Source organism: Diadema antillarum, unplaced genomic scaffold (assembly GCF_040938485.1).
Source record: "Diadema antillarum isolate AM-2024a unplaced genomic scaffold, OU_Dant_1.0 seq00000443_RagTag, whole genome shotgun sequence".
Classification (NCBI taxonomy): domain Eukaryota; kingdom Metazoa; phylum Echinodermata; class Echinoidea; order Diadematoida; family Diadematidae; genus Diadema; species Diadema antillarum.
In genome coordinates, this window is record NW_027271418.1 from 151 (window position 1) to 144329 (window position 144179).

The 144179-nt window shown below is 38.3% G+C and overlaps 1 protein-coding gene and 2 long non-coding RNA genes across 3 annotated transcripts; 1 reads left to right on the forward strand and 2 right to left on the reverse strand.

Annotated features, from left to right (window-relative positions):
- Positions 1-4013: 4013 nt before the first annotated feature.
- Positions 4014-78498, reverse strand: LOC139732696 (uncharacterized). The gene is made up of 3 exons (XR_011711041.1): positions 78382-78498; positions 53188-54475; positions 4014-4133 (listed from the first exon to the last, which is right to left on the reverse strand). It is a non-coding gene; the product is annotated as an uncharacterized lncRNA (long non-coding RNA).
- Positions 78499-83961: 5463 nt separating this feature from the next.
- On the forward strand, positions 83962-85740 carry LOC139732697 (uncharacterized). The gene is made up of 3 exons (XR_011711042.1): positions 83962-84337; positions 84790-84936; positions 85682-85740. It is a non-coding gene; the product is annotated as an uncharacterized lncRNA (long non-coding RNA).
- A 23766-nt stretch (positions 85741-109506) lies between these two features.
- LOC139732698 (BAG family molecular chaperone regulator 1-like) lies at positions 109507-117652 on the reverse strand. The gene is made up of 6 exons (XM_071643551.1): positions 117499-117652; positions 115024-115137; positions 113994-114076; positions 112985-113098; positions 111086-111193; positions 109507-109638 (listed from the first exon to the last, which is right to left on the reverse strand). Exons 1-6 carry the CDS (start codon positions 117650-117652, stop codon positions 109507-109509), a joined length of 705 nt encoding a protein of 234 aa, XP_071499652.1.
- Between the last annotated feature and the right edge of the window lie 26527 nt (positions 117653-144179).

Genomic DNA, 144179 nt, shown 5'->3' on the forward strand with positions numbered 1-144179 from the left:
CTTTATACTGTTGTACGCATATGACTCACAAGCTGTAGTAGTCTCCTCATCCAGCGGTTCCAACACAAAAATTTAAAAAATTCATAACTTTTGCATCGATTGTCCAATTTTCCTCAAACTTTCACTGATGTGTTCTACTAATATTGTTGCATTTTCTCAATCCTTATGTTTATGAAGGTGAACTTGTCCTTTAATAGCACCAGCATCACAATTGTTTCCAGCCCCCTCTACTGTTCAAAACATTACATTCTTTGTACATCCTAACAGCAGGCTCATAATCCTATCCCCCAAGTCAAATGCCATGCATTATGTGCAGTGAATGGCATAACTTCTGACAGTAGAGGGCAGTATGCTCCTTGATGTGGGAGAAACAATGAGTGTCCCAAAGAAACTCCTCAGGTACCAATTAATCTTCTGCACTAATTCAATTTTCAATTCTTGCACCCCTGTTTGACCCTGGCATTCCCATCTGCACAATGTACTTCTTAATAGACAAGAGACCCGCGGGTCACGCGCTCACCCGAGTATCGCAATTTCACCTTCCATGCATTCTTGCACACTTTTACCTGAGAACATTGGACATTTTAGGTCTGCATATGGATCCCCCCCCCCCCCCCCCCTCAACTCGGGGGGGGGGGGGGGGGGGGGGGGGGGGGGCAGCCCTGGATCTGCAATTAACAAACTTGGAACTAAAGTCATCAATGTACAAACTCATGATATTAACTTTGCTTTATCATTTCTGGTTCTAGAGCAGAAGATTTTAAATATTCCTTAATGTGGGGGGAGGGGTGGGCCCCCTAGGGGCCCCCCAAGAGGGACATGGTGCCCATTTGAAGGAATTGAGATTCTATCCCCCTAGGGATGCTACCTGCTAAGTTTGGTCAAAATTCATTATGAGATTTTCAAGAAGAAGATGAACATGTACAATTCAGGCTCCATGAACATGTACAATTCAGGCTCCCTAATCCCTATTCACAAAAAAGATGATGCGTCCCAAATAAAGAATTATCGTCCAATTTCATTATTGCCCGTCATTTCCAAAATCCTTGAAAAGATTGCACATGAACGTTTTGTATAAGTTTTTAGTTGATAACCACATTTTAAATCCTAACCAATTTGGTTTTCGAAAAGGTTTTTCTACAGATTTTGCAATCATTCAAACTTGTGACAAAATTATCGATTCTATTGCGAACAAACAGCACGTGATAGGAGTTTTTATGGACCTGAGCAAGGCCTTTGATACAATAGACCATGGAATTTTATTAAAAAAGCTACATAATTATGGCATAAGAGGAATAGTTCTTTCCTGGTTCCGAGATTATTTATCCCAACGTCAGCAATACGTAGCATTTCATTCAAGTACCTCGTTTAAGTCATATATTACTTGCGGTGTACCACAGGGATCCATTTTAGGACCTCTACTTTTTCTTATATATATTAACGATATTATAAATTCCTCAACCCTTCTCACCTATGTATTATTCGCGGACGATACCAGTGTCTTCTACTCTCACAACTGTTTAAACACACTAGTGGATATACTTAATTCTGAGCTTGCAAAAATTTCTACATGGTTTAAATGCAATAAATTATCACTAAATATAGATAAAACGTGTTTCATAAACTTCAATACTTCACATTTGCAACCGATAATGCCTAATAATATTATTATTGATGGTATGCCCATTATTGGAAAAAAATCAACCAAGTTCTTAGGGGTAACCCTTGACTCCAATTTAAATTGGAATAACCACATTGATAATATAACCACATTAATATCTAAAGTCATTGGAATACTTCGGAGATTAAAATATTTTGTAACGGAAAAAGTACTCACTATGTTATACAATGCATTAATCTTACCGTATATTAATTATTGTAATGTTGTCTGGGGAAACTGTAATAAAACCAAAGTAAATGTTATTTTTCTTTTACAGAAAAAGGCAATAAGAATATGTACTAACTCACATTATTTAGAACATACTGATCCATTATTCCTTAGACTAAAAGTACTTAAAGTTGACGATATACACAAATTTCAAACAGCAATATTTATGTTCAAATACACGCAAAATCTACTCCCACTCTTCCACAACGCATTTTCCCTTAACAGGGATGTCCATGCTTACCCCACGCGCCATCGTAATGATTTCCATTTGAATAACCCTAAACTCCTATTAGCTCAAAAATCAATTCGGCATAACGGGCCTGATATTTGGAATTCACTCCCTCTCCACATAAAACAGTGCACATCTCTTTATTCCTTTAAGGCAAATACAAAGAAATATTTCTTGGCACAATATCATACGGTACAGTAATCATTAAACATGTACCTCTTATACTCAACAACAAGGCAATATTTTGGTCCACCCCCTTTTCCCTTTCTTTTACTTTGCTGCTTGACCCTTCGCCCATATTATAACATATTCAATCATTTTCTTAGAAGTGCTGACCATCAACACTTTCGCGCTTCATCACCTGCACACGCACTCACAGGCACCACTCCTGTTTACCAAGTAATTGTATAAAACTGGATTTACACGCATTTTAACATGGCCCATCCGTATTAGTGTTCAAGTACTACAATAATAAATGGTAATTTAACTCTGGCTGTCCGTCTGTTCAAGCACGGCTTATAACGGCGGCCCTCTGCATTATATGTATATATTATATATTGTACTGTGAATCAAGTCATTATTGGCCATATAAACATTTTGTATGTTATTTAACGTTTCATTTGTCTTTATATACAAAATATGACTTACTATGTAATATGTCAATAATTTTCAGAATTGTATTTGTGTAATTGAACCTGCCTTTGTTATTTTGTATTCTGAAAGAAAATATGAAATGCAGAAAATAAAATCTTTTCAAACAAACAAACATTACAACTGTAGGACTTCTTCCCATCCCTCTCCTGGATCCCCAAGGGGGGGGGGGGGGGGGGGGGGGTGGGCACCCCTGATTCCGCCATGAACAAACTTGAAACTATGTGTGTCATCAATGTACTAATTCATAGTATCATCCAAGCCCTATCACTTCTGGTTCTAGAGAAGATTTTTAAAGGTTCCTTAATTTTAGGGGGTTTGGGCCCCCTGGGGACCCCCCAGGTAGGCCATGGTGCCCATTTGAACAAATTGAGATCCTGTCCCCCTAGGGATGCTAACTACCAAGTTTGGTGAAAATCAGACATGGCGATCTCAAAGTGAAGATGAAAATGTACAATTTAGGCCCCATTAGAACCCCTCCCCACCCCCCTCCCCTGGGTCCCAAGGGGGGCACCCCTGATTCCCCCATGAACAAACTTGAAACTACAGTCTTCAATGTACTTACTCATAGTATCATTTAAGCCCTATCACTTCTGGTTCTAGAGAAGAAGATTTTTAAAGATTCCTTAATTTTAGGGTGTTTGGGCCCCCCTGGGGCCCCCCAGGTGGGCCATGGTGCCCATTTGAACAAATTGAGATCCTATCCCCCTAGGGATGCTACCTGCCAAGTTTGGTGAAAATCGGTCATGGGGTTCTCAAGAAGAAGATGAAAATGTAAAAAGTTTACGCACGACGGACGACGGACGACGCACGACGCACGACGGACGCCGGACGAAGAGCGATCGCAATAGCTCACTTGAGCCCTTGGCTCAGGTGAGCTAAAAACTAAAAGCACTGAGTAAAGGGATCTGTACACATTTTGAACATACAGACCAAATTTAAAGATCTCACACATGGAAAGTGAAATCAGAACTCTTGCTCTCAGCTGCTATCATTAAGACTCTGACCCGGTCATTAAAGTTTGATTTTATTGCCAAAACAAAAAATTGTCATCAGCCAGAGACAAAATGAACTGTGAAAGCTCTTGAGGTTTACAAATGGCAAAGCACACCTTCCACATTTTTACTTATATGTACAATTGTACCTTTCCACAAGAAGACACAGAAAAAGATGTGTGCGCAACACAAACAAACAAACAAACACTATAAAAAAAAATCAAAAAACACACATACAACTACACAAATACACACACTCACACACACACACACACACACACACACACACACACACACACGAAAAAAAAAAATGCAAACATAATGATCCAACTTTTTTCATCTCATGTGTGCACACATTAACTACACTTACCTGTTATTCCACGGTTTGGATAAAAACAAAATCAGATCCAAGCCAGAAATCCACATCGAGAAGCAAAGCATGAAACAGAAAAGGAGAAAGGGAAAAAATGATAATAGTTGGTGACATAGTGTAGACAATTCATTAAGAGCAATCAATATCAAAATAAGAACATTGGCCAAATTATTAAAGCACACACAGTTGCGTAACAAACGAAAGAACATAGAGAACAGGACCACCTCTGCCCCCTCCCCCTCCCCCTCCCCCTCCCGAATAATCTCCCAATAAATCCCCCTCCTGATTCAGGATCCACTCTTAGTACAATAATGGCAAGTTACACGCTGTACAACTTCAATGATAGTTGTAGTTCTCCTTTATGCCAGTAGAGTATTAAACAATTCGAGCACTCGCGAGCATTCCACTTGTCACTATGGTAACCGCAACTGGTATCGGTGTTACATGCAATGGATAAAATGTTCTCGTCAAACAAAGCCCGGAAATGGTCGGAAGTTACCAGATAAAACAAATAACCTTTCCGTGGGCAGGAGATTCCAGGTATCAAAACTAACTTACTGAACAAAACTACAGGTATGAACACTCTAGTCTGTCGGGAGTGGCTTCACAACATGAAGTCACTGGACATGTACTGTAAAAGTGGAAATTTTCGCGGTGTTGAAATTTTTGCGCATTTCGCGCAATCAGAAACTAGCGCGAAAATAAAAGCACGCAAATATTTTTGCTTGCCATATGTTCCTGTGCATGATGTCTTGATTCCGCGGAATTAAAAATACGCGAAATTCTTCTCACCCGGCCAAGCGCAGCGCGAAAAAATAGTCGCGCGAAAATATCCACTTTTACAGTATTCAACACCTTTCTGGGGAATACATTTATGCATGAAAATTCACTTTATGATGATTTTTTGTCTCATTTTAAATCATCTACAAAAGGGGTTCACACATCAGAATGCTCTATCGGAGAACAAACTTGTGAGCTTTTCCTTGTCTTGGTTTAGGCAACAAAGTAAACCAATAAACTGGACAAACTAATATGTCTTTTCTGTGTGCAGGGTACATACACTCAAACCTTACAGAGGACAAAACTCATGAACCGGGATCAAAACTTCAAATCCCATTCATTAAACAAAATGTATGACACTTCTACCAACAAGATTTAGTCATTAACAGTCATTGAATAAAACTCATAATTTCTGTCGTGGAAGGGTTCCAACATCCAATTTCATTCAGTAGAAAAGGGCTCATGACTTTCTCGGGCAGACAAGAAGATTTTAACACACATCAAAACACTCCTTTACAGTTTGCACAAAGTCAGCAAAATCCTGTCTACAAGGAGCATTTATCACTGCAGGCGAGCAAGGCGACTGCTGACACGGTTGCCTAGCAACACCCCATCAGCAAGATGTCATTTCAGGCAAATATGATTTTTTTTTTTCACTCCTTTCTTCTCATAGCATCGACAGTCCACACGGCATTGATTCCTCACATTGAGGACGAAATATTACTGGATGCCATTACAAATTTTACAAAATTCTTATCGAAAAGTCTTTATGGAACAGTTTGACCTTATAAGGAGAAAGAAGACTACTGAGCTGTCAAAACTTGTTGGTTTCAATCTCTGATATCAGGAGAGTCCGGTGAATGTGAAGACGGACAAGTTTCTTGCAGCATGTGTAGTCTTGAGTCCTAGACTCTTGTCTGTCTACATCACCATTCCAATGCATCAATCAGCAACAGATTGTGGAAACAAGACTTAGCAAACTTGAAACTTGAAAGAATCACAGGACAAAAATCACGCTTTTTCTTTTTCTGGCAATATTGAGTGGCACTGTGAAGTCCTTAGGTTCACTTTAATATGTGGAGCATAAAATACTTTCAAGGACAAGTCCACCTTCATATACATTAGGATTGAGAAAATGCAGCAATGTTAGTAGAACACATCAGTGAAAGTTTGAGGAAAATCGGACAATCCGTTCAAAGTTATGAATATTTTAAGTATCTGCGCAGTCACTGCTGGATGAGAAGACTACTACAGTATATGATATCACATGCATACAACTATATAAGGAAAATAAAAAGGGAATTTCAAAAAAACTTTACTTTTTGAATAAAGTGCACATTTCTTCGACTTGCTACTGACGTATGTTAAGGGTAATATTATTCCCCCTGCCTTCTGAAAGAGAGAAGTCAAGTGTTCTTTTGTTATGCGAGAAAAATGGAAATATGTTGAATTTTCTTTATTGTTGTACTCATGTGACATCACAAGCTATAGTAGTCTTTTAATCCAGCCGTGACTGAGCAGAAACTTCAAAAATTCATAACTTTTGAACGGATTGTCCGATTTTGCTCAAACTCTCACTGATGTGTTCTACTAATATTGCTGCATTCACTCAACCCACATGTCTATGAAGGTGAACTTGTCCTTTCAGTTCAGTATTGTCTTTTTCTTCGTGTGAGATCCTTCCCCTGTATTGACACAGTAAAGTTCCTCTTTGCAGCACTGAGAATTACTGACAAGCAGACCATTTTTTTTTTCCTGTGATTAAAAAGAAAAGAAGTTGCTCCTATATTTAGTAGTTCATGCTGATGCAAAACTAAGTCCTTGATCACTTCATGGAAGGCAATTCAAGCATCTAGTGGAAGTCTAACCTATATGTTCAGAAATATCATCCAGGCTGCAAACAAGAGATAATCACCATGTGTATGTATACCATGAAAGTAAAACATTCAGTGCATTGGCTTTAGAAACATAATACAGATATTTTGTTTTTGACTTATATTGTATATCTCTCTGCACTTTTTGATAATATTGCTGTGTTAGGGTGTGCAAGTCTAACCCTGCATGCACAGTGATGTATCGATGAATGTCTATTCCTCCCCATATACTACCAACAGAGGGCAGCATTCATAAATGGCTGGACAATTACTTCGGGTTTTTCTCATACTCGTGTTACATGTGTTTGTGCATGGTACAAAATAAGTGGAGAGAGTGAGCTCTATCCACTGATTTTATATACATGTAGTTAAACTAGTAAAACTCATATACTATCAAAATCAATCAAACAATTTTGCTATAAAACATAAGTAGTAGAAAACAATGACAACCAAGAAAAAAAAAAATCAAGCAAGAGTATAACATAAAATGATAAACATTGATCTTTAACAGAGTAGGAATCAAGTGTAAAGACATTATCTCAAGTCCCTGAAGTCACAGTGATGATTCCTATAAGTTACGTGAGGTCACGTAGGCACACAAATGTTTTCAGCTGTCAAGATGAGAGTCAAAAGAACAGGTGTGTTTAAAGGGGAACTTTGGAATGGGTGAAGGGGGGGGGGGGGGGGACAAATATTTCTTGTGTTCATGTTCCCCTGACTACCTTTTACCAAATTTGGCACACTGCAGGAAAACTGCTGGTATCTGGGGGTTTGCGTGTTCTTCTTTGTTTTGTGCAGACATTGGAAGGAGAAAGGAAGACATAAAAACAGAGACAGAGAAACAGACAGTGACAGACAGACTGACAGACAGACAGACAGACAAAAAGACAGACACAGAGAGATCTGTTTCTGTACATCCATTAAATTCCTTTTTCATTACATTTCCTGCACATTTTGTATAGTGTAAAAATGAATATGGTGACCGTTATCTTTCCGTGTTACTCTGCAAGAGTTGTGCTTTTGTGTGTGTGTGTGTGTGTGTGTGTGTTCAAGGGCTTTTATATCAGAGATGATGTATTTGAAAAATTAAAAGAGCTTTATGATCAATATTGGATAGCAATGGAATGAATACTTCTCCCTCTGCTATGTGGCAAACTAGACAAAAGATCTGTTTCAGATCCGTCCATCAATACGTTCATTCACCCATCCGTTCATCCATTCAACCATTGGTACATATCCACAGCCGGTCCCAACCCACTCAAAATCTTTTATGGTTTGCCTTTTAATAGAAAGGGCAAATATAGACCACATTCAACCTCAATTGTGCTCCTTAAATGCAAAACCAGAACAAAACAAAACAAAACAAAACAAGAACAGGTGCAGAAGTTTGATCAGAATGGGGCAAAAGATTGAGCCGGATGTTTCTACACCGAAAGAAAAAAAGGTGATATTGATCAAGATATGAAAATTAGAAGAGAAAAGGACGTCACCACTACTCACTCACTGGTCTGTACATTCATGTATTGAAGATTATCCCCCCCCCCCCAAAAAAAAAAGAAAAATAATAATTATAATAACAATAATAATAATAATAATAATGATAATAATAATAATAATAATAATAATAATAATAATAATAATAATTTTATTATTATTATTATTATTATTATTATTATTATTATTATTATTATCATTATTATTATTATCATCATCATCATCATTATCATCATCATTATCATCATCATCACCATCATCATCATCATCATTATTTCGCATATTCAGTAAAACTAATAATAAACTTTTGTATCAAACACAAATATACCTCACTCCATCCCCTCCCCCCCCCCCCCAAACCAGATCAATATAACATAATATACTAGTAACTAATACAGCAATTTGACATCTGGTCTTTTTTTATCTTTTTCTGAAAAACAAGGCTCCTCTACATCAGTAATTTGATCAATATCCATTCTGTAAAATGTACATTGATTTGTCGGATGAAGGAAGTACTTGTTTGTTTGCTTATTTTTTTCTTGATTTTTTCACAAGTTTCACTTTAACTTTGTTTGGAACCTGAAGGCTCCTTAGCCAAACAAAAAGAATTTGATCAATACTACACTTTATCAGGCAAAATGGATACAAATGGCAACAGTGGAGACAAATAGCCGCAATGGGTGTTCAACCTTGTGACCTACGTCATACTCCCACCTGTCTTTCCTTCGCTTCATTCACCATTTGTCAATATTAACATTCCTAATCATGGCCGCTGGAAACTAATTATAGCATCTCTATTAAATACCCTTCATTAGAGGTATGCATTTAAGAAAAGCCATGGCACACTAGATCCAACTGCTATTTCAATGCAGTCTTGGGTCAACATTGAAGATCTCAACAATATCCAACACATCTCCAACCCAATGGATGATACTCAAGAAAAAAATATTTATAAAAACATTTATTCTTTACAAGGAAATACTTTCTCCACATACATATTGTGGTACAGTATTCAATACTGCACACTGGCACTGGTCCGACGGTCCCTGATCGGAACTAATCACTGTCCGACCAATAACTTTTTCAGGAATGGACGAGTAAAACAAAGAAAAACTGGGTACCTACTGGTCCAACAGACATGTCGTGCAAGTAGAAAAAATGGGTTACTGTGCAGCCCTGGCCTGCAGCATCTAGAAATGAAAATACACATGCAATGTACACAGTTGTACAATACATGGCAGAAATAAAATTTGATACACATATACTGGGGTATTCTGGCTGAATTGAAAGTAAACGAAAAAAGAAATGTAAATTATCATGTCCTTTTTTTCCCTGAATAACACACTCACAGACACTGAAAACAATTTTTTAAGAAAACTGTTCTTTTAAACATTGGACGCACTCAGGTTATCAAGCTGACGTGAAGGACACCAGGACACTGCAAAATAGCCTCTGGCCATGTCTGACCAGCGAACACTTGACCTTTGGTCAAGGGAAGTTCTTTGCGACAGCGACAATAATGGCAGACAGTATTAAATACCACACATGGAAGATGACAGAATAAATGACAATTTCGTAACAACAGGAATAATCAACGGCAGTGTGATGATGACGACAAAACAGATTCAACCAAGCCGCACCACATCTGCCACGATCCTCTCAACCGCGTCCGCGAGCGTGTGTTGAGGCGCCCCGCTGGTTCCGAAGAACTGACCAAGTGTGAAAGATCCCCACCACACAGTCTGTGCATTCTGAAAGTTCACGAGAATGTTATAGACTCGACGAGAAAGGTGACTTTATATTTGCATGTGTGTGTCTGTGTGTGTGTGTGTGTGTGTGTGTGTGTGTGTGTGTGTGTGTTTGCGTGTGTTTTGAGGCACTAGGAATATGCATGACTGTAATATCATTTTGACGATCTGATACAACGTAGGGTCCGACCTATACCACGACTCTCTGCGAAGTCATGTGATTGCAGCACAGGTGCATGATGGGAAGACAATCTCAAAGCTTAAAGCAGCATTGCAAAAAAGACTGCTTAAAACCTGTGCTCTGAATAATTTTTATCCACTATCTGGAATTTTATGTGGACTTTCACTATTCTCAGCAATTCTGTAGCATGCAGAATCTTTACATTCTGCATAATAACTGAAATAACATACAATGTATCAACTGAAACTGTATACATTATTTGTATCACTTTTAACTCAGAATTACACCCAATTAGCAAAAAAAAAACAATAAATAAAAAAATGCAATGCTTTCAGGCATAGGGATATACATTGTAGTAGCTAGACAGCCTTGAACTTCCTTACAGCTGTTATCCTCAAACTAATAGAAGCTGCTGCAAGTAGAAGTTTATAATGTCAACATTTACTGTTGACGAAGTTTCAGTTATACCCGAGACAAAAAGTCAAATACTCCAGCATGAATGATGGCATTTTCTGTATCAGTGAACAGGTCTGTGCTTGTCTTTGTATCCGATATGTTGATGTACACTACACATTGTATAGTGCTAGCAAATCAAATTCAAACATCTCATGGGTGAAGGAACATAGAAGGGAGCCCTCTGTAGTCTGTCCCTTTACAACTCAAGCTACTGCATGGCACAATGGTTTCACATGCTACAAGTTTTGCCTGAGAGGTTTATATATCATGAAGTGTCGAGTGAGCAAGAAATATGTAGATATGAACCATCCGATATAACGCTACCTCTTGTTGTTGTTGTTGTTGTTGTTGTTGTTATTATTAATAATCATTATTATTAGTAGTAGTAGTATTATCATTATTATTATCATTATCATTATCATTATCTATCATTATCATAATCAATACCATTATTACTATTATTATTATTATTATTTGTACAGCATATTGACAACTACTTTGACTCATGACTGAATAATTTGCATAAATTTCCAGCTTTACATCAAGTCTGCGAAGGCTTTTTTTCCAGTCAGTATACTGCAAAGCCTTGAATGAGTTACGAACCCCTCCAGATGGCTAATCCAATACACATTGATATTTTCACTTCAAAATATGATGTACATATCCATGTGAGCAAGCCTCAAGGGCTATGCTACCCCAGTGCAGAGTGTTAATAGACTGGTTTACTAACGGCTGTATTCAAATATCCTATAGATGTTTCTTCCATCCTGGCGTACATGTACAGTTGAACCTCTCATATCTGGACAAGTCGAAACCGGGGCTCATCCGGATAAGGGATTTGGCCGGATGCGGGAGACTCAATGCTTTACATGCACATGTACTGATGTAGCCCATTGTAGTACCACATGTAGTAATGTGTATACTGCAACCTTTTCATTGTTACACTCAGTAACAGACCCCAAAATAGAGGTTCTTGTTTGCAAGAATGAAATCATTTTCTTTTATAAATTCTTGGGATGATTTACCTAAATGATTATTAAGAAATTTATCAAGTATATGTAATTCATGTGTGTTTGTGTAGGAGTTCTCAAGGAGTTGGGAATCCCCCTTTCCTCCCGTAATTATTTAAAAAAAATCATGGCGAGATTGCGTCCGTATAATAGAGAGATCCGGATAAAGGGAGGCCGGATAAGAGAGGTTCAACTGTACATGGTAGCAAGCTATTCTATCAACGTGTACCTCGAAAACAATTCTCAATACTTTAATAGGAATCCAGTATGCATCTAGTACTTGTTGCTTCGTCGGGTAGATCTCGGGCAAGCTTTCAGGTTGTCAGAAAGAACAATTGTCAGTAAGGCAAGCACAAAGTCTGATTGTGTTTGTAAACCAGTCTACTGGGGCATTCTCAAACAGAAAGGTGAATCGGAACAGTCAAAATATATGGGAGTGAATCAGAATTGTCAAACTGGAGGGAGTTTTTAAAGAGCAATTTCATGACCTACACACAAATCATTATCGAATTTATTCTTTCTTTCAAACATAGATGAGAGTATGTAGGAATTTTAGGGGGATAGATAAAGAATGAATGAATAAATGATAGAATATAAAAACACATAAAGAAAGAAAAACTAAATGAATAATACACAAGTACCTACATTGTAATTGCTCTAATGCATGAACAAATAATGAAATTTGATATACGTAAAAAAAAACAAAAAACATACAAGTGAATTTTAGGGCGATAGATAAAGAATGAATGAATAAATGATAGAATATAAAAACACATTTAAAGAAAGAAAAACTAAATAAATAAGTAATACACAAGTACCTACTTGCTCTAATGCACAAACTAATAAAAACTGATACAAAAAAAAAAATCACAAAAAAAGAAAAACTTCAGTTGTTGATTGAACTACTGTATGTATACACCGAATATTTCGTAAGGTTTTTATTTTCGCGAATTTCGCGAGTCAGGTGCTATTCGCAAAATTAAAGACACGCGAAAATATTGACTCTGATCCCGATGTGAATGTGACGTGTACGCGTTTACACTTCTCCATGCAGTATAGGACTCCACGATCGCGAATTTAACCACTCACGAAATCGTCGGGACTTCAAGATTCACGAAAATTTAGACTCGTGAAATATGCCTGTATATGGCGTATGCAGTAACTTTAAAAATGATGAATGGAGAAATTGTGTATACATGCACAGAGAGCAAAAACAGAATGCTCTATCATAGAGCCATGCAATAGCATGTAAGCTTACAAAGCCATCTTGCAAGGGGCTGATTGGAACAGTCTGATGGCATTGATACCTTTTTTGCTAGCCTGCGTGAGAGAGCTCTACAAACACAGTGTGTAAGCTCCACCCAAGGAGATATATTATGTAGAATTGTGTCATCTTGCTGCTGCCATTTATCTCTTGTGTATTTTGTTTTTTTCTTCTCTCAGTTTTTAATGGTTCCTCATAAAATGCAATTACAACTCGGGTATGAGTCATCCGTGGCAGTATCACCCCTCCAATCATAACCAGCAAAAATAGCCCTGTCACAGTTACAGATATGTTTACGCATACCACCACTCCGGTCATGGTTGGATTAGTCATTCAAAACATGACCGAGCGTAAATGGGGATGCATAAAGAGATATAGGGTATATGAATAGCTGGAGGCAAAACACTATTTAATACACAAATAAAGGATTTCATACATCAAATGAGGCATACCACACCACATATTCATATGGAATATGTGTACAAAATACTTTAATAGAATACACTCTTGACCTGGCAATATCTTAACATGCATTGTCATTGTCTCAATTTTCAGACAGGAATACTGTATACGCTGTTATTTTCGCGTACAGATATTTTCGCGAATGATGAGGTCAGAGACATTTTCGCGAGATGTTTGTTTCGCAAATCAACGCCGACCTTTATGTTAATGTTATATCAACACAGCGCATGGAGGCATTTTCACGTGTTGTTAAATTCGCGATCCAACTTTGATTCGCGAAATTTGCGAAAATTAAACCCTCGCGAAAATAACAGCTTATACAGTAACCATTGCCATACACCACACAATGAAGTTTTTCAAATCGCAATCTACACTACCACTATTCATTCCTGGTTGACAAATCTGTATCATTGTCAAACGTGATACATTCCACAGCAAAGTGTATTGGAATGCTAGCGGTGTGTGCACACAACCTGGAAAGTGTCCCTGCCCACTAGTGTACTATGCCTTCAAAAGCGTTATTGACCATTTGCAGATGAAACAAACACCCAGCTTTCAGTGTTCCAAAATAATTCTAAAATGTGAGTTAGGGATAGAAATAACCAATATTAAAATTCTAATCAGTAAATCAATGTTTATTAAAGGGATGGTATGGTATTGGTTACAGTAAGGATTCAGCTTTTAACTTTTTGTGAGATACTTACAAAACACTTTATAAAAAGTTAAAGAGCATACAATTCTACAAGGAATTTGAAGTTTATTTGATGAAAATCAGTTTTGAAATAGCTGAGATATAAAAAAAACAAAGTAAAATGAAGCAATCCTAGTTCGTTCTTTCTTTCTTCTCATTCGCCTTGTTCTTGGAACCTCCTTTTCTTCCCTTTTGCACCCTATATCATCTTCACTTAAATCTTCCAGGTCTATAAACAGCCATCATAAAGGCTCATAAACACAAGTTGTAATATTAAACATTTTCAATGAGCACATCAAGACAGGATTGTAGTCATGTTGCTATGGTAACTGCCACAGAAGCAGGAAAAAGAGAATCATAATCGCTGACTGCACACGCTTATCGCCGGCATAAATGCGTCGAAATGGTCACACATCGCAATGCCATGGACGGTGTAATTAAATCTCGCTCTGATACCACAGGAGGAAAAAAAAAAAAAAGGAGAAAAAAAAATTGCAGAGCAACGATAGCCCATAAACTCGATGCATACCAAGGGTAAGCTGTTTCTAAATACGGCAGGTGAATTGACCTGGATACTCGGGTTATTGATTTAGAATTGCGACACACTGACCACTGACATCAGGTGTTACTGTTGGAGAGACTCTCTGAAAGACCGCCCTGATCCGATTCCATGGCCATGGTGATCTCTGATCATTGAAGTTAGAACGGTCACATCAGTTGCCACGGCAACAACTCAAGCACTCATAACTAATCCGCCACAGCCTTCTGTAGCTGCACATAACTGTCAAGCAGAAGGCAAGTAATCAAGATTGTGATTATTATACTTGTAGAGAGCTTTTTGACAAGGATGATTTCTGGTTCTTGTGAATTAAGATAAATTTTTCCCCAGCAAATACAGTAGTGTACATGTAGGCCTACTTTGTTTTTGTCGCCATTAAACAAAGTCAACAGCGTTTACGGCATTGAATGCAACTTGTATCTTGCCTTTATACTACATGTACAGTTAACAGATTGACTACATATTGCTTGTTGAGGGTGGTGCATGCTTCAATGAAAGTGCGCGCTTTAAAAAGTCAAGCTAGGTTTTAAACTCACACAACTATTTGTAGCTTTTACAAATCTGAAGATCACGGCATTACACAACCTTTCAAAGTGCTGGATACATCACAAGGAACATGCTGATCTTAGAGCTCCTATATTGCATCCACCCTCCTCCCCCCCCCCCCATTCCCCCATTCCCTCCCATAGACCAACCCCTCCCCCACCCACCACCCACCACCCAAACACAGAGACTCCAACTCTCCCGCTTTCGACGGGAGATCTCCCGCCGAAAGCCCATTTTTGCACAATCTCCCGTTTTCCCGTTTGAGATTTGATTTCTCCCGCCCTGGCTCTGTGTCTCCCGGTGGAAAGCATTTCTTACTTATTTCTATCGTATGTTGAAAAAATAAGCCTTAGATAGCACCAGAGAACATCTAGAATCCTAGGAACTTCGCGCTTCGCACACATCAACTTGGAGTCTCCCGTTTGCTAGGGGTTTCAGGCGGGATAATCTCCAGATCAGAAGGTGCTTGGGGTTGGAGTCTCTGCAAACATACACACACAAATACACTCACACAGACACACAGATACTCTAAAACATGCTGGTCATCCTATCAAATTAGAACGGAAAATGAACTTGACACTGAGTGGGTTGGTGTATGAATAATTAATGGACAATATTAGCATTTTTCTGTAAGTAGCTAGCATACCAGTTCGGCATCAATGATGAGGCTACTGCAGCTTTCTTACAGTTTTTCCCTTCTCTTTTTCGAGTCCTCCCAATTACCGACAAAACAACCATCAAGACATGAACCACTGGTGTCAAATTACTCTTCGCAGCAGTCGGCTCAACATTGAGCATACAGCTAAACAAAGGATTATATCCTATTCAAGTATTCATTGCTATTTCGTCAAAAAATAACTCTTGGAATCATGAGGCTAATTTAAAAAAAAAAAGGACCTTTATCCTTTAATACAAACTGTAGTTGACTCCACTCTTAACTTGAGATGGTTTGATGTCTTTGGCATTATTCACAATAAAAGACATAATACATTGTAACATTTTTCTCTGTTTTGGTAATAATTGTTCAATCACAATGAGACACTAAGGAGATGTTGTTCTGAAAAGCAGATCGCACAAATATCTCCATGCATTCGCAGTCATGTGGTACAAATATCTAAAAAAAAAAGAGTTAAAGAAAAGAGGTTGAATATATGCAAATAGTCTAGACTATGATTGCTTCAATTACAAACATAGATGCGAGTATGTGGGACTTATATGCTTTGTGAATATAAAAATTAGTCTGTGTGTGTGTGTGTGTGTGTGTATATATATGCTTCAATATTGAGAAGTAAACCTTTGTGAAAGATTGGCTTCCAATCTCAAGCTAGTGCAATGTGAACGGCAATAACCTCTTCCTAAAAAAAAAAACAAACAAACAAAAAAAAACAAGTTATGCACACAAAAATGTAGCAGTTTAGCAGCACCCAAATTCAGAGTACTCTGGGGGAAGGGGATCGAGTAGAGGGGACACCTTGATGAGAGGTGTGTGTCCTATGTTTGACTGCGGTGGCGGACTGGGGTTTAGGACTAGAGGAAGTGAGTACGGCACTCACACGGAGACGATGCAGCATTCACGCACCTCCCGTGGACCACAAAAGGTCATGTGTGCTCCAGTTGGCACCTTCAATGGACAATCATGTTGACTTGGTGAGTTTACAGGGATACGAGGCGGCTCCCCTCGATCATCCACCCCCCCCCCCCCCTTCCCTTTTTGTTTCCGTGTTTGGCTTGGGAGTTGTATCTTTGCAGGGCAGAGCTATTTAGAGATGGAGAGGGACAGAGAGTACAGAGGGACAGTGAGAGGAGAGAGAGAGGGAGGGAGAAAGCTATTTATACTTGTTCATGCAGGATTATCCTGGGAACGCAGGCAGTGACTGTACCAGAAAATAATGACAGTTCATAATGCTATGTTTTCACAGCAAGTCGAACGCTGACTCCATAAAAGTGGGTCACGGGGATGGAAACTACCCTCTCCCTCGATATCTCCCCCCCCCCCCCCCCCCCCCCCCCCCCGCTTATCCCTGTTCACTTTATTCCCTCACTTCTTATCCATGCGGACTATCACAAAGGCATGTAATAGAAAGCTCTGTTAAGAGGATTTAATGATCAAGCCTTTGATAAAACAAAAAGATAAAAAAATCTAGTTGCCGACTTGTTATACCGCACATGGGACTTGACCATATTATTCTGATGAATATCAGCATTTCTCTCTTTGATCTCTTTCTAGGAGCAAACTACAGTTTCAAGTTTTTACAGCAGAATTCTATTCAAATCTCCTCATCACAAAATGAAGAAGGACCGACATACAGTAGTTTCCCCCTGATATGCATCATGTTGACAGCGTACAAAGTATTAATTGGATCCACATCTTTTCATCTCTTGAATAGAACAAACTACACTACATGCACAAACAAATCAAACTATCTTGCAACTTGAACTTTTCTATGAAACAAAATATCAAAATCAATACTTCCTCAATAGACACACTTACAGATTATATCAAGTTGCACAGATGTTACTGTTGGTAGGATCATGACTCCCATTTGAACTTTGACCCCAGACAGGAAGAACATGTGTCACTGCAATCACAACATACACCCTTGTCTTAAGAAAGAACTTTAAAGAAATTCTGTATATATATAAAATGAAAAGTTTTCTATGAATTTAATGATCGTTTGTAAATGGAAAACTGAAGCTGGGGTGCAAGTGGAGAGAAGATCAGAAGATTAACAGTTTGGTTTTCTACTGAAAGATCGAGCTACCTTAAAGGACAAGTTCACCTTCATAAACATAAGGATTGAGAAAATGCAACAATATTAGTAGAACACATCAGTGAAAGTTTGAGGAAAATTGGACAATCGATGCAAAAGTTATGAATTCTTAAAATTTTTGTGTTGGAACCGCTGGATGAGGAGACTACTACAGCTTGTGAGTCATATGCGTACAACAGGATAAAGAAAATGTAAAGAAAATTCAACATATTTTTACTTTTTTTCGCATAATAAAAGAGCACTTGACTTGTCTCTTTCTAAAAGCAGGGGGAATAATATTACCCCTAACATATGTCGGTAATGAGTCAAGGGAATATGTACTTTTTTCAACAGATTGAATTTTGTGAAATTCTCTTTATATTTTCCTTATATTGTTGTACACATGTGACATCTAAGTTATTCATACACTGCAGTAGTCTTCTCATCCAGCGGTTACTACACAAAAACTTCAAAAATTCATAACTTTTGAACGGGTTGTCCGAATTTCCTCAAACTTTCAATGACGTGTTCTCCTAATATTGCTACATTCTCTCAATCCTTATGTTTATGAGGGTGAACTTGTCCTTTAATGTAACCGTTTTAACAAAAGCTGCACGGGGAAGTTTTCCAAAACATGTTTTGCACAACTGGTTTGTAGATGCAGAAAGAATGAATAGGGGAACACACAGGAAAAGTTTGAGGTAATTCTCCATACTGTTTTTACGAATTGATCAATTCTGTTTTAAAAAAGTTAATAGTGATTAATACTATGCATGAATCTTTAAAGTCTTAGTTAATTTCACATGCTGTCCTGTCTATTAAGTATTAAGGGCACTCTACCACTTTGCATGATGTCACAGTCGTACAGCAATGAAAGGGAATAATGAAATTTCACACCCCCCCCCAAAAAAAAAAAAAAACAAAAACAAAAACAAAAACAAAAACAAAAACATTTTTCTCAGTCATAGAAAAAGCACTTGGCCTACAGCCATAGTAGCTACAGAGGAAGATGTATTTAAGAATAATATTGGTCTCATCTAGATAATACGTCGCAGGCATTGATTCCATTGATAAGCCATTATGCTTACAAGTTGAAAAAAAAATATTCATTTTATTGCTCAATCATCAAAGGTTTCCACAAAAGAGTATAATCAAGCACAATGTGAAAACAGGACATATCTATACAAAGTTTTCAATGTATAATTGTATAATTTATATGCAAATTGGTCTCCACTGTCAATAAAGAGGAAATATTGCCCTTCCCACTCCTAAAACTTTGCTAACGCAACAGAATAAACATCGTGGTCACAGAGGTCACAGTTAACTGTGCAATTGCCAATCATTGCATCTCCATAAAATCCAAATTACGAGCGCGCAGAAGCCTCCGTTGCTCATAAACTGCCCTTCTACACGCAAGGAATCTCATCATCTGTTTTCATGACTACTGTATAGCTTCAAGCTTGCTTGAATCCACTGGCTAATGCAGAGTGCTTTCCAGTACAAGTCAGAGGATTGTCAAAGATACAATTTGTACTCCACCCTCTCCCCCACCCTCCCACAGGACCGCCCCCACCCAAGTGCAAATTTGCATCATGGTCAAGTTGAATGTAATATAAATTTATGTAGACACACAGAAGCGTAGAAGTTTTGTCACAATTACGATAGGAGAGAATGAGGATCTAATTTTGAGCACAAGAATGTCATCAAAAGATCATGTGTTGTTGTTCTTGGGGGGTTTTTCAGATCATTTTATAGCAAGTATGTATACCACGTGCGTACAACCTAACCCCCTCTAAAAATCTTCACGGCTGGGTTATTTCATGTTACAGAAAATTTGATGTTTCCATTTGCACCAATTTGTTACAGTTGTTTCACACAAGGTATCGAAACTGGGTTTCTGGCACTCTGCATACAAATGTATATCATATTTAGAATGATGTGCTGTCAATACCGGTATCAAATGTGTGTGATATGGTTATACTAAACTGAAGTGTGCATTTTCCGAAATATGCATTGCACACTGGGCTGAAGACTCCAGCAGTAGCTGCTGCAGACTTGCAAGAAAATCTCTGCCAAGTCTTCTTAACTGTCAGTGACTGTTACAGCAAAGGCGTGGAGATATAACGTTAAACAAAATACCGGAAGTACTATTTCTTACCCAAACTACTGGGCAATTTTAAAGAAATATTCACATCTCCAATGTGTAGCTTACATTTAATAATAAAGAAAGAGAAACTGCAGAAAATAAAATCTCCCAATCATAGAATACCTAAGGCAGGGCTCCACACTAACTTTTATTTTTGGTGGCCCAAAGCAAACATGCGACCTTTTTTGGTGGCCCGATCAGGCCACCAAATTCTTCATTTCTGAAATTTTGGTGGCCCGACTTGCATTTTTGGTGGCTCTGGGCCACTGGGCCTCCATTAGTGTCAAGCCCTGCCTAAGGTATCAAAATCTTATAATCAAAAAGATATCTAGAGAAATTACATGATGTATTCACACCAAAGCAGTCATCCTTCTAGATCTATTGTTTACCCAATATTCATGTGTAGAAATGTTGTGGTCCAGTGGATAGGGCTCTAGTATAAGCAACAGATTAAAGGTTCAAATCCGACCTGATGAATATATACTGGGACATGGTATTGTACTCGTACGGATGTTCCTCTTGACCAAGGCGTATATAAGGGTATCTCTACCATTGCTGAGGTATTTAGAATGATAATGGTAGGACCCTTGGGAGAAGTAGAGGTAACACCGATGAGGCCACCCCAGCTCAATTAGAATGAATTATTGAAGAGACCTCGTCATCGTTCGCGAGCTGTCGGAGAAAGACATGATCTGTCGCCATCTTGAGGCAAAAGTGTGAGGAGTCTATCCACGATCCATGGTGTAAACGACACAATGATGGATGCCGTATGAATCAGTGGCATAGAATGTGACACGGAAGGCTGTACGGAGTGACCTCGATATGTGTCGCCAAATGACAATGCTGGGGAAAAAAGAACCAACAACAACAATCGGGGGGCCCTCTTGAAATGAAAGACACGGCACGCCGTGATGTCATTCGACCGACGATATCATTCGACCTGTGGCGTCTGGTTATCTGAGGAGACGCGGCATCACTCTGAACTCCGTGTGACTCTCTCGCTGATTTCGCATAATGGACATGGGCAGTAGTACAGAAAGACCAACAAAAAAAGACGAATACAGCATGCCACACACTTGAGCATAATGAATTCCGCTATAAAATATTCACACGCTTTCCGATCTTGGAACAAGAAAGAAATCTGTCACATAAGAATTTGGCAGAGCTCGCTGGTTGGAATAGCAATGTAGTGTACATACATTTGTAAATCACACTATTCACTATACACTCATTCAAATGGAAAGGCCACAGATCTTTACAATATTTTCTACTTTTTGCACAATAAAATTATACTTTAATCTACGGCAAGTCAACGTCAGTCTGATGAAGCCTACAGACAGTAGGCGAAAGCTCACACAAGGTAAATAGTTTTCTTTGGTTGTGTACAAAAGAAATTTTGCCTTAATTAGAGAATTACCAATCAGATGAACCTCTTCGAGGACACTTTAAACAGGTCAAAAGTTGAAAGAGCTAATATCTGTGATACCAAGCACACAATGGCAAATCTGTGTAGATAATAGCTACATGTACCTTACAAAGAAATTGTGTTTAAATATCTGTAAAAACATTGTAGTTCACCAATATTTTATGCAGAATTTGCTCAGAGGATTTTAATCTAGAATAACATGAGATGTACACACAATCCATAGTTGCTACAACCACCTACATGTATGTGCATCCATACAGTATGTTGAATACGACGCACCAAACTTACACATCGTATAATTTTGATTTTCTTTTTATGCCCAGAATGTTATAATATTGTATTATCCTTTTTTTCAGTGTTTAATAACAGGGCTCGGCTGTCCCTTAAAAAATATCAAATTTAAATGTCTGCTCCTTAAATAAGAACAAGCCCTCTCTCTGGTTTCTACACAGAGGACATTTATTTGTCTCGTGCCAGGAAGCATGAATTACTCTTCTCAAAAAAAGTTTGGTCCGGCATTAAACTTTCGCTACAAATTGGGATCATATTATGCGAACAAGTATGGATACATAGCACTATAAAAGGGCATGTTGCATCAATTTTCTCTGTGTTGTAGTCGTTTCAATAATGTCTGTTTTGTTCTATACCATGATAAGTGCAATTTAAAGTGACACACAGACATTTCAAAACTTATATTCCTACTGCTTGCACGTGAAGTTCACCCACCTCACACTGCCATGTCGGACATCTCCTCCCCCTACATTTTCCCCCGATGTGGAAAGTTAATTTCCTGTATCACGCTATTACATTCGCTGCGACAAACTACACGTCTATTCCAATCAAACTTTCCCGTTGAAAACAGGAAAGTGTAGAGCTCTGAGTGAGGAGGGCCCTTTGGAGAAATGCACTTTGTTTCATCGCTATAAAGTTGGCGACTCAAGATCACTTTGAAGACCGTCGTGACTAAAAATATTGTTTTGGGGTGTATATGCACATATGTGTACAAACTTGATCTGGCTGAAGAGCCTAGGCATGGTTGCTTTGCCTTTTAATTTGATACAACTGAAATCTCACTTTTCATTCAATAAAGTGAAAAAAAATGTGTAATAACTGTTAATCATAGCGGATGATTTAACTTGCCTTTATTTTCTCCCTTTTTTTCTGTGGCTCATGTCATGGCTGTTTTTGTCAGAAAAGGTGAAAGGATTAAAAAAAAAATTCTATTAGGGATGAGCATGACGATAATGTGTTGTGGTACAATGTACTATGCAGTCATGTCTTGCTATCTCATATATTTCATATTCTTTTTTTGGATAATTTCTCCACGTCTTTCCCACACAATGTCTGACAATTCGACTATGGCAAACGGATTGGTCGCTTTAATAAAACGGCACACGCCCACGAGTGCTCCAACAAGTGATACAGGGAAAAGCTTCTCACACCGTCGACAAGGAGGGCTCGAGGTTCGGCCAGAAAATCCGATGATCCCGGCTAAAGCGCGCAGCCAATGATGGATGCATTATGGGATTATCATCCAGACTGGACCGCTTTCTCCTCCCGCATGCCTCATTCCAAGAAAAAAAAAAAAAAAACGAGACATGCTTCAACACTCGCACGTTGCTCAGAAGCTGTTAGATCTTTTCTTAGGTGTCACGTGCCTTCTACCTCGAACCACCTGTTCTAATACTCAGCCTGGAGCAAGACTAATACATCTCTAAAATTAGCAACTTTCATGTGTTAGAGTGTTCATATACTAGAAGCTTCACCCTATGAAATTGTATAGATCTGCACTTTCAAAAAGCCCTACAATCTGGTCAGAAAATAACACCAAAAATAATCTATATTTTGAATTTTTTCTTCATGAAGGCAAATTGTGCAATTATTCTCTACATTTGTTTTTCCTTCAAACTTTTTCCCCGATCTCGACCAATTATCATTATAATTATCTTTTCATTTGTATATAAGGGGCAAAAACTTGTGCTATTACTCTTGATGTAATATCGATATGAAAAGTATGAAATAAATTGAAACTTCAAACTTTCATCCCGGACATTTGATGACCATGCTTTTGATGATATTAATGCAGAGCTACTCAATTCTCTGAAAGTCAATCCATTGAAGCATGAGCATTCACAGAAATGAGATCATAAATATTAAAACATGTTCGAGGAAGCACTATTTTGACAATCTGTTCTCTCCTCATTTTCTGCTACTAAGAGGCAGATCTTCTGCTGCTGGCAGATGATACACAGAAGGGTTTATTTGTAAATTATATTCTGTGAAGGAGAAAGTTTTGCTGCCACCATCACCGGATGAAAAGACTATAAGATTTTGTGACATCAAGGTAAAGGAAAATGATACCTTTTCAATAGATTGTTCGATTTTCCTAAACTTTCACTGATGTGTTACCTATTTATTGCTGCACTCACATTAATAATCCACATGTCGAGTTTCATTCTCTTTTAAGACTAAGTTAGTATTTCATAAAACTAAATAAAGACAAGTGAAAAGGCACACAAAAGTAAGTCCTATAGATTGCATGTCCCATGGGTGGCAAAAACAGCTGATATCTTGGGGACATGAGGATATCAGTAGAGCAAAGACATGGAGAAAGAATGGAAGAACCTAGACAGTATGTGATAGAGGATGGAGAAGAAGTAAAAATAAAGTGAGAGAGCCTGGAAATAGACTAAGAGAATGGATAAAAAAAAGAGAGAGACAGAGAGAGAGATGTGCTATCTTGGAAAGAACCACTTGAGTAGTTCATGAAAAAGGAAGATGGAGAGAATCATATAAACAGCCTGAAAAGAAGGCTACAATAGACACCATAAAAGAAGCAATGAGGCAGCCTGGAGAAATTTGAAAACAAAAGGACAAAGAGAGATACATGTACTCTATTAAAGCAAAAGATCAAAAGAAAATCTGTGAGAGCTTTGAAAACATGCTATTAAAGGTAGAGGGCACAAAAAAAAGGGTGCCGAAAAAAAGGAAAAAAGTGTGGATAGACCGAGTGATTGAATATTAGAGCTGTTGAAGGAGCAAAATAGAATGATGAGGGAGAGAAGAATGAGAAGGAAACGGAGGAAAGAGAGGAGAATGAGAACGAATAAAGCGGAAATTCAGACAGTCTTTGCTGATAACAATGAAGTCCCTCAATCCTGTTAAATGATAGCCAAACGGCTTAGAGATAATCGTCGCTGACTGCTCGCTTAATTCTCGCGTGTGATTTATTTTTCGCCCGCGACTGCAGGCCCACCGGAGTTGAGTCACATTTGCGGTAAATGGCAATGAATTTTAAATCACATCCTATCTACAGAAGACACAGGAAAGTTTGCTAAAGAGGGGGAAATATGTCCAAGTGATTGGAAAAAAATATATACTGCTAATGGAAAGGGGGCAGAAATCATTCCCCATCTACAATGCCAAGAATGTTTAAAATTGTGCAATGTGGCTGAAAATTGCGCTCTCTGGCAAGGAACTAGGTCGGCCGCAGTTATGACGTACACTGTACAGACACAGTGTACACCGGACAGTGCATGACTGGAGCAATGCATCTTACAATATCAAAATCACAGGGTCCTACTTACTTTCCTTCTCAGAATTTACTGGTGTGTTTCTTTCTTGCTTGTCTGTTTCGTTGATTTTGTAAATAATAACACTAATACATATGATGATGATAATAATAACAATAATGGTAATAATAATAGCAAAATAAACAATGATAATAAGTGTACTACAAATATGTGTACTTGTAATGCGTCCTTATCAATCATAAATCGATATTCATGGTGCTGAGAAAGGCAGATAGAAAATGTGTGCATAATTGTAAAGACAGTGACAATGATAACAATGATTATAATGAATATGATAATAATAATAGATAATAATAATATGAATGACAATGATAATATTCAAATAATAATAACAATCATTATTATTATAATTATCATTATTGTTATTATGATTATTATTATTATCATTATTATTTATTATCATTATTATTATTATTATCATTATTATTATTATCATCATTATTGTAGATGATTCTTATTATTATTATAGTAATAATACAGATACTTGTAATGCTTGTAATCATTGTGGATACTGCATAGTCATGGTGCAGAAAAAGGCACAGAAAAGATGAACATGCATAACTGTAGAGTGCACAGTACGAATGTAGAGCACGTTGTGAAATCCATCATGATAAAAGTGTATTTTACACTACAGATCAAAATGCCTGCAGACATGCCTAATTGTGAGAGAATTGATTTGATTCATGTTCAACAGAGACACACACACACACACACAGACAGACATGGCAGGATTCGTGACAAGCGCCAAAAGAGCAGCCACAGTGACCATGAACTCCATTCCCCGGCTTGCCTTCGCGTCTCGACATAACTTCATTTGCGTCTGCGAGAAAAGACGCAATTCCCTTTCAATCAAAATCAGCGGCAGCCATCATCCCGTTTAATCTGATATCCCCGAGCCTCGGCAGAAGAGATATGATTACTCGTATCCAACGCATTTTAGATCCCCGTAAACTTCTCAACAGTTACGCCAAGGCTCTGCAGTAATGATATGGCTTTGACTTGTTTTTGCAGCGTTTTCATCAAAATCCATTCAAACCCTGCGATGGCAGTGTCTCCAACATTACCGGTCTATTCGTACTTCCCACAACGCAGCCGCGCAATGCACAAGTATTACAATAAATGTCCCAATGCGTTGACGTCATCTCTATATTACATTCCTTAGAATACCTTTTATCTCAAGAAAGTATTATTTTACGTTTTATTGAATGCATCCAATCGTGCAATATCAGAACTCCCATACTTCCCGTATACACTACAGGTCTATGTACAGATTATGATATCTGGTACACAACCACTGCAAAAGATATTTCTACACGGTTTAATTCCCTAAAATTCCTTTAACAAATAATCAATTAAAAAGACATTGTAAATGAATGAATAACAAATGAATGAATAAATGAATATGAATGTATATAATTCAAAGAATAAATGATAAATACACAGAAGGTAGGGCTTTTACACAAAAGACTCAGGTAAAATGCCTATGGCACTATTTGTGGAGGAGGCATACTGGAAAAAAAAAAGTGTATGTTTATATGACTTGGATTATTGTTTTTAAAATGAAGATAACTTTAAACTTTGACATTTTACTATTTACAATATCCTGTGAAGTTGTGTATTTTTCCGAGGAAATTCTCCCATCGCTGACTGGAACCAGGGTACCATTTCATAGAACTCATTACACCCACAGTGCTAGTGCATGACAATAATCAGTTGCACTCACTTCCACAACTTTAATATTCAACTGAAACATGTCTGAAACAAAACAAGACAAAACAAAAACTGAGGAGACTGAACTTTACTGGCCATGCAAGTAATCATCAAGCCTGTAGAACATAAAACATGCTAACCAACTTGAAGTCAAGATGACCTTTACATTTGTTTGTATTGTATCTACAGTATATGTAGCTCGCATGGAAATACCACAGCTATTATGTTTGGTGAAGTCACAACCCTTCATACAATGTGTACTGTAAAAACTGCAGGTCCATGCACAAGAAGAGTTTGATACAGGTTCTTAAAATCACAATGTTTTTATACAAATAAAAAAAAATCAACACAAAACCTACATGTATGCTATATTAGGATGAAATCAAATATCCATTGATAAACTTAATTTGACGACAGTCTTCTGCATTCACACTCCCAATACATATACAGGCTACATGCGCCATAATTCAGTCAGATCATTTAATTCATTATATCCCGAGTGGTTCCCAACTGATGTGTTTTCTTTCATACTATTTTCCTCAATCTGTATACACTGTATCTCAATTACAATGTATGTTTGGATGTACACACTATATGATTTATTGTCTTGAAAATAAAAAGAAATGACTGTATTTCATTTGTAATGAATATTCAATGCAGAAAATTCCTAATATATACATTTGAATTAAACTGAATTGAAACTAGTTATGATAAGCTCCATGTTTTGTTTTGTTTTGTTTTGTTTTGTTTTGTTTTGTTTTGTTGTTGTTGTTGTTGTTGTTTCAAATTTACTTTAAACTTCTCATCTGTTACAACATACTATTAATGCAAGAAGCCCTTTATTATTAAAAGCCAGTGACCTCCGTGAGCTCTGGGTCTTGGATGAAGACCTACATGTAAAAACCTAATTCTCAAAGAATTCCTGCTAAATCAGTCTGAAGCTTTTTCACCTCTGCTGCCAAAACAAGGACCTTGTTCATTCTACAAATTGAACTTACACCATGAACATACATTTTGTACCGGTACATGTCTTATCTATTAAATACTGCACCATTGAGGCACTCCAAGTCCAGGACACCCTGGCGCTGTGGAATGTGTTGCCATGGCAACTGTCGGATCATTCAGAACGCTAAGTGATCCACCATATCATTATCCATTTCTAACAACTTTGGTAATACATTTATTTTCTTAATAGTTTGGAATTTTTCCTGCATTTATTCTATGCATCAATAAACTTGTTTTTGTCTCTTTCTTAGATATTATACAGACATCATCAAACAAAGAAAAGCAAAAGGTATTCTAGGGCAACTGAACTGGGAGGCTGGAATTATCCAGGTGCTAATTCCATTTCTACAGCAGTCATCTTGAAATACACCCAGTGGAGAGAGGCGCCGGACTCTTTTTCCATTCCTGACCTCCTCCTTGTCAATTCCACAAACTCGCTGGAAATTCAACTATCATCCCTGCTGAAGACATCTTTAAAGGGCCACAACAGTTTTGAGAGACAATCAGGGCACAGGGAGTATTAAACAATGAACCTACACTGTGTGTACTCCCTGTTAATGATGATATCAAGCAATATTGAGCTTTGTATTTATCATATATGTGACTGTTTACAACAGGGTTGACCAAAAGAATATGTAGTTTGCATGAGAAAGAAAAAAAGTACCTCGATTGTTATGCCCCTCTGTGCCTCAGAATAGGTCACTAGATCGATGCGCATTATGAATGCTGTTTTATATAATTTGATATTTAGAGGATGCTGATTTAAAAGAAGAATATGTTTGTATCACTATAATTTGATTATTATGCTTAGGATATGAATTTAATACCAGATCAATATATATATATTCAAATGATGAAATTTTTCAAAAGTATTTGTGTGTATTAAAATTAAAGAACATATGAACCAATTAACTGGAATGATTGTTCTTTATTGTTTTTATTTCTAGATGTTCATATGACAAAATTGTTCTTTGGCTTGCAAAGTTGCTTGTAAGGCTTACAGTAGCTTCCATTAAAAAAAGGGGGAGAAAAAAACAAGGAAGAAAATTTCAGTTATCAGCTACCCATGAGCTGATGTGATGTGGGAATTCGTCACAAAGACAGAATTGCTTTAACAGGGCAGTGACACATAAGCGATGTATAGCTGTGTTATTTTAGTAACATGATGGAGCCATTGATGTCAATACCAGGACTGATTTCCATCAACAAATCATAGGTAGTTTGATTCCAGATGGACATTTGAATTTTGCCACCTAAAAGTGTACGTACAATGTACATGTACTGTACACTCTCCCATGACTGTGAATGTGTAACATCTCTCTATAATGTTTGTCATCTATTCACTGCATCAAACAATTCTTTAAAATGCAATTATTGTATCAATCTTTTCCAAGGCAGATTTTAATTTCCTCTCCTTGCACAATGAAACAAAAAACACATACAAAATAATTACTCTTGTGGAGAATCATAAAGAACATTGTTTTTTTTTCAGAAAATGTGAAACGAGGCTCATTAATGATGGAAAATATTGGAACATTACAACTGGTGGCATCAGGATCCCCACAATGTAGGTCTCGCCGACTTTCTTTCAAAAGTTCTTGGCATTTTTTTTTTTTCAACTTTAATGTCAGGGTCAATAGTTGCAGACATTTTACTGCCCAAAACTACATCACATACAAGTTGTAAATAAATGAATTAACGATTCATAATTTGTTGAGCACAGATACATGTGCTATAAGTATTCTAACTGAGATACAAGAGCTTCTCAATGCTACTTTGCTGCACTATCCTTCAATAATTTCAATATTCAGAAAATAAATTCTAAATGAATCAATTTGTCATTTGATTTGCCTTTGCTGTTTGCTTTTGTTGAGGGTGAAGGGGATTTTAACCTTTCAATTAAATATCTAATAATTCCTGTGCATTTCAAAATGATGCCATCCTATTCCAGGTCTGAAAGGAGAGACAAGCATGTAGTTGATCCCATGGACGAGGATAGGTTATGAAGACATCATCATGTAGAGCTGGTTAAAATTGATGTTACACTGTGGAAGCGCAACTTTTGCATTCCTCCTCGGCAGTAATCGCGTTAGCAGATTTGGGGGGAGCGCTCGGACGGAAGAGCGAGGCGCTGCCTGATTTCGTTCCAGGCGCGGTACTTAAAATGCACTTGGAATCATCTTTAAAGATCTGATGGAGCTTTGACAGACTAGACAATTTCAGTTTGACAACAAGCATTCTCTCTTCAAGTGAAAAATAGAAATCGTGTTCTACCGTAGTCTTCTGCCTAAACAGATCAAAATGGGTCTAGCCTCACTATGGCTTGGCAAAATACAGAAGAAATAGCAAGAGAACTGAAATCCAACTTTTATTTTATTCAACAGATGCAACTGATGCACTGCAAAATGTAGTATATTAGCACACACCAAACAACATACACTAGGGCAGCTCAAATAAACAAGGTACAAAATGTAATTTCTTTCTCTTTCTAGCTCAGAATTAATCAAACAAATGTGATGTCACACTATATATTTATTTTGGTGAGACCTCATTTGATTATCAAGGTCTTCAAATCAAAACACAAAGGGCTTTAATACCATCTTTCTATACTTCATAATTTTACATTAAACTATGCTCTCTCATGTTGAAAACAGGGAGTTACCAAATGATAACCTACACTGTACAGATGTACGATATTCATCAGCATCATTAATATACTGAAACTATAATCATATCAAATTTTGTAAATAATTCAAATTCACTTTAATAACATGCATCCATACAATGTATCTCACTCAAATGGATATGAAAGCACAATGTCTGCACCACAACACTGCATAATTGTTCTGACCCAAGTCACAATTTATTATTTTTTTTTTTTTTAGACTGGAGTCACCGAAATATCAAGAGTTAATGGGTCATGAATTTCAAATACCGAGTCAACCACGCATTGCGAATTACTACCACTGAGCTCTACATCATTGCGTGGATCTCATTTGGTTTAGCTTGCATTCACTTTAAAGGGACACCCTCTCCGAGCTGACACTGAAGATTTTGAATGAATTAAAGGGTGAAGTCATTTTTTAACAGAGTAGGAAAATTTTTACCAAATTAGTCACATTATTAAAAGACAAGAAAATTTTAGGAATCCAAACACTGCCCTCTTTTGACCTAATGATAACCGTCACAATTATTTTGCTGATGAGACAGAGGAAAGATTTATGGCCTCCTATGTTGTCTGAATTCACAACATTTAAATATTGAATCCTATTTGAGCATTACAGTGGAATTGTTCAACCCAAGGTTAATGACATTCTACATAACATTTTGCATAGCGTATACTCCCATGTACACTATAGACTTAAAGCAAAATTATGTTCCCTATAGAACACATTACTGCACAGAGTGTGAGTTACACTATTCTGAAATTTCCATGAAGTCTGCAACAACAATTTACCATGGAAACATTCAAGGTGTAGAAGTTAACAGTGATTTTTTAGATGCAATTTTCACTCAGCATCTAGGATGTATCTCACAGTCATTTAATAGCAATATCCAAAATGTAAATTACAACGCAGGCACCTTTTCAAGTGACATTCATACAGTACAATCCATACTTGTACGTTTGTAGCTCTGCGTAACAAACTACAATACATGCTGATCCAGCATTCTAGGCACATTACTGTGGGGAAACTTGTTTTGGCATGTTTTGCTCAAGACAACAGTGATGCTACTACATTTAATTCTGACTGCAGTACGAACGGGGGAAAAACAGGGGTCAAATATAGAAAAATTAATTAACATTATCAAGGTGGCAACAGCCCTTCCCACCTTGACAACTTCCAAACTGTGAGTGATGTTTACTGACGAGCTTGTATGTAAACAAGTCGTTCCCTTGGAATACATGGTACAGTTTGTATTTTTTGGCATCCTGTACACACGTCATGCACAGTGTAGCACTAAACCAATGTACAGTACAGTATACACACACATTTTTCTTCTTTTTTTGTCAAGTTTTTGCAACCATAACAACAATCAATAATAATAACATCAATAATAAAAACAACATACGAAACAATGTGTCGCTCTCTTGTGTGTACAAACTGTGTGGTATTATCACCAACAGCTCTTCACTAATGCTTCATCTGCCCCCTCCCCCCCCCCCCCTTGTTCAGAAGTACAGTAAGTGGGGAGTTCCCAATTAACGCACATAATGAAGACTTCCTCCCGCAAAGACCAAACGACTTGGTTACCACTGACAACAAAGGGTAAAATTGCGAAGTTATTAACCTGTTGAGGACGAGACCCGTGCAGGGTATAACATTGTACTGCATGTACGCAGGTTTAGGTTGGTAGAAAATTGTGTAGCATACAACATGCAGGCATAATTCAATCAGCTATAATGAATATCATGGCAGAAACTTTCAATAAATCATTATTTTATGTATACATGGCAATCCATCTGGCATTATAAAGATGAGATAAAGCCTTCCTAGTTTTTAATAAAAAATTAATTAAACACATACAGCAGATATTGAAATTGTATTTCTTCAGTGCCATTTTAAGCTCAATTGCTGCGAGATTTAATCTCAGAAGATTTTCCTTTGCTCTCTACAATCAATCAGAATGTTCGAAAATAGCCACAAGAAAAATACATTGACAGTAATAGTCCAACATACTCATATCCGTGATGGTGATTTATCCATGTAGCATTATTGATTTTCAGGAGCTATTTGTCACTTCTCTCACGAGTCATCTTCTTCAGTGTTCAATGGTATCAGAGAGAAAGGCAAATAACTTTAGAGCTTCAGATACTTTCTGACAAAATTACCTTTCACATGCCATCGCTCAACTGGGTCTCCCTGGGAAATTTCAGCCCAACTTACTGAGGCCAGTCGCTCGGCTTTGCAGCCTTGTGGTTGAAGCACCACATTTAGCTAGCAAAACTAATTAGACATCCTCAATTTAACACATAGAGATAGACACAGAATCAAAATCAATTATCTCCCCAGTTCGGCGATATTTGCCTGCCATCCCCCCGTGCTGCTATGGCCCCGTCTTTCCCCCCAGATTATTATGAGAAAAATTTTTCTGACTGCGGGGCTGCGGAGTCTGAGTTTTAATTTGTCGAGTAGCGCTGAGAAACCCTGGCATCTTTACTCACAGTCGTCTGGGGTTGAAATGAAAACGCATCAGAGCTCTTGTATTAGAGCACATATCCATCATGCTCTCTTTATAAAACCTGCTGGAACGGTCTTATATGATGCATAGAGAACTAAAATGAACCTGCATACGTACCAAAGCATTCAATGTGGGGAAAATCAAAGGTTGAACATCGATACCAACATAATGAGTATGAAGTCATGCTAAAGCGCATCACACAATTTGATCCATCACACATATCAGCATGTACAATTCAAATCCTTTGGTTGTTGTTTTTTCTCTTTTTTTTTGTCATCCCATGAGCAAGCATCTACACATCATTTAATAGAGTGATCTTTCTGTTCTTTGATTTTAACTGCAGGAGGGGGGTATTCACAAAGAAATTTCACTAGCCTTAATTTTTTTTTGCAATAAAAAGATGGTGACACTCTCTTGAAAACTGATTGTGCATTCTGGACACTTTCCTTTTACACCATGTAACTCTGTAATCTGTAAAACGAAAACCAGTGCAACTGCAATGTCCCATTCACATGGAAGCTGCACTAAGTGCAGACAAAACACTCTCTATAAAGACTAAGTGAAGAGGCTTTTAATGCCACACAAAGTTTGTATCCCATCCCCCCCCCCCCTTCGGTTTTTTTTTTTTTCTCTCTCTCTCTCTCTTTCTCTTTTTGTCCATGTCTCCTTCTCTCTTTCTCAAAGATATTTTCATGTCTGGAAAAAAAAAAGGACCAAAAATTGTTTGGCGACTCTTCAAGCAATTTGCATATATGTACCGGTATTTCATTTGAGGACTCTATGCATGTGTACTTTATAGCCTTCCTCACCCACTCCCCAGGTGCCACCGCCATTCCCCTCGCCACACACACACACACACACACACACACACACACACACACACATTAAACATGAAATCCATGCAGTTTTAGCACCTAGAACCTACCAAATGACAAAGCAGCGTGTACATGTACACTAATTTTGTACATTGTACATTTTAATAGCAGATAACATCATTAAATTACCCTTTTGATATTCCTAGTAGTATGGAAGAAAAATCACCTCACCACCTCCCACCCCCTCCCCGAGAAAAAAAAAGAAAGAAAATTTCCTCCTAAAGCAAACTCCCTTCCTTCAAACATCATGGTATCTCCCCGTTACTGTGAAAAGAAACCGTTTTTCTCCTCTCCATTACAGGTATTGACATATCACGAATGTTTAAACTACACCGGTACTGATTGTGACACCTTTACCAGATTACATGTAGCTGTTTCAAGCCAGGCTGCCTGTACATTGTATTATCCATTTTCAATGATGAGGGGTCCCACTTCACAAAGAAATGCAAGGTAGAGCCTGGGAAGAAGACTACCTAAAATGACCCGGTCCCCATGATATGCATTATGTATTCCATTGATGTACATGTACCCCCGAATGTGATGTGGAAACAGACAGCTCCCCTTGTTGGCTGGGAATCAATGCCGGAGTGCTAATTAACAACCCGACAGATGGACCAGCCGGGATTGATCCGATTGATTCGGGACTCGCGGACATGTGATTACGTAACATAGCACTTTAAAGGGGCGGCACTGACCGCGGAGTACTACTTCGAGATGAGCAGATATTTTGCCCTAAAAGCACTCTCGCTCATGACATTATCATACATTATAATAAAACAAGAACTGCTTTTAGAATGAGAAAAATACAGTTTCTTACCTATTATTTATTAACATGCAAATAAAAACCCTGACTAAATCTGAAATGCTAATCATATTTGTACACATTGTGTTCTAGTTGCCCCTCCCCACTCCCACCCCACCCCACCCTCAGTTCAGTGAACTGTAATGTGAGCATAAAGTGTCTTGTGCAGATTTGCTCAGTGATTTTCAGGTCAAGGGATCAGTGCATCAGGTACTGTATATTATAGTGTAGTCTCATTTAAGGGCACAATCATGGATGCAAGTGCTCATCACATATTTCTGGCTGTACACTTCCCATCTGAACCTGACATAAACAGCATTAATAGTCTTGATCACTTTTGGAACTCTGTACATCTTGACAATGTACCAATTAATGCGTAATGCCCTGGTATACATCATATTGTATGTAATACACATTCGCACAAATGCATCATTGAAGGTTGAATTTTGTATGTTATGTAGAATAGGAAGAAATTAGACAACTATGAAAAAAATTATTATAATCAGACATTTGAGAACTCATATAATCAGGCATTCCTGGTACAAAATATTAGTCAATGTCACAACAAAATACATAAATTGTTATTCTTCTACTTTGAGAGGTCTTTGCTTGAATTTTACTTCATATTGCATTAGTTCATTACACGTTGCAATTCCTGCTTGCATGATACAGTCTATGCTTTCATTTCTTCTCAATTAAACAATGATATTGTACTTTGTTGTTAATATTTTTCCTCTTTCTTTCCATTTGGTTTTTGTCAGGCTCAGCTGATATTTCCTCAGGTTACACTGTACATTCTAATCATATCAATTATTTCCATATTTCATTTCCAATTGAGCATAATCTCATTATATTTTGCATGCCTACGGTATACAATGTCACAACATGAAAATTACATTTTATTTGAACACATGGCACCACTTTGACTACCAATATCATGCAGATGTTTTAGTTGCACATTTATACACTGTACACATACAATTTCTGTATGTAGTCATATTGTACGCTGTACATTATCTGGATATTAATGGAAAGAAATACCATTCATTCATGCTGCTCAATAATATGCAACATCTACATTATAGATTAACCAAGTAGAGGAGGAACAGTGGTCAACGAAATATGAAGAGGAAACTGGAAAAATGAACTAAAAATGCCGAGTATTGAGCACAGCTCTACATGGGATCAGAGCTGTGCGGTCCCTACGATGCACTCTTGTACCGCACGTCCTGATATTTGGCTCAGGAAATTGCATTAACTGACCGCTGAATGACATTTCACTGAGTGATCAATTTGTGTGTGTGTGTGTGTGTGTGTGTGTGTGTGTGTGTGTGCCATGCACCGCACTTTAAAAGGGGTATGCCAGAACGGCGCTGTATGCAAATATACTCGTCACCCATCTTAGTTTTAACACAGCCACAACATGCATCCAGCATAAAAGGTTTCCTAAAGCCCATTATTATTAAAGATTTGACCTAGTCAAACTCTGTGGTCGGGGCAACTACAGTACGCAAGTTTTATTACAAATTACTACATTGTATTATCATTACTTATTATCACCATTTTATCATGAATATATATAATAATTATTTGTAATCAATATTATCTAAATTATTATTTTCATTATCATCATTATTGCAATTATTATTATCAAATTAGTATTATCATCATCATCATTATTATTATTATAATTATTATTGTTACTGTTATTACTATGATGATCATTACTAAATATTACCATTTTATTTTACTTTTTTAGTGGTTTCCATGTGAAGGTTCCATACAATTGTACAATGTATGTTCTTCAATACTGCACTGTAGCACACTGTAATTACAGCAAATGCAGAGAAATTCAGAGTTGCCAATTTAGTGATAATAAGAGGAGAAAACCTGCTGTAGGGTTCTACAGGATGGGATTTACTGCACAAAAATGCATCTGGACTGGAAAGATTGTAGAGCATTGTGATTTATAATGTATTCCAACCCAATACAGTCTGTAGGGTTCTGACAAGAGTGCTGAGTGTATGTGATGCCATGACATATAAATTGGAAACCCCGATTCATGTCTGTAATGATTTTTGCCATGAATATGGCTTCACAGGAATTTGAATATTGAGCAGTGGCATGTATTGATTTGTTACCCATGGTACATGTACAAGTGTACACTGTACACATACACTACACATGTAACCACAATAGCATTAATATGCATTGTACATTGCAGGTGCCCTGCATTTTAAAGCCACAGTGCATCCAAGTGTTCATGTATAACATTGGTGCATATTATGTACAATGTACATTACAGAGTGTACAAGTAATGCATGAGTTCATTAAACAGTCTGCCCCTCAATGACTTGAGGAAATGTTATTGACCTCCTGGCAAAGATAAAACGATTGTACGGTAACAAATGGGTGCTTAAAACTATCTAATGAAGATGCAGCAAATTAAGCTTCCAGTATCAGCTCATGATGACCGGATAATTATTTACGGAGTAACTGAAAATACAAAAAGCAAAAACAAACAAAAACAAACAAACAAACAAACAAAACAAAATGTACACCGATTAAAAAAAAAAAAAAAAAAAAAAACTTACTTCTATTTGCAGCAACTGCCAGTGATAAGAATTAAAAAAAAAAAAACTCTATTACAAAGGGTACAATTTGTAGTAGTACCTGAACCTTTCCAGTATGTGTACAATTTTTTTTTTTTAATGAATAGATGGTTTAACATTATAATCTCTTTTTACATTACAAACTCAGAACTTCAGCATACATACATTTTCACACATAAAGTTTCTTTAATACCAAAATTTGAATTCCTGGGTACAGAAAGTCAACAATGCTGTCAAACTACAGTTGCAGAGCAGTTGTCAAAGAACATTTGAACAAGAAACCAACATTCCATAAAATCTTTTGTAAATACAGCAACCAGATAAAACTTTGCTACTTTGGACAGTCAGTCCCTGTACAGACGGATGAGAACTGGGCTGAGGTTACTGTACAACTGTACAATACATCATACCTTGAACGTTTGTGTTTGTGATTTTAAGAGCAAAAACAAGTGTAAGGGTTGGATGGGACACAAAACCAAAGTACATTGTATTCAGATTGGGGAAACTACCTGAAGGAAAAAGTAAACAACACAAAGCAAACATAGAAAAAAAATGTAGAGTTTCTGTTTCATTTTTAAGGAAAAATTTACCAACACATATTGGAAAGTTAACTGAAATGAAGTTGATGACCTCATACAAGCAGATCGGTGAAAGTTTGCACAAAAATATTAAGAGTACAAAACCAATGACAGTTATACAAACAGCGTGAGTAAAAATGTAAATGTACAGTACACGTAGATATGTATGTAGACCTGCATTGTACATGACATCATAATTAAAGGTCACTGAACCTACTGTACATGGTACAAATTATGTATGGTCTCATTGGGTCGCGATGGTACGATAGTACACATGTAATTGTGTATTTTGCATGTCATGAGACTTGCATTTTTTAAAATTCAAATAACATTCTTGTTGACACATTCCATGCATACAGTTATAGTTTTCATGGAATAGGAAGGACAATGTAATCACCTGGATATTACAACCTATTTTCCAGAGGTGCTGAGAAGAAACAGATTTCTTAGAATGGTAAATACAGACGCTTTGAACATTCTTCAGAGTTGTGTGTACATAAAACAGTCATGTCTCCGTGAAAGACAAGTACATGTATGTGTAGATGTACACATACAGCTGCATGGTCTATTACAGAACCATTACTGTGCACAGCTGTTTTGTTTTCAGCACCATGAAAATCAAGACATGGTTTAAAAAAAAAAAAACTTGAAATATAAACTGCCACATCAGTTTCTAGGCGAGCTGAAGATGAAGCATTAAATACTGTGTAGATTCCTCACGGCAAATACAAGTTGTATCAACCTCTGATTTACATTGTAGACCTAACATGGAAAACATTGTTCATGTGCAGTACGCCGTAGATTACCTTGATGCCCATGACATTGCATGGGGTAGTACAATTGTACATTACGCCATTACATGTATTTCGTAGTCCAATGTACGTACCTACTAGGACCTTGTATACACATTAGATATGCAGCGTCAATTTCTGCCATTTTTACTGTTTCTCATTTTGTGTTTGTTATTTTTTTCCTTTCTAATGACTTCATAAAATTGATAATAAAAAAAAATTTGAGATACATTACAAGTATATTATGTGCACCATCTTAAATTCTAGTGCTAGCTCGGTGCACACACAAAACTTCTGTTGTAGCTGTGCTTTACAGTTTTGGAATGCAGTGCCCACTTTGCGCAGCACTCCGAACCGTTTCTCTTGCTCATAATAAATGTAAACACGCACGGCCTAAATAAAATACCACTGAATATATAAGGCATCGAACTCTTCTCTCGGGGGCGGCCACCAGCTCCGAGGAAGGACTAAAAATGCGCTGCAACAACGTGAGGATGGCCACCCGCCTGCCTGCCTGCCCCACCGTCCCATTCCCATTTTGAACCGATATTTACCATCTCTGCGGTATAAAAAAAAGCACATCGTGGCAGCTGTGTGAAGTGAATGCAATGCACATCATATTAGTGGGTGGATATCACTACACAAGGCCACACTGCATTGTCAGCCTGGTCCGTTGCATTTCTTATGGATGCACCACCAGTGGACCTGCACTTGTTAGAATGAATAGAGGTTAGTCTACACTGTCCAGACAACATTTTATCACAAAGTGTTTTATTGCATCCTGAATATCATATCAAAGGGAAAAAAGAGACAACAGTTCAGGTTCCAACATTCTATTTCAACCTGCACTGTAACTGTTTGGACATTCTGTAACTGTTTGGACTCATAGACATATGTACGTATGATACAGTAGGCCTACAGTGTACTTGTCGCCTTTTTTTTTATTATTATTATTATTCTTGCTATTAAAGGCCATGGAATATTGACTACCGGTATTAAACCCATAATTTTTATTTGCCACTTTTGATGAAAAATGGATCGGAAGGCTGTTAAATATCTGATGACACTCCAAAAAGAGTCGAGATTTACTATAGGTATATCCACAAGTACAATTTGTATACTAATTACCATTCTATTCATGAATACATCATGAGGACAGAATCTTAAACTGCTCTCAGAAAGTAGTCTATACATTGTAAATTTGTATGTATTCATAGCAATATAAAAACAGGAAATACAGTGAGTGGGAACAGAGATTAGTCTTGCAAAATCAGACTTCTTTTCCTTCTTTTTCTTCTCTTCCTCATCCTGTTCTTTGTTTGGGAGGCCTACTGTGACTGGCTGGTACCATTTCACCTGTAGAATTACGAAATGACATAACTCACTGGGCAATCAGTAAATTACCATATCATTTATACAAGACTAGTTTATTATCCCAAAAAAGAATGTGTGACATGCTTTGCACAATGTACTGTATACTCATCTTCTTTTTCACATTCAAAATTCTGCCAATAAACCTCTTTAAAAATTACTGTGTAAAGAAAATTAATTTTAAGAATGAATGTTCATTGTCTATCAAGTTTCATATCATTGAATCTACTACATTTTTTTTTTTTTTTTTTTTGGAGCTCCTGACAAGTTTATTGAGTACAAACAAACATTTCATTGAAAATAAAAATGAACAGTCAATAATCAATGTGTGTCAATGATGTGATGAAATCCAGTCCTTAAAGGTCCTGTTTACCTTTTTGGGAGCAGTGATTTCAAAAAATATTCAAGATTTCACTTTTGATGCATATGTGTCAGTCAGTTGTATTAATACAAAACATCTTACCATACAGCTGTATGAAATTTTTGCAATAAAGCTAAAATATACAGAGATATCACTAATTTTCTCATAAAACCTAACTGTAGATGGTTTAGTCTGGAAACATTTTTATTATAACTATTGTTCACATTTTGTATTTAACAATACTTAACATGGATTATACTGGTTCGTGTCCCTATTGAAACTCACATTTTATAACTATTTTGAAGCACTAATGCTTGGTTTTTGTTTCATCGGCAGACAGTAAATTATGCCTTTAATGTGCGTAATTTGACTCAGCTGTTTTCAAGGATAAATGTTTACCAGCTCTCTTCATCATAATAAAGCTGCTGGAACAGTAATCGGATGTTTTCAGCCAAAATCTGGCTTCACACTGAAACCATCAGGAAGTGGGCTCTGCTGCACTCAGTCATAGCACTGATAGTGATAGCTCAACAGCAAGAGTAACATGTGAACAATGCCCAACTAGTGGTTTAATCTGAAAAGCACATTGGTGAAGGTATGCATTGTCCATGTGCGCTGTGGCATTTCCGCTTTCACAAAGATTTGTGTGTGTGTGTGTGTGCCCAGCTCTTTTTGACATTGCATTTTTATTGCAAAGCTGTCCAGGTGTTAACGACTACATGTGGGGTCAATGACCTGTAAAACCCTAACAATCAGTGCACTGGTGACCTGATTAGCATTAGGCTTACTGAATACATTGTACAGTTAAACTCTTGTAGTCTGTATGCAAGTCTTGCATACCTTCAGATGGGGCCAATTTACACTAAAGTGACAAGGTGATCTAAAATATCCCTAAGGTCTTTGGTTTGATCAACAATAATCAGAGTCCCTCTGTTTTGTTTTGTTTTTGATAGAATATGTGGAGTCCATAATTGCATTTATAAACATATAATGTATGTAAACAAAATAAGAATACAATGTAGGCCTACATGTACACATTTGTAAGAGCAGATCAAAATACTAGCATAATTTGCTTTCTTCCAAAATAAGCATTCATGTCAGGAGATGTGATTCAATGTATGTTTATCATGTACAGATGTCTTTAATCCATCAGTAATACAAAATGTAATGTATGTAGCCTACATGTACAAAATGTATAGCATCTTGCTCAATATTAGCCACAAGTGTGTACACATTACTTTATCTTTGGCTTCATCAAAATTGTTCCATTTGTTAATTTAAGTTTAGCTGGAAGTATGGTTGTGTTGTTTTTTACATTGGTATGAATGATGCCATTGTAATGACAGATATGATCAAAGACCAGCTCTAGTGAACGTACATTCCACGAAGGAAGGAGGAACAAGATCAGTTCTTTACAGCAGCCAGAAATAAGCCTGATATTTCCCTTTAAATCCCTCCAGGGAACAACATTGCTCTAAACCCTGACTCATTGGAGTCTGCTTAGTTCATAGGAGTGACAGCTCTGAAAGCTACAAGCTATTGTAAACATTCACGGAATGCACACCCCCTACACATTCACGAAACATTCGAGAGCTCTGCCCCTCTCTCACATCCCTCTGTCTCAGTGATACAGCTGTATCTGTGAGGGGGGTTCACGTCTACAGAAAACTCTCATCGGTGCATAAATGTGCTACTTTGGAATAGTTAGTTAAGTTGAATATTGGGGGGGGGGGGGGCATTTCATGTAGTGTTTTGTCCAATTAACTTGTCAGGACAGATTTGTTCTCAGCCAATAAGATGCGAGGATTTCAGTAGCTTGTAACAGTTTGTCAGAAAAAAAAAAAAAAAATCTGACAAAACACTTCATGAAAAGCCCCCAAGGTTATTTTTGCAAGCCCAAAAGGAAACTGAATGCTCACAACCACAATTTTTTTGAACTTTCCGGTATCTACCAAATATATTACTAAACCATAAAGCAGCCAGCAGGCCTCTAATAGCTCTTGACACAACTGCTGCATGGGATGTCAGCAAATGGTACTTCATTTCGTAGTGTCTGAACACTCTGATTATAACAACGCATTTTACAGTTTCAGAAACATGGCTACAATGTACCTGCCTGTAAACAAGTCTATTGAGTAGGTTGAAACCTCTTTCTACTCTATCATGTCTGTCTGTCTGTCTGTCTGTCTGTCTATCCATTTAATAGACTCACTTGCAGCTGTCCATCAAATCTGTCATAGAAAGCACATTGTAGGCCTGTCTAACAATCATTGAAGCCATGGAGTAAACCAACTACAAGTACATGTACATGTAGACCACATGTACATGTACATACAGCTGTATACATTCGCATACTTTAAATATTATTCAAGTAAAAGGGAAAATCTAAATCATTCATTCATATATGGTATTCCATTGTAATTTGTATAATGTACATGTGTACTTTTAATACATGATCCAACAACTCCTAATGCAATCAGATGTACAATGTACAGTGGTGTTTTTTTCTTCTAATACAATTTCTTACATTGTAGCATTGATCTGAATGAAGTTCAGTATCAACATCTTTGTACAGTCCTGTATCCTATATTTTTTAAACAGATTTGTATTCAACTATGTTCCTTTGTTATCACCTGATAACTTTCAAAGTGATTGGTAAAGGTTAATACAATGAAGAATATTTTTTATATATAAATGTACAATTTCTAGAGATGTACACTGTTACACTAGTGTTGTACACTGTATACAGTGAAGATACATAGTAGACGACCAGTGTACCACTAGCCGACTATCTACAGCGCTGTATTATGGAATGAAACACTATTTTCAGTTTACTATTCAGCAAATAAATGGTACATGTACAGTGTGTACTGCTGAAAAAGAATCATGAGCACACATTATTTCTATTCTTATTTTCTAAATGTCATATCATTTTCCAGTTTACTGGCTTAAAGAGAGTCGATCCATGCACACTACCAGCAATAACTCTTGTCTTTTCGAGAATTGATTAACATAATACCACAGCAGAAACATTCAGTGGAAATAAAAAATATATGGATAAATTTTGCAGTTTACAACAGACGCCTATAGTGCATATCAATCTGTGTGAAACAGCTACAAATTCTGTACAACTGCACATTGTATGTGTATAAGAAGCTTTGTTTAATGCTGTACAACACTACAGCATACAACCCAACCACTGTATTTCACGTCACATCCATACTTGATTTCAAAATCAAATCTGCCTCATGATAAGGACTATTTTCTGCGAACTAAGGTGTCACATGGGAAAGGATGCCATTAGCTATTCACAAAGGACTTTTCTTTCTCTCTTTCTTCCTATCTATTTCTCTCCCTCTCTCCCTCTATCAATCTCTCTTTCACACAGTTTTAAATACAACACCACCATAGAAATTCACTCAGTAAGAGAATCCCATTCTCCGTGACGTGTGTACGGTAGGCAGAGAATTCCATTACAACTCAGCGTTCATATCTCTAGCCGCCACGGATACACCGACAATTAATGCTGCCTCACACTTAGCTCTCTGCCGCCGAAAAAAAAAAAAAAAAAAATTCAATATTGATGTCACAGCCTACCCGGCCTTTCCCTGGGCATTCACTCGCACATGCTGCAGAAATCCATTACGGGCGCTTTGTTCCAAATGAACATGTACAAACTTGTACAATTGTACTGTACAATGTATCCACGTGGAAAAGGAATTTTCCACGCATGAATAACGTATGTATACAGTATCTACACTGCATTTCATCAATACAGTTATATCTAGAGGTAAAATCTCATCTTGAAGATTTAGAGGGATTTTCTTGCACACACACATTGTACTGTAAACCACTCGTACGTGTACAATGTAATGTACATGCTGCAGTATGCACTACAGTGTATGCGGTAGGCATACAATAATGCTGCCTGGCATCTGAGCTAGAACTTTCATCCTGTGCTGTTGAGCACAACAAACATTTTGCACGATTTCCTCGTAAAGCAAGACCAGGAAATCATAAATAAACTTTGCATTTTTTAGTAAAATGTAAATTAGAAAAAAAAAATATTCAGAGAGAAACAAGTGTAGTATTTTGAATGGAAGTGGTGAAAATATTAAGACAAAAGACATTTCAGTGTATAATACACACATCACAGGAAGATTTAAAAATAAACTTAACTGTACATTGTAAGTGACTTACTTTCAAACAATATGAGCAAGTGAATGTTGAATCAGTACGTCTATGTAGGTACATACAACTTTGTACACAGTGTTGTGTACACAAATGAATCTCGGATACAAATTTTGCAGTGTGTGACATCACATTTGTGTATAAAGTTTCTACTACATGTACTGTACATTGTATCTTTATGATGCTCATTATATTCAAGCAGTCAAGAATATCACACTCTTGATACAAACTGTATAAAAGGAACACATTGTATAGTAGCTCTATATGTTGTACTGTACAACTGTATATTTCCAAGAAGCAAGTTTATGTACACAATACAACTGATTTTTAATAATGTTCATATCAATCATTATTTTATGGCTCATTATCATGTGCAAAGTACAAGTTTTATAGGGTTGCCATGTTTATGATCAACTGCATGATCTACATTGTATGTCAGGTACCTGGAACTCCCTGCATAAGGAAGCAAGATAAACTTCAGCCACATTGTGGACCCCCCCCCCCCCCCCCACACCACCACCCCCACCCCACCCCACCTGAATTCACTGCACATAAATGTCCAATCTATCTCATATTGAGGGAAGAATAGGTAGAACTTTATTGTACAAAATCATACAGAAATTTTAATACATTGTGCTTCTTTTTATTGGGGAAGGGAGGGGACTGTTTTTATCATTCTACAATCATAAACATATGTACACGTAGGGGCCCACTGCTATTAAAATGTGAGAATCAGTAATACAATTGATGTACTATGGAAAGAAGCCTCTAAAATTCTGGCAACCTACTGTTTACATTACAAGTTTGTATACAATGTAATACACACTGTGGGAACAACAAAATGCTCTGTAACCAACTGGCTGAGTATCATAGGGCCTCTCAGTTTGTACAAGTTGTATGTAACACGCTATGTATGCAGTACAAGCATGTGGGCATTGTAAACTGTAGATCAGTATCCACGCTAGTACCAACTTGCAAAATGATACTGTGTATTTTATAAACCGGTAATTCAATGTTCACTTTTATTGGGATGGGGGTGGGGTATAAAGCATGATTGTATCTATTCATGAGCCATAGATCAACACACTCTGTCAGGATGTACAGTACACCTTTTACTGCATCAAATATTGAATGCACATAGTATTCTACCAGATATGGTAGTACAATATACAATGTATAGTACAATATTGTAACGGACTTTCCGGAGATCTAATTAATACAGACTGTACACCAGCTGACTTTGTGTACAATACCACATTAATGTACTGTACATTGTTTGTAGAGTAGATCTGCTGATTAATCCATAACCCATATTATTTCCTTCTTTATTCATACTGACACACAATGACTTTATATTTTATATAATATAACCATTGTACACATACATGTTACATGTTCATTCATTGTAGGTGGGTCTTTTAAATATATCTAAATGAAATATCCATTTCATAAACTTCAAGACTGTAGAACTTTGTATACCGGTACTGTTAGTTACGATAAAATGTGCACACATACACATTTATTACCATGTAACTCTGTACATGAACATGAATGCAAAGTGGACATGTATACATAATGTACAGCTGGAGGGTATCCATACAGTGTACACACCTGCATTAATTTGTACATTAAAGACAGCACTACAAATGTTGTGTAGGCCTACATATGTACGTATGTAAACTATGTATCTGTAAAGACATGGTGTAAAATACAAACTAACATTTTGTATGACAATACATCCATGTACAATTTCATAACAGTGTACCTTACATTGTACATTGTAATCATATCATGGTATCCACTGTACAAAATGTGTACCCGTACATGGTTACACTGTGTAAAGATGTACAATGTACAACTGTACCATTATGTGCAGTACAATGTATGTTACTAGTGTTGGAGTATTATGCATGTCACGCACACACTCGCCACACTCTCGCCATGCCGTGCATGCACGATGCCCTGTGAAGCCGCCATGCAGTGTAATGTGATTCAGAGGAACTAAAATTCAGACATACAGTACATCGTATACTTGACACTAATGACGCCAGATTAGTCTAAGCCGCAGACACTGCATCATTCCAATATTTTTTTTTTCAGACATGTTGTACCAATAACTTGACCAGCATCTTAAGGGAAACGTGTGCACAGTGTGAATTCTGCTAGGATGTGGAAATCTATACTTTGTATTTAATTTTAACAGCCCCTGTAGTAGAACACATTGGTGCTTTGAGATGTTTTCCTACAAGAATATATTTAATCAGAAAATAATCAACTTTTTTTAAAATTGTATCCCCTTTAGAAGGTGGGAGGGTAATGTTTCTGTTATTCATTATGAGCCATTTTAAAATAAAATTTTGTGGAATTTTCATCACAATGCAGATTCTTGACATCACTCCACTACTGTGTCACATGACAAATTGTCATTCATGCCAATACCCAGTCATAACAACACATGGATTGCTATTAAAAACCTAAACTTGGAATATATTCCTAACTTTTGAATGGATCATCTGACTTTCCTAAAACTTTAAACACTGTAGTTAAATGGATTGTCCGACCTTCCTAAAACTTTACACTACACAACTGTGCAGCTGAAATATTCTGGTACATATTGTGTACAGCACATCTGCATCTGCTATTAAAATTAAACTCTACACAGAATGTACGTACAGATTGTATGTGTTTGTTTGAGGTAAATCTACAAACAATGTACACTGTACCATCACTGCAAGATACCATTGGCATTGTGCACAAAGAGATACATGTGCATATCAATGTACTGTACCGGTAGTTGCAGTACTGGTAATCACACTGTTAAAAGGCCTATAAAGGAAATATTTTTATGGCTGTGTTTACAGTATACAGAAAGATGCCATTTATAACAGAGGCAATCTGATACGATTATGAATTTTAATACTACTTTGTAAAATTACAATTTTACAAAGTAAAATTTAATTTTACAAAGTAATTTTAAGCAATTTTGCTTTGTTTGGCACAGTCATGAATAGTGACAAGTGCATACAGCTGTACAACAGTATACGGGTGTATGGGGGCGACTTCTCATGTGACATTGGAAAATACCAGCAACTTTAATTATTTATAAACGTAATACAAGATTTAATCTACATGTATAATGACTTCCAACATAAAATTGTACTGGGAGTACTTGAAGGGGTCCACATGATGCATATGATGTTACGAAAGATTTTGTACGACTGCCATGACGTTCAACTTTGACAAGGCAGCGAAAAAAGAGGGTTGACGTTCCCACTAAAATAAATCAATCAACAGCGCGTGGGTACAGTTGTGTCGGTAGATGGTTTGCTACCAATCGCTCTTCAGGAGAAGAACAGGAAGAATATGACGTCATTCATTACTATCGGGGGGGGGGGGGGGGGGGGGGGGAAGGGATGTGAACGAACTGTTCTTCTACAAACAAACAAAAAAAGCCAAGGAGCAAACTGTGGATATACATTGTAGCCCTTCTATGATGTCACCAAACTGTCACTGTATCCCTCATTTGCGTTTTGGTGTCGCTTGTTGTTGTTGTTAGCTTTATTTTGTTCTCCTCTCCCCACACTCTCTCTATCTCTTTCTCTTTCTGTTTTTTATTTGCGGGGGAGAATGATTAATTAGACACCGCATTCGGAGCACGGACGGCTAAAGTTCAGGATCCTAAAATTGACTCCGCAGAGGTAAAAAGACACCTTGAATAAGACCACCGAGAGTCAGAAACGCACGGCAGCCACCATGCACTCGGTGGCAAACACGCGTAGCAGATGCTGCTGGTTTTCAACCCATCTCCTCCACCACAACTGACAAATATAGTAACATGGGATCAACAGAAGAGTGTCAAAAAAGAAGAGTTATTAAAAACAAGCAAAATTCTTCATATGGACACTCAATTTCCCTGTGGGATCTACCTGACTTCAATAAAGTCTTTTGTTTTGTTTGCCGGATAATTTGCTCTATGCTCTGATATTTCATGATTATAGCATTTCACAAAGATCACATCTGCTGTCATCTACACTCCTAATTTCTAATTATCTGGCATCAACATGCACTATAAAATATCGCCATATTTCCAAAATAAATACAGTACCTACATGTATTTCAGAGTTCTCTATCTCTCTTTATAGTTTTCTTTCATTATTCCGACAGTAGTTGGTACCAGCTTGGTTGGTACATTATGTAACATACTGGTATATTATCATTCATTTATGATTCATCATTTAAACTCATCAGTCTGTCAATAAACATTCATTTAAGGTTTAAATACAGTTCTCCTGGAATTTGGCCTAAGCTTTGATAGGAATTCAAATCTGATGCCTGCTCAACTTATGGAAAACTCAACAACACAAGAGTGAGAAAGGTCAAAGGTTACAAATGTGAAGTTAAGCCAAGTTGCTTTAAAAAGAGTACGTTACTCTTTTTAAAGCAAAGGGGAAAGCCCCTAGTGTCATGTGAATAGAGCACGCACTTGTCTATTAACTCTTTCAGTATACCACTGCAACATATTCACATACATACTGTAAAACACGATATTTTCGCGGCATGAAATTTTTGAGAATTGGAGTCGACGGCCTTTTTATCTGCATAAAGCCTATAGTGTAGACAAGAACTTTCATGTGCGTCTTAATTTCGCGAATCTTGGCTCTCGCGAAATTCGCGAAAGTAAATGCATGTAAACATTCCTTGCTTTGCGGTTAATGTGTTAGAAAAATTTGGGAAGGGTGGTACAAAAGGGCTAAACAGCACCAACGTACCGAGCCTCAGAAGTTGCTTCCGGGATATGGGGAAGCCGTAGTCTCTCTCTACAGGCTCTTATCATGCGCATTATGGGCATTATCGGTATCGACGAAATGCCCGGTGACAGGTGATCACGTTTTCATTCCGCTCCCATCCTTCTTCTCCTTCATCAAGCGAGGGCAGCGTCATTACAAATTTGCAGTAATAACCGACGGCCTCTCAGTCACAGCACACAATCCGTCCAAAGTGGGTGAACCAATCGCAGACTTCAACGGTGCGGAGTGCCCCTTGTCTGTGCAGTGGCCGTCCCGAATGAAAAATGTCCCTCTTTGCAACATCGGCAGTAATTGAAATACACCAGGTATTAACTGTACCCTGTACGCAAGATCACTGGTCAAAATTATACACTACAGATCTTTGAAATAAGAAAACAAAACATTTTTTTAATCAAAAATGAATTCTGAATTTGGTGGGTCCTCACAGATAAGAAAAAATCTAACTCAAACAGTGCAAATTATTCTTAGCTTTCCAAACACACATACCGTTTTTATACACTGTATCCTCATGCATACAACGATGGCTTTGTATCAAAGCGTCTTTGAATGTTCAGTTTTGGGCAACAATCCGTACTTGAACATACACTGTACAATGTGTGAATTTAAACATTCTTGTCTGCATGATACATTGTACTGTAATTCAAGTGTTCACATGGGGAAAAAAAAAAGATGGCAGCATTCCAATCACGCACTGTAATTTTTATTGTATTCATTGTGTGTAATAAAATGTGTGTGCATTTTAGTGTGTGTGTGTGTGTTCAATTGTTGCTGTGCAAATGCACACTTCTTTGTGATAAATTTGTAATTCCTGTTCCATTATTGTATCTTAATATTCAAATTGATCCTTCTCTATTATTAAGTGTGTTTTATGTGTCAAGATTTGTCTCTCTCTCTCTCTCTCTCTCTCTCTGCCACTATTTTCTCTCTCTCTCTCTCCCATCTTGGTATTTTGTCACGAAATCTCATTAACGTGAAATACGTACATCCAGTCATAATTGCTCACACTGAGTCTTTTCCAATCTAATGATATGCCCTAATACTTTACTGTACATCATCAATGTCTCCCGACCCTACGACGTCCTATTCCACTTGGTGGGGGATTTTTTCTCTGAGATGTGGTGGGCCTCCTTCCAACCTGGATAATGGATCGTCCAAACACGCGGCTCTAGCCACCGCCAATTGTCCATTTGTCAACGGGGAACTGCGACTGTCACCACTGACCCGTTACTACTGACCTGTATGTGTATTCCCCTTGGTCCCTTTTCATCCAATTCCCCTTTGCCTCCCTATCTCCCCCTCCCCCCCCCCCCAAAAAAAAAGGAAAAGAAAAGGGGAAAGAAAAAGAAGGTTTGGAAGCATAATAAACCCAGTGTGCATACTATTTGTCATCTTCAATTCATCACCCTGATATGGCGGCTGAGCAGCTGGGGGGTACGAAGGCCTACTTGGGGCTGCAATGACAGAGCATGAGGTTAAACACAGCAGGTTTGGCATACTACAGGTGTACAGTACCTTCAAATGGCAAACACATCCACACACATACACACACACACACACACACACATACAAAGACAATTTTTTTATTAAAATTTGGTGTGTTAGTTATGAAGAGCAGGAGAACAGTCATACTGTCTACTTCTTTCACAACTTTCAACAAAAGACCAAACCAAAAAAAAAAAAAAAAAGATGGGCTGTCAAGATACAATGTTTCATGCTTCAATGACAAAATAGGCATAGGCCTACAGGGTCTAAAAAAAAAAAAACAGCATACAAACTAGCCCCTTTTACAACAGGTACAGTCCTTGCACACACACATTGTACAAAAGTTTGTGGTTTGAATTATTTTGATAGATCTGTCAAGAGTTGTAGTATTGTGTCATTGCGTGCCACACACTATGGTACTGCGCGATTGTGTGTTTTCTATTATAGGGCTCTATAAAAGAAGACACAATTTGAAGTCTACAAGTGAAAATCACTAGACGTTCTGCCTGTCTTTTTTTTCTTTTAATACACAACTATGACCTGCACTTTATTACAACAGTGGCTCTAAACTGCATAGACTTTGGAGGGCATCTACAAATCGTCGGTTGCCCGTGCATTGGCCGTTAACGCAATACAAATTGTATTGCATTAACGGCCAATGCACGGGCACCTGACGAAATGTAGTATAAGTCAGCCTAGATGCAAGTTGGCAGCAGCGTAGTACAGATTGCAAAAAGTTCCATCAGAGAAAACAAGAAGTAGCCTCACGTATTCACTTTGCAGCCCGGTTGCACAACTCAATTTAAAATTAGAAACCCATCAAAGACTAGTCCTATTAAAGTATTCTTGGGCAGTGGTGAATTGGAAATGTTCTTTTTTATTTACGTAGGAAAAATTAGTCTGTCTGCTAAATGATGAAAATTCAAAGCTGTCCACTTGGGGCAACACATTAGAGGTCATACTACATCTATAGAGTGTATGTATTGTACACTGTGCATTGCTCATAACCGTGTACATATCACATGTCGTGGAAGAACCCTGACTTACACCGTGTAAAAGACTTGTAAGTTGTACTGTACATCTGACAAGAGGGGGGGGGGGGGGGGGGGTCAGTGTGGACCGACACAAGAGGGGCCGATACAGATCTCTTGCAGCAATGTCTGATCTCCTTTGCAGTTTGATCTCAACTTTAACAATACATCCATGATGACAATCGCTGGTCAATGGATTCGAGCTTTGTGAGAGAAAACGGGGTTTCCACACAAAATTGGGGATAAGTGATTCTTTTTGCTACTGCTTGAATCGACACTATAAAAGAAGATGGAAAGAATGTGTGAGAAGACCAACAATGTGGACCATACAAACAACATCCTTCGGGACTCAAGGGCTCATTCAGTTCTAAGACTTTTACGAGGGCCAATGCACTGCGACAGAAACATCAAACACCATTGAATATCCCACAGCAAAGTGAAAGATGCCTTTCACAGACACATACACGTTTACACCAGAGCTGACCAGAATTCAATGAGAGCTCTGACTGAGAAGTCTCTCGAGTCAGACATAGAAGGCGGATTCCTCTTTCAACTTTTGACAACGGTATGTGTACATAGGAGGCCATTTGCCATCTGCAGTTGGATCTTCTTATTCTTGTAAAAAGTGACTAGTACAGCTGTATCTAATATTATTATCTCCAATGTACTAGTCCTACAATATCGAAACTCCTCCCCAAATAACTCCCAACACAATGTGTGCTGTAGATGGGCATTACTATAATTGTAGAATAGGTTAGCACACACGGCAATTTCAGACAAATCTGCTTCATCATGTAGTGCCCAACAGGAAGCTGGCTAATTTTGACTGGCAGAGGATATACACATGCACTGCCTTTGTTGTGGTTGCAAGATGCTTTCTCGTTTACCTTTGATACACAAAGTAAACTCGAAGAGCGCTTTACGATTGTATGTCTTCCATTGTTTTTCTTTCTTTCACATCCTACAATAACATTGTATATCAAGTAATATGTTCCACCTTCACAGTTTCTGTATTGAACATGAACCCAGTCCTTCAATCCCCCACCAAAAAAAAAAAATAATCATAATCATAAACAAAACGGAAATAAACAAATAAACAGGCAAAACATGGAGAAATGAGTAAACTGTCATCAGTCAAATTTTGATGAGCAATGCTTGGGTACTACCCTACTGTCAAGGGTGACATGTCTATACTGTCAAGGTCATATTACAGAGATCAAGAGATGGCTAAAGCTCATCTCGGGGAGGGTTTCGGGCGGGGCCCGCATCTTACCCGTGGCAGGTTGGACGACATCTGCTTCTGGAGGAGGTCTCGCTCCTTCTCCAGCTCCTCCATGCGCTGCTCGGTAGCCGCGAGTGAGTCCTGCGTGTCGCGCAGCGTCTCCATCAGGCGGTCACGCTCCTCCAACATGCTCACCATCAGCTGCTCGAAGTTGGCGTCGTCGCCGAACGTCGAGTCGCGCTGGCTGACGCCATCCTCCGAGATAGTCGGCATGACGTCGCACATCATGACGGCCTGTCCTGCACGACCCCCAGCGGTGAAAACAATTTAATCCACAAGCAAAACAAACAAAAATCACAGGTCCGCTTTCAGACTCCTCGTTACTACAAATCAGTTCCGTGCTTCACCCTGCCAACCACAATTCAGACATATAACATCACGCTCGTATTTCCAATACAGTTGGTCTCCACGGCAACAAGTAATTTGGTCTTCATGACTGTCACGCTACACTCCTTGGGTGTTATCAATTTACAGTCTGTCCCCCGTCAAAAAAACATGATCACACTCCATGACTGCTGCCTCTATCACACTGTCTGTAGGCCTTGAATAAACAACATTTAAAGCTATTGCATGTGTCCCGAGAAAAGGCGGGGAGAAAAAAAAAAAATTGCAGAAAAGCAGAATCGAACAGAGATGCTCGGGAATAAATAACAGTAAGTACAGTCCAGCACAAGAGGCTGACTTCCCCCCAAGTACTAGACTAGAAAGGATGATCTTGCCATCGCACGAGCGACCATGCAGGGCGACCTAGCAAGCAATATTGACGCCACCTTCAAGTTTGTCACTTTCTATTGACAATAACTGCTCTTTAGCACATTCTCGTGCAAAGCAGCCAAAATCAAATCTCTTTGGACAGTGCCGAAACACAAAATCAAAAGAAATGTTTTAAAAAACTGACGGTGGACAAATGAGGTTCAGTGTATCCAACAGAGTCATGAATTTGGCAAAATTTTTCTGAATTTTACTGTTAATCTCCTTTTTCAGAAGGGGGATATGGAAATATGAAAATCCCCCCTAAAATATGTATTTTAAAAGAATGACAATATTTACAGTGTTGTTGTCTGCATAATACAACTTTAACAGATAGTGTGGGAGTCCTGGAATGTGTCTAATGGCAAAAGAGGAAGCTAAACATAAGTGGTTCTGCTTCTTCTTCCTTCCCACGGCAAAACAGCGCCAGGATCCGGACGTATGACTAGCAGCTACGGATTCCCTCCTCCTTCCGCACAAATCCGTCGAGATGACATATTGGGGGAACACCACTTCAGCACAATGGAACCTGCAGCAGTGAAGGAAAGGAAAAGAAAGATGGCTTCATGAAAATGTGTTTTAATACGAAAAACAAATATGTTGCAGTGAGTCACACACACCGGAAACAATCTTTTTTATTTCAAGCATACAGTATGCAAAGCCATTTATCATATGAGGACAAGAAATCTTGACACAACTTACATGTTGTTGTTTTTTTCCCCTGCATCAATAGCATCAATAGCATCAATAGCATCCCCTGCATCACATGCTGTTCCTAAACTTTAAGTTTAGGTCGAGAACTTATCTCTTGATGATTAACTTGCACATATGTGTAGTTTAGCACCATGTGGACGCACTCGATAGTTAGCAATCTTAAAGTTTTAGTTGATGATTAGAACCACAAGACATCTTAGGGTTTACGCTCTCTCCACGAGCCGGGGGGGGGGGCCCACTCATAGTTTCGCTCCGTGTGGACACAACAATCGAAGAGCTTGTGATTTAGCATGAACCTCGCTTCTTGTTCACATCCGGGTCAACATCAAGCTGCGCTATTTTGTTATAGGCATAATAAAAGGCACAAGGTCATCTAGCAAAGACTCTGCACTTCGGTGTAATCATCGAGTGGGATTTGCTCGTAAGTTGTAACTTTAGTTTAGGTGTGCATTTGAACCCAAGTCATGAATTCACGAGTGGAGCTAATCATCCACAGATAAGTTTTCGACCTACTTGTAAACTTCAAGTTTGGCAACTGTGTGTGAACGTAGCTTTGTATATTGTATTACAGCAAATTTTTCGATTGAACTTTGAAGGCTTGGAGTTTGGCAGAATGCAAAGGCAGAAACCAGGGGCAGAATCAGGAATTCCATAAAGGGGGGTGCACATGTCCCTCCCCATTTTTTCTTTTATTTCTGTTGTTTTAACAAAAAAATAAAGAGGGGCGCCGCCTGTAAGACCTACGTATTGTACATCATATTAAAACAGAATGTAGGACTGCATAAAAAACATACAGGATGTATTCCCTGATAAATGCAAAATTTTTCTCTTGATTCTGATTCTTGTATAACTCTGGAAGTTTGAAAGCCTCTCCATATTAGCAGCCCTGGGGATAAAATGTAGCAGAGGGTACTCATTTCACATATGAATTGTACACTGTAGCACTACTGTATTATTACTTGGCTACAGCAAACCACTACTTTACCATCCCAGTCGTTGCCAGAGTTTACAGACACTACACCAGGGTGGTCCGTAACTTGAAATTTGAGTATGATGTTGCAAGTTCTTGAATGTGAGAATATTGCGGAAGTTGATGTTTCTTAAGTTTTGCACATATGTATATTGATGTCTTTTACACATTTGATTACATATTATTGTGAGCATGTCATCAATTCTGAAGGATGTTGCATACAATCTGTAGCATGTTGCAGGCTTTTGATATTGTACAAGAATATGATCATGTTGCAGTGACATACTCCATCCTACAGCACTCTCTACATAATACATACAGTACAGTACTACCATGGTACACTTCACATTCACAACTTGTATTCAGGGTCATTCTGCAGTATAAATATGCACTTCTTTGAAATCACAATTTAAACTATACAGAAGTTACACTGTAATACAGACATACACATTTAAAAACAGAATAGAGTACCAGGTACAATGTAGCATAAAAGAAACCATAATTTATAAATTGTTCATGCTGAACAACCAACACACACAGCGTACGTGTGCGATGTATCAAACTACCATGTAGCATACTTTATAACTGACTGTGTTTATAATACAGACACAACTAGATCACTTATTGGTTGTTTTGCTTTTTTTCCACTTCGTTTTATTTTTGTTTGTTTTTTTAATTAATGGATAATTAGAAAATTGTTGTCCAACTTCTCATATTTTCTCTAAATGAGAACTGAATCACATCATAGAACAAGTGGGATGATTAACATGATCATCGGCCTGATTTCTTTCAAAGGGTAGGTATTGTACCACAGAAATCCCTCTGACGTATTACAAATCTAGGTATATTTGTACTGTGTTTGTATATGTACCACCTTTACATCGGTCAAAACAGCGACCACACATTATACATTGAAATAAAACGAAAAACATGACTGGAATGTAATGCTCCCATAGCTGCACCCATAGATCTGAGTAAAAATCAATGCACATGCTCTCTAAAAGGCATCCACATGTACACGTAAACACTTCAATCTCTACGCAAAGATAAAAAAACAAGAAAGGGGGGGGAAGGAACTGTGATGGTTTGAAGCTACATTGTACGCTGTGTACAAGTACTGTAGGTACTGAAGCATCTACCCATTGCGCTCACGCGCAAAGGCTGAAATTGTGTTTGCTCACTTTCTCCGCCCCACCTCCCCCCCCCCCCCCCCCCCTTATTCAGATCGCTAGGAAGAGGATGATCCCACTAGCATGGTAAATCTATCCTGTTCACACTTTCATAAGCATAATACGCGGTGGTGGGGCACCGATGAATCAGGTTGTACAATAGAAAATACAGCAAACACACTCGCAACACAAAATGTATGCCCATGCATGTATGGTGTATACAGTAGTGGGGCATCACTTTAAATTCAGTCTTCACAGTGGTTACCACTGGACTAAAAACACACTCTAGGGAATAATTTCCTGGTATCGCATTGCGCATTTTGGATACATGTATGATTTCTCATACATTTTGTATTGTATAAAACATGTACGCCTCGTAATGGTACAGTTTGTAGATCTCCTACACATTACTGTAAAACGAGAAATGTTCGCGTGCATTTCAATTTCGCGAATTTCGCGAGCGCCAAGATTCGCGAAATTAAAATGCACGCGAAATTTCTTATCTACACTATATGCATTGAACGCAAGTGACAATTCGCGAAAATTTCTTGCCACGAAAAGGGCCATCGGCTCCAATTCGCGAAAATTTCATGCCGCGAATATATCATGTTTTACAGTATACACATGATATGTACAATGTGTACTGTATACACGTGTACACCACATTATAGTGAGTCTAAATTTTTGTGAATCGGGACTTCCTGACGATTTAGGGAGTGGTTAAATGCGCAATCATGGAGTGCTGTACTGAACGGAAAATACGTGTGCATCATTTATATCGGGATCAGAGTCATTATTTTCACATTGTCTAATTTCGCAATAGCACCTGACTCGCAAAAATAAAAACCTCGCGAAAAATAAACTGAACCGTGTACATCATACAGTATGTTGTGTATCAAAAGTTTTGTTTTCTGTGTACAGCATTGTACCAATACAGTTGTACATCATGTACACAATGTTGTAGTACCGGTACAATGCATTGTACAACGTGTACCAGATACAGATCTATGGTCATTGGTCAACTACAGTATCAAACTACATTTGTATTGTACATTGTACATTTGTATGTACCAGGTACACATGCCATACAAATGTAACTTCCTTGTTTATCTTTGATACACTTAATAGGTACTCTCTATCAATACAGCACTTGAATTCACATTTTTCAAAGTGTGTATTTAATCACAAGTGAATAATGTGTGCAAAGGTACATAAAAGCTCTCTTGCAACAGCTTAAAGGCATAATTTACCATTTGCAGATGAAACAAAAACCCATCATTAGTGCCTTAAAATAGTTCTAAAATGTGAGTTAGGCATAGAAACAACCACTGTAAAGATTTGAATCCGTATAATCGACGTAAATGTGTTGTTAAATACACAAAATGTGAACAATAGTTATAACAAAAATGTTTCCAGAATGAACCGTCTACAGTTACGGTTTATTGAGAAAAATACTGATATCTCCAATCTATTTTAGGCTTTAGTGCAAAATGCTATATCATGGTAGGGTGTTTTGTGATACAACAGACCCACAACGTACACATATTATGCATCAAATGTGATATCTTGAACATTTTTGAAATCACTGCTCCCAAAGGCAAACTGGACCTTTAATCTCTCGAGGCACAGCTTCCCTATACACTTACATTATGTAGATACAGAGTGCAAAACGCCATTGTTAATTCATAGAGAGAAGACAAGAGTACAGCAAACTACTTGGGCAGATACTGTACATATTCTAAAGCAAAGAAAGATACACATAAAAACAAAAAATGTGCACTTCACAATTCTACCACCCATAATTAAAGTAAAACAAGAACAAACTACAGTCTGTACTTTGTATTCAGACAACAAAACAAAAGAAACAAGGACATTTGTGCTGTTGGTAATAGATGTTATTTCTTTTATTCACCAAAGTCATACAGCAAAATGAGAAACAAGAAACTACGCAGTGAAACATTATCTCAGCAACTGCACAACGGGAACCAACGGCATGTCTTTTTCTGATGCTGTATAATATAATGCAATATCTTCACAATGCTCTGCCTCAGGGGGTGAAAGTGGCTTTTTATTCCGAGAACGAATTACGAGATGTATTTTGACCTCTTTTATGCTGGATAGGGCTTCTGGAATAGGATCATCTTGGTAGTGTCTCGATGTACAACTGACATCAATGGAACCTACGCAGTAAAAAGCCAAGAATAGAAGCCACCCACTTTGGCAAAGCCACACAGTTCTGTACTTATTTTGTAAATGTACCCACACACTGCTGACGTTAATGGCGTGAGCACACAACACAAGCCCCATACGGTGCAAGCCTCTGCATACCCTGTTTTAATGTTCATTACAATGCGTACATATGCACCATGCATACTAAACTCACAGTTTTACATTTACAAATTGTACCATATACAGCCTAAAGTCCAGTATCTATGTTCATTACATACATATACAGTGTACATACTACATTGTAATGGTCTGCACAGTGCACATTTGTACTCACAGTTTTACACAGTACATATGATGCCAAGTTTTAATGTTCATTGCATACATTGTATGTACAGTATACAAATTTGTACTTGCAGTTTTACACTGTTATAGGCCTGCATAATTTATCATACTGTCTAATATGGTAATGCCCAGTTTTAATGTTCATTTTACCAAGGAGGTATTGTGTGATACTTGCTTGCATAATATTCAATCAATGTAAATCAGTTTTACACTGTATGTTATCCTACAATGTATAATGCGTGGTTCTAAGGTTCACTATGTGCTTGTACTCACAGTTTTACACTGTAGGCCCCTACAATGTAGGCCTACAAATCATAATGGCCGGTTCATGTTTTGCCTTTACACTCGAGTTAAGATGGAATGTCATGTTCACTGACACTTGCATCAATAACAAAAAATCATCTGTTTGACTACACTGTATTGCTGTGTTTGCAGCAGGCAGTTTCTATTGTAAGCCTGCAATATATTGGGCATCTTGTGTTTCCCACTTTATATAGGCAGATTGAATTGAAATACAAAACAAGCAAACTATATCTTTTCGCACAAGTAATTTTTTGTGCTGAGCGGCTCAAAAGCTCAACGGTTCTCGAATTCATACTGTGCAAATTGTCAACTGATTCAAATTGTACAGAGAAAATTGTGAAGTTATCGCAGGATTTATTAGAATTCACACAAGCAAAAAGAAGCACAAAACACGCGTAGATTACTGTACAGCAAAAATTTCCACATTTACAGGACTTTACTTCGATTCTGGACAGGCATGCATGAAAGGAATGAAGACAAAGAAACAGCAATTACCCTCGTCAACAGCGAAACTTCTCTTTAAAGGGATTGTACAAATTTTGGTTTACATAGGGCTGCTGGTTTCCACCTTTTGTGTGTGTGTGTTTGTGAGACATTCTTATGAGAAATATCTTAATATGAAATACTGTATAAGCTGTTATTTTCGAGAGGGTTTAATTTTCGCAAATTTCATGAATCACATTTCGACAGCGAATTTAACAACACGTAAAAATGCCACCATGCGCTAAGGTAATAGTGCGCTTATGAAGGCCTATGTGTCAATTCCCTGTCTGTGACCTCATTCGCGAAAATAACAGCGTATACAGTATAAAAGAACATTAATTCTGAGAGGAAGTCACAGCTTATGTGATGAAAATTGATTTTGAAATGGCTGAAATATCTAAAATAAAAGGATCCTAATAAAACGTAGGATCTACTTTTTATTAGGATTACTGTTTCACTCTGTTTTTGGATATTGTACATTGTACATCCCAGCCATTTCAAAACCAATTTTCATCAAATAAACTTTAAATTCTTATTCAAAAATAGAATTGTAAGCTTTTTAACATTTCATACAGTGGTTTCTCAGTATCTCTCAAAATATTAAAAGCTGAATCCTCACCTCAACCAATACCACTGTAAAACATGATATATTCGCAGCATGAAAATTTCGCGAATGGGAGCCGACAGCCTTTCTCGCAGCATGAAATTTTCGCGAACTGCCACTGGCATCCAATGCATATTGTGTAGGCAAGAACTTTCGCGTGCATTTTAATTTCGCAAATTTTGGCACTTGCGAAATTAAAATGCACACGAACATTCCTCGTTTTACAGTATACCATCCCTTTAAAGAAAGTCGAGGAGGTAAAGAGCTATAGAGAAGAGTCAGGAGTGAAAGTATCACTAAGGATGAAGGAAGCTGGGTGGGAAACTTTCACATCACGTGTTTGGTGACAACTACTCGTAAAGATCTCCTTTTTTTCCCTCCCCCACCCCCTCCTCATGATGTTCTTTACTGTAGGCCTACCAGTGCAGTATAACTATCCCAACATGAGAGACTTGGTGAATAGGGGCTACCAGTACTGTAAAACACAATATTTTTCGCCACATGAAATTTTCGCGAATGGGAGCTGACGGCCTTATTCGCGGGATTAAATTTCTGTGAGTTGCCTGTAACATTCAATGCATTACATAGCCATGAGCAGTAGCGTGCATTTTAATTTCGCAAAACTCGGCTCTCGCAAAATTAAAATGCATGTGAACATTCCTCGTTTTACAGGAGGTCACTTTTACAGACACTGCGAAAGATTGTAGACGTATGATTCTGAAGTACTGCTGTAGTTTTCCTGAACTCACCAATTGGGTGATCCTGTATGGCATATCATGATCCACACAACTACAATGTAATCCGTAACAGGGAGGAATGTACTGTACATTGTAGTATAATTATCAAGTATCGTCTGAACATGCTGCACTACAATAAAATTACACAGGTGTACAATTGCATCTGTGAGCAATTTCACTCTCCTGTACAGTATACAATTCCAAAATGATAAATCTCATTCAATACAGTGTATACAACACAGGCTCCCCTCTGTTTATAGAGGACAGGTCTTTACAAGGTTTGATATTATTAATACAATACATTGTACCATGTATGCATGAAAGCAAGATATCATTAAAGCAGAGAGGTGAAGATGTGCTATGAGGTGGAAAGTTTTGATCTGCACTTGTCATCTTCTGTACTACAAATGAAATCATAAGATCACAACTGCTGATTCTGAACAGAGGAAGACAAGTGATTATTAATGTACCGGGTAATCCACACATACAGTGTATTTTGTTTGTCCTCCATTCATTCAATCCAACTTGAACACTGTTTGATTCACAAACCCTTGACAATCAACATGCCCAATATTTTGCAAAGTTTTTATTTTCGCAAATTTCGTAAGTCGGGTGCTATTCGCGAATTTTAAAACATGCAAAAATATTAACTCTGATCCCAACCTGAATGTGACGTGCACGCATGAATACATGTACATGTACTGCATTCAGTACTGTACTCCATAATCGCGAATTTAGCCACTTGCAAAATTGTCGGGAAGTCCCGATTCGTGAAAAATTAGACTCCCTATACATGGCGTATACTGTACCGGTACAGTTGTACCTGTACTGGTTCACGTACAATGTATTACATGAGTTATCACATACAGTATTACAGCATGAAACCATACTAAACAATTTACCGTACACTCTCCTCGACATGTGTGAATCATAACTGCTTTGCTCTCGGAGGCTTTGCTCAGTATCCTATAGTCTATTGTTCCATGCCAGCATCACACTGCCTCCATCGCCAACTGTTCCTGTGTTTTGTGAACCTGCCTGTTTCACAAGCAACATTAAAGGACAAGTTCCCCTTCATAAACATAAGGATTGAGAGAATGTAGCAATATTAGTAGAACACATAATTGAAAGTTTGAGTAAAATCAGACAATCCGTTCAAAAGTTATGAATTTTTGAAGTTTTTTTGCAGTACCTGCTGGATGTGAAGACTACTGTGCACAGTGTATGAATAACTTTGATGTCACATGCGTACAACAATATAAGGAAAATAAAAGAGAATTTCACAAAATTCCATCTTTTGAAAAAAGTACACATTCCCCTGACTCGTTACCGATAAATGTTATGGGTAATATTATTCCCCCTGCCTTTAGAAAGAGGCAAGTCAATTGCTCTTTTATTATGCAAAAAAAGTGAAAATATGTTGAATTTTCTTTTATATTTTCTTTATACTGTTGTACGCATATGACTCACAAGCTTTAGTAGTCTCCTCATCCAGCGGTTCCAACACAAAAATTAAAAAAATTCATAACTTTTGCATCGATTGTCCAATTTTCCTCAAACTTTCACTGATGTGTTCTACTAATATTGTTGCATTTTCTCAATCCTTATGTTTATGAAGGTGAGCTTGTCCTTTAAAATGCACAGACTGCTCGACATGTACTGGTTTACTATTTTCACATACAGTGGTTACTGAATGAGGAAGTCACAGATATTTTTGCGAGAAGTTGTTTTGGCGAAGTGACACAAAGGCTACTTGCAATTGTGCACTATATACCTATGTACAGTATGTTTAGTGCATGGCAACACTTTATGTGCGTTGTTAAATTTGCGATCCAACAGTTATTTGCGAAATTCATGAAAATCAAATCCTAGCAAAAACAGCAGCTTACACGGTAAATTGTAGTATCACCAGTGTACAGAGATCCCCTATCAAGATGCAGCAAATTTGTATTAATTAAACTCTTTTTGTGCCACTGGTTTTGGACAGTGTGTACAATGCTATGGGGTTTTCGGAGCCAATCAGCACTCACAAAGTACACATGGGTTAAAAGGGCTAGTGGATAGGACAGCTTTAAGATTCCCACTGTACGACATGTGAGTTGCTGGGATGTGCAAGGCTAGAGGAGGACACAGCTTTGTGATCTCTTTGAGGTTGCAATGTATTAGACGAATGTCTAGGGGATTAAAACCCTTGAAATTAATGACTGCAAAGCCAGTGGGGATACAGGGGCAGACTCCCTTGATCCTGTGCAGCTGGGGCCCCAGAAACATTGACAGGAAAACGCCAATAACTCTGCGTCTGCCAGGGTTGTTCCGTAAAACATTTCAAACCACCACCTACAAGAGGAAAAATTCTCAGAAAATCTTCACAAATTGCATACTTGCCAATCTTAAAAACTAAGAAATGGGGAAATTTTGATATTATTATCTATGAGAAAAGGGAACATTCTTGAAATTCCTATGTATTACTACATACAGATTTTTGGGGAAAAAAGTAAAACGATGGCATTTTTAACTACAAAAAATAAGGAATGTCCCTATTATTAAATAGGAACAGCTGACAGGGTACGAAATCGAGTCACAAAGACCATCAATAGTGTTTTAAAATTCTGTCATGCAAAAGAAGTTAATGTACACTGTATGGTGTTTTGATGAAAGAAAACATAAAGACTAGATCACACTAACATTTTGGCACTCATGCTTTTCTTGCCCATGGCGAGCATCAACTGGTATTGGATTTGGGAAGGTTTTAGACTTACTTGTATTGCAAAGCAGCTTGCTTCCAAGATACTGCAAAAACACATCTTTGAAGTACCCTCTACACATTTACAGAATGTACAATACATGAATGCCCTCACACTCTCTGGAAAAATACAAAGGTGCTTGTGCAATGTACGTGTTATGCTCCTCAAGTATAGTTGGGCTATCACAGGCCTACATCTGTATCTTACTGGAAGAGACTTTGCCGCAACTACCGCAACTGCCGCAACTGATCAGTCACGACTAATAAGTCGCTATGACTCGTGAGACTCTAAAGACCAAGAAATGGCTCACACTCTCATCATGAAGGTGACTCCAGGGAGACGTACAAGACATGTATATAATCTCCAAACACGGTAACAACTTTAATATTCGCCTGGAAGTCACAGCAAGATGTCGCTGCAACGTCTCCAAGACGTCTCCAAGACGTCTCCAAGACGTCTCCAAGACGTCTCCAAGACGTCTCCAAGACGTCTCCAAGACATGGCTGTTTTTTCAGTCGTGGAGACATCTCCAGTAGGTGACCACAAAGTCAGAGAGATGTTTTAGAGATGTCACATACAAAGTTGGTCTCTACGACTTGGCTGTGACTTTAATAGGAGACAGCGCTGAGACGTCTCCGAGACCAGTTGGAGACTGGAAAAGGTGTCAGAAGAAGCTGAACAAGTTTGATTCTCTAGCAATTATAGTTGAGAGTCCTTAAGAAGTTAATGATGTGGAGATGTCTCCACCATTCTGCGACAAACGAGACTCAAGTTGCCACGATTTAAAGTTGCCCCCTACCTGGGCTCTGTTTTATCAAAAGATATCTAAATTGATTTATGAATATCCTTACCACACAGGCTGCCATAGACTTATGATAGAAATCAATCATACAATGTACATGTATAATCAATTAATATAACTCTTCATAAAACAAGGCCCTGGTACTAAAGCCAATGAGAAGCCCACTGAAATATTCACCATACTTGATTATTTTCCCCACTTTACTGTCTCAAAGTGTCGCTGCTTTTAAAATGTGTCTTACAAAGTATAGTCTTTGGATGCAGAAGGGGTAAACCCTTCAGCATCATAAACTTCTACAATGTAGAGGCTTCTTGCAATGTCAACCTCCTCAATACTGAAGGAAGTGGACAACATATCTTTCTTCTTTTTTTTTAGACAAACATTTCATATTTCCAGAGATGAAATTTTAGAGGAGGGTCATTTCACAATTATCATCATATGAACCAGGCAACGACTTGCCCCCAGTTTCTAAACTGCATCCCCACCTCCGACCCCCCCCCCCCCCCCCCCCCCACGAACACACACACACACCATACACAAAAGCATAGACCCATGCACTACTAAGGGTATACCAGTAATGCATACTGTATGTGCAACGACAGACAGAGGCTGTTCAGTCATTTTCAGGTTAGTCAGCCATGAGCAAAGCACGGGGCTTAGGGTTAAAGACCTGGTGGTGACATTAATACAGGGGCAGATCCAAGAATTCCAGAATTGTGGATGTCACAATAAAAAATTCTTTGATTAATTACATAAAATAAAGGGGGTGGAAGGTGCCCCCCCCCCCCCTTGATCCACCACTGTCAAGGGTGGCCTGACTAATTCGCTGCCCACAGCAGAGGCATACGAATCCACGAATAGCACTGGTCAACGAATTCAGTGTATTGGAACGTATGCTCATCCATTAGGGTTGATTCCAGTCAAAATTCTTTGGCTGTGTGTGTACAGAACTTGTACACTACAAATACACAGATCAGCGATAAAGCTGTCCACAATATGTTTTAATATGGGGATTCTCAAATATACTGTACAATGAGGAATGTTCGTGTGCATTTAAATTTCACAAATTTTGTGAGAGCCGAGTTTCACACTATATGCATTGAACGTTTGAGGCAACTCAAAAAAAAATTCATGCTGCGAATAAGGCCGTCGGCTCCCATTCACGATTTCATGCCACGAAAATATTGTGTTTTTAGTACTGGTTGTGGCAGCAGTCCCCAGCTTGCTGCCATGGTAACAGTTACTCTCCCTGGCGGTATTGTTAGATGCGCGTATTGCCCTAGAATACGCTAGGCGGTATGCTTTGATTATTGTATGCGCACAGGCGCTTCCCTTTGATCTTGTAATGGTAACCAAATAGTAGAATGATTTTATACGCTCAGATCAGTTTCACGTCTGTAGCTACTACAGAAAACATCGAAGGTACATTCAGCAACGAAATCTTTAAAGGAAAAGGAATCAAAGTCAACGAACCATAAACAAGCTGCTTACATGTGATATAATGTTCACCAAAGAGGTAAGCAATTTAAATATGATTGTATTAAGTCTTATATACAATATATGTGATTGTTATGATTATAGTATTTTATATGTTTGTACATAGAGGTTAAGATTTAACAATGAATATATTGTGAAGAGTGATCGAATTAGTATTGATGTTACTCTTTAGCAAATGTGAGATTGAAAGCACTGTGATCTATAGATGTATATAATTTTAGTGATTATTGTATAAATGCATAATTTTAGTGTAAAACATTCATTAGACATATATGAATGACAAAGCAATTTTATTGTAATTTGTGAAACTGAATTAGATCTTATTGTTGTATATTTTACTTATACAATTTTCTTTACAGTTTCACGGGTACGACCGTTGAGAATAAATATCTGACCGATTCCAACTACGTCCCGTTTGTCAACTGGTAATTTATTGCATGGGCAGCTACACCGGTATCCAAGCAGGGCTACAAGTAGCTTTCCCACTCCATGGTGTATGTACACATGCTACAGGGGTACAATTCAACAAGAAGCATGTCACGGTAAGATGCATTGTACACCGTACAAAGTGGTCACGTACATTTTATATTACGAATACACACACTTGTACTTTAAAGGGACTGTACAGTACTGGTTGAGGTGGGGATTCAGGTTTATAACATTCCTAAGTGAGATAATGAGAAACCTCTAAATGAAATATGAAAGAGAATATAATTTTAAGAAGGATTCAACATTCATTTAATGAAAATTGGTTTTCAAATGGCGGAGATATCCAAAAAAGCGATAATAATAAGATGCAACAGGCCACAACCTTTATTACGATCTCTTTGTTTCACCTTGTTTGTGTATAGGATATCTCAGTCATTTCAAACCAATTTTCATCAAATAAACTTTCAATTTCCCTTAGAATTGTATGCTCTTTGACATATGATAGAGTGGTTCCTGATATCTCGCAAAGCATTTTTAAAAGCTAAAACCTCACCTCAACCAGTACTGTACAGTCCCTTTAAGTAGCATGAGTACCAGGCACAACACACCTGTACTGTGCCTCTCTATCACAAATGATCAGGCATAGCGCTCAGCCCTTACAAACAGAAAAATCCCCATTCATCACAGGCTGCTTCTTGAGAAAACGACGCTCAGATCCAAGCAAACAAACACCCAAGTATTCGTGTAGGCCTACCCTGTTGAGGTCCCTATTCACAGATACACTCCTGATTTTCAAGGGAGAGTATGCCACGTATGTGTACATGAATGGCTGTCAAAAAGAGTTCAGTCATATTGTACTGTATTGTAGGGTGCAACTCCTGCTAGCAAGGTCTTCTGGACCAGCAGTTTTGTTTTATCAAATTGAAATTTTGTTATACCTACATCCATACAAACAAAGTGTACAAATATCTAATTGATTTGGTCACTGAATTTTACTTTGTTGTATCCAAAATTTCATAATAATCGTGTTCACTATCACGGAACTGCACTGTACAATGTGAAAAATGCCTGGGTTTTCTTTTTCACAGGTTGTCAAGATAAGGGGTCATGCATCACAAACAAGAGTGTGGCTCTTTCAAGATCAATACAATATGAATCACTTTGGTAGAAAAAAAATAAAATGGCCTCTGAAATGTTGCAAAGTATCTTGAAAATGCTCCAGAATATATTACAGTTGTATGGTAATATCCAAATGCAATAAAGGGCAATTCCACGGTAACTGACGTTACGCGTAAGGATTTTCATGAAATTGTTTACCTTGTAGTTTTGTGAATGAAAGCACCTGGGGCTTGCAATTAGCATTGATGAATGAGTTCATGAGAATGAAGAAATAGGTGGAAAGTTTTTCTCTCAAACTGCATTTCTTATCACAATAGCAAGTGAAAATGTGTCGGTAACTGACGTTACGGAAAAAGGACATGGGAATTTATGGTGTAGATTTAAATGGAAATATCTCATGTCCCTGACTTTTAACCTTTATGTGTTTAATATGGCAATACACTTAGGTTCTTAGGAACAGGTGTGCAAAATAATGTGCACTTTAGTTGTCTCCTTTTAGCACCATGCAAGTTTCAGTGAAGGCATGACGGTAACTGACGTTACGTAACTGACGTTACGCTTACATTTGCCATAGGGTTTACACATGCAAAATCATGATCGGGAATAGCTTTGTGATTTTTCATAATTCTGACCATTCAGAATGATTTGTTTGATATGGAGTCATACCTTGGTTCATCAGTCATAAATACACAAATGAGATGAAACATTAGTCCATTTTCTTTGTGTTCTATGAAAACTTAAAGGTAAACATGTCAGTAACTGACGTTACACATACTTTGCCATGGGGTTTACAGAGAACTAATTTCTTTAACAGGTTATTATACTGCTGCAGTATACCAGTATCAATCCCATGCAACTACAATTTTGTACTTAGCAACAAATTAAAACAAAATCTAAAGACACAAATGGGTTGGGTCCTTAGGGGGCACCCCCCCCCCCCCCCCCCCCCCATGCCATAACACAGTTGGGCAAAAATAAAGTAAATGCACAAGAGGATATTTCTTGACATTTGTCTTAAGATTGAATTCTAATTCAACATTTATGATTACACAGAGCCATTAATAGATTAAGCAGTTCCAAGTATAAATACATGCATAATTGACATGACTAAGGGTTTTTTTTTTTTTTTTTATTTAATGAACAGGAAATTTTCTATATCTAGAGTGCTCCGCCCATAATACCTTTACACAAAACATGGATATTTTTTTGCTTGAAAAAAAAATCAAAAAATCAAAATATATTTCAGGTCATGGGGAAAACACACTTATCAACTCATTATATGCATAAATATGTATGAAATCTATTGTGATATATTTCTTCTCCTTTTCTTTATTTTACTCCTTCTCCTTCAAGGCATTGTTAGGGCCATAAATAAAAAAAAGGTCTCCATCATCAATCTAAATGAAAAGTGTAGCACTTTTAATATTTCTCTGTGAAGAAGAAAAATAAATGCTTTTTTGGTCAAAAGAGCATTATTGGTTTACACTATTCCTTGCTTGAAGTAATTGAACTGGTTTTCTTTTCCTTTACACTGATATATCACGGCTTGCAAATACATTCCAGATACCAAGAAATCGAACTTTGCAACGAAAGAATTCTAAGATCAATATAAAAAAAAAAAAAAAATCTTCCTGTTCATAATTATCATGTATTGTATTACAAAATATCCCTGCATGAATAGAATAAAGTAATCAACAAATACACACTGTATGAACAATTTTTTTTTAAACCCTAGAATCCCCTCTCACTTTGAGCAACATCAGTGTCAAGTTTCAAACAGTAATGAGTACATGCCTTACGTACCATAATACAAGATGCGCCATGTTAACTACACCAGACATTTAAGTGCAAGAGAAGAAATATCTGTTTGTGCATTTGCCTTGAGGTAGAAACTTCACTAAGTTTCCAGAAAAAAAAAAGAAAAATGCTGGCAAAAGCAAACATTGGTGAAGATTGTAGCTGTTGGTATAAAGCTGTGCACAAGTTTGCACGTTAACCACCTTTTCTATAAAAAACAATCATGTCACTGATTAGGCCTACAAACTTTGGTAGCTTTATCATCCCATAGGACTGGGAATGTACTAATTTGAGTGCATATACTGCATGTGGCAAACTAAACTTCCAGATGATTTAGCCTTAAACTTGTGCTGAATCAAAAATCGAAAGCTCAAGCCCCCTTCCCCCCCCCAAAAAAAAAAAAAAAGATAATCATGGTAAATGAATGAATAAATAAATTTAGAAATAAAATAAAATGAAAAAAATATATTCATGGACATACCATGGTAATGACGTCATTCCCTATGAAAGGGATTGCTGCTCTTTGTTGTAAGTTGACTTCCCAGATGTATTGAAATGGCCAAGAGTCAAAAATTTTGCCTCAGTTATAATTACTGTCATGGTAACTGACGTTACATACTCGTGTATGACGTTTCGGTAACTGACGTTACACATTTTGTAGTGATCATTTGGACTCTCCAGTATGCCAAGTATCCTTATTTCTGATATTGAAATGAAGGCATATGGGCATACATTAGAAATCCCAAGTTACATCATAAAGCTCACTTTCTTTGATGAATAAAGTTAAAAATTCCTTGTTTTTGGTAACTGACGTTACATCCATCATTGTCAAAGTAATTAAAAGTTTTTATCAATTTCTTTAAAGCAACCAGCTTTTTTTTCTATCGTGTGGTAAAAGACTTCTCTGGTAACTGCATACATATAAAAGATTGTTGTTTAGAGGACTAATAAAGTGGATATACAGAGAGTAAGTTATGCCACAATCCACTCTTTTCACCATTGAGTTATAGGCATATTTTGGCAGCCATTTTGAAAATCAAAATGGCCTCTTTTATTGAAAAACATAATGATTCTTAAAACTTCAACTCAAGTACTGTCTGAAAATGTATGGTGTTTGAAACAAATATCATTTTGAATTTTTGGCACCTGTGTCCTAGTTACCGTGGAATTGCCCTAAACCATTTGAGGCAATAATCATGAGGGTTTCCAAAAGTATCAAAGTATCAAGGTGGATCAATTTTCTTTTGACATTGTAATAACGATTGCAAGAGATACATTGTACATGTACTGATTTGTGTGAGTGTCTGTAGGTGTGTCTACACATAAGAATGATTTTCACATTGCATTACATAATTTAATCATTTTTACAATTTTGGGTACTGGTACGTGTGAATGGGACTACAGCCAGACAGCAGGGGACTCTAAGGGTGTGTTTATCAGCTCACTTCAGGCGCAGAATTAAGGTTTGCAAACAACTTTCAGGGAGTTTTGAGCAGTTGATATTATGCAAAGCTGTTTTGATTACAGGGGTAGAAATGCATATCGGCATTCTGAAATGATAACATAAACGGTATCCCAGGGTACCTCTAGAATGAAAATCAGCCACTTTGTAGAATTATTCATTTTTTTAAAGAAGGTTGTACCCTGGGTTGCCAAAAAGTGGAAGTTATTTTGGTGCTGGAGCTACAATTGTAGCGGCGCTAGCCACTACAGTGCAGTGCACTGAAGCACATGCTATCGCTAGCACAGTGTGCCATGCATGCATCGTATAACATGCAGTGGCATGGGAGTGACTAGAGTATGTACACGCACACACAGTGCATGCATTTCTCTACGGCTGTCCTCGAGTGGACGTGAGGTGGCGCTACACAACGCGGGGGTAACCTGGGGTACTACAGTACCCCGGGTAACGCATGATACATCAAATGCCAAAAAAGTGCAATCACAAACGTGTATGAGCCAGAAACACCTGGACTGCAGAGTTGAAACGCTATGCCGTTATAAAAGCAAAGTTGCTTAGAAACATTAGGACCTGCACATACTGTAAACGTCAATATTTTCGCGCGATTAATTTTTCGCGCTGAGCGGCTCGAAAACGTATTCGCGGGTTCTTAAATTCGCGCTCCGCAGCAGGTTACTTTACTGTAGTACACATTCACTGCTTTCATCCAAAGCCTCTGCTACATAGCTTGCTATGCCAGCGTACGACAAGCGACGTAGCGAGCGGCTCGACTGCGAGTACAAGCACTCAAATACGTAGTACAGCTGTGACTGTAGTACCGTAGTCACGGGGGAATGTAGCATCGGTGCGCGCGGTGCACACTGCATGCTACAGTACACAGCAATCTATCGTCTCTTCGCACAGTACTAGCAGCGTAAACATGCCTGTACATTGTACTACGTAGCAGTATCATCGATGAAGCGCACACAATTCATCCCGTTCAAAATGTGCATAGAAAATTGTGAAGATATATTCGCGCGTTTTTGAATTCGCGCTAGCCGAACGTAGCGCGAAATCCGCGAAAATTAATGTACCGCGAAAATTTCCACGTTTACAGTACCAACCAGTGCTGTTAAACTACAATATGTACAATGTACACATCTCCATCCCTCGGCTCAAACTGCGCAGTGGAGCTGCACAGTGACAAGACCTCCCAGTCAACTTGAATGACAGAGTTGATAAGACAACAACTCAAGAAACACAATCCGAAAGGCGTTTGCAAACACACTTTGATAGTGGGTACTGAAACACTTTTCAAACATGGGAAAGTTGGTGAACACGGCGATACATGTAGATCATACTTTGGTCTGGCACTTCACCACAAAAACAGGAAACTACTTGGCCAGACCTGGGACTTGAATAACACACAGCAAATTGGCCAGCAAGGTCATTATGGTCAGTCTAGGGCAACTGTCCATTCACAAACAAGATCCCATGTACATGTAAGCGAAGAACGTGCCTGTACATAATGTAACTGTGAAATAGAAATGTTCACTGAACATAGGAAAAGGATGATCTTTTGCATTTACATACAATATTCAGAATACTAATTTTTTGAGCTTGTCTAATTTCACTGAACTTGACATGCACTGTTTATCTTTGTGCAGAAGAATGTAATGATGATAAGAAATTGGTCTACATTATACAATGTATGTGTGTATTCCCATACAATGTTCCTCACAAAGTTCATTATCATGAGTTATTAAAAATGAACCTATTTGTATTCCAATACCCGGTATACAGTTATGTATAAAACTTTTTTTCTCCCTTATCTGGTCAAATCGCTTATCTGGACGGGTGCTGGTCCCAACATACTGTACATATAATACAGTGTACCTTTCCAATAACAGATGTCAGACTGTACAAGGCAAACCCAAGTACCATGTTATGATTATTTAATGACCCTTTGAAAGTGTTGCAGGGAAGCACTAATGATCCCCAGAATGCTTCTTTCCCTGTGTTTTACAAACGCTACGCCAAAGGCACAGTACAATGACTTTATTGTTGTTCTTTTCAAGCACTAATTCGAGTTCAGAATCAGATAAGAAACAAGGTGCGACACACACACAAAAAAAGTGGATCACATTTATATTACTGTACAACACATAGGCCTATATTGGCTATAGCCTATAGGCTGTGTGTGCTAACGCACAAATGTAGTGTATCCAGACAGACTTCAGTCCCATATTTCATTAAAAAGTAGACAGACGTTTGCATCTCATGCTCTTTACATACATGCAGTATACACATGTACTTTGTACATTAATACATATTTGTACATTGGACAACACTGGAATACAAACTGCAACAGGCTCTATGGGATGTTCACTCCAATCCAATTCTCACTTCATGTAACTTCCAAGGTTTAGTGTCTTGCAATTAAATTTCTGTGCACAGTGTCTTGTTTACCGGTACTTTGGTGATAGGTTATTGCCTCTCCTTGAATGCTATTTTGGGATACTATTTTGTGGTTGTTAAAGTTTTTTGTTTTTGTTTTTGGTTTGTTTTTTCAATTGTATGTATAAGGAGCAAATGTCATGGAACAGTATATATTGTACATCACTCCAGGGAACCACTAGCTGGCCAACATAGTAGAGCTGATTACAGCACATGTGCAATGGAAATTTGTGTACTAGAAACTTGTGCAAGCTGCTGAAATCCCACACTAGATATAAATTGTGACTATAAATGCGCAGTAGAGTATTAGTAGACTTTGCGCATTATGTCCTTTATTATTACTATTAAATTAAATGCATAGAAATCTCATATAACCCAAAAACAGGGCACTGAATACAATGTAGTCTATAATAAAAGCTGGAAAGACTAAGAGGGGGCAAAAAACTGACCTGGAACACAGCCTGGCTGCTGCCATCCCCCTTGTCCTACATACATTGTACATTGTAGTTCCGATGGAACTACAGCTGTACATACATTTTTTTTTTTTTTTTGTAATTTGTACTACCGGTACTGTATAAGTTGAAATTTTTGCGGTGTCAAAATTTTCGCCCATTTCACACAACCACAAACCAGCGTGAAAATAAAAGCACGCGATTGTTTTTGCTTGCCATATTCAATAATGTTCCAGTACTTGATATCTTGATTCCGCAGAATTTAACACACGCGAAACTCTTCTTACCCGGCCAAGCACAAAAAAATTAGTCACGCGAAAATATCCACTTTTACAGTATTATGTACAAGTGCATGCATCATATAACATCCATTCTCGCTGCCAAGTTTTTCTGATATAAGCCTACAATTGTACTGGTAGTTCATGCATTACAGCGACCAGTATGGTATGACTGTACCCTAAACCTCTCGATACAATCTTTATTTTTCACTTCTGAATTTATTTCTGGTACAGATGGGACTAACGTTACAGTATCTCTCACTTCAACATTTGCCAAGTTCTACATTGTAATTCAACCCTCCCCCCCCCCCCCCTGAAAAAATGTCAATAGCCAGGCATTATGGCTGACTACATGTACATTGTAAACACACAAGACAGAATGTACAAAGTGTAGATACTGCCTCTACACTATCTCCTGATAGGCTGATCCACTTTATTCATTTTTTTGGTCACATTGACAGGCAGCCTGTATTATTAAGTCCAAAGTGGACAAAAGCCAGAACTTAGCAAATGTCAGAAAGATGTGTCCAATTAGTGGTCAAATGGGGCAAAACCAAGGTGTGAGGGGCCATGTGCAATTACGTACATCATGGTACATTGTACATGTACATGGACAACAGTGTTAACATGGACACTTCAGAGTGATTCAATACAATGCATGCAATGTGCATAAATTTGTATTCGATGTAGATCAGTATCTGAGGGGTGAAGATATCATGGGGTGTGGTAAAAGGATGGCCTGGTGGTACAGTGTACACTATAATGTTGCTATCTGGAGAGCAATAGAGCATGTATAATTCCAAGAGGGATTCAATGTTTATTTGATGAAATTCGGTTTTGTAATGGCCGAGATATCCAAAACAGAGAAATCCTAATAAAATTAAAAAGTGGGACCCACCTTATTAGGATCGCTTTGTTTTACTTTGTTTTTGGATGTCTCAGCCATCCTACTTTCTACAACCATTTTCCATCTAATAAACTTGAATTCCTAGTACAGTCAAACCTGCCTTAGCAGCCACCTCTCTATAGCGGCCACCTGTCTATAGCGGCCACTGAAAAATCCCCCCGAGAGAAAAGCCATGTTAAAGACCCTGTGTATAGCGGCCACCTGTCTAACGCGGCCAGCGGCCACAAATTTTGTTTCCCGCGGTAGATTTTAACCTGTCTATAGCGGCCAAAAACCCGATGGAGCCGTAGCCGAGCTGATAATTCAGGGTGTTTTTCTGCTTTTTAGCCGTGCCAGTCATTTCTGGGCAACATTCAGTGATCGCCACCGTTGCATTCATCACTTATTCAGTCACAATAACGCACTAATTCATGACTGTGCACATGCTACATCTAGTGTACTGTGCAACAATTTCATAAACACCGGCATTGTTCTATGCATGATACACACGTGTGCATACGTACACATATAAATGTACATGTATACAACGATGATACATGTACATGTAGGCAATGCACACAAAGTTGGATTACCTGTCTATAGCGGCCACCTGTCTATAACGGCCACTTTTTCCGTATCCCTTGGGTGGCCGCTATAGACAGGTTTGACTGTACTTTATATTTCATACACTACATACAGTGGTTTCTTGGTAGGGAATCTATCTCACCAATGTTAAAAACCCAATCCTCATCTCAACTGACCAATACTACTAGCTACTCTAGGCCTAGATTCTATACCATCCCTTTAAAAGAAAAATCGGACAATCCGTTCAAATGTTAAAAAGTTAAATTCATATTTCAAGTTTCTGCTCAGTCTGCTGACTGAGAAGACTGCCAACAGCTTGTGATGTCACAATATCACGAACGATATTACTATTAGATGGTCTAGCAGTTTCTATACTCAAGGAAAATATTTAAAAGAAATTCAACATAGAGTTTTATATACCTCATTTCTAAAATCCTCTCATCTGATTGGTTAAAAGGGGAGTCATGAAAATAACTGTGCCCTATTTTTGAGTTACTGTGACCGGGGCCCGGGCACAGTTAGTAAATAGGTTTTAGAGACAGTCGCGACCCCATACACGTAGATCGCTCATATGTACGCACCAATGATACAACCGCCGCACATTCAATCAGCGTGCTGTAAAAGAGACTAGCGGACTGGTTTGGAGACAATCGCAACCCCGCAGTACACGTAACGTACACTGTACACATCACTGTACGCACCAATGATACGACCGCCGCGCTGTCGATCAGCATTGATTACGAGTGTTGTAAAAGAGACTAGAATCTATATTTTCGGTATCTATATTTCGGAATCTATATTTTCGGTATCTTATACAAATAATGACTGCTATGAGGGGCACATTTAAAATTATGGGCTCGAGGTGATGTGAAAACCGTAACTATGCCCGAAGCGAAGCTGAGGGCATGGTTATGCTTTTCACATCACCGAGGGCCTACATAATTTTAACTGTACCCCGAATATCAAGCAGTCATTATTTGTTTTATATACCTAAAATATAGATTTCGAAATATAGATACCGAAAATATAGATTCTAGTCTCTTTTACAGCACTCGTAATCAGTGCTGATCGACAGCGCGGCAGTCGTATCATTGGTGCGTACACAGTGATCCTCTATGTGTACATACAGTGTACGTGTACTACATGTACCTTAACAAAGTAACGGGGTTGTGACTGTCTCCAAACCAGTCCGCTAGTCTCTTTTACAGCACGCTGATCGAATGCGCGGCGGTCGTATCATTGGTGCGTACATAGAGCGATCTATGTGTACAGGGTCGCGACTGTCTCTAAAACCTATTTACTAACTGCGCCCGGGCCCCGGTCACAGTAACTCAAAAATAGGGCACAGTTATTTTCATGACTCCCCTTTTAACCAATCAGATGAGAGGATTCTAGATATGAGGTATATAAAAAACAAATAATGACTGCTTGATATTCGGGGTACAGTTAAAATTATGTAGGCCCTCGGTGATAATTTTAACTGTGCCCCTCATAGCAGTCATTCATTTGTATACTATTTTCATTTTTCTAGCATTATGTACAGAAGAGAACGTTTGACTTAGGGCCTACCTCTTTTAGAAGACAGGGGGGATAATATTACCCTTATACGTTAGAGACAACTCGAGGAAATGTGTACTTTTTTTTCACAAAATAACATTTTGTGAAATTCTCTTTATATTTTCTTTTAACAATAAAAAAATTGAACTAACAGTTTGTATGACATCATGATATACGATTATTACGATATAGTAACACTGTGCTGTGCATGTCTTCTCATCCAGTACTTGACTACGCAGAGTCTATCTTTCTACATTCACATTGCACTTTACATTAAGATTCCTAACTATTGAATGAATTGTCTAATTTTCCCCAAACTTTCTCTAACATTTATTGTGACTTAGGCCTATAACTATACTACTGTAGGATCAGCCATAGCAATATTGCTGCATCCACTCAATCCACATGATCACGATGAGCATGAGGGTAGACTTTTATTGCTTTAAGTAACTCACAAAGTATTAAAACCACACTCCACTTGACTCAATCAACAGAGACCTCCACCATCATCACCACCGGGCCGGCATCTCCAAACCCTTGTAACGTTACAGTACATCACTCACTGTCTCATCTGAGCTGCATCGGGAATAAACCAAGAAATCTTGACCCTCCGAATGGACAGTGGACCAAGTTTACAAAATCAAAACCTTGTTGCATATAGATCCAAGCCAATCTATCAACACCAAAAAACTGAATGTATCATATCACACAGTCCATGCATGGCCATGGGAGGGAATGCGGAAGGCTGTGTATAAAGTATTTCGTATCGGTAATCGCTGACTGTGGTCGCAGCATAACCTAGGAAGAAACAATCATCGGTGATACATTCTAACTGTTACTGGTCCTGTAACATTAATCCGACGTTACTACTCGTGCTTCAAAAGCACAAATCATACTTACGAATATTCCAAATATATATATTAATCCATGAGTGGCAGGTCGGCAGGACTAAATCACAAATTTAACCGGAAAGACGCCGTTATTCTCCGTTGATTCCTATACCCCGTTGCAGAAGTGCATTCGGCGAACAAGCTGCATGGGTTGCACACACACGTACTACGTACGTACGTATAGTACGTGCATGCAGTCGCTGCGCTGCGGTACTCCTCCTAGGCCTACGGTACGGAGCTGCCAGCTCGCTCACACACAGCGAAACCATACACACACATAATAACTTTACTCCAGTGGAAAGATGCATACATGACCCACACACACTATTCTTACCACGGCGCGGCGCAGGGTACGGATAATCACATAGGATATTCCAATATCAGCGATGTTGTGTGTATTTCCCATGCACAAATCGTATAACGTTACTTTCAATGGCAATACCCATCATTCCGTTCGATGACCCCACCCCCAATAGAGGACGCCATACCTGTAAAAGAATTCAGAATTTCGAGTGGTAAGGTTGGTTGCTTATCGGTTTCTTAAATAAATAAACACACAAACAAAAAAAATACAAGAGTGTCGCTGCAGGAGGGTTTAGAGGCTCACTATTTTTATCAAAATATGGTGCCAACATGTGGGTTGTCTTTTAATGCCAACTACAACATAACATCCTCAAGTATTTGAATCGAATTTCACTTTGACTCTTGCAGAAAGTTGTGTAATTTTAAACATAAAAAAAAATATACTGAAGATTCAATTTAAGTACGACAGAAATTGTATTCTTTTCTTCTCAACACTATCACCGACATTTTATCTATCCTGCTTTATCAATGGCACCCAGGGATTCTGAGTCTCCCTACTGGTCTAAATAATAATATTCGTTACATACAGAAATATTGTGTGGTCCGACGGATCACTCGGATCCCCCATTTGGAAAATAAAACTAACAATTATTTAAAAACAAATAATCCGCCCATTTTATTGTCCAGGAACTGCTGGCGTCACACGATATAGTTCAACCACCAAATTTGTAATGACCTGGAATGATACATTATTAGTATGTGACGTCAAGATTTTCCAAAACAGCTCCATTCTTTAGAACTCTTGACTTCACGATTTCGGAAAATAGCTGTATAATGGAAAATCTGGCGTCAGACATTCCAGCAGGCCTTTAATGTCAGGCCCGTAGCCAGGGGGGTGCGTCGGGTGCGTACGCACCCCCCCCCCCCCCCCCCCCCCCATTCTGAAAGGTCCACTTTTTCATAATAACGGTTTTTAGCAATTCTCAAGATAACAATCCAAATGAATATAAAGACACATTATATGCTACGTAAATGTGGAAGAGTACGTTTAACAATGTTAAAAATAATTGTACGAAACCCTTTTGTTGTATGAACCATCGGATCGTCCCCATGCACACAAACACAAATGTTAGGCGCCTATGTATCAATTTGTGCGAGCTTGTTTACATATTGAAAACTTTCGGTCATCTGCGAAGCCGCGCTTCCGCGCGAACGCTATAACAACACGTAAAACGGGTCAAAAATCGACGCATTTTTCCACAAAATCTGCCATAACTTTTAAACTGTTTAAGAAGCAAACTTGGGGCGCCCGGATTCTGAAAGTGGACACTTTAGGGATTATTTATGTGTATATATCTTTATTGTAACATTTGTAGCAGTGACGCAAATTAGATCAGAAAAGTACCTTACTCTCTAAAAAATTTCGAGTGAATAATTCACTCCTCGCAAGGAGTGAATAAAATTTCACTCGATTAAGAGTGACTTTCACTCGTTGTCGAGTGAATTTCACTCTTGTAACGAGTAAAATGTGTGTGAAACCTATTCGCCGAGTGAATTCCGAGTGAAAATTAAGCCGAGTGAATTTCGAGTGAATACATAATTAAACGCATTTGGCTAGGCCAATAGGAATTGAGAATTCCCTTGTCATGTGTTTACTCTAAGCCAATCACCAGCCGCAATTTCCCCTGGCTTGGGCGCGGGCATGGTTTACGTGAAGAGCGACGCGTCGCCTGTGCGTGGACTCTGTGCAATTGCGTGCATGCTGTGTGTGTGCTAGCTGTGCGTGTATTATGCATAGGATCACAGATTTACGTGCGTGGTATTCGTGAGAATCAGAGCCTAGCTGGATGTCGTGATGGACGTGAGAAAATTTCTGTCTTCAAATTGAGTGGGGCGGAGATATCATTCACATTTTTGAAGGTAAGCAAACCATAAAAGATCGATCTAATTATAACTTGTTGAGTTTTTCCAGTATTACGGGCTAGTCTAACGTTATACCTCTCCGTAAACGAACATGTAAGTTACCTTACGAATAACCCCGGGCCCGGGGCTTTCCTTATACACAGTTAGCTATGGGGCTGGTCGAAGAACACCTTACGGACAGCTAGTTGTAGAATCCGAGGCCGAAACTCAACTGGTGGGTGTTGGGATGTAATAATACGTTGAGTCTTTGATTGTACACGTTGGGATCTAGGGCTTGAACTATTCGCGGACTATGTAAAGTCTTTAACTTTTTTAGAAACTAATTAACAAAATAGACCAGTTAATTTGAGTTCTGATTTCAAAAAAAAAAAAAATGAGTGATGAGTGAAACGTTGGTCGTTAGTCATTGAATTGACATTGTACAAGCATACTCATCACACAGAGATTAATGTAGTCGAGTGTAAATAAAGATAGAACTTATAAATACTATAACTGTTACTAAGCTGTGCTAAAGCAAGCGCCTAGCGCTAGACACGTACTCTACATTGCTATTGTTGAGTTGACAGCCGAATCACTGACACTGTGTTGCCAGATGAGATGGTGATCTCGATCAGTACGGTAATGAAAAATGGTGAAATTTGGTGATTTATAATTATTGTTCATTATATACACTGTATGTAGTAAAAAGGACTTTTATTTGCCACTACATTCGAGTATCCAAACAGCTGGGAGAATATACTAGTACCACGTACACTCCCACGTCATGTGTGGTGATCATCCACTACTGTACTACTAGGTAAGAAGTACGATGCGTGTACTGTTCGTGTTAAAGTTCACATAAGAAGCCGATCGCCAAAAACTGGACTGTTTGTGTTTTTGAAAGGCTTATTAACCATACTTTCCTATCTCACATCTTTCAAACCCCTAAAAAGGTTGGTTTTTGAGGAATATGCGTTCAAATTTCGTCAAAATATCGAAGCCTTATTCCCCGTTGAGTCAAGACCCCTAGATTATGATGTCACGTAAGGGTATTCCCTCTTATGTCCACGCAAATGCAGTGCTGTCAAAGCTTTAAAATTGCGTCATATCGCTCTCTTATGATGGATTTTATGTTCTAATTTGTTTAAGAATTATTAGAAAAAAATGTTCTAGTGAACGATTTTTTGATACATCACATAATATTCAGAAAATTTAGAATTTTGAGAGGACTTTTTTAGTTTTATTTTGGTTGGAAAAATAACGTCCCGCGTAAAAGATTAATCCGCGAGTGATGCGACTCTGTACGTGCCAGCGCGCGGTACGGTGCGGACGCCAGATGCTGCCAGCAAAGAGCTACCTCTGTGTGTGTGTGTCACTACGTGTGTGTGTGTATGTGTTGTGTATGATGTGCATATCGAGGCAGGAAACTGGGCTGGTGTCGCTTGCGATAGCTCCTATAGGCCTACAACACGCATCACAGCATAGCACGCACCCTGTACTGTACATATCGGATACAGTCACGCTCACAAATCACGTACGTCTTGCAAAACAACCAGACTAAATTTCTGTCTACTATTATTAGTTTACTTGTGGATTGGTTATGATCTTATCGTTGTTCATTTATATGGCATTTATATTTCGAAAGTGCACTCGCGATGCTCGAGTCACTGGCACTATAAAGCCGAGAAGTCGGTTGTGAATACAATCATGTCCGCTTAGCCAAAGTGCGAACGTAACCATGCTCGCCATGCCGGCTGCCCTGGCTTGCAATCGCGATGCTCTCTCGTCCGCTCGGCTCCCCGAATTTTACCGGCGGGGCTGCCTAGCTGCTGCTAGCTAGCTGCGCCTGCATACATACGCGGGGTTCGTACGTGTTGTAGGGCGCTCAATACGGTACATGTGAATCGAATGTAAACTGAATACCGAGCACGTACGTACGCACGCAGCGCACACAGGGTATGACAACACATAGGGGGAGTGGCTTCTGCGCTTGTTACGCGTATTTTCTAACCGCTGTACGCTCATTATCTGATCGCTGGAGATCCACACGCGAATGCAGCTTTTCGGCGTTGTTTGCAAACATGATTTGGGTCACATTTTCATGCGTGCTCGTAAAAAAATGGGGTGATATTGCTGTGATTTCAAAGTTAAATTTCTCAAGATAGAAACATCATTTCGCCATGAAATTTGAAATATGTCTTAATGAATATGTCTAAAATCGAGACGAGGAGCATCCCCGTCGTTTGCCATTCCATCTCCATCGAAAGGCAGCGGCTCATAGGGTTGCGGCACCCGTGGCCCTGCCGCTGCTTCCCCGGCTGGATTGACGTCGACAGCACCTTGCTCTCCCACTTCTCCATCGTCCTCTCCCCAGCTTACATCTTCCCAACTTCCATCGTCCTCGTCTATATTCTCGTCCCCTTCTCTGCTTTTGTCGCTTCATTCCTCTTCACTAACGTACTCCTCAAAGTCCATAAAAAGATCACTCTGATAACTCACTGTTCTCGGCCATTTTCGGAAGGAGTGAAAGCTCAAAATTGATCGACGCGAAATTTCGAAACGAACCGCTATGAAAAAGTTACGATGATACAAATGTGAACCGCACGTACGTACGTACAATGCATACGATACGAGCTGCGAGGTGATACGTCATACCGACCGACGGCCGACCGGATCTACTTTCGCACCAAAACTATGAGGAGAAAATTGTGATAATTGTGTGAAATTTGGGCTTGTTGCAGATCATAGTAATACAAAATAATTGTTTGAGAAGAAGCAGTTCATGATAATACTATTAAGTGTAGACAAACAGTAAAGAGTTGGTGTCAAAAGTATAAATAGCAGAGATTTCAGACTTTGAAAAAAAATTGACAGAAATTCTTTCCGATGCCAAATGCTTTTCTACAGAGCATCCGGGGCCCGTGGCTCTAACTACCCTGGCGTGACGTCACAACTTTTGGAGTCCCGTACTGTGGCTGGTTTTCGAGGGGGAGGGAGGGGGATGTTTGGGACTTGCAAATAGCGGATATCTAGATGCTTGCGGGGATTTGAGCCAAACTTTTTGCATAATTGGTCAATTACCAACATATATTTCATCTACAAACGAATTTTACGAACATTTATTCCCTTCATATAGGATCTTTAAGTGTTGGTCCACTGTGACATCACACTTCTAGCTGAAGATCAGCGTGCTCATCACACGTCATGGAGATCGATCCCCCTTGTAGCAGACGATGACGGGTACTATGTTTCAACATTGTTTTTTTTATGAAAGTTACAGGTGACCTTATTAGGTATTGAAATTTGGCAGAGATCATCTTTGGGTCTTTCTAACGTTAGATATGCTGATGTAGCTAAAAAAGTAATTAGGCCTACTGTACTAGCTTTTGTATTGGTGCTCACTTAGTATTTGTGTGGACAAAACAACTGCATATTGTCTTGTGGAAATGATCGAGTTCTAAATCCATTTCTGAACCTTGTGTTTTCATACTTTCCTCCAGCTTTAGATACATGACAGCTCTTTGGGAGTGGTGGTGATTTAAAGGAACTCGGTGTAGGGGTCATCATTTGGAGCACAAAGACGGATATTGATAGCTGTACAGTCTCTGTCACACGAAGAGGGTGCAGATCACCAGATTGCAAAGTACCAGATGTGGTCAACGACTAGCCATTGAATTCAGGGTTGACGAATGCTGGAAACACCGGGCCAACATCAGCGAAGGAGCCTCTGAGATATGGACTTCCATTGCACTAACCCTGCTGTAAGCTATTCTGTTGTTTTTCACGATGATTAATGAAGGGAGACTAGTTTGAAATTGATTGACATTTATTTTACATTCTAGAGTCTCAGTAATTACATAAGAGGCTACATTAAGAGACTGAATGCTTGGTTGGTTTTATTTTGTTTGAAGAAATGATTTTCAAGATACTTCATGGAGCAGTTTTGGAGCTGTCCTTCCCTCTGAAAATGGATTTCTTGACAGGTTAGTACTTGTATTTAAGAAAAAATGTGTACTGGGTACTTGCCGTATCGACAGAAGTGAAAACCATGTTATGGTCAGTCTTGAGTTGTGTAAGTAGAGCTGTTGCTTATGTCAAATATGTATGTTGAATGATTTTGCACTTCAAGTTTATAATGTAAACTAGAGGGACCTACTATCCTCATGCCATTTGTATGATTCATAAAACCATTAAATTTTACTTATTTGCCCAGGAATTCAACACACACACATCACTTCAAGGGGGAGGAGATACTTCAAAAGCTGAGGGAAGGAGTTCTGACTGTTCCGAGGAGACATCTGCACATCCAGATCATTGTAGCATATTTATTGTTGAAAATGGAAGCAGAAAACTGTACAGCGTAAGTTCAATTATTTAAGATATTATTATTATAATTATTGAAAATTGGTCTGGAATACCAGTTTCCCATTGTCATGTCTTGTACTACATTTCCATCCAATATATAACAATGTAATTTGCCTGTTCATTTTTTTTTTAATTGTCTTCTCAAGTACAGAGAACAACAGACTAAAATTTGCCCCCCCCCCCCCCCCACAAAAAAAAAGAAAAAAAAGAAAGAAAGAAAGAAAGAAAGTAGAAGGGACCGGTAAGTATAACATTGTTAATGAAGTGATGGTTATAGATTTAAAAATAAAGACTGATATACTTGTATGAAACATGTAAACAGAGTTAACATACAAGACTCCACGCTGACTTATTTTCTTGGTAGCCCCATCAGGCCACATGTATATTGATTTGGTAATAGTCCTAATACTTATGATATGATCATCACAATGATGAATAGTTGATGTGCCATGAAGTTCAATGGATAATCACATCTTGTATAAATTTTTCTACTAACTGTGCACATTCACACTTAACCTATCTGCATGAAATTTTCATATGTATTAACTGATATCTGGCTCAAGTAGCAATAAATGTACTTGAAACAGTGGTACTGAATAGCAATAGAAATTAATGCCAAGAAAAAAACATAAAAATAGTTCAGTCCCTTAAAAGATTAAGATGAGGGCCAAATTTTTGATGTTATATATTTGCGTCGTATAATATGATTAACATTCTTCTTGCTTTCTTTTTAAATTCAGATACCCAAGTAGTGAGCAAAAGACGTTGTAGCCAAGGCAGTTGCAATGCAGTACCCCACTTTGTGAGATGCCACACAAGGTGCAAAAGGACATGTAAGTTTATACTCATAAGTTTATGTGATCTACAACTTTTTTTAGCCCTTTTTAGCAGAAAACTTAAGTGACATACATGGTATCTTATTCATCTAGCTTGAAAAAACTTCAATATTTTCAACTTTTCTCCAGAGCTAGTGGACAGAATTAAGCAGCCAAACTAGGAGTTGATCATCCTTGTTTAGTTAGGGGGCAAGGACCCAAAGTTTTTCAGGTCATGGGCATGACCCCCCCCCCCCCCCCCCCCCCCAAAAAAAAAAAAAAAAAAAAAATGGCCTTTACAGGGAAATTGCATCTATTTCTTAATAAAATCATTGTGCAAATATACAGGCAGTGTGGGGACTTTTTATAATCTTTGATGTACCTTCTCATAGATGTCTAAAAAGTTTGTGTGCAGATTGGCCTGATTCCATGACTTAGGTTCAATGAACGATAACTTTAACGTAACGTAATGTAACTTGATAACCTCCAACATGCCAGTTGTGCCGTTCATTTATGATAAACCTGTTCTCGTTTTCTTCCATAAGAGTGCCACTACATGTATTTCTACTGCTACCAGATCTTCATCAGTTATAGTCAACTCTGTGCCAAAGTCAAATTTGTTGAGACTCAAGAAAAAACTTTGACTTACAATGCATTCTTATATTTCAGGAGTATCCCTGTATGGCAAGGATCATGGATTCATTGAGTATCGTTTGAAGACCTTGAGGAGCTATGACACCACTCATCACCTCAGGCAGAGAGAGAGAGAGAGAGTAGTTGCAGCTCCCACCAAGCCCCTGACCGAGCACCATTCCAACGTAAGATTAGAAGCCCAATGAGAAGAGACAGCTACCATCGGTGTATAGGTCTAAATACCCTTGCTCTTTTTCCTCTTTTGAGATACAGTATATGCTCCTCTGACGTTGGAACTTACATTCTTGTTGAAGAGTCAGCCTCATCAGGCTCAGCGGTAGTTAAGCATGAAGCTGTTACCAGGATGTACTGCAGCACTTCAACATAAAAAGTAGAACAGGACTCGCCGATGAAAAGAGTTTCTTAATGCTTTAAATTGTTGATTGTTGTACTAGTAACTGAAAATAGTTTTGACTTATATTGTCAAGAAAAAATCTCCTCTTCATGGCCACATGTTAATCATGGTCATCCATGCTCTTGGGATGAAGATCATGTCTCCATGTTGTGATTAAGTTACCACATGCATTTGTCACCCCTTTGATTAACATTGATGCAGCACAATATGCATGTGCTCAAATTTATTGTATCCATCTTCTTTGGAGTAGGGGGAAAAAAATAAACAAAATTGATGGGAATCATTGATCCCTAGGGTTACGGGACCCAGAGTTATTTTGTACATTTTCACCTCTATGTAATTGATGTACTGTACTTTGAAAAACTTGAGGGTAGAAGCTCAACTGGTTCAACTTCTTTTTCCACAAAACATCTGCAGCCCATCATTGATAAATATATGGCGTTAGAGTAGATGGAGCCAAATAGATTAGTTCACTAATGTGCCAAGTCAAACTTATGGATAATTCTTCCCTTGACCTCGTAACAAATTATTAAGATAACCTGCAACTGACAATCATATTTTGATGTGGGTAATTCCATGAAGTTGGGGCAGTGTCCATGTAGCATCATGATATTTAAAAAATACATTTCAGCATAACTCAATATTAATTATGCTATACATTTTTTGTTTGTAGGCTTTGCATTTGCATTGAGGCCACACATTTTCCTGGAAATTTTGTGCCATTCAGACTCGATTTTGATGAAGTTATTAAACAATATGAAACAGTGTCCTGTAGCATCGTGATATTTTAAAATTTGGTCCTAAGAGACAAATCATGGCAATTAGCTTGACCAAAATTTGATGCAATATGCATTTAAAAGATATGAATGAGATAGCTAAATATCTCAAATTTGCTGTACACAGTTTGAATTTTAAAAGAAAATCACAAAATGTATCATGATGCTATGCGGTGTCCTTTTTTGCAACATTTGGTGGCCACCGCTTAGCATAGTGACACATTGTGTAATTTTCTTGTAAAAGTAAAACGGTGGAAAGGAGGGTTAAGATATTTAGCTGTCTGACTAATCTAGTAATTATGCATATATCAAATTTTGGTCAAGCTAATTGCATTAATTTGTCTTTTAGGATCAGATTTTAACTATCACGATGCTACATGGACGCGTCACGATGCTACAGGACACAGTTACATATCGTTTTAATAACTTCATCAAAATTGAGTCTGAATGGCACAAAATTTCCAGGAAAATGTATAGTCTCAATACAAATGTAAAGCCTATAAACAATATATGTATAGCATAATTAGTATTGAGTTATGCTAAAATGTAACACTTTGTGCCCCAACTTCACGGAATTACTCTATAGAGTGTTTGCAGTGATGTCACAATTGCCCACCATAATGAAGTCAATTGCCTAAACTGACTAGAAATCAAGCCTGCATACAAAAGCTGCAGCAATGTTTACTTCAGGGAAACCTAAGGCAAAAGAACACCTTTGTTAGAGAGGCATGCATGAGTGAATATTGATCGCCTTTGCTATGGAAGCCACCATTATGGTGGCCAACATGACGTCACATGAAATCACTCTATAAGAAATTCAGTTTGCATGCATTAGTTGTTGCTACATCTGGCAAAACTCAGAAGGATTACAAGTGTTCAATATTGTACAATGATGCCTTATGTAAGTGAAGAAGATCAATGATATGATGCATGTTGTGTCAACTGTATTGATTGCAATTCTTTTTCCATAAATAGTAGGCCCGGTTGAGGGGGGGGGGGGGCTACGAGCCCTCCTCCCCCTTTGACATTCCATGCCAAATTTCATGAAGGCATGATTATTTTGGGGGGTTATTGATTGTAATCAATGACATAAATATTTTCATGCTGGACGTGTCGCTGACAAATTTCATTGAAAAGGCAGTGAAAATCAAAAAGTAAAAAACAGAGAAATACATGAGTAAATAGAAAAAATAGATACTTCAGAATTTTTTGATGGCACATTTTTTTTTCTCTTACATTTGCTATGGACACTAAAAAGAATATTTACACCAAAAAAAAAAAAATGTGCCTTTTTGGAACTTTACAGGAAATGGTCTGATTCATGCTCAAATTAGCATAATTTAGCCAAGTGACTTTTTTTTTGAAAATCAATATTACCGTTTTATAAATTGTGTCACAGGCAATTTGTGTGTGGATTTTGTAATGATCGCACAGTTGATGGCCGAGGTCGGGGGGGGGGGGGGGGGGGGTTCCAGGGAGGCCCCCCTCTGGCTCTATCATCTACATAAATACCCCACCTAAAGACTTAAAGTCAAGACCATGCTTCTCTGATCGAGTATGTTTAGGTGTTTGTACAATGTACTTGTAGAGCATCACTATGTTACATGACAGAGGATCCAAACTTGATTAACCATGCAGTATTGAAAATTTCTGTATTTTTGTCAATTTTTCAAAGCAATCACAATTCCTACTACATGTGTAATTGTTTTTGTATTATAATATAGATAATGGTGACTATACTTTGCAAGTCTTTTGTAGCTTATCATTGAACATGCCATATTCACTTGTAGTCGAAAATTAAACATGTTCAGGAAGGGTACTTGTAAAATTTGTCACTTTTGCACAAACTTTATGAATTTGGCATATTTTCAGGGAAATGTGTGATGTTAATATTTCAAGAGTTTGTTCACAAAAACTGATAAGTCCATTTTTTGAGATTTTGAAGTACAGTCTCTGTCATAAAGTACAAAATAATACATTTTAAATGATATATTGGTCACTACATAATTATAAAGGTACATTTTTGAAGTTATGATCAAAAGAAGCAAACATTTTCTTATTATTCTCTACATTTTTCTTGACCTTAAATCACAAATATCTCCATTTGGCACATATGGACTTATCAGTTTTTGCAAACAAACTCTTCACTTGTAGAGCTTTGGGAATGACAGCTAGAATAGCATATTTACAGGGACTTTGTGGTGATTATGGTGACAGTTGTTCTTAAATGATAAAAATATGTAAAATTATTATTGGCCACATAATTCATGGAAAACCAGATACTCAGCACATGAAGACTGTTTGTAATGGTGTACTGCTCTGTAGTTGAAGTGTAGATATTTCAAGAGGTATATTCCTTTCTTTTTTTCAGGTGATCCAGTGGACATCACACATTTATGAAATATAGAGAATCAGCTCATAAAAAAGCATAACATGCGTAGCATTTAGTACATTATCTTCTTATATCCCCCTCAATGCTACTTAAAGAAAGAATAAATTAATAAGAAAGAATGAAACTACAGCCATTTGGATTACTAGCTTATATTTATTCAGTTTCATGTATTGATCCAGCTCGGGTAGGAATGACTTTCAAAACTGGAACACAAAGTTGGCAATGCACTGGGCTACCAGTGGTGGATGGTTTGCTTCAAAATACATGCATTAATATTAACAAATATCTATATTATGAACGTTACTTTTTGTTTTTGTTTGTATTAGTTTGATTGGTATTCATTATCCAGAAATGGCTCCAGACCACCTACATTATTCCCAAATCCATCACCATATTGTCACTTTTTCTTCCAGGGTTGAATAACTAGTGCACTGAGTGCTGTGATAGAGATGTGTGCTCATGTAGAGTGTAATTCCGTTTGGGATTGAAAAAAGAATGAAAAAGGAGTGAAAAACCTCCGGAGTAACAAAAGAAGAGGGAAATACAATAGGAGTGAATTGAGAGTGAGAAAGGAGTGAATATCCAAGCAGAAATATTTCCGTCTTTTTTCACTCCTGGAGTGAAAAAGGAGTGAATATCCAACCAGAAATATTTCCGTCTTTTTTCACTCCTGAGTGAAAAACGACTGACAAAAGAGTGAAATACGACAGGAGTGACTTTAGAGTGAGAAAGGAGTGAACATCCCACAAAAAAAAAAATTCCGTCTTTTTTCACTCTCTTTTGGAGTGAAATTTCTGTTCACTCGAAATTCACTCCACTTCTAGTGATCCTTGACGTCACTACCAAGGGGAGTGAAAATCGAGTGAAAATTCACTCTTTCTTTTTTAGAGAGTATGCTGTGGCGAACAGTCCAAATTTGACGAATTTGAGCATATTATTTTGCCGTCTTGCAAAATTATTCTTCCAGACGGGATATCTCGAGAACGGAAGATCGCACAAACTTGTGGCGCACGGTTTAAGAAAGTAGAGGTTCTTCCCATTTTTGTGACATAAGAATCTTGTCCATTGGTTGAGCAGTCCTGACGCAAATTTGCAGTAAAGCTAGACTACCCATTCACAATTGCTGTCATAGGGAACGTGTACAATCCATACAGAACTATCACGTGACGAGACTACCAACGAAAATTTGAGCCGTTGACCTTCACTGTCTGCCGTTGTCAGCAGTGTGAATTCCTGTGATTTCAAGCTTGTGTTTCTCGCCAAATATCATTTTCAACACAATATCCAGATACAGTAACTTGTATGTGAGACATTATCTAGATACGTAGCAGCCTTATTGACAACATAACTGTTAAGTTTGGGAGCAAAAACGACCAAATACATTCCACATTCCATCTCATTTTTCAATGATGGCTGTAGTCGGACTCGGGTGCATTTCCTTCGGAGGTGGTAATAATGTAAGTACATTGTAGTTGCAACGGTCACCTTGCCACATGCTGTCTGCAATCGGGCGCTTATATACACGTGTTATACACAGGTAATCAACTGAAATAATGTTGTAAAGGAATGATATGCTACTATAATTTAATAAATAAGAAATAACCATTCCAGTATGTATCTTAGTGTGCACAGTAAGACAGATCAAATCAAATAGGAAAACATCTGAGCACTAAGCCTGAGGTCTGAATTTGCACTCAACTTCTTCCAATGGCTAACGGATGTTTAATTTTTGAATTTCACTGACCTCCAAATTTCACAAAGAAAACCTTCTTAGCATGATGGTTAATATGACATTTGACTGATATTGGAGATGTTTGCGAATCGGACCTACTACCTTTAATATCATTAAATCTAAAATGATTATTTGAAAGTTCGGAAATGCTGGAAATATCCTACCACAAGGAGGCAAAATATAAATGGTTCACATTTACAATTCATTTTGTTTTAAAAATTTTCTTATTTATTTTCGTTTTTGACAAACTCGCATATCAACGGCTGATTAGAATGTTTCATCTTCCAAACAGCATCCAATGGGATGGAAAACTCCAACTGAAAGGTGGACACCGTGACCATACTCGCTAAAGAAAACGCGTAATAGGGGTCGTTTTTTTCTCACGGATTAGATGGAAAGTGTGATGTACGAGCGTAGGGTAATCAAAGGGTATCAAAAAGGCCGAAATTTGGGAAAATGGTATATTGTTCAATCATGATGAAGTACTTCTTTAGGGTGCAGGAAACATTTAAGGAATACTTGTTTTTAAGGCCCGAAAAAATCATATGATCATTACTCGTTTAGGGGCCATTTTGAAAGTCCATGTATGAGCATGGTGTCCACCTTTTAATTGTCGCTACCCCTCCCGGGACAGTATCAAAGGACCGTTTTGTTAATTAACGCAATCCCCCCTTCCTTTAAAAATCCTGGCTTCAGGCCTGCTAACGCGGGTATACAATGGAAAAAATAACAGTTAAAACAACACCAGGAAAATCACTATTCTCAATTTTGCGGCGCGCTACGCGCGCAGAGTCTCGAACACAATTAAACTTTGCAACTTCCTGCCAAAATGAGTTTTTACTATTTCCTAGATGAAATACCGTAACGCGATTGCATGCAACAGACAAAAATACAAATTTCCTCGAGACTTTAAAACGTCATTAAAACAGTCAAAATTCACAATTTGCGGCGCGCTTCGCGCGCACATTCTTATACAACTTTTGTAGTTCGGTCGTCCAAAGAATATATATATATATATATGGGTGAGAATTTTGAACGATGTACAGTTGCCAATTTTCGTACCTTATGACATTCTTTCCCTTAGAACACGCCAGGATGATCTAAGAAACCAGATTTTTTCATGTCATCTCAAAGATTGGTAAATTCCCTTTCAGGAAATATATGGTTTGGTTGACTTTTGCCTGATATTTTTCATTTCACAAGGACTTAAAGCGTAAAAACACGGTAAAAACGCTATTTTCACAATAATTTTTGTTTTTCAAACTAATGATGTGCATTCTTAATGGTACGTGGCATCTAATATCTGACCATGTTCTGGATCTGACATATCATGGGTATGTACCACAAAATTATAAGAACTTTATGAGCACGTAAAAAATTACAGAGAACAATCAAAATATCAAAGTCCTAAACAGACGAACGTCCGTGATGCTTTTATTTCTATCGCTGCTGCAAATTCTACTTTGTTGTCCCAACTGTAACGTATACGAAAATTTGGTGTTCCACCTAATGAACATATCCTGCAAAAATTGTACGTCTGCTGGCTGTATACATGGGACGTAATATTCTTTTATGCAAAATTATACTCAGTTTTCGTCACGGACGTGCTTCCGCTATTTTCTAATAAAGATCGTAGCCCATGAAACTTTATTGGCGATATTGTTCTGAGTCGTAATCAACTAAGATCTAGCAACACGATAATATGTTTGTTTTGAGTTTCTGTCCATCCTTTGTCAAATAGGAACCGAAATTGTATTTTTAGACGAACCTCCAAGAAAAAAAGAACGTCCGTGATGATTAAAACGTTTTCGAGTGGGACACCATCTTGCTTTGATGGCGAAGGTGCATTTTACCTTTGGCTCTCTAGCCGAGGAGCTGCATGCCATTTTTGGAGCGGACTGAGGTTCGTCCACAGTTTTTGGACCATGCAATTCACCAAAAACCAAGCAAATAATTGATATTTTCTGTGAAAATTCACCTCCTGATCCCCCTCTGAGCAATACATATGTTGTAAGGATGTCAAATTTCTTATAATTTGCATTGACAATACCTTTTCAAATTTTTGAAAGAGTTAGGAAGGCTAGGTACTCTCTTCCGATTAGTTATCCGTCCTGGAACATGACCCTAGTAGTAGAACGAACGTCCGTGATAATTCCAGAGAACGTCCGTGACGTATGCAATCCCTCCGATAGGGATAACTTGTCCCGAAAGTGTCCTGTATTCTTTAAAACTTTTGGCTCGAATAGCGACAAATAAAGTTTTACAAAGTAAACAATGAGTTTAGAGCAGTAATTTCAGAATTTTTAAGGCGTTATGTGATCATGATGAACAAACAATTGAAAATTTACTCACAATTTTACGCTTGTTTTCCCTCTAATTATACAAAAACAGCTAAACACTTAAAACAAAGTTATAGGAAAATGTAATTTTGCGTAATCTGTCATTTCTGTGCGTTTAAATTTCTTTCTAATGAGGTTTTGGAGACAATTTGTACTGTTACAGGTTCTGAAAGTTTCGCTCACGGACGTTCTGTCCGAGAAAGGACATTTCTGACAATTACAAATATATCACTGCACATAAGATTAATGTTAGTTGAAAATATTACCAAATCACCGAGCCGCCCATACCCGAAAGTGAATAGCGTTCAGCACTCAATTTACCTGTAATAACAAACGGAAAACGTTTTTTTCACGGATGTTCGTTGGTTGAATAAGTCAATGGATTACATAGTAGGAGAAAGAAGATCAGTGCCACTTTTTAGTCACAGGTGCTCTAAGTGTTTATCTTTTGAGTATGGTAGCTGCCGTCTCAAACAGAACACATCCAGTTTTGGTCTCCATAACGGACGTTCGCTGTAATTGTCATGATATTAAATGCCTTAATTCATTCTTATTTTTCTCTTCATGACGATTTTCTCTCATTCCCTCAATAGCCTGAACATGCTGCGACCAAACAGAAAACAAAAACAAAACAAAACAAACCAAAACAAATCCGAAAAGTGCTATGCAATCACATCCAGGATAATGACGGAAGAAGTCTGTAATGAGCATGTGTTGAATAAGAAACGGAAAAGTTTCAAAAGGACCTGGAAGCAGTTGAATGAAAATGACTGAGAAACAGAGAAGGGATCGAGCTCCAACACACAGAGAAAAGAATTGCCAGTGCACTCCCGTTATACCAAATTCCTCTGGAGAAGTTTTTGTTTGTTTGTTTATGTTTTTTATTCATCGAAATGCCGTCACAAGCGAACAAAAATCATGCAGTATACAAGTATTGTCTGATGAAAACACACAAATCCTCCGCTTATCATCACATGTGTTGTTTTATACTCATCAATGAAAAGCAATATTCATTTGTAATTTTTTCCAAGATTTTTTTTTTTATTTTACATTTAAGAGACAGAGAGATCGTCAATTTGTTTGTGTTTTTGTGCTTACTTTGAAAACACATGTTAAAAAAAGTAATGATTAAGAATAGGTTTATGGTTGCACTTTGATACGTTCGCTCTTCCAAAGATTCGTTACTCCGATGTCCAAAGGTTTGTTATTCCAAAATGAATAATTCAGGAGGTTTGTTATTAGAAATGTTCTTCGAAAAATAGATATTAAGGATCATTATTTTTATATAGGTCCGTTCTTCTAAAAGTGGAATGGGCCTGATATTCGTTTAGGTGAAAACGGTTATTATGAGGTTTTGAAATTGGAGGATTTTAGTTGTTAACCTGTTTCTCCACCTTTGGATAAGCGAACATAATTTTTCATGTTCCAATTAAGAAGCCCTTCGATTAACCTTCGGAGATTCCTATCATTTACCGAATAAAAAAAGCGTCATAATTATACGAACTCTATCAATTTTTGTATTGACAAACTGTATGAATAACGAGCCTCCGAAATGACGCGCTATACAAAAGGTTTGTTATAACAAACCATATTGTATAATATCGAAGTCACAAACATCCATCCAAGTTATATGGACTTATTGTGTCATGTTATGACGAAACTTCGCAGTATCGAACCTATTATCATTTCTGACTAATATAATAACACAAATTCTCCTCGGTAACAGTGTGTAACACAAGGAGCAAACACAGAGGGATTTCTTCCTAACTTATTCGTTTGCCCTCCCCAGCTAAACTTCGTATTTCTATAACGGAGCACATTTCTTCTGTTTTTCTATATTAATCCTTTGTCATAATTTTAGCTGTGACCATGTTCGTTATATAAAAAGCAAATTTTGCATTGTAGACTTTATATAACAAGTTTAGGACCTGAATATTTACTTCATGATAACGAAATTTTGATAGATATATTCGTTCTCAAGGATGGACTACGTCACTGAGATTACACGTACGTTTGTACGTTCATTTACGAGAGATGGAAAAATTGTTTTCTTTGATTCCTCAGTATGAGAAGATAAACAAGCTTATATAATTGAGAATTGGTAATATCTATTCAGGATTTTGCAGAGGAGTTTGTTCTCGATATGAAATTGCTGTTTGTTGTGAGTAGAATGCGTTTCCAACTCAAGAGAGCTACTTTGTTCAATATCTTGTTTGTTCCGAACGTCCGTGGGCTACATGCGAACCTCCGTGATGAAAACTATGCTATGTTTGTTGGGTTATAGAGACTGCCCAGATGAGATACATCTTAAAAAGGTATATTATTATTTGGGAGTGAGGATTAAAGTATGGGATAGTGAAATAAGAGGTGAAAATATTGAGTTTCTGTAAAATGCGCGTAAAGTTAAGAAAGTGTTTAGCGGAAGAGCAATATTTCCACAGAAATGACGAATTTAGTTAAATCATCAGTTGTCTACCATTACGTACAGGTTAAGAGTACAAGCTTAATATTCTGCAATCACGTACACATGTCCCTTAAGATATTTCGTTAGGATTTTGAACTGAATCAGATCTTTGGAAACTATGTTAAATGGTATTCAAATGTATGTGCAGTACTTTTCTTCACGGACGTTCGCTGCTCTGGACATAGTAAACTTCAGCGGTGAATAAAAACTTGTTCCTCTGGGAAAATCCTAGTATAATTGGGTTCATATTAAAGCTTGAGTTATACTCTTTCAGGTAAGATGAATGATTTGGAGAATTTCCTACTTTTTAAATTTTGCCTTGTTTTGGCTCAATTGTACATCGTTCAAAATTCTGACCCATATATATATATATATATATATATATAATTGTGTGTGTGTGTGTGTGTGTGTGTGTGTGTGTCATCATTGGTATTGGTACCGAAGGTCCGTTTTTTTAGTGACCGCACCCCCCCCCCCCCCCCTTGAAAAATCCTGGCTACGGGCCTGAATGTTAAAATTAGTCTGGTGCTACCGTCCCTATAACTAGCAATCAGAGTTGTTTTATCGGTGAATGTTTCTGTCAAACTGATATGATTCCATATAACATTGGCCTACAGTGTATGGTTTTGATATTGGAACTTTAAACACAATAATTGACTTGGGGCTGTTGCATGGATGCTTTTGTCATGCTATTGATACACTGTTAAAACAAAGTGTTCTTTGGGTGGAAACCTTTCAAGTGAAAGTATCTTTTTCACAGTGAAACATATGGGTAGCCCTAAACAGTAATTTATTTGCTTTTCCCATTTCTCATTCACATGAATGTAATCCTTGTAAACAATACAACGATCATGGATCATGCATAGGCCCTATCATATAATGCTACATCCTGAAACGGCATGAAACAAAAAAGAGAGAAAAAAAAACGGGGGGGGGGGCTGCAGGGAACTGGATGCTGCGTGATATGGCTGATGTTCTGGTTATTATGAAGAGAGATAAAGTGACCACCAAGAGAGAGAGAGAGAGAGAAAGAGAGAGAAAAAAAAGAAAGAAAGAAAGAAAGAGAGACAGGGAGAGGAATTAGGAAGACAGAATAACATGCCACGCAGTAAAATTTTGAAATGAATTGAATTGCTGAAACTACACTGGTCTTACACTCGAGACACAGTGAACAGTTCCAGCACGTTTATTTTCATATTTCACTTGACATCTATGATACTAGACAAAAAAATGTAAACAAGCAAGAGACAAAATATGATATAAAGCGGTTCATGACTAGAAAGTGTGTCAGCATACATTATGTACATTTATAACATGACGTGAAATATGAAGGAACCGCAATTTAAGCAAAGCTTGTTACCGCGGGTTCCAGGAAAAATACCAATGTAGATTAATTTTGTTTTGCCATAGAGACAGGACACAAAGCATCATACCAAACTGTATGAAAGCTCATTATAGCAAGGCACAAAGGGCAGAAGAAGTACAAGAAAAGTAAAGAAAAAAACAAAAGAAAACGAATAAGAACTGGTGAGTGAAAAAAATGGCATATAAATACACAAGTATACGGGAATTATATCTAGAATCAAGTTCATAACGAGTGCAAAGTATGAGTACAACCTATGGGAGCATAGACTCTGGAACCAGAGGAACCCATAATCATAAAGATTATACACGTGGATTGGGGAATGTCATATTAATTGTAGAACGCATCTGTTCTGGGCCCCGTTTCATAAAAATTTGATATGAAAGCAACTCTTGCTGCATGGGATGGCAATTGTCATGGTAACGGCAAGAATCCAGCTTCCTGATTGGCTGTTGCTATTGGAAGTTGTCATTCCAGCAAGAGTTGCTATCCTAACACCTTTTATGAAATGGGGCCTTGGTCTATTCAGCGCGGGGCTACGCACCTTGTTGAATAGACCAACTGGTGGCTTATCTCGTGCTTCGTGCGATATTCGTGCCCAATGCATTCACAACTCATGAATTATTCGTATACTATTTCATTTTCAGTCTAATTATATAACTGTCAGGAGAGAAATTTATCTTTGATTTTGTCAGTGAAGTGAAATTGAACTTGTCCTAGAAAGCCACTAGGTCAAACTACAAGAAAGTGACTGTCTGGAAATTCATATTAAATGAGACAAAGTAAAAGTAAAAGAATAAATTGGCATAGCAACAGCATGTCTAGATCAGTTAAATTTAGACAAGGCAGTCACATGAAATGAGACAAAGCAAAAGTTAAAGAAATAGCATGGCAACAGCATGCCCGGTTTGTAGTATTATGTATTAATTCAGACTATAGAAATTGAGTGAATAGAGGTGTTATGTAATAGCTCCCATCCAGGTGGTGGCTAGGAATGTTCTCTAGCTTAGTCGAGACTCAGCTATGTCAGTGTCACTAGGGTGTTGGTTGTAGTTTATTGTTCATAAGTTCATGAGTAAAGATGTTATGTAACAGCAGTCTAGACGATGGCTAGACATATTGTGTAGAGTTTCAATAGGGCTATATTTAAGCATGATGATTGGATGATCCTTTTTGTGTAGAAAAGGCATGAAAAGGCAAGTGTATGGGAGTGTAAGGGACTTTAGTGTTAATCTCTATGGTTAGGGAAGCTAATAAAAAGCTCAGTAATGTAGAGGATCGAGGAGAAATACTTTGATCAGACATCCAGCATAGATCTCCGCTTAGGCAGCAGTCGTTCTTCTGGGGGTTTTCTACGTCGGTGAGATGCGAGCTCCAGCTGCCGATAAAACTGAATTCGGACAGTTATGATCCGAACTTTGGAACGGAGCTCAATCTCCATTTGCCTGCTCGCCGTCGTTTGAGCTCGGGCATCGCAGGTCAAGGCATGAGTCTGCGTGGTAGCAGGGACTAGTGAAGGCCGAGGAGCTGAGAGGACCGCCGATAGGGTAGCGTCTAGCTGAGTGGCCAAGTCAAGGGGTGCTTCCGAGAGACAAGCCAAGCGACTGTGCCGAGGTCGACGACGAGTGTATCCGGCATTGATGGCGACTGAGCCAAGCTGAGGGGATCACCAATTCAGGTCATCCAAGATAACCTAAGTTATGTACTTGTGATTTGTTTCCGATTATTATTTTTTTTATGCTCAACGTATTGTTATGAACGAGAAAGCTACAAAGACTTGAAAGATTAAACTCGAGCATAACTGTATACGAACAGTTTGAATTTCCATTATTTCCGTGTCAGAGTAGCAGAGAAAAAAAAAAAAAAGTCACTCACGTGACAATAACCTTCAGGATAACGAACATTATCCTGTCGTACCATATAGGTCGACATGATGGTGGTGACAACATATTGTCCACATTCTTATTTTCGTTCGAGTGCCTCATTTTGGTGGCATAAAAGCTTACAGAACAGTATTAACGAAAGCAAACATCGCTACCTGCCTAGCTGTGCCCCTCCCCCCTCACTCTCTCTCTCGCTCTCTCTCTCTCTCTCTCTCCCTCTCTCCCTCTCTCTCTCTCTCTCTCTCGTTCGACTGAGGAGGAAGATGGCAAAGCAACCCCCCTATTTGTTTTTCATAACGTATGTCATTATGATAATGATGATTTGATGTACAAAAAAAAAATGTATCAGAACTAAGAGTGTAATTCATTGAATCATGACATCTATCATAAGTTGTCACAGCGGATAAGCAGGCTTTTTTTGTCGTTGTTGCTGCTGTCGTTTTGTTGTTGTTGTTGTTGTTTTTGTCTCTGTTTTGTGAAGATTATGCATAATGATTTCCTCGGAATAAAAGCGACACTGATCTCCACTAAGAGAAATTCGACATGACATTGTTATAAGCCGAGCATTTTCACGAGTGGTTTCTTTCAACATTAAAAATGCAACAAAGGATGCGACGTACACACACAGACACACAGAATTATCAAGAGCAAGAAATGAAGAAAATGACAGAGAGAGAGAGAGAGAAAAAAAAGAGTAAAATACTACATATGTCGAGATCGGTCGCCGGGTTGCACTCTCGCGTTCTCGAGCTGCAGCAGAAACTTCGACAACCGTATTCAGTCATATTTCAACCATAGAGGGCGCTATCACGAGTTATCAAGAAAATACTACTAGAGGTCACAGAGCAGTTAATTATTATCGCAACTTTTTTTTTTTTTTTTTTTTGGGGGGGGGGGGGGGGGGGGGGGCGCATCATGATTCTCTCATTTACTATATATACCCCCATCCTCGAATTAATGACGTTGGCATTCGAATAACTATGAGACTAGTATATTATGATTGAACAATGGATACATCATCAAAGATTTTACCAGTAAGTTCTCACGCAACGACGAACAGTTTTAAAATTTACAAACAATATTAATAATACATAATAAGACCTATACCTTCTTTGAACCTGAAGATGTATGGTTTATGACATCACACATTCGGGCACGAAGTTCTGTTTCCACCTGGAGGACAGGACCGGACGGTATCAGTCGACTTGGCATGACAAGGAGCTTCAAATAATCTCTTCTTCTTCTTCTTCTTCTTCTTCTTCTTCTTCTTCTTCTTCTTCTTCTTCTTCTTCTTCTTCTTCTATTACTATACTACTACTTCTTCTTCTTTCTATAGTAGACTTGTCTTATTGGACATAGCCCTGATACATTTGAGACCTTCTAATTCAAGTGATGCGCACATGACAAGTATAAGTGTTCCCCCTTTTTTAAAAACCGGATCAATGTAAATTATAAGTAATTAATAAGTTGGATATTTGAAGAAAAAACTGGACAAGTTAACATCATACTACTAGAAGCCCCTGAAGAAGAAGAAGAAGAAGAAGAAGAAGAAGAAGGAGAAGAAGAAGAAGAAGAAGAAGAAGACGGTGTCAAAGTTCATACGTGAGCGTTTTAGTTAAATGATAGTTTTTGGATGAAGGAAGTGTGTTAAAAAAACACGCACAGACACACAAACAATCAAACAAAAGCAAACACAAAACATAGGAAAATGAATAGAAGAAACTGTGTGTGTATATCTATAAATCAAAAGGGGCCTTTTCATTTCTTTTATCAATATCATTATTGTTGTTAATATTGTATATACTATACTTTGATATGTCTGATTGGATTTGTTGGTTGACTCTCACTTTTCATTTTGTTGCCTCCTCTTGGTACACCTCATTAGGGCTGGCTGCTTGCTTAGCCTCCCCCCCCCCCCATGCTGTTGTTATTTCACTCTTTTCCTCTCTTTATCCCTCTGTTGTTCATTATCTTGTTTGATGTTGCCTCTCTTTTCATCCTTATCCTTCAAAGGTTGCCACCCCCCCCCCCCCCCTCCCCCACGTGGTCCTCGGGATCATCACTGACCCTCCTCTGCCTTTTGTCTGTCCACCCTCCTGCTCTAATCCCCCATAAAGCACCCTTTACCTGTTTGGGCTCCTTGCCCATGACCTCCTACCCTTCCCTTTTGTTTTCTGTGTTCTGTGTCCCTAGCCCGTCCCTGACTGTTCTTGTTGTGTGAAGCAAAGAGCGTACTACGCTCTTTAGTGTGAAGTCCTTAATTATATATGATTGCTTTCCCTGCCTGTTTGTCATTTTGCCTCTGAAGAAGATTCTGTTAGAATCGGAAGCTCAGGCTCATTTTGACTCCATTTTACTCCATTGGCTCGCCACAATTGGATAAGCAGTTTTCAGCAGTTAGTTTTTCTTTTTTGGCTACATATTTATACAGAAATGATAAAAAAGATAGGCCTAGGCATACCCTCTGTATATAAAGCGCCGGTAGGTACATAATTCATTGTTATATCGGAAAAAAGGTGTATTTTTTAGGCAATGGAAGATGAATTTAGCAACCTTTGAATGTGACAGTGGACTATTTCTCTTTGGCATCCAGTCCTTTAGGATTTCGGAACGGGTGACTAATAGAATTACGATTACGCTGGGTCGATCACAGCCTTGGCTCACCCCAAATTCTTTATGTATGTAATTTTGAGAGCACAACCTATCAAGATTGACCTGGGACAATGTTACTTCAAACATGGCTGTCTTATGTCCTCATCGAATTCGCAACTCTGCAGTTCTGTCAGCGCATCACATACACTGATCTCTTTAGGAGGTATCTCATACAGTGGATTTACGTTATAACGAAGTCCTTGAGACCGGCAATTTTCTTTCGGTATAATATCGAAATTTTGTTATAACCGAACAAATAAACAATAAAAATACATAAGACTGAATAATGTTGCAGCCTGAATTTTTACTTCGATGTAACCGGAATTTCGTTATAACCGTGTTCGTTATAAGGGGAGTGCACTGCATAGAGATTAGTGATCCTACACTGAAGAAATATAATTTCTGTTGTTCTGAAATGCGTTGCCAATCTATAAAGATCAAATACATTATAGATTTGACAATCGTACAACAGAACAAACATTAGTGTACATAGAAAATAATAATTATCTTTCATTACGTCAAAATATCGTTATAGCCAACCAACCAATATAGTGTACAAAGTATTATACTTTATAATAAATGAGAATTCTTGGACCTTGATTTTGATTTCGTTGTAACCAGAATTTCATTGTAACTGTATTCCTTGTAACGAGCGTACACTGTACATTGACTATTTTTGTCAGTCTTTGTGATCTTTTTTTTTTTTCTGTGACAGTTTCCTCGTCATGGAAAATGATAATTTTTGAATACGTATGGGACATAACTGAGGGGGTCGGTGCAATATATTGCTAACCCACACAATAGTCATTTTGAGATAGTCGCTGTTGAATGTTTGGAAAGTGCATACATTGTACATTCAGAAAACATGAATGCATTTTTTACCATTTTATTGGCTGAATTCAAATATGATATTTTCACGGAGGTTAGAGTGAAGGATAAGGATTATGAAAATGCATGTAACTCAATTCTGACATAAGTGTGGGTTAGCACTATATTGTACATGTATCGACCCCCTCAACTGTAAGCTTGAAACAAGACTATGTCAGATTTTAAAAGAGCACATACTCTTGTCTCTTCCTTCTTCTACCATCTCGACCTCCAGGGAACACCTTTTCCTCTATTTGTTGTTGTTGTTGTTGTTGTTGTTGTTTTTTAATTCATAATCAACATGCATATACATACATAATAATAATGCCAGCAACTTCTTATATACATATTGTAGTGCATTTCAGACTTGAAAAGAATTTTGCTGCGCTTTACAAATTATACCATAATAAAAAATAAAAAATAAAAAATCATCATAAGCATGATTCATATTAAGTAACAAGCATACACACACACACACACAATATATATATATATATATATATATATATATATATATATACACACATATATATAATATATATACAATTTTTGGTTGTGTTTTCTTCATCACTTAATATGAATCTTGCTTTAATGATTATAGGTACGTGTACTTTCACTTTTCATACAACACAAAATGGTGTCAGTCAAAAAGAAAAAAACAAACAAGCAAGTACCACTAAAACTATGTAGTTCCATTTGGAAACTACGGCCAAACTTCTGTGTATGTTGCAGCTTTAGAAACCACATGAAAGGTTCAGGGGCCCGTTTCATAAAACTTGTCATCAGTGACAAGTTGTCATAGACGTGACAAGCTACTGAAATCCTTGCATCTGATTGGCTGAGAGCAAATTTGTCATAGAAATGTGGCAGTTGTCACTGAAACGGACCCCAGGTATCGTGAAAGTAAAAACAGACTACATACCACTAGAATTTTCTTTCAGTTCTAACTTCTTCAATGGTATGGCATACACAAAGTGCAGTTTTGAAGCGCTAACTGGATCACAAACCTGTTATTACTAATGGGAGGAAGATTCCATTAGTTTTACCACTTTATATTTTCCATTCTTCCTAGGTAACTGTACTGGCTCCTGCTTGATAACACATGAGTTAGGATTAAGATATCGATGGATAATACCATGCAAATGAGTTAGGATTAAGATATCGATGGATAATACCATGCAAATGAGTTAGGATTAAGATATCCATGGATAATACCATGCAAATGACAGTATTATAAAAATATACCAGAAAATGTTATTACATACAATGCACGTTTGATGTCACACAATGGCAACATTGTGGCAGAACATGCAGTATTTCACTGTTTCAGCACGAGTACACTTGAACTTATTTTTTTTTTTTTTGCTTTATTTCATTCAGTAATCTTTATTTCTGATTCCATGCAATCAAAATGTGCACAATAACTTTGAGTGTAATAACGGAATGAACAGAACAATTAGACAAGATATTTGGTTCCCCCCCCCCCAAAAAAAAGCACAAATTAACCAATATAATAAAACATTTGAAAGTACTTTGCATAAGTTTGATACAATGTACCAAATTATCGTATTCATGCCTCTCATGTACCTGCTGACCATGATGTTGCCATCTTTACCAGCACACATACTGTTACCAACAAAGGCAAACACTTAGGCAAACATGTACTGTGATAACAGGCTGATTTCTGGATGTGGTTACATGAATATCTGTTTAAAAACAAAACCAAACACAAGAAATAAACATTCCAATTCATGAAATACTTATGTGGTTGTTTTTATTGCAATTGGCGGCTCGCCCCCCCCCCCCCCCCCACTTTTTTTGCACAATACATAGGAATACATAGGATGTAACCACTTTGCCCCCCCCCCCCCACCCACTTTCTTTTTTTCACCCCGTGGCACCAGGAAAAAACAAAACAGAATGTGGTTTTTGCTAGCTGATGAAGCACTGGAGCAGCTTTTGCTGTTGTTGTTGCTTGTTTAATAGCTGATGAAACCCAGAAGTGGCAGCAGAAGTTGCGGTTGAAGGCCTTTTGTGTGTGTGTGTTTTCCTTGTCAGCTGATAAAACCTGGAAGTGGCACCAGAAATATAAAGTGGGTCCCCCACTTTTCAAAACGTGGCGTAGACCATGTATGAAACTCCCGGAGGCCAGGGTGAAGCAGAGATTCATGTAACAGAAGCTTGAGCAGCTCAGAGAAAGGCAGAAACTGGATCGAGAAAGGCTCGAACTTGAAGGGCGCATGGCAGGAATGGACACTGTCAACCACAAAAGAAAATGCTGAACTCGAAGCCACTTTATGGGCACAGGAAATTGCAGGTGAATGCAACTCAGCCAACGTCACTGCAGACAGAGACAATAGGATTGTGGTAACGTAGAAGTAAAATTTTGATACCTAACAATCCAGTTGTGCATGAAAATGTGCCTGGCAAGAGTAAGATGAATAAGAAATCTCTCGATGACAAGAAAACAGAAGATGAAACTGTTTCTACAACACATTTATGTAACATGTTGATGACGACAATGAATATGCCAAAACAAGATATGATATATGTTCGATGGAGATCCAAGCAGATATTGGAACTTCATGAATAGCTTTCATGTCAACGTAGCAAGTAAGATTTCAGATGATCACCTAAAACTGATGTACAGTGTATCTTGTACAATTTTGCTAAAGTAAAGCTAAGAACAGCATTGAGCAATGTGTTGTTGTTGTGTTTTGAAGATAAAAAAGAGAGAAAATGCTGGGGCCCTATAAAGCAAATAATTTGCCCCGATAGTATTGTGTGTTGATGGAACCTCATAAAGGTTACACAAAAGCCAGTGAGATGCTTGCAGAGCAATATTGGCAACCACATGAGATCAAACATGCATTGGTGAGAGAAGTGTTGGATAGGAACCAAATTAGGCCAAATGATGGCGCCATTAAAGCTAGTGGAGCTGGCTCGCCAGATGTGCTGCAAGTGTGAAATAACCTTGATTCAAATGGGTCACAATGCAAACTTGAACAGTAGTCAAACTCTGTTGAAGGTACAACAAATTCTCCCAATGCACATGCAAGTGGATTGGGCAAAGCGTCAATTCTTTGATCAGAGTGGAACCCATTCTCTCACATGACATAGAGTACATTGAACAACATTCACAGGAGGCAGGCAATGTCTATGGTCAGAACATAGGTTAAGTCCATGAGAGATGCTAGTCAGGCAAAGAAAGGTAGAAGGTCTTCAAGTGGTATGCTAATGGGCGCTCTTCAGGCATTGTCGGGCAGAATGTGATTTTCTCATCTCTTATTTTGAAGCAAAATTTCAACGTGTGATATAGTGATTAATTCCCCAGGATTCTTGAATGGACTTTTAATGCGGTAAGGATTATTTTGTTCAACAATGGACCCTCCAAAAGTATTAACTCATCAGTTGGAAAGCACTCCTAACAAATTGTCCCCTTCCGCTAAGAGGCAAAAAAACGTCTAACAGTAGTCCCACCGCTTGCAGTAGCCGGGTGGAAACAAACAAAGTACCAGTAGCTGAAATCCAAGGTCAGTACGAAGCAACATATGGCCGCACCCTTGCACGGAGCCGGACCCATCGGCAATATATGACAATCTCTAGACTTATCTTCAGAAGCACCCCCTACGTGGTTTGTCACATTTTTGAAAGATCTTTTTTTAATTTTTTTTTTTAGTGGTAATACTAAGAGACTGACTTCCTTCTCAACTCAAGGCTTCCAAGAGAGCCAACCAAAGACAGAAAACAGAGAGCCCCTGAAATGTAAATGCCCATTGTGCTTACAGGACAACTGACCTGTGTCAGGATTTCCTAGTGCAAGGATTCCTAGCCAAGACGCAGAAAGAAAGGCTTCACGAAGTGAGGAAGAAACGACTATGCGACAACTGTCTGAAACCGTCTCACATCGCGAGTGGAAGCAGGTCTCCAAAGAGATGTATTAAAAAAGAATGGCGGCAGCATGAAGCATCACACGCTCCTACAGTTTCTGCAGACAGCAGAAGTGTCAACAACCAAACTGGGGCCGGCACTAACAACAATGATCCTCAGCCTAAGGGTACAAATCTATCAAACATAAAACCAGGCACACTACGTCTCGGAGTACTCCCAGTGAAGGTATGCGTGAATGGGAAAGAAGTACTGTAACCATCACGGTGCTTCTTGACCAGGAAGCAATGTCACTTTGAGGAAAGGCTGGCGAAGATGCTAGGCCAAGAAGGGACAGTAAAAGAGCCTGAGCTGACAACCATCAATCAAGAGAACAACAAAGTATTGAGTGTTGAAGTTGACATGACTGTGAGTGGAATTGGCAAGGCTGAGACTATACAATTAGACTCAGTTTGGACTGTGAGAAAACTAACGATATCGGAGAGCAGCATGCCGCATACTGAGGTGAGGATGTGAAGAAATGGCCACACCTCAAAGGGACAGAACTCCTACCATAGAAAACAAGAGGTCATGCTGCTGATAGGTGGGGACGTACCCGAAGCCTTCTGGGTGCTGGAAGAACGCGGAAGAGGAAGGAATGAAGGAAGGATCCACATGCCATAAAGTCATCGCTTGGCTGGACCTTGATTGGCCCTACCAACCCTATGAAGAGGAATTCTAACTTCAGAGTGAATTTCACCCATCATGGAGACGAGCTACTTCAGCAGCAAGTGGTGTGATTTTGGCAGATGGACTTTGGGGGATCCATCCTGACGCCAAGGTGGGAGAGTCCCTCGAAGACAAGCGAGCCAGAGCCAAAATACACAAATCCATCTGGGTCTCCCATAAAGGCCTGAAGATCCATGCCTATCGGACAATCTCTTACAAGAAGACGCAAGGCTGCAATACCTCAAAAGGAGATTGAAGAGGATCCCCAGCCCCAAAAATAAAAGACCTTCAGCACAACTTCTCGTTCCACTTCCTGGTTTCTTCAGCTGACAAGCAAAAAAACAAACAAACAAACAAACAAAAAAGATTTTCAGCGCAAAAACAAAGCCTTACCACTCTCACACCCCAACGTTTCTATCTACAGTGTATTTCTTTCTTGTGCCACTTATGCACTTCCGGGGTAAAAAAAAAAAAAAAAGGTGGGGGGGGGGGGGGGGGAATGAGCCCCTTAGAAATACTTTACAAGTTGTAGGGCCTACTAAGTATTTCTTGTTATTTTTGTGCAATTTGATTATACACATGTATGGACTATGAGATATCTACTATAGATACAGACTGAAGTACATTTACAGTACCTTTAGCAATACAGTGGACTCTCATTATAATGAACTCCTCCGGGCCGGCAATCTTCTTTCGTTATATTGAAATTTTTTTATAACCAAACAAATAAACAATAAAAACATAGAGCATAAAAGGTTGCCATCCAAATCTTTACTTTGTTATAAACCAGAATTCCATTATAACCCTGTTCGTTATAATGGGAATGAACTGTACACTGTCTTGCACATATTGTAATGGGGCTTGCAGCACCAAAGATGCATGAGCTGAAACAGTGCTACATATGATGCATCACGTGTTACCCCGGGGTACCGTAGTGCCGCGGTACCCGGGGTTACCGCGTTGTGTAGTGCCACCTCACGTCCACTCGAGGACAGCCGCAGAGAAATGCATGCACTGTGTGTGCATGTACATAGTCACTTCAATGCCACTGCATGTTATACGATGCATGCATGGCACGCTGTGCTAGCAATAGCGTGTGCTTCAGTGCACTGCAGTGTAGTGGCTAGCGCCGCTAGCTCCAGCACCAAAATAATTTCCACTTTTTGGCAACCCAGGGTACAACCTTTAAAAAATAAAAAATAAAACAACAAAATGGCTGATTTTCATTTGGTACCCCAGGATACCATTTATGTCATCATATACAGAATGTCCCAACTCCCAGCCCAGAAGTAACAAGGGGAGATTTCAAGAAACAGGGCGACCATCTTACAAAGCACACTAGTAGATACAGTGAAATTGAGTCGGTTTATTCCACTCCATTTTTGTTATCAGTTGGTCTCCACGTGGTATTTATACATCAAATCAATCAATACTTCACACTTTACAACATGGTAACACTGCACTTTCATTTTCCTTAAACCCGTTGCAGACTAGTTCAGAGTATACTCGGGCAGGAGTCTATGGGACATGCGTGTTATAAAATCAGATCATCCTCAACAGGTGAACAGTACAATGATCAGCTGATTTCCTGATTTAACACCGGATAAAGTCCACTTGGGCTTCTTAATTCCACTGACATCAACTGCCACTGGGATCCTGCAGGCGTTTTATCGTGGCGTCCACTACGTCGTTCACCTCGAGATGTTTCTGGATAGCCACGATAACGCTCTTCCTTTTCCCCCGAATCGCCTGGTTACTGCTGCTCATATCCTGAAAACAGTCACGACAAGAACACAAAAAGAGAAGAAAAAAAAATACTAGATCAGTATTTCAATGGCTTATGAGCAAAAAATGACAACGGTGTGCTCATTTGCATGATTTTTCACACAAGATTTTTCACATAAGATGTTACAGTGTAACTGACATCACCACATGCCCCGACCACATTGCACAAGATACACGTAGGCACACTGTGTACTAAATATTTAATTAAATGCATTGTGTCAATAGCAAAGCGTTAAAGGTCCTGTTTACCTTTGGGATCAGTGATTCAAAAAATTTTCAGGATATCACATTTCATGCTTATGATGTGTAGGTAGGTCTGTTGTATCACAAAATATCCTACCATATCAAATTTTTGCAATAAAGCCTAAAATAAACGAAGATATCAGTGTATTTCTCAATAAACCATAACTGTCGACGGTTTAGTCTGGAAAATTTTTTATTATAACCATTGTTCACATTTTGTGTATTTCGATTATACGGATTCAAATTTTTACAGTGGTTGTTTTTATCCCCAACTCACATTTTAGAACTATTTTAAAGCACTAATGCTGGGTTTTTGTTTCATCTGCAAATGGTAAATTATACCTTTAAACATACAGAGCGCAACGTAGCAGATGGCATAGTTAACATAAAAAAAAGAAGCAGTGTACTTGATTATGATTGTCACTTTTTTTTTCTGTTCTTTACTCCGGCTTTTCAAGTCCCAGCAATTTGCAGATTACTACAGTGCAGTACCAAGCCTGCTCGGGTGTAGCTATCTGCCTCAGTGCAACAGGAAGATCATGGTGACACAATTGGGATTAGTGGGATTAGATAATCTCTCTTTCACTGGCAATAAATAGTTCCCACAATCGGCAGAGAAAGCACAGCAAGGATTAATAGTAACTTGTGAGCTGTGGTCGGTGACGGTTTATTGAAGTGGCTGGTAAAGGTTCATAATTTGAAAGGATCCATTTGCAAACTTGAAATGCTTTCCTTCAATAAAACTGAGTCTATGGACTTTGGCCATGATTCTTCGGAAAAGTTTTTGTTTCATTTTGTGCCCACCACCACCAAGGCATGCAGGCCACTCATTAGAACCTCCAGCACATTTTGTGCCACTTACACTGGACAGTATGCACAGTACTATGGGGTTTTCTGTGTCTACACTTAAGGCACACAAAGGGTTAATTAGAGTTTTAGTAGAACCCCTCCCCCAATACTGCCTCACCAAATTTGAAAAAAAAAGGAGGCAGACAGGGATAAAGTCTGACAAATTGGGTCACTTTTCATACCAAACAGAAAACATGCGGGGTACTTGATCTCTTTTGGAGAACTTGAGTCTTCTTTCAATAAAAACAAACAAAACAACAAAGCAACAATAAAGAGAAAACATGTCTCAATGTTAATTATCTACCAATACCAGTCCCACTACAGGTGTGTGCACACTTACCAGCGAGTCTAGTCTTTCTATCAGCCTCACATACTCCTCGTGGCAGGAAGCTAGTCTCTTGTCCAGTCTTGATAAAGATTCTTTCTCCTGGTCCTTCTGGAGGTAGCCCTGCATTTATGGATACAGCCGAACAAATTGGTCAACTGATGCTTGGGAAGGCAATTATAATGCAGACGACTCCTGTTATAATGAAGTCCTGGGGACCTGCGGTTTTCTTTCATTACACTGACATTATTTTCATTATGGCTGAACAGTACAAAATATATAAAGATATTGTAGATGTTAATATTTGGATGTGAACTCTTACTTTGTTGTAACAAGAATTTTGTTTATAACCATATCTGTTATAATGGGAGACCCACTGTAATGCCAAATTAGACTGTACATGCACATTTATAGAGAACATTAGTCTCCTTTTCAGTAGCTTTTGTCTTGAGTTATAACTGCTATAATTTTCCCCAAAGATATATATTTACATATAACATCCACTTCATACGGTTGCAACTTGTGCTTCACAGTGTGAGTAGTGGGATCTATGTACGTAAGAGCCTTCTTACAGGACCTTCATTTTATATTCTGCCAGAGACTTAGTCTTTTGTCTCTTGGTAGAGGAGATGGCATAGTAATAAAGAATATGATTCAATTTGCATTTTGGAGTCTCAAACCCAAGCCTTTTTTAATCGGTAGGCAGACATGCTATTTTCTGCACCAGCTTCCAAGCAAATGTGAGGGTAAGACCATAAAAAATGTTTGATTTTTCAGGAATTGTAATCAGGTGACTCTCATTATTAACAAAGTCCTCGAGATTGACAGTTTCTTTCATTTTAGCTGAACAACAAAGTATAAAAGGATACAGTGGACTCCCATTATAACAAAGTCCTCAGGACCGGTAGTTTCTTTTGTTATAGCGACATCTTGTTTTAACTGAACAAATACACAATTAACAACATACACCGTGTATATAGAGCTGATAATGCTGCGGTCTGAATTTTTACATCATTGTAACCAGGAACTTTGCTATATTCGGAGTGCACTGTACAAAGATGACTACTTTGGGACCACAAATTTTACTTGATTGCAACAAGAATTTCATTATATCCATGTTCATTGATATGATATATAGTTTCTTTTTTTCTGATGGATGTAGTTTTTTGATATGTAGGCCTAAAAGATATGTTTTATTTATGTTGAAGGATGAGCTGTCATGATGATAATAATTGTTTAAAAGAAAAGAAAGAAATGTTTATTTTATTGAAATTTGGCACACGTGATTAATGTGATGTGTAGGTGTGATCTTTTTTAAAATCAAAATCAATATATGTAGATGAAATAGTGATGGAAATTTTTTAATGATTAGTTGTGTAATGATATGTTGACAGTGAATTTTTTCCCTTTTCCTCATTTCTTCTTTTTTCGTTTTTCTTTTCTTTTTGAAAAAGTAATCTGAGTATTGATGGGCTGGTACCCTCACTGATTTTATTATCAGTTGTAATAGTAATGATTTTTTTATTCAGTGTTGAGCAGTGTTGCCATGTTGACAGGATATTTTTTATCTCCTTTTTTCTTCTCGTTTTTGTAAAAGCAATTTCAGAATTGATTGGGCTGGTACCCTCATAGATTGATCACTTCTTGTGATTTACCACATGTGACCACTGTAATATTTGTTCTTTTTTATGTCATGTCCTTGTATCATTGTTTGTACAGAGCACCGAAATAATCTGTCTATTTTTATAACTATGATTGTAAAACATGTGCAATTCAGCCTTTGGCTGCCAGACATGATTTCTAATAAAACCTGTTCAATTCAAAAAAATTCAATTCAATTCAATTCAATTATGATAGAAATATGCTGTACTTGAATTTGAGAACTGCATAGGAATGGCAAATGGATATATTTACCTGCTGAACACCATCCACCTCCTCTTTGATCTCTGTCTGCCTCTTGGTAATAGCTTCCGACTTCTTCTCCACCTCGACGATCGCCTTGTAGTTCTCATCTTCCTCTGGATTGGTCTGTTTTGGATGATAAACGTGACTTGATGCAAATATTGCACACACACACAAATCTAATACTAGATGCAATCATATCACATAACATTCTCCATAAATGAACATAGAAGGATTAGCAGTTTGATTAAAAACAAACAAACACAACAACAAAAAAGATTATAATCAAGATCTTCCTTTGAAAGCAAAAACACATAGGATTACAATCATATTCTGACATACATTCTGAAATACATTGCATAGAGTGGAAGGCTTAAAAAAGGACATATTGAATGACTTGATTTATGAACTGGACAGTTAAAAATTGCAGTTGTTGTCTCTTCTTCCATTGAACATTTTACACCACTGGCTAACCATACAAATATAATTCATCAGAGTAGTCCAAAACTTGAAACTGGAGCATGCTGAATGAAGAAAGGGGGAAAAATAGAAAATCCTGAGATGGTAGTATGTCAACGTATAAGCATGCAGGGCACATCATATTTGTCACTGCGTGGACTTCCAATGTCGGCCACTATTTTGTGCCTTATTCTTTAAAGGATGTTGTAGCAAAATTTGTGCATGATACTTGTGCTAGCTAAAATCAAAACTGGACCATACTGCTATTTTGTCGCTGGGGAGACAAGACCTTGTATCTCAAATATTTGGGAAAATTACTTTTTTGTATCAATGGGGAGACAATCAGTTATAAAAAATAAAAAATAAATAAAAATAAAGTGATGTCCCACCCAAATCCTAGCTGTTTTATCCCCCAAATGAAGCTACCACGGCATGTCAAAGGAGAGGCTATCCCATTTGATATAAAGCTTTGGCTGCCATGTTTTTTTGCTCTTAAGAACATTTGTCATTTTGTAGAATACAAGGTCTTGTCCCCCAGTGATGATTGTTTATTCCTGCTTACTTTTTTGCCAATAAGCATCAGCCTACTCCCCTGCTTCAGTCCAGCGGCCTTCAGTGTCTGCTCTGGATCCTGCAAATGTTTACCTTGGAAGAAAGGAGTACAAAAATAATTCCATGCAAAAAGAAAAAAAAAAGAGCAACAAAGAAACAAAGAAACAAACAAAAACCCCCTCAAAGAATTTAGCTCAACATCACAACTTTAAAAGACCCATGATTTACAATCAAGGATCTGGAGTACTGTTTCTCAGTGTTTTTTTTTTTTTTTTAATATTTTGTTTGGCAATCTAATCATCAACATAATACACTTACAGGGAATCAGATTTATAAGATGAGCTCACATATTAGACAATTATCCTTAATCAATAATGAAAAGCAAGATGTACTATCATGGCAAAAGGCTATTCTCAAAATACATTACCTCTCTTAAAGGGGCAATCACGATAATATTCATAATTTTGACATCATGTAGTACATAAATTGACCACTCTATGTGTAGATTTGTGGAATTTATTGTGCTCCTTGAGCAGAGAAATCAATATTTTGAAAAATCATAAACGAATTACACCAAACAGTGTTGGTGACAAATATAGGAGCCTCAGAAATGTAGCAGTGTAATATCAATACAATACCGCTTGCTTGACAAGTTCACCTGTGTAGAATCTAGGCATGCCTTCTTCTTTTGTTCTGTTTCCTTGAGCCCCAACTCATGCATTCTTATGATGAGGCTGCCATGTGATCATTCTTGTTTATTGCAATTTGTTACAAATTTTGGAAACATTCTAATTTCTCATCCCAATCACTATAAATTCTGAAACTCTGTACTCAACTAATTTACAGCTGTTCAAATGTAAAAGTCTAAAAATCATCTGAAGGTCTCCTAAAAAAAATGAATGTTTTGTTTTGTTTTTACTTGGTAGTACATTGTACAAGGGTTTGTAAAACAAATGTATATAGTACGCTAACCAGTTTTTAAGCTATAAGGTCATCCATTTGAAGGTATCATCATGCCCTATGTGGCTTTTCCATCTTACCCCTGTGAATCAACTTTTGACCTCCAGTGGGCACTCCTGTGAGCTCTTCCAGTCTCTGAGACAATTGTCTCACCAAAGTTGTTACTGGCAGCTCCACATTGTATTTGTCTGGCCCTATAAAAAAATGTTGAGCACAAGGGTGAGCTTGGGGATTGTATAAAGAAAATAACAAAAAAAACAACAAACAAACAAACAAACGAACACGTAAACAAACAATATCAGGGAAATAAAGAATTACAGCCTTGGGTAGACTTCTGCGACTATAAAGGTCTGAAAGTCATCATTAACTAAATAGCATATTCAATAAAACTATTAAAAAAAAATGTAAATATTGATTGCAACACACTGCAACAAAGGCCTAGACATCTAGACCCTATCAACAAAACACATCCTACACTAGGCCCTAAACGAAATTTGTGAAACCCAGTGTCAACAGTACACTGCCGCCTTTTTAATTTTGATATATAGGGTTATTAGTGGACCTACCTATGACCTAGGCCTAATCCACACTTTTCTACAAAATCATGAAAATTTATGGCCACTATTTACTATTATATTAATATTACCAGTACGCGTACCACAGGGCTGCCAACTCTCACGCATTGAACGTGAGACTCACGCATTTTGGTCCTTTCTCACTCTAAAACTTTATTTCATTTGCATGCATTTCTATTGATCTCACTCATTTGTACTCCTATAGCATTGGCCTATGGGAGTCTCACTCTCAACTAGTTTCCAGCGTTGGCAGCCCTGGCACCAGTAGCAGTAATAAAAAATTTGTAGGAGTCTAGGACAATTCATATTCAAATAAGGATTGTACATCTGTTATCAGACATCCTAAGTGTTAATATTATTGTTAATAATCGCACACTGTTGTTAAATTGGTTGTAAAATAGAACCCAACTTAGACGCAGACGCTAATTAATAAATTTAGTAATAAACAGAGCAGAATTCCTCGGCCTATCTACTTCCTAAGTAACTATACACAGCCCAGTTGCACCATGCAGTCGTCGCTCACTCGCTGTATATTCGCACCGCGTATGCTAAGAAAATTTTAGTAACACTCAGCGTCTGGTCGGGCTAAATTTTACTTCCTAGGCGCCTATGCTGCCATCGTCACCACCCTTGTTCATTGTGGTTTGTTATAAATTTTGAAACACCCCAAACACCCTTGTTCCTCATCCCAATCTCTACAAATTCTGAAATTTTGCACTAAGTGTAATCAATTTACAGTTGTTCATACGTAAAAATCTGATAATCATCCGGAGTTAAGTGTATGCACCACAAAAGTTCCTATAGATGGGACTACAAGTAGCTCGCAGTCTTTGTTATTAACTCTGAAAGCTAAAAAGTTGGCCAAGGTAGAGTCTAGTGAAGAGAAAAAATATTCACAAGTATTGATATATCATCTAACTATCACAATCATAGCCATACCATGAGAGACAGACAGCCGTACAACTTCGTTTTCCTCGCTTTCCATGTCGAACTCACACTCACACAGTTCACGGCAAAGGGCGCCTCTTTGGTTCACGGAATGCCGCACGTATAAATGCACACACGGGACCACGCATGCACGTACGTCGCACGTACCATACACGTCCGAGTACACACCACAGAACTCTTACACAGAGTTCTGCGGTACACACGTGCGGATTGCCAGTGCCGCCAGGGAGCGGAGATGTAAAATGCTTCCAAATCCAATTCTGTGGATATCTCCCTATATTGTCATTTTATTATGCATATATCTACAAAATGTTGGGTTTTGCTTTCCTTTTTAACACGTACATATTGAAATAAAGATATTGTACTTATTATGTGCGTGGAATATGGTACTGATAGTGAACCATCTGTGTACTTGGGTGGAATATACAATTATGCTCTGATGACATTTTGAAAACTTTTGTTAAAATCTACAAAGCTGGATTTCCCTACACAAAAACTTTATTGGAAAAACGTGTTTTCGTGCTCTGTTGGATTGAAATTAATGAATAACATACTGATTGTTCTAATTACATGATTATGCTGGGATCATGCGCTAGCCGCTAGGTTGCCTAAGGTGGCAACTAAGCTTTTATCAAGTTCAATACCCAGGTAGAACACGATTACTGCGACAACAAAAAACAAACAAACAAAAACATGTACGTAATAATATCTGGGTCAAAAGCAAAACAACAATAACAACAAGAACAACAACACCGGACTACTATGTTAATATCATGTCGTATTTATTTGGTTGATAGGGCCTACTTGGTAGTCATTTGTTTCTTTGTATTTTGTATGTTATTGTACAGCGCATAGAGAAGCATTGGCTTATTATGCGCCTTATAATCATAATAATTATTATTATCATTATTATTATTAATGACAATATTATTATTATTATCATCATAGTGATTATGATTATGATTATTATGATTTAAGAAATGTTACTGAAACTTATCTATGGCTTCTGAATGCCGGTACTCGTTTGGATACTTATATAATTGTGGCGGCCCCCCGCTTCTACTTCGTCGTCCAAGCCGTTGTTCTCCTCGCTCATCATTATTGGGGGTTCGAGAGTGTAGCCTACACCATCTTTGGCCAGTGTTGTATCGTGTTCTGTCTTGTGTTGTCGTTTGTCAGGATTCATCGTGTAAGATTGTTAAGTCCCGAGCGGAAAGACTTTAACTAATCTTTGAAGCTAATTCTCGTAAGATAACAGGGGGCACTATCCACCAAATGAATAAGTTCGTTTCGATCAAAATATATGATCTTGAAGTAAAGGGAAATCTGAATGCGTAAGATGTTTCAGAGGTTGTATACCAGAATGTTTGTAACTTAATCACACTAATAAAAGGTCAGAAGAGATTTGTCTTTGAATTCCAAGTGAAATAACACTAAACATCAATTTATTAACTCATCTTTACAAACCAATTTATCGCCACTGTTACATCATATACAGAATCAAACTACCTCTATGGAATACTCATCATACTATAAGATCCTGTCTTTCTATATCTTAAGTTATTATGGGGGCTAAACTATTCTTTGAACTATAATTATAAAAGACCGCTCTCAGCGGTTAACTTTGTTCTTTACATTGGACTATGTCAGTCGGCAGACCGCTTATTGGGTTGTTTACACCTTGACCGCTCACGGCGGTAACCCCATCCCCTTCTGATTTTCACACTAACAATTTCCCTTTATATACGCTTATTGCGGACGTAGTAGGAAACACCCTACTACGCGGATCGCGATCCGCGTAGAATGCGTGCACTTGCCCGAAAATGGCGATCCGTGCCAATTCCGTACTATTTTAATAACGTAATATTGCCTTTATCTTAAAATACAACTTTAGACCTGATGTATGATATACATCATTGGAAAGAAAATACAATTTTTATTAATATCATGTAGATTATCCTTTTTCTTATTGTCCGCGCAATCAATAATAAGCCGAAAAGGTGCAAATATCCGAGAAACACAACGTATTCCAATTCACCTCAGTGCACATTCTCCGCGGACACGAATCCCGGCACAACCAAACACTTATGACATTAAAATCTCATATTTCGAAGTTACTACACACTAACATACGAAAACATACATATATCTCCGTAGTCATAACAAAATGCCGTTGACTGATATCATTTGCCTCTCTTCAAATTCTACTATTTCATTATGATAACAATTTTAGACATTTAAGAGTAAGTTTGACGGATCCAAATGCAGCTCGTATGTAAATGAGTTTCATTCCGGAAACGATAATGAACAATACGCGCTGCGCGTAGTGCTCAAGTACTGTACAGTATTCATTTGCCGTCTAACGCTTGTCATGTCAACATGGGGCCGTCAATTCATCCTAAATCCAGCTGTCTAACTACAAGAATTTATATAGGGATGCTCCTCATTCGGTTAAATTACAGATATATAACAATTGATTTCTAAAGGATGGCCAGAAAAACTCGCTATATAGGTTTACATCTCGTCGACTGCACCGACTGCACTATTAAAGGGAATGCCTATAGATGCATCTATATACAGTCAACGGTAAGTGATCATGCATATAGCTTACATCAGTATTCATCCTGTACAAATAACACTTGCTGCATTTAAAGGTAAGGAGTATCTGAATACTAGCAGGCCTGAAATCAGACGTGGGGCGCTACAATATATATATATATATATATATATATATATATATATATATATGTTGATAAGGTAGTCCACGTGTTGGCAAGATAAAAAGATAAGTAACAAAGCTGCAACAAAGTTCATGCTGTATTCACCAACGGTTTATTTCTTCACACAAATTTTCGGGCGTCTCGCCGCCCTTTCTCAAGTGTTGATACTGAGAGAACAATAACAAAATTAAGCCATAACAATATCTGCAACCGTGTTACTAAGGATGCGCGCTTTAACGCATCCATGCTAGGCATCCTAACACCCAGCGCGCATCCTGGCAACAGTACAATGTTACGTCATAATGAAATTACAATGAGTATAAAGCATACATGAAAAAACTTGGCACGACTGATACAGAAGTAATTCCTCTGAATACGCAGCTGCGGTGGTAATGTAAAAGCAGTGCATTATTTCTTTCAAAATTCAACATACACATAAATTAACTTTAATTCTAGTGTATAGATAATCTTTACATAATCTGAAATTATCATGATCAATATAAACATTCGATTTTTTTAAATCAAACTGAATCGTCACACTGATGGTTATGCAAAATATGTGCAAGCAGTTTACCATTCCTTTCAAACTTCAGCATACACATACATTAACTTCCAAATTCTGGTGAGTAGATAGTCTTTAAATAATCTGAGACTATAGCATGAATATGAAATACGTGAAAAATCATATTTTTCTTCTTTTGATTAAATAGATACGTCACAATACGTCTCGGAGTGGAAAAAAGACTGGTTCCAAGAAATGGTTAAAAGGAGCGTCAGCATTATATCACTCAAGCAATATAATGATAAGATCTATTGCAGCGGGGTAAACGGGAGAACATACAACAATAAGCGGCGCACCTACTTGTAAAAAGTGTAGTTCGTGAGCCATGATAGATCTATGTTCATGCCCTGTCCCTGGAAGCTTCGTGTGCGGATGATTGTTTTTAGCTCTTTCACGTGTCTTTCTTCAAATGCTTCCATGTCCTTGTATAAAATGCAACATTGCAGATCTGTTAGTGTGTGATTTGGTTTGTTGAAGTGTTGTGCGACTGGATGTTGTGTTTGACTTCTAATGATTGTGCTTTTGTGATTGTTGAAACGTTGTCTAAAATTTGTTGTTTCTCCGATGTAGACAGCCAGGGGACATTGCTTGCATGTAAGGCTGTATACTACATTCTTGCTGTTGCAGTCCCCTGACGTCGGATGGAGGGTGTGGCCGGAGCCAAGTGTGATATCTGTATCTGTGATTAGGTGAGCGCATATTTGACATCGTTTGTTTCCACATTTATGATTTCCAGTAGGATTGATTGTTCTGTTGACTCGAGATCGTGTAAGCAAACTCTTCAGGTTGCGTGGCTGTCGTTGTGCATGTAAGGGACGTGCTGTTAACTCGGGAGCTACCGATTGGACTTGTTTGAGAGTAGGCCATTCTTTCCTCACTTCCTTCATGAACTGTTGTGATGTGGGATGATATGTTGTTACAAAGACTTTGCGTGTGTGTGAGTCTTTGGGTTTCAGATTATCATGATGTAGTAAGGATGAGCGTCTTTTTGCTATCGCGCGGTCCCTACCTGCTTGCACAATGTCTAACGGGTACCCCGCTGCAACGAATTTTTGCCCCAGCTTCAAAGACGCATCCAGAAATTCCTTGTGATCAGAAATGATTCGTCTGTAGCGGAGCATTTGACTGTACACAATTGACCTCTTAATATGATTAGGATGGAAGCTGTTGTACTTAAGATACGTCTGTCTGTCTGTAGGTTTGTGGTAAACAGACGTGTTCAGCTTCCCTCCTTCTTTGCGGATAGTCACATCAAGAAAGTGTACTTCTGACCTAGAGCTGTCCATAGTAAATGTGATGTCGGGATGAACCATGTTGAGCTTGGAGTGGAACTCCGACAGCTGTTCGTCAGAATGGGGCCAAATGAGAAAAATGTCGTCAATGTAGCGGACGAACATGCTAGGTTTTAGAGTTTCTTTCGAGAGGAATTCTTCCTCGAGTACGGCCATAAAAATACTGGCATACGCTGGCGCAAATTTAGTACCCATGGCAGTACCCTGAGTTTGTAGAAAGCATTCATCATCAAATGTGAAGTAATTATGTTTCAAGATGAACTTGGCAAGACGACAAATGTCTTCTATGGGCATGTCAGAAGAAGGGTCGTGTTTGGTCAAAAATCTACGCAATGCATTAACCCCATCGGAGTGAGGAATGTTCGTGTACAGACTGACGACATCCAAAGTGACTAGAGTGCAATTTGGAGGAAGCTGAATGTTGTCGAGTCTATTAAGAAAATCATTGGTATCTTTTACATAGCTCTCGACGTTATGTAAGACCCCTTGTAGATACTTGTCAATGAAAGCTGACATCGGTTCAGTAAGTGAACCTACACTGGAAACAATTGGCCGTCCAGGCGGAATGATCTTATGTTCTCTCGATAACTCAGTAATTTCGGAAGTTTCCAAATCTTCAGCATTTTTGTCAGTGGCATTTGCTACCATCGTCGGAAGTTTATGGATCTTAGGTAATGTGTAAAATCTACTAGTTACCGGCTTACTTGGTACAAGTTGTTTCGCTTCTCTCTTCATCATCAAAGAGATATTAAGAGGTCAATTGTGTACAGTCAAATGCTCCGCTACAGACGAATCATTTCTGATCACAAGGAATTTCTGGATGCGTCTTTGAAGCTGGGGCAAAAATTCGTTGCAGCGGGGTACCCGTTAGACATTGTGCAAGCAGGTAGGGACCGCGCGATAGCAAAAAGACGCTCATCCTTACTACATCATGATAATCTGAAACCCAAAGACTCACACACACGCAAAGTCTTTGTAACAACATATCATCCCACATCACAACAGTTCATGAAGGAAGTGAGGAAAGAATGGCCTACTCTCAAACAAGTCCAATCGGTAGCTCCCGAGTTAACAGCACGTCCCTTACATGCACAACGACAGCCACGCAACCTGAAGAGTTTGCTTACACGATCTCGAGTCAACAGAACAATCAATCCTACTGGAAATCATAAATGTGGAAACAAACGATGTCAAATATGCGCTCACCTAATCACAGATACAGATATCACACTTGGCTCCGGCCACACCCTCCATCCGACGTCAGGGGACTGCAACAGCAAGAATGTAGTATACAGCCTTACATGCAAGCAATGTCCCCTGGCTGTCTACATCGGAGAAACAACAAATTTTAGACAACGTTTCAACAATCACAAAAGCACAATCATTAGAAGTCAAACACAACATCCAGTCGCACAACACTTCAACAAACCAAATCACACACTAACAGATCTGCAATGTTGCATTTTATACAAGGACATGGAAGCATTTGAAGAAAGACACGTGAAAGAGCTAAAAACAATCATCCGCACACGAAGCTTCCAGGGACAGGGCATGAACATAGATCTATCATGGCTCACGAACTACACTTTTTACAAGTAGGTGCGCCGCTTATTGTTGTATGTTCTCCCGTTTACCCCGCTGCAATAGATCTTATCATTATATTGCTTGAGTGATATAATGCTGACGCTCCTTTTAACCATTTCTTGGAACCAGTCTTTTTTCCACTCCGAGACGTATTGTGACGTATCTATTTAATCAAAAGAAGAAAAATATGATTTTTCACGTATTTCATATTCATGCTATAGTCTCAGATTATTTAAAGACTATCTACTCACCAGAATTTGGAAGTTAATGTATGTGTATGCTGAAGTTTGAAAGGAATGGTAAACTGCTTGCACATATTTTGCATAACCATCAGTGTGACGATTCAGTTTGATTTAAAAAAATCGAATGTTTATATTGATCATGATAATTTCAGATTATGTAAAGATTATCTATACACTAGAATTAAAGTTAATTTATGTGTATGTTGAATTTTGAAAGAAATAATGCACTGCTTTTACATTACCACCGCAGCTGCGTATTCAGAGGAATTACTTCTGTATCAGTCGTGCCAAGTTTTTTCATGTATGCTTTATACTCATTGTAATTTCATTATGACGTAACATTGTACTGTTGCCAGGATGCGCGCTGGGTGTTAGGATGCCTAGCATGGATGCGTTAAAGCGCGCATCCTTAGTAACACGGTTGCAATATATTGTTATGGCTTAATTTTGTTATTGTTCTCTCAGTATCAACACTTGAGAAAGGGCGGCGAGACGCCCGAAAATTTGTGTGAAGAAATAAACCGTTGGTGAATACAGCATGAACTTTGTTGCAGCTTTGTTACTTATATATATATATATATATATATATATATATATACATGTATATATATATGAAGAGCTTGCAACCAAAAGGCGCTAAATCCATTGAAAATTATGGATTTAGCGCCTTTTGGAAGCAAGCTCTTCATATATATATATATATATATATATATATATTATATTGTGGTAATGTGAATGATTTTTACAAATCTTACTTAACAAGACAATTTCATGAATGGTTGATTGATTTTGCCATCCAGGAGCACAAGTAACAGAATGACAAATTTGTTTTATTTCTCATTAAGGAGAAATGTTGGTTATATCCTGGGGAAGATATAATTGTGAGTTGTATTCATGTTTAATGGAAGCATAGTGCGCTCTTCATTTCTACACCTATATCAGTTGATTACTGAATTTGTGTGATAATATGAAATGCATGAATATTCATCATCCTCATGAATATGCATGACTCCCAGGGTAGTCATTCAAGTGTGAACATAAATGTTCATACATCACAAAAACTAAGTTCTTTGGTTGTGTGTTCATAAGTTTGTAGAATTATTGTTTTGTAAACAATGATTCATCTGTATATAATAGTTGATTTATGTTACAGAGTTTACATGAAACAGTGGAGTTTAAGAGTACAATGCAAAGAAGTTTAATTGTACAAGATGAACTGTTCACTCTGTGGAGCAATATGGAACACTGAGAGAGCTTCAGTAGTAGCCAAGTACTGAGAGGTGGAACCTCCCAGGAGCTCAGGAGAGCTGAGTAAGTTTTGTAGATATTTCTTTTATTACTTCCACTACATGTGTGACTTGTATAAGAAATTAAGCACAGACACATCCTGTGTGTAGTAGCCACATACCAAGAGAAAGGTACCTAGGCATGTAGCAATTTGTTTTTGTTGTTTACAGTAGGTTCAGCTCCGTTGTGTGTGTAAGCGTAAAATGTGCCTAGTGTATACACACGCACACACAGGAATGTTGGTTCACTGCACAGCAGTCAGAGTGCATTGGCATAAATGTATCAATTCGAAATGTATCATTTTTAGATCTAGGCATTCTTGCAGCATGTGTGTATGAAGCTTGCAATACACTATACACTAAATTCATAATCATAGATAGTATGTGAAGCTATGAATGAAAAGTGCAGTGACAGTGTGTGGGAAAGAATTTGTGGCAATGTTTATGTTGACAAAAAGGAGGTAAAGATCTATTGCAATGTTTATAGTATCATAGTGCATTGTTGCTACTGAGTATGTTAGGATGTATACACATTATGCATAATAGCTATACAACTTGCACATTGCTAGATACGATTGTCAATATCTATATGTGATATGTGAATAATTTCTCAATACATTCTGTATAGATTTAGATGAGAAATTAATGTAAAAAATGTAAACACGAGAAATATGTGTTTTGTAATATTGTATAGATTTTACATATAGGCTTATATGTAAATTGTTATCTTTTTGTAGATGAAGGACTTGGTTACTCAGCTGGTTGGAAAACCAGAGCAATGAGGAGACAGTTGGGTGAGTCAGGATGGCTCGATGGTTCATATGTATATATAGAAATTACAATGTACTTTCTTGACAGAATACAGTTTATGCTTTTGTGTTTCACAAAATGAATATGACAGAATGTTAAAGCATGTTATTGTGAAATTTTGTACAGTGTTGATGCATTGATTATCTCACAGAGAAGAAAGAATAAGTTCCATATTGTTTTATTGAAATTGTACACTGTATGAACAAAGAAATCAATACTCTTAGCATATTGTCATGCTGTTTCTTTGCCCTGTTTCTGATTTCTTTAAATCTCACAGGGGTCGTCTATTGTAAGGACAAGGTTTCTTCTCTTGTTTAGAGGTCATCTCTTTTACGAGTGAACAAGGTCTCTTTTAGATGATCATCTCCTTTAGTGGACGTGGTCTCTTCTAGTGATCGTTGTCTTATATTCGTCTTTTAGTGGACGAGAACTTTGGATGTCAACTTTTAAGGGACGCAGTCTTTAAATGAACGTCGTCTTCAGGTCGTCTCTTGTGTAAAGGAACATCTCTTTTAGAGGATCATCTCCTTTAGTGGACGTGGTCTCTTTTAGAGGTCAACGTGTTTACCATAGTGTTCAAGCGGTCCATTGCAGTCTTCGAAACAGACTTTACCACAACGTTTACCAGTTCATATGTTTGACAGTCGTCAACACAGTCTTAGGTCTTTGTGTTACAGGTTTTGATCCAAAGTTTGTTGTTATCAAATTGTAAATAAATTCAGCTTATTCAGTTATATCCTACATGCGAGTGAAAGTGTAGTGGTTTTACCGTCCCACGTGAAAGCCGGACTACGACAATATATATATATATATATATATATATATATATATATATACATACATGTATATTAATTTACATGTGCAAACTGTATACAGACTGTCATGCAATGCTTCAGGTGGTTGTTGTAGATATTGTAGCGCGAGAGTGTATCAAAACAAAACAAAAATATACAAATACATCCAATCTCTCATCACACTATCTTGGCTGCTGCCACCACATGATTTAAGGAGACATGACCTCCAGGACTAAACGACCAACTTTATCATTCAGCCCTAATTCACCAACGACACTAACCAGCTACGAGACAGAGTAGGAGGAGGGGGGGGGGGGGGGGGGGGGGATACTGACTTCCTATTCGTTCGCAGATCTAGTTCGCACTTGAGCTGTAGCGGTCTGTTGTAAGCACGTGTTTGAGTTTCTGCAATACACTACTGTCTGTGACGTGCACTACTTATCACGAGCGCCATGGCCTCGACTAGTTTTAAGTGTGAACTGAGGTAAGCTTTGTAAGTGCAAATGATTGTGTAATGGATGTGATATTAGCTGTTCAGCATGCTTATTTACAGTAAGACTCTATCTACGTATTCTGTATGTAATTTACCAGTATTGCCATGCTCAACTCGATAACTGCACACACACAGTCACGTAAACAGTCATAGCCAAACTGTCAGCTTCATAACATTCCACACACTAACGTTAGCACGTGCACGACACAACCTCCACACTACTGGCCCTGCACTCCTACAAATAACTGTTCTCGTTAATGTAAACTGGTAGCACACTACACTCTCATATTAAGCCGAGTTTTCGATGGACGTGAGCCTGTCTGGATTACGCCTAGACATCTTGCCACACCTACTATAAGATGTTGTTATTAGGAATAATTAGGAGAATTAAGTTACACTACCATAGTCTACATTACCTCTTTTGCTACTTTCAGATCAATCAGTGGTATCACCAACAAACATCACTATGAGCACAGTCACAAACATGTAACATCGCTGTCATTCGCTCAACAACATACACAAGTCACATGCTAGCCTTTGCAAAACCATCAGCCTGCAACCATGTTACTCGTGTAGACAAACTAACAATAATTCTAAGTTGCTCAAGTATGTAACATTCAACTGGAACTTTAATAACAGAGTACCAACTCGGACTCTGATCTCAACAATATGTACATAACTAGAACAATTTGGTCGTCACCAAGAAAGCCATAAATCAGCAATCAACATGAAAATTGCCTAAGTCTGTGACAGTGTATGTCACAGTGTGTGTCTGTGACAGTGTGTGACCCCACAACAAAATACTAAGTATCACCACTTCATACAACACTGCCATGTTCATACTAATCATTGTTGGCAATGTCCACACCATATCTGATTCTGAGTTGAAGTCCTCACAATTTGGACCACACTACCACGTAGGGAATTTCTAAGTGTCACTCATATCACAGAATGACTAAGTTGTCTCAATTTGTCCCATACTTTAGAATATCAATCTATCAGTACTACTGCCCTCAAAAATTCTAAGTCAGTGCAATTTGTACTTCACTATCAAATATCAAATTGCTAAGTATCACTTCAAATATCCCAAAAAGAAATGTCTAAGTTGTGAGAATTTGTACCCCGCTCTCAGGTAGCAAATTTCTTAAGTGTCAATACACGCATCTCTGGAAAACACCTAAGTGGTAGGAGTTCGTACCTCACTATAAAATATTGAAGTCCTAAGTATCGCTTCACATGACCCTCAAAAATTTCTAAGTTGGTGCAACTTGCACCTCACTATAAAATATTGAAGTCCTAAGTGTGGCAGCAGTCCCCAGGTTGCTGCCATAGTAACAGTTACTCTCCCTGGCGGTATTGTTAGATGCGCGTATTGCCCTAGAATACGCTAGGCGGTATGCTTTGATTATTGTATGCGCGCAGGCGCTTCCCTTTGATCTTGTAATGGTAACCAAATAGTAGAATGATTTTATACGCTCAGATCAGTTTCACATCTGTAGCTACTACAGAAAACATCGAAGGTACATTCAGCAACGAAATCTTTAAAGGAAAAGGAATAAAAGTCAACGAACCATAAACAAGCTGCTTATATTATGTGATATAATGTTCACCAAAGAGGTAAGCAATTTAAATATGATTGTATTAAGTCTTATATACAATTTATATGTGATTCTTATGATTATAGTATTTTATATGTTTGTACATAGAGGTTAAGATTTAACAATGAATATATTGTTAAGAGTGATCGAATTAGTATTGATGTTACTCTTTAGCAAATGTGAGATTGAAAGCACTGTGATCTACAGATGTATATAATTTTAGTGATTATTGTATAAATGCATAATTTTAGTGTGAAACATTCATTAGACATATATGAATGACAAAGCAATTTTATTGTAATTTGTGAAACTGAATTAGATCTTATTGTATATTTTACTTATACAATTTTCTTTACAGTTTCACGGGTACGACCGTTGAGAATAAATATCTGACCGATTCCAACTACGTCCCGTTTGTCAACTGGTAATTTATCGCATGGGCAGCTACAGTGAAACTCTTTGAACATCGTTCCTGTTCAACGACAAGTCGATGATCGTCATACCAATCTGATGAGCCATTCGATGTCAACCAGCGCAATCGTCCCATCGGCGTTCACCACATCGTAAAGTCGGGTGCAACGCAGGGAATTAGGCAACTGATTGACGGCTTGAATTCATGGTAGAGGTCTTCGAACAAGTGTCATCGGAACTGAACTTGAACTTTGAACTTCGATACATGAATGCTGATACTTCCAGTGCTGATATAGACTATAAGACAGCTCAGCCCATCATCGATTCCTCATCCGTGACTTCTGTAACAGTCTCCTGGTTGTGGATACATCGTGATCGTGCGGTATTGATATTGTAATCTCGTACAAGCTGTATTAGATATTAAAGTAGAGTTTATTTCGCTCTGTAGGAAGAGAACTAGAGCAAGAAAGGAGTGCGTGACATAAATCATATGTAACTAGACTATATAGCTTTGTAAGAACAGTGAATGTGATTGAGCTATATAATTTGAACTAGATATAGAGCTATATATATAGACTTACTCGAATTCAGAAGTGAATATCGCGTATTAACTATATCCTTAGTGTTATACACGTGATATACTTAGTATCTGGACAGAATGTGATGTGTATTTACTCTTCGTAAAGAAAAATTGTATTCGCTATAGTACAATATTTCAAATCTGTGTTACGAAAGAAAACATTTTCTTTCTCTTTGCCTAGAAATGAAGCGAAGTAAGTGAAAATTAGACACTGTTGACATGGTTGATGTATAATAACGATCTCATAGAACTGTTGACGTTAATGCAAAGAGTGTGTTATCTGTCAATATGGAAGAGTATCAAAGTAATACTACCGATGGTCTTGAAGATAACGTAAATACAAGCACTAAGAAAGAAACAATCGATAGCATGTCTGCCAAAAATGTGCGGCGTTCTACCCGTACAAAGAAACTTACAGAAAAGGCTAGACAGAACAAAGTAGAAGAGTTAGAAGAACAGTTCTATTCAGAACATTTTGACATGCTAACAGTCTTGAAGGACTCTGAGAAAATGCTGTCCTCAGTTTCCGTAAACTGCGATGACCTGTCAGAAAGAAAATCTGACATCTCTGCTAGATTCGGTTCACTGCAACAAGTAGCAGATGAGCTAGAAGAAGTTCTAGGGGAAAGGGATGAAGAGATAGCTAAGAATTTAGACAAGCTCTCCCCAATTGTTGTTGATATGATTTCGAAAATCGTAACCACTGTTTCTAAGAAGCAATTCGATACTAAGGAACCATCTATCACAAGGAAGTCGACTGGTTCCAAGATCTCGAAAGCATCTACAATCTCGTCGAAGAGGTTGGTTGTTGCAGCTGAGACTGCAGCTCTGCAAGAGAAACTTGCTGCACAAAAGCGTCAGAACGAACGTCGGAAGGAGTTAGAGCGTCTTGAGTTGGAAGAAGATGCTCGTAGGAAGGAAGCTTCTTTTAAGATGGCGCAATTACGCAGAGAACTCGAGGAAGAACGTCTAGAAGGTCAACTGAAGGCACAAGAGGCAATGATGAGAGTGTATGAAGAGGACGATACTGCATCCTCCATCACAGTGAGATCATCTAAGCAGCTGGTTGGATCATCTCAGAAGGAAAAAAGTGCAACAATCGTGAAAGAAATGTCACGGGAGAAAAGCATTCCTAGAGCTGATGATCATCCACTCCCTTCAAACCAGAAGTCGTCGAAGACAGAGTCCCTACATCCTGAGTCACCAGTCTTCTATCCAGCTTCCTATCGCTCAGATGCCAAGGAAAGTGATGCTCTTACCGAGGCGCTTGCTCGAGCAATGACGCTTACCAGACTGCCTATTCCTGAGCCTCCTGTATTCATGGGTGATCCTCTACAGTACCCTGACTGGCTGTCAGCCTTCACAACTTTAATCGAGTGTCGAGGAATCCCAGCTGGTGAAAGAATTCACTACCTCAGAAGATACCTTGGAGGATCTGCTAGAGATGCTGTCAGTGGCTTCTTCTTGCTGAGATCAGAAAATGCCTTCGATCAGGCCAAGGCGGTGCTTGAGAAACGCTTTGGTAACCCCTTCACGATTTCAGAAGCCTTTCGATCTAAACTTGATGCATGGCCAAGAATCGCCAATAAGGACCACAACGGTCTCCAAAATCTCTCAGACTTCCTGCGACAATGTCTGGTGGCCTCTTCAGAAATCAAAGACTTGCAGATCTTGAACGACATGCGAGAGATTGGCAAGATTTGCACGAAACTTCCTGACTACATCGTACACAGGTGGAATCGCACAGTAGCGACGCTCAAGAAGAGCAGTGGACGATATCCATCCTTTGAAAAATTTGTCTTGTTTCTGACAGAGGAAGCTGACATCGCAAACGATCCTTACGTGACGTATGAGACTGCAAAGACTGGAAAAGACCGAACCCAACACGTCAGTCAGACACAGGAAGTAAACAAGAAGCCTGCAAATCGGCAACAAAGGATGACTTATTCGACAGCTAGCAAGCCAAATGTGGCCAAGAAAAGCTGCATCTTCTGCGAACGACAGAACCATGGCTTAGAAGAATGCCGGGAATTCAGTAGGAAACCAGTGGAGCAGAAAAGAGAGTTTGTGAAGAAGGAAGGACTGTGCTATGGGTGTCTTAGCAAAGGTCATATGTCGAAGCAATGTCCAAAGAGGAGTGAATGCAAAATATGCAGTAAGCGTCATCCAACCTGTATGCACTACGACACATTCAAACAGTCAACTGCAGAAGGAAAACAAGAAAACAAGGACAAACAAGAAATGCAGTCTACCAAGGCCAAGGAGACTCCCAAAGAAAAAGAAGCAAATTGCCACAAAGCCATATCAGGTACAGACGCTTCTCTCACATCAATGGTTCTGCCGGTATACCTGTCAAGCCTGGACAGTCCCGAGAAAGAGATACTGGTCTACGCTCTGTTAGACACAATGTCAGACACAACCTTCATTGCAGATAGTGTTGGAGAAGAACTGCAGGTACCATCACATGCTGCTACATTGAGGTTGACAACTATGACAGACAACTGTACGAATATTCCATGTAGGAGATATGAGAACCTTGTAGTTCGTGGTTTCAAGTCGGCCGAAAAGATACCACTTCCTGCTGCATACTCCAGGAACTCAATTCCACTTGATGAAGCTCATATCCCTACACCAGAGACAGCAATCCAGTGGCCTCACCTAAACTGTCTCGCAGACCAACTCGCACCAAAGCAAGACTGCCCTGTAGGTCTGCTCATTGGATACAATTGTGCTCGAGCTCTCGCCCCAAAGAACTGTATCTCTGGAAACAATGATGAGCCCTTCGCAGTAGAAACAGAATTAGGATGGAGCATTGTTGGTGGCTCTCAGACGTACTCTACAGACAACTTTGATGCATTCGGGCAATCATATCGTACTGTCAGCATGAAGGTAGAAGCTCCTATTTTGACTGACAGTCAATCAGACGTGAAGTATGTCTACAAGACACAGCTAAAAGATGTCACGACTGCAGACTTCCTTCAGATGATGGAAAAGGACTTTCATGAAATCGAAGGAACAGATGTAATGTCTCAGGATGACAAGAAATTTCTGCAGATCGTCAGAGATGGAATCAACCAAAGGGATGATGGATACTATGAAATGCCCCTCCCCTTCAAGAATGGTGAACCCACTCTACCGAACAATCGACAAGCTGCCATAAGTCGACTCAAAGGATTGAAGAGTCAGTTCCAGAAACGACCTCAGTACAAAGAACACTACATGACATTCATGAACGAAATTCTTCAGCGAGGTGATGCAGAAAAGGTTCCTGCGGAAGAATTGTCAGTTGAGAACAAGTGGTACATACCACATCATGGGGTATATCACCCAAAGAAGCCGAACAAAGTGAGAGTCGTTTTCGACTGCAGTGCTCGTTACCAAGGAACCAGTCTAAACGATCATCTCCTACAGGGCCCCGACCTCATCAACCCTCTGATTGGAGTCCTGTGTAGATTTCGCCAAGGACCCATTGCTTTCACGTGCGATGTGGAAAAGATGTACCATCAGTTCCGCGTCATGAGACAGCATCAGAACTACCTTCGTTTCTTGTGGTGGGAAGATGGAGATCTTTCCAAGACTCCAGTGGACTATCGAATGAAGGTCCATCTCTTCGGCGCCACTTCCTCCCCAGGATGTGCCAACTTTGGACTAAAGCAAATCGCGAAGGACCATAAGGAGCTCAGCATGGAAGCTGCTGACTTTCTTACAAGAAACTTCTACGTCGATGACGGTCTAAAGTGTGAATCTTCTGAAGCAGAAGCCATTGACCTCATTCAGAAGACAGTGAGCATGTGTGCCAAAGGTAACTTGCGTTTGCACAAGTTCGTTAGCAACAGTCCAGAAGTCACAAGCAGTATCCCTGAGTCTGAACGTGCTGCTGTTGCCAAGACTAGTCTTGAACTCGGCCAGCAAGACGCTACGCCCATTGAACGAGCACTCGGCCTACACTGGTGCATCGACTCTGATGAGTTCTGTTTCAGACTTACCCTCAAAGACCGTCCCTTGACAAGACGTGGGATTCTTGCAACAGTTGCCTCCGTCTACGATCCACTCGGTCTGATTGCACCCTTGGTTCTAGTTGGGAGACAGATTCTCCAGGAGATGTGTAGAAGCAAGATGGACTGGGATCATCCTGTTCCTGACGAGCTCCGTCCACGATGGGAAAAGTGGAGACAGGAGATGTTGAAACTCGACAAAGTGAAAATCCCCCGTTGCTTCCAACCACAAGACTTTGGAACTCCCAAGGAAGTTCAGCTGCACCACTTCTCAGATGCATCATTGACAGGATATGGTCAGTGTTCCTACGTGCGTCTAAAGAATGAAAGCGGTCGCGTCCATTGCTCCTTGGTTATGGCAAAGGCACGAGTATGTCCTCTCAAGCCAACAACAATCCCAAGACTAGAACTCCAAGCAGCTACTTGTTCAGTGAAAATTGCCAATATCCTGGACAATGAACTCGATTATAGTTCTGCCACACACCACTTCTGGACCGACTCACAAGTTGTTCTTGGCTACATACACAACGAGACAAAGCGATTCCACATGTACGTTGCCAATCGCGTCGAACGCATCCGTCAGACCTCGCGTCCAGAACAATGGAACTATGTAGCCAGCGCAGAAAATCCTGCAGATCATGCATCTAGAGGATTGACGACAGAAGAAATGCTGGCATCAAACTGGCTCACAGGACCCAAGTTTCTTTGGGAGAATGAGATTCCTCCTCAAGATGTTACTGCAGAAGTCTCTCCGGATGATGTTGAAGTGAAATCTGCCACTGTTCACGCAACACAAGCAAAGACTTTCACGTCCTTCGAAGAAAGGCTGACTCGGTTCTCCAGCCTTGAAAATGCACTGAAGGCAGTGGCAGTAATAGTAAAGTGCTCTTACAGGAAAAAGGGTCTGAGCATTGACGAAGTAGAAGCCAAACAAGTAGCAGAGAGGAATCTCATCTGCGCAATCCAGAAGGAAGCCTTTCGTGAAGAAAGAAAGCAACTCAACAAATCAGATTCCCTAGCCACTTCGAAGTCCAACTCACTGAGACAGCTTGACCCGTTCCTAGATGACCACGATCTGCTACGGGTGGGAGGTCGGTTGAAGAAGGCAGAAATGATGTATGGTGAAAAACATCCTGTCATCCTACCAAAGGATAGCCACCTCTCTAAACTTGTCGCCTTACACTACCATCGAAGAACGGCACATCAAGGAAGGAATCTAACCATCAATGCTATTCGCTCTGGTGGTTATTGGATCACTGGTTGCAGACGCATTGTCTCTTCTCTTATCAGCAAGTGTGTTCACTGCATCAGATTCCGAGGCAAGCCAAGAGGACAGATGAAAGCCAATCTACCACAAGACAGAGTAGAACCTTCACCTCCTTTCACATACTGTGGACTCGACTGTTTTGGTCCCTTCACCATCAAGGAAGGGAGAAAGGAGTTGAAGCGATATGGACTCATTCTTACCTGCATGTCAATGAGGGCTGTACACATAGAAGTGCTAGATGACATGTCTACTGACGCATTCCTCAATAGTTTGAGATGTTTCATTGCAATCCGAGGAAACGTTCGCCTCATTCGTTGTGACCAAGGATCAAATTTCATGGGTGCAAAGCACGAACTAAAAAAGGGCCTTTCTGAACTGGATGAAAATCAAATAGCCACCCAGTTACTGAAGATCAACTGTGAGTTCAGGATGAACCCGCAGGCTTCGAGCCATATGGGAGGAGTCTGGGAGCGGCAAATCAGAAATGTCAGGAACGTCCTGAATGGTATACTTGATCCGTCGGGCACTCTACTCTCAACTTCTTTTCTGCGAACGTTCCTGTATGAAGCGATGGCAATCATCAACAGTAGACCTCTGACCGTCGAAGATCTGGAGTGTCCAGACGGCCCACTCCCATTGACTCCCAATCATGTCCTGACAATGAAATCAGGTCTCGTATTACCCCCTCCAGGACAATTCGTGAAAGAAGATCTCTATCTCCGAAAGAGGTGGAGGCGTGTCCAATACTTAGTCAACCTCTTTTGGGCACGCTGGAAGAAAGAGTATCTTCACACCCTACAAGCAAGAAAGACTTCGTCACAGCCACAGCCAAACATTGAAGCAAACGACATTGTCATCTTGCAAAACGAGAGTCTCTGCAGAACGGACTGGAGAATTGCCAAGGTCATTGAGACCATCTCCAGTGATGATGGTTTGGTTCGAAGAGCGACTCTCCTCATGGCAACTCCAGATCTAGACGAGCAAGGCAAACCACTCCACAAAAGAAGTGTAATTGAACGACCTGTTCACAAACTGATCGTTCTCATCAAAAGCTCAGAATAGTTACTGACTATGTTATATTTTTTGAAGGTTTTCACAGTACTTTGCTGTGGCATATTGATTATTATTGTAATATACTTCGCTATTGGTTTGGTATCAAACCTTTGTTTACACAAAATTAAATGTATAATAAAGTGATTAATGTGAAATAAAATCATAGATGATTTTGGGTGGGAGTGTGGCAGCAGTCCCCAGGTTGCTGCCATAGTAACAGTTACTCTCCCTGGCGGTATTGTTAGATGCGCGTATTGCCCTAGAATACGCTAGGCGGTATGCTTTGATTATTGTATGCGCGCAGGCGCTTCCCTTTGATCTTGTAATGGTAACCAAATAGTAGAATGATTTTATACGCTCAGATCAGTTTCACATCTGTAGCTACTACAGAAAACATCGAAGGTACATTCAGCAACGAAATCTTTAAAGGAAAAGGAATAAAAGTCAACGAACCATAAACAAGCTGCTTATATTATGTGATATAATGTTCACCAAAGAGGTAAGCAATTTAAATATGATTGTATTAAGTCTTATATACAATTTATATGTGATTCTTATGATTATAGTATTTTATATGTTTGTACATAGAGGTTAAGATTTAACAATGAATATATTGTTAAGAGTGATCGAATTAGTATTGATGTTACTCTTTAGCAAATGTGAGATTGAAAGCACTGTGATCTACAGATGTATATAATTTTAGTGATTATTGTATAAATGCATAATTTTAGTGTGAAACATTCATTAGACATATATGAATGACAAAGCAATTTTATTGTAATTTGTGAAACTGAATTAGATCTTATTGTATATTTTACTTATACAATTTTCTTTACAGTTTCACGGGTACGACCGTTGAGAATAAATATCTGACCGATTCCAACTACGTCCCGTTTGTCAACTGGTAATTTATCGCATGGGCAGCTACACTAAGTATCGCTTCACATGACCCTCAAAAATTTCTAAGTTGGTGCAACTTGTACCTCACTATCAAATGCCTAAATTCTAAGTGTCAGTACACTCACATCATAAAATATCTATCTATTAAGTCAGGTGCAATTTTTACCTCACTATCAAATGTTCAGTTTCTAAGTGTCAGTTCACTCACAACTTGAAAATGTTTAAGTCAGCGCAATTTGTACTGCACTACCATGTTGCAAATTTCAAAGTGTCAATTCTCATACTATCAGTATCAACTCCTGAGTGTTGATACACCCATCTCTGGAAAACTTCTAAGTTGGATAAATTTGTACCTCACTATGTATTAGGTTTCAAATATCCTAGTACAGCTCTATATGTATGGTACTACTCATCGGTGTTACACAAAGTGTCTTGGAATATTCAACACTGTTCGTGTCTTATCTCTCAGAATTCTGAGTACCTTCAACTCGTACTGTACAACCTTAAGTGTCACTTCCCTCTCAGAATCCTATAGTGGCTTCAATTTGTACCACACTTCCTTGAGTAACCTCAGAACTTCACTGCACTATAGATTTACAAGATGAGTCGGGGGGGGGGGGGGGTAGGGAAGGGTAAGGGATTGGGATAAAGTAGATTATAGGGCAATGATTCACTTGTGTGTGTTTCGTTAGACTTCTATTCCACATAAGTCTAAGCTTATGGACCTTTTCTTTCCTACAGCTTTATAAAGATTGACCCGTACCAGGCATCTCCTTTGCCTATCCTACTCACTCTTCTTAATATACACGTCAACCGACCCAGTAACTGGCCAAGTTACTTTCCTCTTTCTTCCTAATAATTCCTAAACCATCCTCCTCTCAGGGAAACTACAAAACACGGAACCACCCCAGGCTGCTCACATCACTCACTGTGTCGGTGACTGTGGCCCCTACTCAACCCACGTCTATGTGCATACTCTGGCCTCGAGCATAAACTCCCAGGTATCACTACCAAGGTAAACTTTATAAGCTACTGTCTTCAGGTCTTGGGTAGCCGACATTCCCAAGCCTCGGCCCTTGCCGTCTGTAAGTCTATTAACTATCACAGCACATCTCTACCTTCGACGGTTAGAGACTCAAATAAAAAAAAATATCCTTGGATATTCAGAATTATAATAACTTTCAATATTCTCACTCTTATACTCTGTATATTAGGGAATTCCTTATTCACTATAACAACCAATAAATATCACCTTGGAGTACACCATTACCTGGGGACCAAGCCTAGTCAGGCTATTTCTACAAAGTATCAATAAGTAAACGCCAATATTTCTCGACTTAGAAATTTTCCCTATCAACCAGCCTTGACACACTCTTTTGTTTGTTGCTTGTGAGACACACTCTGATTCTCCTGAAAATATACCTTCAGCTTACATTTTAACCACAAGTTTTACCAACCTGTGTCATAATCCATAAATCTGTGAACTATCCGAAGTTCAAATTTAACATTTTCCTCAGAATGTACTTCATCCAAATTCATATCATAAACCGATAGTCAAACAAATAGCCATTCATGTTTTCCCCACATTTAAGTAATCAATTAATTTCGTAAGCCAGTAGTCGAACAAATCTAGTCGTTTTCCCTCATTTTGTCAGTCCTTCAAAAATATTAGACCAAAATCCCCGGATCCCAAATGTAATTTTGTTTTGTCATTTTCTCGTTGCTGGGCTGCATGGTGCCTGTAAAGTATTTAATAAAAGTTACACAAACAAATGAAATACATTGTGTTCTCATATTTTTCCTTGTAATCCAATTAGATGGTATCAAACCAATGACATGACACTTTCAACTTCATATCAATTATTCTGCCGTATGCATTCTAATAATGAATTTCTGCTTAACAACTTATCACATCAAACATTCTGAATGTGATATAAATACTCATATGATTTTAACATCCTTCCAAATATTATTACCCTCACTTTCTAATAGATAAACGTTTAAATCTCATTCTATATTCTAACCTCTATCTAATCTATCAGCGGTTGAGAGAGAGAGAGAAAGAAAGAGAGAGATAAAAAAAAGAAAATCAGCACATCGTATATCACTAGAATCTACTGGTCGGAGAGACAAATTGGTGCAGGCTAGACTGAAAACTTGGCCGCAGTATCTAAAGTCGCGCTACAGACACGACCGAAACCATGTCTTTATTTGAACCAGAAGCTAAAAAAAAAGGTTTCACCGAAACATTAAAAAAAAAAGATTTCACCTCAACCAACATTGCCCCTGAACACCGACAAAGAGAGAGAAAGAGAAAGAGAGCAGTGTCTACACAGACACTTTTGACAATTGCAAAAATATAACCATCTATTGTATCCCTAAAGTCTACTCACTCTGAGAAGATGCGTCAAACTATTTAGGAGCTGGAAGCTAGGATGGGAGAGGAGCTGAAACTGCAATATATGGCTGTTGAGAAGGATCAAGTCAAAGTGCAAGTGAAAGTTTTGACCCTTCACTTTTGTCAAGCTTACCCGACGGCAAGTTCCTTTCCGTCAGCCTTACTAATGCTGAAAGCTTATTGGTTGAAATGCATTGCTATAATGAGCTTTAATTGGTTAATATTTTTTACACTTTCACTTCAGCTGCAGAACTGACCAATAAGAGTTCAATAATTAAGCGGGAGATTCAATCCAGTGGATCCTGCAATTGCCGTTTCACTCCTCAAAATACACATTTTTAAAACCTTTCTAGCGTATAAATTTCCTCATTTGACACCACATTCACTAGACATTTCTGGATTCTTGATGCTTGTAACAAAAACATCTTCCATAACATTGCCGTCGCAATGATTATAAGCCTACAAGGCAAAACATCCAGGGTACGCTCTATGCAAATGAGCTCTAACGGGGGCAGGGTTATGTTCCAACATCAGTACCCCTTTGCTCACCCTTGCCTCAAGTCACTCATCCCTTCTCTATTAACTGTGATTAGCTGAGAGTTTTTGCGGACAGAGCAGCGATTGGTTAGTAGTAAAGTAGCATGCCGCCAAAAAGAGACTTAGTTAACCAATCAGATTCTGAAGAAGGGATTGACATTTGGATCCCTCTGAAGTTCAATTTGCGACAAAAGAACCTACTTTACGTCCACTTCGGTAATGCAATCTGCAATTCTGTGCATTTCATGCAATTGCCAGAGATATATTCTCGCTCTACACAGAAATATATGCTACGTACGCATTGTGATACAAAGATTATACGCGTACAAGTCCAATTCTCCTGGGTGAGCTATATGCAAATGAGCTCAATGCGTGTGTGAAACTGGCTGAAAATCACGCACGTGTTAAACAATGCTGTGTGTATGCGATGCGCGTACCCAGGGCCTTGCCGTCGGCATCAATCACGTGCTAGTGTGTGAAGGTGACCTTGACCCCTTCTACTCGCATTATTTGTAAACAATCATTCTACTATGATGGAACCTAGCAGCCTAATTTTCATCAGCTAAAGTCAATTCACTTGTACATTGTTTACCGTATACATGTGCCTCAACATTCTCGCATCGTAATGACATTGCCATGCATGGGTAATGCACTGTACTTATGAGTATAGCCTATTCCAACACTCAGTCTTACAATTGCCAGTAAACCTCTTTATATGGCATGTATTTAACTGTATATAATGTAAATGGAATAAAGAAAAAAAATATGGGGGGGGGGGGTACCACTGTCACAATATTATAGGAGATGATCGCTAACGCAGGTTTGATTACATTAGAGGAGTTAAATATACACAGATATAGAGCCATAATAGGTACAGTAGACTCCCGTTATCACGAAGTCCTCGTGACCGGCGTTTTTATTTCGTTGTTATGATTATCGAAATTTCGTTATAACCGAACATTAATATATATATATATATATATATATATGAAAGTTCTGCGTCGGTGTGTAGTAAATAGATATCAAGCGTAAAAACAGTCGTATAAACACCGCAGGAGCCAAAAAAATGGACTGACGTTTCGGTCTAAGACCTCTATCAACTTTGATAAAGGTTTTTGACCGAAACGTCAGTCTAATTTTTAGGCTCCTTCGGTGTTTATACGACTGTTTTTACACTTTATATATATATATATATATATATATATATATATATATAAAGATAAGTAACAACACTTGAGAAAGGGCGGCGAGACGCCCGAAAATTTGTGTGAAGAAATAAACCGTTGGTGAATACAGCATGAACTTTGTTGCAGCTTTGTTACTTATCTTTTTATCTTGCCAACACGTGGACTTCCTTATCAACATATATATATATATATATATATATATATATATATACATATACATATACATAATATACATGTAGATATATTCAAAGCTAGGTTAATGTTGCTGCCTGAATTGTTATTTCATTGTAACCAGAATTTCGTTATAACCGAGCTCGTTATAACGTGAGTGGACTGTATGTCCTTTTCTGTCAACGTCCAACATTTTTTTTTTTTTTTTTTTTTTTTTTGGTACGATAATGCGATGCCAGTTCATGCAGTTAAACTGCAATATCAAATCTGTATTTCCACCTTTACATTCCAGTAAGAATTAACAAAACATTGTTGAAGTTCCGTCACTTGACATCTAGGCTATTTTATTTGGTTAGGAAACAGGTAGTTGCCTATATGCATGTTTTCACCAATACAATGTTATAGTGGTATTTACCGGAACACTGATATCAAAGTTATGAAAGGTCGGTTGGTTATGTCGGCAACTCATCATTCTCCCGTAAACTGGTCTGTGTACCAGAACATCACGAAAATAACGTTTTTGGTCTTCTGCAATCGATACAACTGTTGCCTTTTGATTTCATGTCAAAAGAAGAATTTGATCAAGGTTTGTGTGAAGGTCAACAGGAAACTTGTGAGAGGATGAACTTTGTCTTCATCTCATCGCAATAGGAAACTGCTTCAAATATGTTTTACGTATGTCAGCTCTCTTCAGAGCGTCTTGCCTGAATGACACCAATCTCATATCATAATCAAAATTTGATGATGATGATGATGACGATACTACTACTACTACTACTACTAATAATAATGATAATAATGACAACTATAATAGTAATAATTAATAACTATAATGATAATAATGATAATAACTATAATGATGATAATAAGCAGTGCTTAGAATGCATAACACCATAGGATAGTCTCTCTGCGTGAACACATGAAAAAATAATATTTCAAACTTTTCTTTATTCACATAATATCAACAATTATCAAAAAGATGAGTTTTTAACACAGATACAAGCGGTAATACATCTAATGCAGAGGGGAAGTTGGTGCCATTTTGCCAAAATTTCTATCACCAAAATAAATGTCTTGGATCTAGCACTGTTTTTTTTTTTTTTTAAGGTATATAGTGATAATCAGCCTGTCGATGAAAATGTCAATTTATATGGTTTGAGTACTGTAGATATATTTAAAATGTGAATTTTATCTTCTTGTCGAATGTTTCTTTTTTGAGGGATAGATTTCTCATGTTCAGTCCGCATTAAATGTCGTTCATGTTTGTAAACTACAGGGTGCTCAGAACTCTGCTGCTCGGGTCCTCAGTGGAACATCGCGCTTCTCCAGCATTACCCCAGTTCTTAAAAAGCTTCATTGGCTACCAGTATCCAAGAGAATAGAGTTTACAATTCTTCTTCATACATAGAAAGTAGTACATTCTCCATCTCTAGAATATTTACAAAACCTTGTTTCAGAATACGTCCCTGGCAGAAATCTCCGTTCATGAAAAAGTAAATAACAATCCCGACTCTCGGAGAAAAAGCCTTCGCTTCTGCAGCCCCATCTCTCTGGAACGCTCTTCCACTGAGGATAAGATCAGCAGAAACCTTTGAAACATTTAAAAAGCTTCTGAAGTCATAATGTTCGCATCTTGTTTTGATTGAATATTCATTGAATTGCTCATCGGGTATATATTTCTATCTCTTTCTTCTTCTCCAACCTTCCTATGTACAACTATGATTATAATGTATGTTATTCTCTTTATGATTATGCCCCTCTGCGTCTCAGAATAGGCTACTAGATCGATGGCGCATTACAAATGCTGTAATTATTATTATTATTATTATCATTATTATTATTATAAGGCACAAGTACATACATGTAGGTACAAATATCATTTAGAGATACCGTATAGAATTGGGACCAAGATATGAGAATTGCAGCAATTATTTGAAATGTGACACTGAAATTTGACTTTAATTGAAAATGTGCAGTTCGAAATTCAAATGAACTTCATTACCCAGAACAATTAAACTGACCAGCAGTTAAAAGAAAAATCATAAACTTTAAACATTTTAACAATTTACATTTTCAGTGATATAGCTATTCATTGAGAAAGAGTGCTCGTCAAATCATCATCTCGAATTTCATACAGTATCAATCTTAACTCTCAAAGGAAATTACATATTTATTTATATAAAAGTCTGCTTTCAAAGAATTTAAAATGAAATATTATCCACTCTTTTAAAAACTCTTCGTATGTACAACAGTATGTTACTTCAGATTGAACATCGTGAAGTGAGTAAAATCGCGATGTTAGACCGCCAGTATAAATGGAAGTTCAAGATACCAATTCTGTATTAATCATATGATTCTGGATTCCACGTATAGGCGCTGTCAGTGGTCATTTATGTCACCAGCTGCTTTCTGTATAGTACATCAGAGGGATAGAAGTCTAAATGGCCTTATCCATCCGTGTTGCAAATGCCAAATTACATACTGTCCATCGACGGCGGCATAACAACGATCGTCAAAGGGAAAGACCGGAAGTGTGACGTCACCAGCCTTACCAGTTTCCATTCGTGCGACTGGGCCTTAAGACCCAGCATGGAGGTACAGTACAGTACCTCCATGGACCCAGTCGTATAACCTGCCAACACAGACTTCTGGACCTGACCTTACAACTTACTAGTCCTACGACCGTTCTGCTTTAACAGTAGGTTACCAGTGAATATGAAGAGTTTGTTCGCAAAAACCGATAAGTCCATTTTTGAAGATTTTGAAGTACGGTCTCTGTCACAAAGTACAAAATAATACCTCTTAAATGATATATTGGCCACTACATATTAAGGTACAATTTTGAAGTTATGGTCAAAAGAAGCAAAAATTTGCTTATTATTCTCTTTATTTTTCTTGACCTTTAGTCGCAAATATCTCCATTTGGCAAATATGGACTTATCGGTTTTTGCGAACAAACTCTTCATATAATTATAGGAGCGCACGTAGTACGCATTGCCTGGGCTTCTATTTTCTTAGCATAATACTGTATCGTGATTGGCTGAAATTAAGTCTACAACCGGTCGTGGAAAAGCAACATGTCAAATCTCTGCGACTGGCACTAACAACCAGTCGTACGACTGGAATCTGGCAAGACTGGTGACGTCACACTTCCGACGGATCGTCGTACGTGTGCGGCGGGTTTAAGACAGTTTGGGCCACAAGATCTGCCCCTTAAGCCCGACGCACATTAAACGAATCGCGATCCGACCGGTCGTACGACCTTAAGACCGGAAGTGTGACGTCACCAGTCTTGCCAGATTCCATTCGTACGACTGGGTGTTAGTGCCAGATGTAGAAATTTGACATGTTGAATTTCCACGAAGCCAGAACGGTCGTAAGACTTTAATTATATTTGTAAGGTGAGGTCGTATGTGTGCGATGCCAGGTCGTACGACCTTGTCTCAAGGTCATAAGGTCGTATAGTCGTTCACGAGTCGTATAGTGATCGGCGGGATTTAGTTCCAGCCGTAGAGATTTGACCTGTCGAATATCCACGACCGGTCGTGGGCTTTCAGCCAATCACGATATCCCTACATTCGTGAAGAGCGCTACCGGAGGATATCAGGCCTTATAGGCTGTCTTTCATTTTAGCTAGACCGACTGCTGTACTGGGGCTGACTGTGCTAAATTCTGGTATGGAAAGGCTGGAGCCGTGCTAGAGGCTGTGACTGCGGATGACCTGTTGGATCCCGGGCTCTTTCTAACCGTACGGGCCACCGCAACACTCCCGATGATGATGATAATGAGTGACGATACACCTACGAACACCAGCGTTCCGATCACGCGCCCTT

Bases quoted from the DNA above. Each gene is read 5' to 3' on its own strand.
- LOC139732698 (XM_071643551.1), bottom strand. From the start codon at position 117,652: ATGAATCCTGACAAACGACAACACAAGACAGAACACGATACAACACTG. The intron at 114,077-115,023 runs GTAAGATGGAAA...CTTTCTTCCAAG, and splicing joins TCAAAAGTTGATTCACAGGG to GTAAACATTTGCAGGATCCA. The intron at 109,639-111,085 runs GTAAGTGTGCAC...GACTGTTTTCAG, and splicing joins TAGAAAGACTAGACTCGCTG to GATATGAGCAGCAGTAACCA.